General features: G+C 42.7%; 1 protein-coding gene across 1 annotated transcript; it reads right to left on the minus strand.

Annotated features, from left to right (window-relative positions):
- Positions 1-45347: 45347 nt before the first annotated feature.
- LOC138643622 (immunoglobulin kappa light chain-like) lies at positions 45348-121298 on the minus strand. Its single transcript, XM_069732480.1, has 6 exons — positions 121204-121298; positions 120827-121115; positions 49534-49586; positions 47086-47409; positions 46286-46345; positions 45348-45932 (listed from the first exon to the last, which is right to left on the minus strand). Exons 1-6 carry the CDS (start codon positions 121256-121258, stop codon positions 45811-45813), a joined length of 903 nt encoding a protein of 300 aa, XP_069588581.1. The 5' UTR covers positions 121259-121298; the 3' UTR covers positions 45348-45810.
- Between the last annotated feature and the right edge of the window lie 3350 nt (positions 121299-124648).

Raw genomic sequence — 124648 nt, forward strand, 5'->3', positions numbered from 1 at the left:
GACCCCCCATGGAACTTATCTAGATGTGTGGTGAGAACCTTGAATGCCCAAGTGCTTCACAGAAGTTTATAATGCAGAGCCGTGAAAATAAAAAATATTTTTTTTTCCACAAAAAAGATATTGTAGCCCCCAAGTTTTTATTTTTACAAGGGTAACAAGAGAAATTGGACCCCAAAAGTTGTTGTCCAATTTGTCTTGAGTATGCTGGTACCCCATATGTGGGGGTAAATCACTGTTTGGGCGCACGGCAGAGCTCGGAAGGAAGGAGCGCCGTTTTGGAATGCAGACTTTGATAGAATGGTCTGCGGGTATTATGTTGCATTTGCAGAGCCCCTGATGTACCTAACCAGTAGAAACCCTCCACAAGTGACCCCATTTTGGAAACTAGACCCCCAAGGAACTTATCTAGATGTGTGGTGAGAACTTTGAATGCCCAAGTGCTTCACAGAAGTTTAGAATGCAGAGTCGTGAAAATAAAAAATATTTTTTTTTTCACAAAAAAGATTTTGTAGCCCCCAAGTTTTTATTTTCACAAGGGTAACAGGAGAAATTGGACTGCAATAGTTGTTGTCCAATTTATCCCGAGTACGCTGATGTGCCATATGTGGGGGTAAACCACTGTTTGGGCGCACGGCAGAGCTCGGAAGGGAAGGAGCGCCTTTTTGGAATGCAGACTTTGATAGAATGGTCTGTGGGCATTATGTTGCGATTGCAGAGCCCCTGATATACCTAAACTGTAGTAACCCCCCACAAGTGACCCCATTTTGGAAACTAGACCCCCAAGGAACTTATCTAGATGTGTGGTGAGAACTTTGAATGCCCAAGTGCTTCACAGAAGTTTAGAATGCAGAGTCGTGAAAATAAAAAATCTTTTTTTTTTTCACAAAAAAGATTTTGTAGCCCCCAAGTTTTTATTTTCACAAGGGTAACAAGAGAAATTGGACCCCAGAAGTTGTTGTCCAATTTATCCCGAGTACGCTGATGCCCCATATGTGGGGGTAACCCACTGTTTGGGCGCACGGCAGAGCTCAGAAGGGAGGGAGCACCATTTGACTTTTTGAGCGCAAAATTGGCTGTCGTGTTTGGAGACCCCCTGATGTACCTAAACAGTGGAAACCCCCCAATTCTAGCTCCAACCCCTAACCCTAATCCCAACCTGATCCATAATCCTAATCACTAACCATAATCACAACCCTTACCCCAAAACAACCCTAATGTCAACCCTAACCATAACCCTAATCAAAACCCTAAATCCAACACACCCCTAATCCTAATCTCAACCCTAACCTCAAACCTAACCCTAATCCCAATACACCCCTAATCACAACCCTAACCTTAACCCTAATCCCAAACCTAACCCTAATCCCAAGCGTAACCCTAATGCCAACCCTAACCCTAATACCAACCCTAATCCAAACCCTAAACCTAATCCCAGCTCTAACCCTAACTTTAGCCCCAACCCTAGCCCTAACTTTAGCCCCAACCCTAACCCTAGCCCTAAGGCTACTTTCACACTTGCGTTGTTTGGCATTCCGTCGCAATCCGTCGTTTTGGACAAGAAACGGATCCTGCAAATGTGCCCGCAAGATGCGTTTTTTGCCCATAGTATTGCCGACGGATCGTGACGGATGGCCACACGTCGCGTCCGTCGTGCACTGGATCAGTTGTGTTTTGGCGGAGCGTCGGCACAAAAAAACGTTCAATGAAACGTTTTTTTGTACGTCGCATCCGCCATTTCTGACCGCGCATGCGTGGCCGTAACTCCGCCCCCTCCTCCCCAGGACATAGATTGGGCAGCGGATGCGTTGAAAAACTACAGCTGCTGCCCACGTTGTGCACAATTTTCACAACGTGCGTCGGTATGTCGGGCCGACGCATTGCGACGGCCCCGTACCGACGTAAGTGTGAAAGAAGCCTAACCCTAAATTTAGCCCCAACCCTAACCCTAAATTTAGCCCCAACCCTAACCCTAAGTTTAGCCCCAACCCTAACCCTAGCCCTAACCCTACCCCTAACCCTACCCTAACCTAACCCTACCCCTAACCTAACCCTACCCCTAACCCTAACCCTACCCCTAACCCTAACCTAACCCTACCCCTAACCTAACCCTACCCCTAACCTAACCCTAGCCGTAACCCTACCCCTAACCCTAACCTAACCCTACCCCTAACCTAACCCTAGCCGTAACCCTACCCCTAACCTAACCCTAGCCCTAACCCTACCCCTACCCTAACCCTACCCCTAACCCTACCCCTAACCCTAACCCTACCCCTAACCCTACCCCTAACCTAACCCTAGCCCTAACCCTAACCCTACCCCTACCCTACCCCTACCCCTAACCCTACCCCTAACCCTACCCCTAACCCTACCCCTAACCCTAACCCTACCCCTAACCCTAACCCTAATTTTAGCCCTAACCGCTGTTCTCCTGCCGGCCGGCAGATGGAGACAGATGGCGGGCGCACTGGGCATGCGTCCGCCATGTTCTTCTGCCGGCGGCCAGGAGGAGCAGCAAGAGGATCCAGGGACCTAGGTGAGTATGCTAGGGTCCCCGAATCCCCCTATTTCTCTGTCCTCTGATGTGCGATCACATCAGAGGACAGAGAATTACACTTTACTTTTTTTTTTTTTTTTTTGCGGTCGCCGGTAAACAGTTAATTACCGGCGATCGCAAAACAGGGGTCGCTAAAACCGACCCCCGATCATGCTCTTTGGGGTCTCGGCTACCCCAGGCAGCCGAGACCCCAAAGATTCTCCCGGTGCCGGCCGGCGGGCGCACTGCGCATGCGCCCGCCATTTTGAAGATGGCGGCGCCCACCGGGAGACACGAGGAGCATCGGGGGAGCTAGGTGAGTATTGGGGGGCCACCTGGGACCCCTTTTCTCTGTCCTCCGATGTGCGATCACATCGGAGGACAGAGAAATTAAAAAGAGATCGCTTTTTTTTTTTTTTTTTTTTTTTGCGATCGCCGGTAAACGGTTAATTACCGGCGATCGCAAATGCGGGGAGGGTTAAAAACCCCCCTAATCATGTTCTCTGGGGTCTCGGCTACCCTCGGCAGCCGAGACCCCGGAGAAAATCGGCCTGTGGGGGGCGCTATGGACTTTTTCCACAGCGCCGTTAATTAACGGCGCTGTGGTTTAAGTACCCTTAGCGGCCGCCGTTAAAAGGCGTATCGGCGGTCGCTAAGGGGTTAAACTTCTCCACAACAGTATCACGGACCTGCCTGTTGTTTTCCTTGGTCTTCAGGATGCTTGCTGTGCTTCAAAGAGAATCCTGAGACTATCACAGAGCAGGTGCATTTATACGGAGAGTTGATTACACACAGGTGGATTATATTTATCATCATTAGGCATTTAGGACAACATTGGATCATTCAGATATACACAATGAACTTCTGGAGTGAGTTTGTTGCACTAAAAGTAAAGGGGCCGAATAATATTGCACGCCCCACTTTTCAGTTTTTGAATTTCCACAAAAATCTAAAATAACCAAAAAATTGAGTTCAACTTCACAATTGTGTTCCACTTGTTGATTCTTCATCAAAAATTTACATTTGGTATCTTTATGTTTGAAGCATGATATGTGGGAAAAGGTTGAAAAGTTCCAGGGAGCCAAATACTTTCGCAAGGCACTGTATGTAGAGCAAGAAAAGCCCTTCAAACATTGTAATGCATAAAAAACAAATTTTATTGAAACATACACTTAAAAATGTTAAAAGAAAGTGTTTTGGAGATGTATACAGACCACACAAATAAAAAAGGCAAAACACTGGGCTCAAACAAAATAGATGGATAATATCAAAATAATAATTATATTGCATCTATAATTATAAGCAATCTGCAATACCTGCATAATGAATTTTAATTACAAGGTGCACTTATAAAGCAGTAGTATGCAATAATCATCTATAGAAGTAAGTAAAGTGCAGAGTGCAAAATAATTGCAACAATAGGGTGCAAAATAAGTAAATAAATATATATACCTAGACACTACTGGGATTACATCCCTTGCTGTCCCAAATGAGGCTTGCAGAGGGTTAATATTCTGATTGGAAAGGGTAAATACTTCAAAACATAAATCAAATAAGTAAATACCTCATGAGGAAAGCCAGACAAGAGAAAAATGCAGAGCATAAAAATCAATACCAATCATGGGCATATAATGATGAGTCAGAAGGGAGAATAACTGCACCCATGGCCGGACTGGGACAAAAAAAACATCCCTGTCACACAAACCTCTTCAGCCCACATACGCAAACATGCCCCTCAACAATCCTCTTAAAGTTGTTATTTGAAGAACAACATGTGAATGGCGCCACAGTGTGCATGATCGACAACAGCTCTATTTACAAGGTGCTCTTTAGAGCTTAAGTACAAAGAAAGAAAAAAGCCAGCTCACCAATATGTGCAAGGAGCACGGAACTTCGTCCTGACTCGACGTAGTGCAAATCCAAGTAAAAAAGAAAAATGTTCCAGCTTCTTGATAAAATGTAAAACTTTAATCCATCACATAAAATAGTAAAGGACACACTCCTGGGCCAATGCCATATCACAAGTGAAGAAAGCTACGCGTTTCGACCATACGGTCTTTGTCACAGCTGTGACAAAGACCGTATGGTCGAAACGCGTAGCTTTCTTCACTTGTGATATGGCATTGTCCCAGGAGTGTGTCCTTTACTATTTTATATGATGGATTAAAGTTTTACATTTTATCAAGAAGCTGGAACATTTTTCTTTTTTACTTGCTCTTTAGAGCTCCAGGTCTGTGGATCATGGGTGTCCCAGCTGCTGGACCCAAGTGATTGGAAAGTTCTTGGGATAGGGAATTACTTGGGATAATCCATTTAAATGGGTTTTTCAATTATATTTTCCCATAGGAATACTGAAAATAATAAACTAGTATTGACCCTCCCAAAGACCCATGTCGCCTCTCTGAGAACAGAACAGGACAGGAGAAGTGATACTGTGCAGTGTATATGTACAGGACAGGAGAAGTGGTACTGTGCAGTGTATATATACAGGACAGGAGGAAGGGTACTGTGCAGTGTATATATACAGGACAGGAGTAGTGGTACTGTGCAGTGTGTATATACAGGACAGGAGAAGTGGTTGTCTGGACATCTGTGACTGATATACCGGTCAGTGCATGTGGTCCTGATTCAGGTTGGACACGATGAGACTGCACAGAGCCGGAGGAAGCTGTAGGGTAGATGCGACCGCAGGCCAGCAGGACCTGCAGCACCTGACAGCCGGAGGTGGACACGGGGTGGGGCCAGCCACAACACTCCCGGAGGGAGTCGCTGAGAGTGGCGGGGACCTGCTGGAAGGCAATGTGGTAAGGGGCACTGATGAGCACTAAACAGGAGGGATGTCAAAATCAGGCCAAGAGTCAAAACCGTGCAGGCAATCAAAGTACAAGGGGTATAGAATAAAGGTAAGGCGCACAGCTATATAAATGTAATATTAACTAGGAGGGTGCAAAAAGCAGTAAAAAACAGAACCAGAAAAAGTATATAGAAAAAAGCATCACTGCATCGCATGCACACCATCCAAATAATGACAAATGTATAAAGAATAATATAGTTTATTAGTACATCTAAAACACACCAAAAATTAAAACATACTTAAAAACCAAAAACAAAACATCACAGGTTGAATAGCTGTACAAAATAAGGCAAACACCAATACCTAACCTAACTGGCTCATATAATAGTATCCCATGCGGCTATAGCAGAATAGACCAGCCACTAATACGAATCCAGCAGGGGAAACGGGAAGATAAATATATCCCCACAGGTACATGGCCGTGGCCAGATAGGTGACCAAAGTCCTAATTATAAGCAGGACAAAAGGTAGAAACAATCAGCCATAAGAGCGGCACAAATAAAGACTCATAGTGAGATCCAAATGTGCATACAACCTGGTGTAAACCAATATCCCACGCGTATCGCCCGGCGAACCGGGCTTCCTCAGGGAGTGTGCAGAGAGACGCAAACGTAAAGCTTATATACATATAACATAATTATCAATATCGTACCGGTGTGGAAAGCATGGCCAACCGGAAGGAGCAGGAGACTCGCGCAGCCGCAGAGTATGGAGAGCGCTGATGGAACGTGGGGCCGAGACAGCGCACATAAATCAAGCTCCACCCCCCATCAAGAGGACAGGAAAAAAGGCGCCAGCGCAGACGCCCAGTAGTAAGCTGCACAGACGCTAGAACCGGCACCATGGGAACCACACGGCACCCAAGGCGGGACCAGCCGGGCGTATCAATGGAGCTGGCGTACCAGCAAAACTCCGCCCCCAATTGGGAAACGGAGAGAAAATGTGCCCATGTAAAGATGTAGAAAGACATGGATGAGGCGGTAACAGAAATAATACCGCGGAAATCGCCCAACCACCAAACATAAGAGACGCACAGCTCAAACCCCCATAAGTGTGTATACAAACAGCAACATATATGAATGGTCCACAAAAAGCGGCCCAGATCTGTATACGAATAGGCCGCCATAAGGACCATGACGGATACACATGCGGATTTACCTGATGGTCCCGGAATAGCACACATAAATTAAAACAAAATATAGTGTGTGTAAGATGTGGACCAAAAGGCAAGGGCGAGCGGGCATAGCCCCGATAAGCAAGGGGGAGGGGTATAAATCATACACCATATATCTCCAATCATACATCAAGCACTCTCCGGAGAGTTCACCGCAAGCAGCCACATACACAGAACACACAAATATAGATGTGTCGAACAGAGGTCCAAAGTGACTCGAACAAACTTTATTGTATCTTTACAACATCCCATAATATAAAGGCATATATGTTGATATAAAATGTTATTAAATCCTCCATAGATAAACAGGTATAATAAGGCATGATAACCCACAACAATAAATTAGTCCCTATAAAAAAGAGAAAAAGAAAGAGCGGTGGAGCGGACCCAAGGACGCCTAGATGTAAAGTGAAGGAAGAAAAACTTCCATAACATGAAATAGAAAATCATTGACCTGCCTAATGAGCCAGGGCTAAGGGCTAACAATATCCAAGGGCCGAAATGGCTTATCCACCTACCTAATGAGCCAGTCCTAAGAACTTATATTGTAATAAGACCCAAACATCTAAATGTCTATAGCAACCTGTAAAAAAGGCCATAATAAGCCTGTATAAGACATGTACTGTCTTATAAGACATGTACTGTCTTATACAGGACATGTACTGTCTTATAAGACATGTACTGTCTTTTACAGGCTTATTATGGCCTTTTTTAAACAATGCATGGTCGGTGTTATGAGCGGCCTCCCTGCAGATGTTCTTCTAGGAAATGATGTGGGAAATCTTCATTGCAACTTTGTCGGTGCGGTAACCACGTGTACAACCCATCCATGGAAACGAGGCCACCAGAACTGCCGGCACAGCCGGTGAGTGATTCTTCTTGCGGGGATAATATGAATGTTACTTGGGATAAAGTTCAGTTTAGACAAGAGGTAGAGACTGACCCCACCCTTGCTAGTTTTAGAGCTCGAGCGGAGATAGGGCAGCTAGGGGAGAACGGGGAAAGAATTAGCAGAGAAAATGGACTTCTATATCGGGTTACCAATGCCGACTCCCTAGATAAGCCCTGGACTTATAGCAAACAGCTGATTGTTCCTCAGAAGTACAGAATTCCCCTATTACACCTTGCTCATGACATTCCTACGGCCGGCCATCAAGGCAAAACTCGCACGGAGAGACGATTGACTCAAACTTTCCATTGGCCGGGGATTTCCCAAGCTGTAGCACATTTCTGCCGAACTTGTGACATATGTCAGCGTAGAGGGCGACCCGGAGATCACCCAAAGGCACCCCTGCAATCGCTGCCTATAATAGAAGAACCCTTTCAAAGAGTAGATGTCGATATCATTGGACCTCTGGCTGAACCAAGTAAATCTGGAAAGCAGTACATTCTCACTGTTGTGGATTATGCCACCCGATATCCAGAAGCTGTGGCCTTGTCAAGTATTTCCGCAGCCAAGGTGGCCAAGGCCTTGGTTGCCATTTTTACCAGAGTAGGATTCCCCAGTGAGATCTTGTCAGACCAAGGCTCCCAGTTCATGTCAGAACTGGTCCAGTGCCTGTGGTGCACTTGTGGAGTACGAGCAATCCGAACGACCCCGTATCATCCCCAAACAAATGGACTTTGTGAACGATTCAATGGCACTCTGAAGAATATGCTAAGGGCCTTCACTGACAGAGATTCAGACTGGGAGAAGTACCTACCCCATCTCTTGTTTGCCTATCGGGAAGTTCCCCAGGAGTCCACTGGGTTTTCCCCCTTTGAACTACTCTATGGAAGAAAGGTCCGAGGACCCTTAACCCTGCTCAAGGAATACTGGGAGGGGCAAGTTGAGGATACAGGAGCCCCTGTTGTCCCTTATGTCCTAAAGCTACGAGAAACCCTGGCTCAACTTGCTAGTTTTGCCCAGAGTCATGTGCGGATGGCTCAAACCAGACAGAAGACATGGTATGACCGTAAAGCACGCTATCGGGAGTTTGTAGAAGGACAACAGGTCTTAATGATTGTTCCCCATCAGCAGAATAAACTGCAGACCACATGGGAGGGTCCCTTCCGGGTTCTCAGAAAACTAAATGACACCAATTATCTTCTTGCTTTAGATGATCAGGGGCTAAGACAAAAGACTGTCCATGTGAATATGATTAAGGAGTACCATGACCGGAACATTCCAGTGATAGCAAGCTGTCGGCTGGCTTCAGAAGATGGTCAAGAGGATGAGGACTCCCTACCTGATCTCGTGGAAGCAGCGAGAGCCCCATTCACTGTGGAACAGGTTCCACTGGGAGATCACCTGGATTCCTTACAGAAAAAACAGATGCTGGGAGTGCTTCAACAGAGACAGGCTGCTTTCTCATCCCAACCAGGTCGAACCACCGTCACCCAACATCATGTGGACACTCAGGGTATCCGTCCCATACAACAGGCTCCTTACCGGGTACCTGAATCAGTTCGACACACCATGCAGCACGAACTGGAGGAGATGTTACAGCTTGGAGTAATCCAGGCCTCCCATAGCCCTTGGGCCTCTCCTGTGGTGTTAGTACCCAAGAAGGATGGGAGTACTCGGTTTTGTGTGGACTATCGACGACTAAACAACCATACCGTCAGTGATCCTTACCCAATGCCCCATACTGACGAACTTCTAGACCGCCTGGCTGGGTCCCGATATGTCACTACCTTGGATCTCAGTAAGGGATACTGGCAAATCCCTCTGACGGAGGAAGGGAGAGAACGGTCCACTTTTATAACCCCATTTGGTCTGTATGAATTTCTAAACATGCCCTTTGGAATGGAAACTGCCCCTGCAACCTTCCAGAGAATGCTGGACCAGATCCTCCAGGGATGTGGTGACTTTGCTTGTGCCTACTTGGATGATATCGCCATCTTCAGCCAGACGTGGGAGGAACATCTGAACCAAGTAGCTGTTATTCTTGACCTGCTTCTTGCAGCAGGCCTAACCATTCGACCAGATAAATGCCAATTGGGGATGGGTGAAGTCCAGTACCTAGGGCATAGAGTGGGAGGAGGGAAGCTCCGTCCTGAGCCTGCCAAAATCCAGGCTATTAGAGACTGGCCTGTACCCCAAACTAAGAAACAAGTTATGGCTATTTTGGGCACTGCCAGTTATTACCGAAAATTTGTTTCTCATTTCAGCACTGTGGCCAAGCCTCTTACCGACCTGACCAAGAAAACGATGCCCCGGCTGGTGATCTGGACCCCAGCCTGTGATGAGGCTTTTAACCGGCTGAAGGACGCTCTGGTCTGCGACCCTGTTCTGGCTGCTCCAGACTACAAGAGGAGATTCATTGTGCAGACGGACGCCTCTGCTTATGGACTGGGAGCTGTACTCAGCCAGGTGAATGCAGCTGGGGACGAGCACCCCATTGCCTACCTCAGCCGGAAATTGCTGGACCGAGAAGTGGCCTATGCAACTGTTAAAAAAGAATGTCTGGCTGTAGTGTGGGCCCTCAGGAAACTAAGACCGTATCTGTATGTACGAGAATTCACTGTGGTTACTGATCACAATCCCCTCATCTGGCTGAACAGAGTCTCCGGGGACAATGGACGCTTACTACGATGGAGCCTGGCTCTGCAGCCCTATAACTTTACCATACAGTATAGAAGAGGCAGCCAACACCAAAATGCAGATGGACTGTCCAGGCAAGAGGAGCCCTGAGTCCGGTCAGCCATGCCTGTGTGTACTTAACCAGCGACCTGTAGAGGTTCCTAGTATGTACACAAATTGGGAGGGGAAGGGATTGTCATGATATGTACTTTTGCCCTGTCCTGTATTTGAATAATATGCCATTTGATGTATGTAACTGTTCTCTGGTTTCTATTAGCTGTAATTTATGTATTTTCTTGTGCTGGGAGTTCACCTGTAACAATATGTCTCCTTCCCCCAATACTTGCCGCCCTAAGCTATAATGTAATTAAGCTTTGTCAACACCACTAGTGGAGGAATAGCCATTCTTCCTCACAGCAGGTGGCTAGTCAAATGTACATACTACATAGACTACGCGGAGCCCACTAGTCTAGAATCTTCTGGTGGACCCAACCATTGAATAGAAGGTGTGACCCCTACCCCCCTTCATGGGCGGATCCCAGGAGCTCAGACAATCCATTCTTATTTTGAGATCAGATGTGAGTTGATCCTTGAAGGAGAAGGAGTGGGGATTCTTAGCTGAGGCAAGACCCCACATGCATCTGGGACTGTGGAAGCAAACGGGGCGAGACTTGAGCTGAGGACATATCTCGTCGTTCGTGAGATTGTTTTGGGATCCCTTGGACTAATTGTGGACTATTGCTTTGTTACCTGGCACAAGGATTATCAGGAGGTGCCCCCGAATATGTTCCGCTGGACTAATTGTGGACTATTGCTTTGTTACCTGGCACAAGGATTATCGGGAGGTGCCCCCGAATATGTTCCGTTGGACTAATTATGGACTCTGTAGATCTACCTGCATGTGTTGTTCCAGCATTCTTGATAATAAATCTGGTGAATCATCCCTCGGCCTGTTTTCCCTTCTTGCTCTGCCGTACACCCCGTCACACAGGCAATATATAAATACAGTATATACACTGCTCAAAAAAATAAAGGGAATACTTAAACAACAGAATATAACTCCAAGTAAATCAAATTTCTGTGAAATCAAACTGTCCACTTAGGAAGCAACACTGTTTGACAATCAATTTCACATGCTGCTGTGCAAATGGATTAGACAACAGATGGAAATTATTGGCAATTATCAAGACAAACTCAATAAAAGAGTGGTTCTGCAGGTGGGGACCACAGACCACATCTCAGTACCAATGCTTTCTGGCTGATGTTTTGATTACTTTTGAATGTTGTTTGTGCTTTCACACTCATGATAGCATGAGACGGACTCTACAACCCACACAAGTAGCTCAGGTGGCGCAGCTCATCCAGGATGGCACATCAATGCAAGCTGTGGCAAGGTTTGATGTTTCTGTCAGCGTAGTGTTCAGAGGCTGGAGGCACTACCAGGAGACAGGTCAGTACACCAGGAGACGTGGAAGAGGCCGTAGGAGGGCATCAACCCAGCAGCAGTACTGTTACCTGTTACCTCAGCCTTTGTGCAAGGAGGGACAGGAGTAGCACTGCCAGAGCCCTGCAAAATGACCTCCAGCAGGCTACAAATGTGCATGTGTTGGTTAGAAACTGACTCCATGAGGATGGTCTGAGTGCCTGAAGTCCACAGATGGGGGTTGTGCTCACAGCCCAACATCATGCAGGATGCTTGACATTTGCCACAGAACACCAGGATTCGCCACTGGCACCCTGTGCTTTTCACAGATGAAAGAAGGTTCACACTGAGCACATGTGAGAGATGTGACAGAGTCTGGAGACGCCATGGAGAGCGACCTGCTGCCGGCAACATCCTTCAGCTTGACCGGTTTGGCAGTGGGTCAGTAATGGTGTGGGGTGGCATTTCTTTGGAGGGCCGCACAGCTCTCCATGTGCTCGCCAGAGCTAGCCTAACTGCCATTAGGTACCAAGATGATATCTTCAGACCCCTTGTGAGACCATATGCTGGTGCAGTTTGCCCTGGGTTCTTCCTAATGCAGGACAATGCCAGACCTCATGTGGCTGGAGTGTGTCAGCAGTTCCTGAGAGATGAAGGCATTGAAGCTATGGACTGGCCCGCCCATTCCCCAGACCTGAATCCGATTGAACACATCTGGGACATCATGTCTCGCATCATCCATCAACATCACGTTGTCACGTTGCACCACAGACTGTTCAGGAGATGGAGGATGCTTTAGTCCAGGTCTGGGAGGAGATACCTCAGGAGACCATCTGCTGCCTCATCAGGAGCATGCCTTGGCATTATAGGGAGGTCATACAGGCACGGGGAGGCCACACACACACTACTGAGCATCATTTCCTTGTCTTGAGGCATTTCCACTGAAGTTGGATCAGTCTGTAACTTCATTTTCCACTTTGATTTTGAGCATCATTCCAACTCCAGTACTCCGTGGGATATTAGTTGTGAGTTATATTGATCATTTTTAGGTTTTATTGTTCTCAACACATTCCACTATGTAATGAATAAAGATTTACAATGGGATATTTCATTCAGTGATATCTAGGATGTGGGATTTTAATGTTCCCTTTATTTTTTTGAGCAGTGTATATATATCTTAACTGAGCAGCACCACATCTTTAAGGGGTTGCCCACTACTAGGACAACCCCTAAATATTCGGCCTCGATAAAATAATAAAGCCTATGTAATAATAAAACCTCCCATGCCGGCACCATTCCCACAGTTGCTGTGATTACTCATTACTAAGCCATGGGTTTGATGTCACCTGACAAAACAAAGGTGACATCAATCCCACAAATATTATCCCCACTTGCCACCACTTCAGGGCAAGTGGGAAAAGTCAGGCAAAGCGCCAGAATTGGCGCAGCTAAGAAATGTGCCTTTTCTGGGCAGCTGCAAGCTGCTATTTTTAGACTGGGAGGAGCAAATATCCATGGCCCCTTACCAGCCTGAGAATACCAGCCCCCAGCTGCCTGCTTTAGCAAGGCTGGTTGTCAAAAATGCGGAGGACACCATGCCATTTTTAAAAATTATTTATTTAAATAATTAAAAAACACGGCGTGTGGACCCCTCTATTCTTGACAACTAGCCTTGTTGAAGCTAACAACTGAGGGTTGCCTGGCTGGTTAACAAAAGTACAGGGGAACCCACGCCATTTTTAAAAAAAAATTATTTATTTGCAGCACAGGAGCAGCTGATGAATACTTCCATCTGCCGCACCTGCTCTTGCTGTTATTAGCGGCAGCAGGTGTCGGATGATGGGAGCAGTTGTCTCATCAGTTGATACCAATGACCGGAGGTAAACTTTATACCTCTAATCACAGCTGAGTGCTCACAATGTCTTTTGACAGCGTGAGAACCGCGGCTCTCTGACCGGTAGTGATGATTTCACCGCCGATCAGAAGCGGTGTTTGGCGCGCTTTCATGCACATGACAGCACAGCAAACACAGGATGTTCGGGTCCCCATTCAGGTGAATGGGGTCTGGGTTCGGGTCCGGGTACTGCTCTGGTACCCGAAACCAAACTTTTTGCAACTGTTCAGCAGAACCCGCTGGACCCGAACATTCAGGTTTCTGCCCATCTCTACTTGGCACCTGTTCACACTGTCAAAATTGCCAATACTTGGTTTAAAAAGAACAGTATCACTGTGCTTGATTGGCCAGCTCACCTGACCTTAACTCCATAGAGAATCTACGGGCTATTGTCAAGAGGAAGATGAAAGACACCAGACCCAACAATGCAGATGAACTGAAGGCTGCTATCAAAGCAACCTGGGCATCCATAACACCTCAGCCGTGCCACAAGCTGATCGCCTTCATGCCACCCTGCATTGATGCAGTAATTGATTTAAAAGGAGCCCTGGACCACATATTGAGTGCATTTACTGAGCATACATTTCAGTAGGCCGACTTTTTGAATTTTAAAATCATTTTTCAAACTGGTGTTATAAAGTATTCTAATTTACTGAGATAATGAGTTCTGGGCTTTCAATGGCTGTAAGTCATAATCATCAACATTAACAGAAATAAACACTTGAAATAGATCACTCTGTTTGTAATTACTATATATAATATATGAGTTTTACTTTTTGTATTGAAGAACTGAAATAAACTAACTTTTTGATGATATTCTAATTTAGCTAGAAGCACCAGTATATAGTATGTGATGTGCAGTAGGGTTGAGCGAAACGGATTGGACAAATTAAAAAATCGCCTACTTTCGGCAAAGTCGGGGTTCATGAAACCCGACCCGATCCTAGTGTGGGATCGGCCATGAGGTCGGCGATCTGCACGCAAAAGTCGCGTTTCGTAGGACGCTTTCAGCGCCATTTTTCAGCCAATGAAGGAGGACGCAGAGTGTGGGCAGCGTGATGACATAAGTCTCGGTCCACACCATCTTAGAGAAGGGCATGACAGTGATTGGCTTGCTTTCTGCGGCATCACAGGGGCTATAAAGGGGCGTGCACGCCGGCCGCCATCTTACTTCTGCCGATCTTAGCATAGATGATGCAGCTTCATCAGAAGAAGGGATATAGTTAGGGAGGGAAGATTAACCCCCAAACCGCTTGTGCTGTAGGGATTTCCACTGTCCAACACCACCATTTTTTTGCAGGGACGGTGGAGGCTATATTTTTGTGCATCAGCTCTGTAGCTTATTAGGCTGCCTTACAAGGCTCCCTGATAGCTGCATTGCTATTTGCATGCTGCTGTGCAAACCAACTGCTTTTTTAAAAGCAAAAATCCTGTTGCTCCTTTCTGCACAGTTATCTTGTTTATTTGTCCACACTTTTGTGTGCAGCAGTCCTTTTTATTGCTGCCATACTTTTCCTGAGATCATTGTAGGGAGATTGAAATTGTACTACAGTCCTTGTATTTTTTCATATATTTTCCAGCCACTTTCTGCCACTTACATTGTGTTGTTTTATGCACTGGGCCTGAGTTTTGGTTCAGTCTCTCAAAAAAAAGTGAGATTCAGATTCTCACAAAGTGGATATACTGCAGTCCTATTAGTTTGTGGTATGTCAGCCAGCCACTTTCTGCCACTTAGATTGCGTTGTTATATACACTGGACCTGAGTTTTGGTTCAGTCTCCCTCCAAAAAAGTGAGATTCAAATTCTCACAAAGTGGATATGCAGCGCCCCAGAGACCAGGTCGTTGCAGTATGGCACTCTGCCGCTAAGGAGAGTGGCGGTACGTCTGATGGCACTAGGGAGTTCTCCTGACCAGGTATCACCAGAACACATTACACTTCACACTCCGGCCACTAGGGGGAGAAAAAGGCTTTATTTATTGGGCCACTCCTCACACTGGTAAAACTAGGGGCTGGGGAGGAAGTTAGTCAGAAGCTGACTGGGTTGGAACCAGGCAGTTCCAGGCAGGGGGTGTTGCAGGGAGAGTGTTGCAGGGAGAAGGCACAGGGGGGTCCCTGTCAGGCGTGGGAACCTGGCAGGTGCCTAGCAAACAGAACAGAACGTAACGGAACCACGCCTGCACACCCTGCGGCGGTATCCAGGAGAGAGACACGAAGGGAAGGATACTGTGGAACAGTGTAAACGAGATCAATCACAAAGGAGAGCCAGTAAGAGTCGTGCCGAGAGAGAGAGGCAACATCTTACTGAGGCGCGTAGTCGGTGGCCGGAACACCGCAGGAGTAACTGACTTCAAACCTTACTTCAAACTCCGCCGGACAGTCAATTATAGGTTGGCTGTCTACCTTAAATTTCCTAAGCAGACATAGGGGGCAACATTGGGAGAGGGGCGTCTCTAGGGTCCCGGAAGACCTCCAAGCCTTCCCGTCATACGGGTGCGTCCTAGCCAAAACACACTGGGGGACGAGAAACTAGTAACATCTGGAACTGAAGAGAGAGAGAGCTGTAGAGAACGAACGAACAAGAACAGCAGTTGTGAGGACTATTCCGAATGCTCAGCAGGGTAGGACTACAACACCCAGGCGCTAGTGGTAGGCAACGATTTCCATCTGCGAAGGAAACTCTGGATGTGCCCATCGGACCGGCCGGTCTCTGATAGCCCTGTTAAACGTGCTCTGGATTGAGGATCCTGAAGTCTTCAGTAAAGAGGTAAAGAGACTGCAACCCTGTGTCCTCGTTATTGCCTGCACCTCACACCGTCACCATCCACCTTACTGGGAAGCCCTGGGGACACACTTCACCTGTGGTAAGTTATACCATCCAGCTGACCAGGTCGTTGCAGTATGGCACTCTGCCGCTAAGGAGAGTGGCGGTACGTCTGATGGCACTAGGGAGTTCTCCTGACCAGGTATCACCAGAACACATTACACTTCACACTCCGGCCACTAGGGGGAGAAAAAGGCTTTATTTATTGGGCCACTCCTCACACTGGTAAAACTAGGGGCTGGGGAGGAAGTTAGTCAGAAGCTGACTGGGTTGGAACCAGGCAGTTCCAGGCAGGGGGTGTTGCAGGGAGAGTGTTGCAGGGAGAAGGCACAGGGGGGTCCCTGTCAGGCGTGGGAACCTGGCAGGTGCCTAGCAAACAGAACAGAACGTAACGGAACCACGCCTGCACACCCTGCGGCGGTATCCAGGAGAGAGACACGAAGGGAAGGATACTGTGGAACAGTGTAAACGAGATCAATCACAAAGGAGAGCCAGTAAGAGTCGTGCCGAGAGAGAGAGGCAACATCTTACTGAGGCGCGTAGTCGGTGGCCGGAACACCGCAGGAGTAACTGACTTCAAACCTTACTTCAAACTCCGCCGGACAGTCAATTATAGGTTGGCTGTCTACCTTAAATTTCCTAAGCAGACATAGGGGGCAACATTGGGAGAGGGGCGTCTCTAGGGTCCCGGAAGACCTCCAAGCCTTCCCGTCATACGGGTGCGTCCTAGCCAAAACACACTGGGGGACGAGAAACTAGTAACATCTGGAACTGAAGAGAGAGAGAGCTGTAGAGAACGAACGAACAAGAACAGCAGTTGTGAGGACTATTCCGAATGCTCAGCAGGGTAGGACTACAACACCCAGGCGCTAGTGGTAGGCAACGATTTCCATCTGCGAAGGAAACTCTGGATGTGCCCATCGGACCGGCCGGTCTCTGATAGCCCTGTTAAACGTGCTCTGGATTGAGGATCCTGAAGTCTTCAGTAAAGAGGTAAAGAGACTGCAACCCTGTGTCCTCGTTATTGCCTGCACCTCACACCGTCACCATCCACCTTACTGGGAAGCCCTGGGGACACACTTCACCTGTGGTAAGTTATACCATCCAGCTGCCATTCCATCACCCCAGCGGACCCCACAGCAGCGTCGGTCACCCTGACCGAACACCACAGGTGGCGTCACGAACCCCTGACAGACGGTATCACCACCTTCATTGGACGCCCCTTAGCAGGGTCGCGGACCAGGCCTAGCCACCATGACAGCCTCAGAACCGAACCAGAGAGGCCCGGTACCGAGAATCCGTGGCCCTGTGCCTGGGGGCGATCCAGATATACTGCAGTTCTGTTAGTTTGTAGTATATCAGCCAGCCACTTTCTGCCACTTACATTGTGTTGTTTTATGCACAGGGTCTGAGGTTTGGTTCAGTCTCCCCAAAAAATAAGTGAGATTCAAATTATCACAAAGTGGATATATTTCAGTCCTGTTAGTTTGTAGTATATCAGCCATCCACTTTCTGCCACTTACATTGTGTTGTTTTATGCACAGGGCCTGAGGTTTGGTTCAGTCTCCCCCCAAAAAAGGGAGATTTAAATTCTCAAGTTTATATACAGTCATGGACAAAAATTTTGAGAATGAGACAAATATTAATTTTTCCACAGTCTACTGCTTCATTGTTTCTAATGGCAATTTGCATATACTCCTGAATGTCAGATTGATCAGCTTAACAGCAATTACTGTACTTGCATAGTCAATATTTGCCCAGAAAATGAACTTTAACCCCCAAAACACATTTCAACATCATTGCAGTCCTGCCTTAAAAGGATCAGCTAACATTGTTTTAGTGATTGATCCATTAACACAGGTGTGGGTGTTGATGAGGACGGGGCTGGCGATCAATCAGTCATGATTAAGTAAGAATGACATCACTGGACACTTTAAAAGGAGGCTGGTGCTTGGTATCATTGTTTCTCTTCAGTTAACCATGGTTATCTCTAAAGAAACACGTGCAGCCATCATTGCACTGCACAAAAATGGCCTAACAGGGAAGAGTATCGCAGCAACAAAGATTGCACCTCAGTCAACAATCTATCTCATCATCAAGAACTTCAAGGAGAGAGCTTCCATTGTTGTCAAAAAGGCTCCAGGGCGCCCAAGAAAGACCAGCAAGCGCCAGGACCGTATCTTAAAACTGTTTCAGCTGCTGGATCGGACTACCAGCAGTACCCGGGCTTGCTCAGGAATGGCAGCAGGCTGGTGTGAGTGCTTCTGCACGCACTGTGAGGCGGAGACTCTTTGAGCAAGGCCTGGTTTCAAGGAGGGCAGCAAAGAAGCCACTTCTCTCCAGAAAAAACATCAGGGACCGACGGATATTCTGCAAAAGTTACAGGGAGTGGACTGCTGAGGACTGGGGCAAAGTCATTTTCTCTGATGAATGCCTTTTTCGATTGTTTGGGGCATCTGGAAAACAGCTTATTCGGAGAAGAAGGGGTGAGTGATACCACCAGTCTTGTCTCATGCCAACTGTAAAGCATCCTGAAACCATTCATGTGTGGGGTTGCTTCTCAGCCAAGGGAATCGGCTCACTCACAGTCTTGCCTAAAAACACAGCCATGAATAAAGAATGGTACCAGAATGTCCTCCAAGAGCAACTTCTCCCAACCGTCCAAGAGCAGTTTGGCACCCAACAATGCCTTTTCCAGCATGATGGAGCAACCTGGGCATCCATAACACCTCAGCCGTGCCACAAGCTGATCGCCTTCATGCCACCCTGCATTGATGCAGTAATTGATTTAAAAGGAGCCCTGGACCACATATTGAGTGCATTTACTGAGCATACATTTCAGTAGGCCGACTTTTTGAATTTTAAAATCATTTTTCAAACTGGTGTTATAAAGTATTCTAATTTACTGAGATAATGAGTTCTGGGCTTTCAATGGCTGTAAGTCATAATCATCAACATTAACAGAAATAAACACTTGAAATAGATCACTCTGTTTGTAATTACTATATATAATATATGAGTTTTACTTTTTGTATTGAAGAACTGAAATAAACTAACTTTTTGATGATATTCTAATTTAGCTAGAAGCACCAGTATATAGTATGTGATGTGCAGTAGGGTTGAGCGAAACGGATTGGACAAATTAAAAAATCGCCTACTTTCGGCAAAGTCGGGGTTCATGAAACCCGACCCGATCCTAGTGTGGGATCGGCCATGAGGTCGGCGATCTGCACGCAAAAGTCGCGTTTCGTAGGACGCTTTCAGCGCCATTTTTCAGCCAATGAAGGAGGACGCAGAGTGTGGGCAGCGTGATGACATAAGTCTCGGTCCACACCATCTTAGAGAAGGGCATGACAGTGATTGGCTTGCTTTCTGCGGCATCACAGGGGCTATAAAGGGGCGTGCACGCCGGCCGCCATCTTACTTCTGCCGATCTTAGCATAGATGATGCAGCTTCATCAGAAGAAGGGATATAGTTAGGGAGGGAAGATTAACCCCCAAACCGCTTGTGCTGTAGGGATTTCCACTGTCCAACACCACCATTTTTTTGCAGGGACGGTGGAGGCTATATTTTTGTGCATCAGCTCTGTAGCTTATTAGGCTGCCTTACAAGGCTCCCTGATAGCTGCATTGCTATTTGCATGCTGCTGTGCAAACCAACTGCTTTTTTAAAAGCAAAAATCCTGTTGCTCCTTTCTGCACAGTTATCTTGTTTATTTGTCCACACTTTTGTGTGCAGCAGTCCTTTTTATTGCTGCCATACTTTTCCTGAGATCATTGTAGGGAGATTGAAATTGTACTACAGTCCTTGTATTTTTTCATATATTTTCCAGCCACTTTCTGCCACTTACATTGTGTTGTTTTATGCACTGGGCCTGAGTTTTGGTTCAGTCTCTCAAAAAAAAGTGAGATTCAGATTCTCACAAAGTGGATATACTGCAGTCCTATTAGTTTGTGGTATGTCAGCCAGCCACTTTCTGCCACTTAGATTGCGTTGTTATATACACTGGACCTGAGTTTTGGTTCAGTCTCCCTCCAAAAAAGTGAGATTCAAATTCTCACAAAGTGGATATGCAGCGCCCCAGAGACCAGGTCGTTGCAGTATGGCACTCTGCCGCTAAGGAGAGTGGCGGTACGTCTGATGGCACTAGGGAGTTCTCCTGACCAGGTATCACCAGAACACATTACACTTCACACTCCGGCCACTAGGGGGAGAAAAAGGCTTTATTTATTGGGCCACTCCTCACACTGGTAAAACTAGGGGCTGGGGAGGAAGTTAGTCAGAAGCTGACTGGGTTGGAACCAGGCAGTTCCAGGCAGGGGGTGTTGCAGGGAGAGTGTTGCAGGGAGAAGGCACAGGGGGGTCCCTGTCAGGCGTGGGAACCTGGCAGGTGCCTAGCAAACAGAACAGAACGTAACGGAACCACGCCTGCACACCCTGCGGCGGTATCCAGGAGAGAGACACGAAGGGAAGGATACTGTGGAACAGTGTAAACGAGATCAATCACAAAGGAGAGCCAGTAAGAGTCGTGCCGAGAGAGAGAGGCAACATCTTACTGAGGCGCGTAGTCGGTGGCCGGAACACCGCAGGAGTAACTGACTTCAAACCTTACTTCAAACTCCGCCGGACAGTCAATTATAGGTTGGCTGTCTACCTTAAATTTCCTAAGCAGACATAGGGGGCAACATTGGGAGAGGGGCGTCTCTAGGGTCCCGGAAGACCTCCAAGCCTTCCCGTCATACGGGTGCGTCCTAGCCAAAACACACTGGGGGACGAGAAACTAGTAACATCTGGAACTGAAGAGAGAGAGAGCTGTAGAGAACGAACGAACAAGAACAGCAGTTGTGAGGACTATTCCGAATGCTCAGCAGGGTAGGACTACAACACCCAGGCGCTAGTGGTAGGCAACGATTTCCATCTGCGAAGGAAACTCTGGATGTGCCCATCGGACCGGCCGGTCTCTGATAGCCCTGTTAAACGTGCTCTGGATTGAGGATCCTGAAGTCTTCAGTAAAGAGGTAAAGAGACTGCAACCCTGTGTCCTCGTTATTGCCTGCACCTCACACCGTCACCATCCACCTTACTGGGAAGCCCTGGGGACACACTTCACCTGTGGTAAGTTATACCATCCAGCTGCCATTCCATCACCCCAGCGGACCCCACAGCAGCGTCGGTCACCCTGACCGAACACCACAGGTGGCGTCACGAACCCCTGACAGACGGTATCACCACCTTCATTGGACGCCCCTTAGCAGGGTCGCGGACCAGGCCTAGCCACCATGACAGCCTCAGAACCGAACCAGAGAGGCCCGGTACCGAGAATCCGTGGCCCTGTGCCTGGGGGCGATCCAGATATACTGCAGTTCTGTTAGTTTGTAGTATATCAGCCAGCCACTTTCTGCCACTTACATTGTGTTGTTTTATGCACAGGGTCTGAGGTTTGGTTCAGTCTCCCCAAAAAATAAGTGAGATTCAAATTATCACAAAGTGGATATATTTCAGTCCTGTTAGTTTGTAGTATATCAGCCATCCACTTTCTGCCACTTACATTGTGTTGTTTTATGCACAGGGCCTGAGGTTTGGTTCAGTCTCCCCCCAAAAAAGGGAGATTTAAATTCTCAAGTTTATATACAGTCATGGACAAAAATTTTGAGAATGAGACAAATATTAATTTTTCCACAGTCTACTGCTTCATTGTTTCTAATGGCAATTTGCATATACTCCTGAATGTCAGATTGATCAGCTTAACAGCAATTACTGTACTTGCATAGTCAATATTTGCCCAGAAAATGAACTTTAACCCCCAAAACACATTTCAACATCATTGCAGTCCTGCCTTAAAAGGATCAGCTAACATTGTTTTAGTGATTGATCCATTAACACAGGTGTGGGTGTTGATGAGGACGGGGCTGGCGATCAATCAGTCATGATTAAGTAAGAATGACATCACTGGACACTTTAAAAGGAGGCTGGTGCTTGGTATCATTGTTTCTCTTCAGTTAACCATGGTTATCTCTAAAGAAACACGTGCAGCCATCATTGCACTGCACAAAAATGGCCTAACAGGGAAGAGTATCGCAGCAACAAAGATTGCACCTCAGTCAACAATCTATCTCATCATCAAGAACTTCAAGGAGAGAGCTTCCATTGTTGTCAAAAAGGCTCCAGGGCGCCCAAGAAAGACCAGCAAGCGCCAGGACCGTATCTTAAAACTGTTTCAGCTGCTGGATCGGACTACCAGCAGTACCCGGGCTTGCTCAGGAATGGCAGCAGGCTGGTGTGAGTGCTTCTGCACGCACTGTGAGGCGGAGACTCTTTGAGCAAGGCCTGGTTTCAAGGAGGGCAGCAAAGAAGCCACTTCTCTCCAGAAAAAACATCAGGGACCGACGGATATTCTGCAAAAGTTACAGGGAGTGGACTGCTGAGGACTGGGGCAAAGTCATTTTCTCTGATGAATGCCTTTTTCGATTGTTTGGGGCATCTGGAAAACAGCTTATTCGGAGAAGAAGGGGTGAGCGATACCACCAGTCTTGTCTCATGCCAACTGTAAAGCATCCTGAAACCATTCATGTGTGGGGTTGCTTCTCAGCCAAGGGAATCGGCTCACTCACAGTCTTGCCTAAAAACACAGCCATGAATAAAGAATGGTACCAGAATGTCCTCCAAGAGCAACTTCTCCCAACCGTCCAAGAGCAGTTTGGCACCCAACAATGCCTTTTCCAGCATGATGGAGCACCTTGCCATAACGCAAAGGTGATAACTAAATGGCTCATGGAACAAAACATAGAGATTTTGGGTCCATGTCCTGGAAACTCCCCAGATCTTAATCCCATTGAGAACTTGTGGTCAATCATCAAGAGACGGGTAGACAAACAAAAACCAACAAATTCTGGCAAAATGCAAGCATTGATTATGCAAGAATGGACTGCTATCAGTCAGGATTTGGTCCAGAAGTTGATTGAGAGCATGCCAGGGAGAATTGCAGAGGTCTTGAAGAAGAAGGGTCAACACTGCAAATATTGACTTGCTGCATTAACTCATTCTAACTGTCAATATAACCTATTGGTACTCATAATATGATTGCAATTATATTTCTGTATGTGATATAAACATCAGACAAACACTAATAAAAACCAGAGGGCAGCAGATCATGTGAAAATATAATTTTGGTGTCATTCTCAAAACTTTTGGCCATGACTGTACACCTCCTACCTTGGTTTACAGTACCATATAATGGTTGTTATTCTGGTTAGATTTCCCAAAAAATGAGGAAGACTGGTGGAAGAGCCCGTGGGCGGGGGTTGCCAGCTGGTACTGATGGTGGTGATGGTGCATCTGGTGGTAGTGGCAAAAGCACAATAGCACCTAAGGCTGGAGGTGTTGAGCCAGCGTCATCGTCTGCCTACACAAGGCCTCGAAGGCTCCCTTATCTGGGAGTAGGAAAACAGCTTTTAATGCCGGAGCAGCAGGAAAAAGTTTTGGCTTTCCTTGCTGACTCAGCCTCTATCTCTTTCGCCTCCTCTTCAGAAAGTTCCAAATATAAAAGCAGCGAGTCGTCAGTGGATGCTCCCGGTCAGGAACAAGACTTTTCCTTGTGTCCTCCACCCAAACCAAAAGTGAAGGATGCATCAGGCAGCACTACAGGTTACTCCATGGAGCTCTTTACACATACCATGCCTGGGTTAGAAAGGGAAATTGTTAACTGCCCATTACAAGATGAATCGGACATGGAGTGCACTGCTGCACAGCCACAGCTAGATTATTATGCTGTTCCATTGACTCAGATCACTACATTGCCCTCGCAGTGTACTGAGCCAGAATCTGACCCTGCTGAGAATATGGTGCCCCGTCCCGAACACCATAGCACCTTATGCAGCGCCCCAGAGTCCTGGTCGTTGCAGTGATGTTGCTCTCCCACCAGAGGAAGTGATGTTACGTCTGATGGCACCAAAGGAGTTAAACCCTGCCAGGTATCACAGCCACACACACATTTCACACTCCAGTCCACCAGGGGGAGCTAAGGGTTCTATCTACTAGGCCACTCCTCACATTAGGGTAAAACTGGTGGGTTGATTAGGAAGTGGGGCAGAACAAGGAGAGAGGAGTTCCTGGGTGGAGACTAGCGAGAAAGGTCTCCAGGCTGAGCTGGCTGGAGCAAGGCCCACTCAGATCCAGACTACGGTCTGAGGAGGAGGACAGAAGGCACAAGGAGCTGCGCCTGCACCTGATTGCGGCAGCCTCCTAGGAAAGGACAAGAAGGGAAAAGGTGTCGTAGTGAGTGAGAAACGAAGTCGTAGCACAGGAGTAACAAATCAGTGGGAGACCAGCTAGAAGCAGGCTGCCTCCCCCTGAAGCGCAGTGCCGGTGGCCGGAGCACCGAGGGAGTAACAGACTCTATGCTTTACTTCAGAGACCGGCAGGGTAGTCGGTTCCAAACTGGCTGTCTGACCTAAGAGCCTAAGCAGACAAGGTGGCAACGCGGAGGAGGGGCGACACTAGGGTCCCTATAAAATAGCCTCAGGCCATCACTGTCATACGGGTTTTGTCCTATCCATCTGGGGGACAGGAGAAGAGTAACAAGAGTGAGGACCCTATTAGGAGCTAATGCAAGTAGGGACCTACTACGTTACTGTGCGCAAAGGGAAGGCTACTGATTTCCACCTGGCTCAGGGGACTCTGGAATCGCCATCAGACCGGCCGGACTCTGCCGACCCTGTAACCTGGTAAAGGTAAAGAGACTGCACCCACTGTGTCCTCGTTATTCACCGTGTCTCGCATCGCCCACCATCAACATCTACACTACTGGGAAGCCCTGAGGAAACACTTCACCCGTGGGAAGGTATTCCATCTAGCTGCCATCACATCACCCCAGTGGATCCCTAAGCAGCGTCGGTCACCCTGACCGAATACCACAGGTGGCATCACGAACACTTGACAAACTTACATCACCTTTAATTGGGCGCCCCTTAGCAGGGCTACGGACCAGGTCGGGCCACCGTGACATCCCCAGACAGATGGGACCGAAGGACCCGGTACCAAGTACTCCATTGCCCTGCGCCTGGGGGCGATCCACTTACACGGTGACACAGAGGAAGGTGCACATGACATTGAAGAGGAGGTGATAGATGACCCAGTTGTTGACCCAGATAGGCAGCCATTGGGGGAAGAGGGTGCCGCTGCCAGTAGCTCAGAAGCAGAGGAGGATGATCCGCAGCAGCCATCTACATCGCAACAGCTGTCATCTGGCAGGCCCGTATCAGGCCAAAAACGTGTATCAAAAACAAAAACAGTTTTAGGACAGCGTGGCCATCCGGTGAAAGTAGCACAGCATGCAATGCCTGAAAAGGTATTCCATGGTAGGAAGAGTGTAGTGTGGCAATTTTTTAACCAAGATCTGAAAGACCAGTCAAAAGTTATCTGTAAGAAATGCTCAAAGATCTTTAGCAGAGGGAAGAATCTTCAAAATTTAAATACAACGTGCATGCTTAGACATTTAACCAGCATGCACTTGCAAGCCTGGACTAACTACCAAATGTCCCGTACCGTTGGTGCACCTGCTCAGGATGAAGGTAGTCAGCAATGCAACATTGCTTCCCTCACTGTAAGGCCACCGGTTAGGACACCACCAGCAGAAAATGTGGAGGTATTGTCGCAAGGCCAAAGCAGTCAGGGAATCACAAGGTTATTGGTAGGAAACACTGTATGTAGGCCAACATCAAGAATACCATCACCAACCCTCTCTCAATCCGCCATGTCCACCACCACCACCGCTAGTTCCACAATCTGCAGCTCTCCAGTCCAGCTCGCCCTACAAGAGACTGTCATTAGGAAAAGAAAGTACTCATCCTCTCATCCGCGTACACAGGGTTTGAACGCCCACATTGCTATACTAATCTTGTTAGAGATGATGCCTTATCGGTTGGTTGAAAGGGAAGCTTTCAAAGACCTGATGGCCTACACAGTACCACGCTATGACCTACCCAGTCGGCACTTCTTTGCAAGAAAAGCCATCCCAGCCCTCCATTAGCATGTCAAAGACCGCATTTTCCATGCACTGAGGCAATCAGTCATTGGAAAGGTGCACCTCACAACAGATGCATGGACCAGTAGGTATGGCCAGGGATGTTACGTGTCCATCACGGCCCACTGGGTTAATGTGGTGGATGCAGGGTCCACAGGGGACAGCCATAGTGGGACAGTTCTGCCTAGCCCACGGTCAAGGAAACAGTTGGCTGCAGGCGTTTGCCACCCCTCCTCCCCCTCCTCCAGAAGCAAAAGCTCGTCCACAGAGCACAGTCGGACGACCACTGTTATGACCTGGTGGTCAGGACGATAATGGACCTGGTGGTTAATAGCACACGGAATGACCTGATAGTAACTGATAATAAAGGACGAGCTCTGGGACGTGGGAACTCTGCTGACCGCAATCCCTAATCCTATCAAACACACTAGAAATAGCCGTGGATTGCGCCTAACGCTCCCTATGCAACTCGGCACAGCCTAAGGAACTAGCTAGCCCTAAAGATAGAAAAATAAAGCCTACCTTGCCTCAGAGAAATTCCCCAAAGGAAAAGGTAGCCCCCCACATATAATGACTGTGAGTAAAGATGAAAATACAAACACAGAGATGAAATAGATTTAGCAAAGTGAGGCCCGACTTACTGAACAGACCGAGGATAGGAAAGGCTACTTTGCGGTCAGCACAAAAACCTACAAAAAGACCACGCTGTAGGGCGCAAAAAGACCCTCCGCACCGACTCACGGTGCGGAGGCGCTCCCTCTGCGTCCCAGAGCTTCCAGCAAGCAAGACAACAATAAAAATAGCAAGCTGGACAGAAAAATAGCAAACCAAAGAAATACAAGCTGGAACTTAGCTTCTGCTGGGAAGACAGGTCACAAGAACGATCCAGGAGTGAACTAGACCAATACTGGAACATTGACAGGTGGCATGGAGCAAAGATCTAAGTGGAGTTAAATAGAGCAGCAGCTAACGAATTAACCTCGTCACCTGTGGAAGGAAACTCAGAAACACCCACCAGAGGAAGTCCATGGACAGAACCAGCCGAAGTACCATTCATGACCACAGGAGGGAGCCCGACAACAGAATTCACAACAGACCACTCCATCCATGGCTGCCAGTGTTGCACACGAGGTGTCCCATTATCGAACAGCTAATGGTAAGTGTCAGCAGGCTGTATTACAGATGAAGTGTTTGGGCGACAACAGACACACCGTGGAAGTACTGGCTGAGTACTTGCAGCAACAAACTCAGTCATGGCTGGGCAGTGTACATCTTGAGGCAGGCAAGGTAGTCAGTGATAACGGAAGGAATTTAATGGCTGCCATAGCCCTTTCAGAATTTAAACACATACCTTGCCTGGCTCACACCTTGAACCTGGTGGTGCGGTGCTTCCTCAAAAATTATCCGGATTTACCAGCCCTGCTCCTGAAGGTGCAAAGACTTTGCTCGCACATCCGCCAGTCGCACGTACACTCCAGCCATATGCTGAACCATCAGCGATAGCTGAATCTTCCCCAGCACCTCCTAATAATCGATGTTGCGACAAGGTGGAACTCCACACTGCACATGCTTCAGAGGCTGTGCGAACAGTGGCGTGCTGTTATGTATTTGTGGGAGGATACACATACACGGGCAGGCACTTGGATGGCAGACATGGAGTTGTCTGGTGTGCAGTGGTCGAAGCTACAAGACCTCTGTCAAGTCCTTCAGTGTTTTGAGGAATGCACACGGCTGGTAAGTGCAGATGACTCCATCATAAGCATGAGCATCCCACTAATGCATCTGCTGATGCAAAGTTTGATGCACATTAAGGAGCTGGCGTCTGCAGCCGAGGAGGAGGGAAGCCTTGATGACAGTCAGCAATTGTCTGCTCAGGGAACTCTCCTGGATGAGGTGGCGAACGAAGAGGAGGAGGATGATGGGGATGAATATTTATGGGAGGAGGATGCTTCTCAGGGTGCAATACAAACTGGTAGAGTTGCAAGGTCAGGAACAGAGTTTTTGCAGGACACAACTGATGTTGATTTGTAAGAAAGTGCTCGTCAACCCAGCACAAGCAGTGAATTGACACCTGGAACATTGGTCCACATGGCTAAGTATGCCTTGCGTATCCTTAAAAGGGTCCCCCGCATTATCAAAATGTTGACCGATGACAATTACTGGTTGGCCTGCCTCCTGGACCCACGATAGAAAGGAAAATTACAAAATATCATGCCACATGAGAACCTTGAGCAAATATTGGCTACCAAACAAGCAACTCTTGTAGACCGTTTGGTTCAGGCATTCCCAGCACACAGCGGCGGTGATGGTTCTCACATGAGCCGTAGGGGGCAACATGGCAGAGGTGTTAGAGGTGCACAAATCTGAAGTGGCATTGGACAGAGGGGTTTTATGACCAGATTGTGGAGTGATTTCGCAATGACCACTGACACGACAGGTACTGCTGCATCGATTCAAAGTGACAGGAGACAGCATTTGTCTAGTATGGTTACAAACTACTTTTCCTCCCTTATCGATGTTCTCCCTCACAGGTCATTCCCCTTTGATTACTGGGCATCAAAACTAGACACCTGGCATGAATTGGCAGAATATGCATTATAGGAGCTCGCTTGCCCTGCTGCTAGTGTGCTATCAGAAAGAGTCTTCAGTGCTGCTGGTTCAATACTGACTGAAAAAAGGACACGTCTGGCTACCCAGAATGTTGATGATCTAACCTTCATTAAAATGAACCAATCATGGATTTCAAATTATTTTGCCCTACCTTCCCCTGCTGACACGTAGCTTGCCCGAAAAATGTCTTGCTTTTGGCCTCCTCTTACTGACTTCTCCAATTCCTCCATTAGCAGCTGCTGAATGTGCACCATAGGCCATTTTTATACCTCCATAAATGGGCTGACTCCCCCTACGGTGCCGTGGTCACCACCTGGCGCAAGCACCCGTGCGAGTGCCATTTGCCTGGACAGTTGGGTGTGCCCACTCTTGGGCAACGGCACTGGCACAGGGTCCCTCATAGTACAATGAAGTGTCTCTGACGGTGGTGGTGCACAACCAATGTCAGACACACTGTCGTAATATGTGGGGCCCTGTGTCAGTACCGCCGTCCACGAGAGAGTGTTCCCCACCAGCTCGAACAGCGCTCTACCATTTGCAATACTTACCTCTCCCTGCTCCACCACTGTGTAGTCTGTGCTGTTAAATCCTTCAATGGCACTGCCAATACAAATTTGTTGAAATGATAGATGATAATTAAAATATACAGGGGCCCTGGCCTTCATTTAGATCAGTTAATACTTTGCGCCTACTACTACTGTCTGGTACTCAGCAGAGGAGCCCACCCCTGTACCTAGCTATGCCACCTGTTTAGTCCTGTTACCAATTTTGAATTGCATTTAGCCTACTTTATTACTTGGGCCTATTAACTGTGTCTGCCACTCATTACAGTTGTCCTCCACTGAACAAAGCAATGCTGCCTGTTTAGTCCTGTTACCAATTTTGAACTGCATTTAGCATACTTTAAGATTTGGGCCTACTAACTGTGTCTGCCACTCATTACAGTTGTCCTCCACTGAACAAAGCAATTCCGCCTGTTTAGTCCTGTTACCAATTTTGAACTGCATTTGACCTACTTTATTATTTGGGCCTACTAACTGTGTCTGCCACTCATTACAGTTGTCCTCCACTGAACAAAGCAATGCTGCCTGTTTAGTCCTGTTAGCAATTTTGAACTCCATTTAGCCTACTTTATTATTTGGGCCTACTAACTGTGTCTGCCACCCATTACAGTTGTCCTCCACTGAACAAAGCAATGCCACCTGTTTAGTCCTGTTGCCAATTTTGAACTGCATTTAGCCTACTTTATTATTTGGGCCTACTAACTGTGTCTGCCACTCATTACAGTTGTCCTCCACTGAACAAAGCAATGCCGCTTGTTTAGTCCTGTTACCAATTTTGAACTGCATTTAGCATACTTTATTATTTGGGCCTACTGCTAACTGTGTCTGCCACTCATTACAGCTGTCCTCCACTGAACAAAGCAATGCCGTCTGTTTATTCCTGTTACCAATTTTGAACTGCATTTAGCCTACTTTATTATTTGGGCCTACTAACTGTGTCTGCCACTCATTACAGTTGTCCTCCACTGAGCAAACCAATGCTACCTGTTTAGTCCTGTTACCAATTTTGAACTGCATTTAGCCTACTTTATTATTTGGGCCTACTAACTGTGTCTGCCACTCATTACAGTTGTCCTCCACTGAACAAAGCAATGCGGCCTGTTTAGTCCTGTTACCAATTTTGAACTGCATTTAACGTACTTTATTATTTGGGCCTATATCTGTGTTTCCTCCTCATCCTGCCCATTGCCCAGCCACTGCTAGATGAGTCTGCTGGTACATTCACCCAGACCACTACATTCCCCTTGCACTCTACACAGCCAGAATCTGACCCTGCTGAGAGTCAGGTTCCCCTTCCCGCATACCATACCACCTTACACGGGAACAAAGAGGAAGGTGCAGATGAAAGTGCAGGTTCCTTCATCAGGTAGGGGGGGCATACTCGTTGGCGACGTCACTGGCACAGGGCCCCTCATAGTACACAAAAGTGTCTCTGCCAGTGGGAGGCACCACCCGCCGTCAAACACACAGGGACCCTGTGCCAGTGCCAACGAGTGGCCCCCCCTGCTTGCTCAGGATCACAGCACTTGCAAAGTTGAAATACTTACAACTCCCTGCTCCACCGCCGTGACGTATTCCGCATTTCCTGGGCCCACGAAAATCTTGAGCCAGCCCTACCCCCCCACAACTTTAGCCAAATGACCCCCAGTTTTCAATGCCTAACTATCATTATAAAGTAAATTAAGATTGACAAGCTTAAGTAATAAAAATTGATGCTTTTGGCATTAAAATGGGCACTGTAGGTGTTTTCCTGTCCTCCCCTCACTGCCGACTTTGATTCCCCATTGACTTGCATTGGGTTTCATGCTTCAGTCAGCCCCAGACTTTTCCCAATAATCGTCCGATTTCACCCGACCCGACTTTTGACAAAGTCGGGTTTTGCGAAACCCAACTCGATCCGAAAAAAGTAAAAGTCGCTCAACTCTAATCGTGATTTTTGGGAGACAGAATGAACAAAATCCAGCAATTCAGGAATTCATGTGTGGTAAAATTGGTAAGACCGCATTATTCTTTGGATCGGTACAATTACATTGATACCTCATTTATATCTTTTTTTATGTTTTGCCGCTTTTGCACAATAAAAACTATTTTATAGAAAAAATAATTAGTTTTGCATTGCTTTATTCTGAGGGCTATAACTATTATTTTTCTGCTGATGGAGCTCTATGTTGGCTTGTGGTTTGCTGTACAAGATGACGTTTTCAGCGGTACCATTTTTATGTACATCCATCTTTTTTATCGCTTTTATTGCACTTATTGTTCGGCGGTGTGATGATAAAGCATTGCTTTTTGCCTAATTTTTTTTTACTGTGTTCACTGAAGGGGTTAACTAGTTGGACAGTTTTATAAACGGGTTGTTATGGATGCAGAGATAACAAATATGTGTACTTCTATTGATTTTTTATTTACATAAATGTATTTATTGGAAAAATATTTATTTATTTTTCTTTATTTAGGGATTTTAAAAAATATATATTTTTACACTTTGTAAAAAATGTCTTTTTACTTTTAGGATGGGACATTACTATACGGGCAGAGACAGACTGTCATATTTCTCGTGCGAGAATCGCATGGTAAACCTCGTACTGGATGTCGGCTCTCCTGACCTGAGGTTGGCAGCTGCATAGAAATACATCATACTTTCTTGCTCAGGTCAGGAGAGGTGCCGGGCCAGTCCATGCAGTGCGATGTGATTCTCGTACAAGAAATACGGCAGTCTGTCTCTGCCCTATAACATGAGAATGCATCACATTGTCCTGATGGAAGCGCGCAGGGGTCCCCCTCCCTGCACGATGCCCCTGTATGTCGCTGTCCTACTAACAGTGGCATCAAAGGGGTTATGTGCTAGCATCGATTGTGGGCGTTGCTGCGGGGTGTCAGCTGTCACATACAGCTGACACTCGCACGTGATCGCCACGGTTCTCAGCATGAGGTCGCATGATTGTGCCGCCATACTAGTACTGAGGTTTGGGCGAATGCACCTCCCGCAGAGCTGTACTAGTATAGCACATGTCGCGAAGGGGTTTATTATCGTTTGATTAAAAATCAATGTATCATGACATATTAGCAAAATCTTTGACAGGTTGCAACCCTCAGCACAACCACTGGGTGGCCACATAAAGTCACATATAGTACAGAGCATCCCATCAATTCATGTTTTTTTATTTTAAAAGCTAGTCATGTAAGGCCACACATCTTGGAATACCTCAAGCCAAGAGGAAATATAAGAAAGATCACAGCCATAATAACAAATATTCATGTTCTCTATAAGCTAGTTTACTTTTACACTGCAGTAACTGTATTGTGCAGTATTGGTGAATTTTAAAAGCTAAAAAGCACATGCAGATGCTGGGACCGTTGTTAAGCAAACCTCATGACTGCTTTTGCAGGCAGGATGGCTGTTGATATCCCTCAATAAACTCACGTTAAGAGGATAGAGAAAGCAAATTATAATCAGTAAATGAAAACACATTAGAAAAAAGTACATATTTCACTATTTAACATTTGTTAATTAAAACAAAAATAAAATAAAGTATTTACTACAAAAAAAATTTGCAATCAAAAGTAACTTGTGTCAGTATGTTCTGTTTCAGTAGCGGTACTTTCACACTTGCAGTCTTGTATTGCAAGTTAGTCCCTTAACCCCTTTCTGCCATTAGACGTACTATTGCGTCCATGTGGGGTGGGCTTTTCTTCCCAAGGACGCAATAGTACGTCATATGCGATCGGCAGCGCTCACGGGGGGAGCGCCGCCGATCGCGGCCGGGTGTCAGCTGTTTATCGCAGCTGACATCCGGCACTATGTGCCAGGAGCGGTCACGGACCGCCCCCGGCACATTAACCCCCGGCACACCGCGATCAAAGATGATCGCGATGTGCCGGCGGTACAGGGAAGCACCGCGCAGGGAGGGGGCTCCCTGCGGGCTTCCCTGAGCCCCCCGCAGCAACGCGATGTGATCGCGTTGCTGCGAGGGTCTCACCTCCCTCCCTGCTCCCTCCAGCCCCGGATCCAAGATGGCCGCGGATCCGGGTCCTGCAGGGAGGGAGGTGGCTTCACAGAGCCTGCTCAGAGCAGGCACTGTGAAGCAGCCTGCACTCCTATCAGATCAGTGATCTGACAGAGTGCTGTGCAAACTGTCAGATCACTGATCTGTGATGTCCCCCCCTGGGACAAAGTAAAAAAGTAAAAAAAAAAAATTTCAAATGTGTAAAAAAAAATTAAAAAAAATATTCCAAAATAATGAAAAAAAAATAAAAATATTATTCCCATAAATACATTTCTTTATCTAAATAAAAAAAAAAAAACAATAAAAGTACACATATTTAGTATCGCCGCGTCCGTAACGGCCCGACCTATAAAACTGGCCCACTAGTTAACCCCTTCAGTAAACACCGTAAGAAAAAAAAAAAAAAAAACGAGGCAAAAAACAACGCTTTATTATCATACCGCCGAACAAAAAGTGGAATAACACGCGATCAAAAAGACAGATATAACTAACCATGGTACCGCTGAAAACGTCATCTTGTCCCGCAAAAAACGAGCCGCCATACAGCATCATCAGCAAAAAAATAAAAAAGTTATAGCCCTGAGAATAAAGCGATGCAAAAATAATTATTTTTTCTATAAAATAGTTTTTATCGTATAAAAGCGCCAAAACATAAAAAAATGATATAAATGAGGTGTCGCTGTAATCGTACTGACCCGAAGAATAAAACTGCTTCATCAATTTTACCAAACGCGGAACGGTATAAACGCCTCCCCCAAAAGAAATTCATGAATAGCTGGTTTTTGGTCATTCTGCCTCACAAAAATCGGAATAAAAAGCGATCAAAAAATGTCACGTGCCCGAAAATGTTACCAATAAAAACATCAACTCGTCCCGCAAAAACCAAGACCTCACATGACTCTGTGGACCAGAATATAGAAAAATTATAGCTCTCAAAATGTGGTAACGCAAAAAATATTTTTTGCAATAAAAAGCGTCTTTCAGTGTGTGACGGCTGCCAATCATAAAAATCCGCTAAAAAACCCGCTATAAAAGTAAATCAAACCCCCCTTCATCACCCCCTTAGTTAGGGAAAAATTAAAAAAATGTATTTATTTCCATTTTCCCATTAGGGCTAGGGTTAGAGTTAGGGCTAGGGTTAGGGCTAGGGTTAGGGCTAGGGTTAGGGCTAGGGTTAGGGTTAGGGCTAGGGCTAGGGTTAGGGTTAGGGCTAGGGTTAGGGCTAGGGTTAGGGCTAGGGTTAGGGCTAGGGTTAGGGCTAGGGTTAGGGCTAGGGTTAGGATTAGGGTTAGGGCTAGGGTTAGGGCTAGGGCTACAGTTTGGGTTGGGGCTAAAGTTACAGTTAGGGTTTAGATTACATTTACGGTTGGGAATAGGGTTGGGATTAGGGTTAGGGGTGTGTCAGGGTTAGAGGTGTTGTTAGGGTTACTGTTGGGATTAGGGTTAGGGATGTGTTTGGATTAGGGTTTCAGTTATAATTGGGGGGTTTCCACTGTTTAGGCACATCAGGGGCTCTCCAAACGCGACATGGCGTCCGATCTCAATTCCAGCCAATTCTGCGTTGAAAAAGTAAAACAGTGCTTCTTCCCTTCCGAGCTCTCCCGTGTGCCCAAACAGGGGTTTACCCCAACATATGGGGTATCAGCGTACTCAGGACAAATAGGACAACAACTTTTGGGGTCCAATTTCTCCTGCTACCCTTGGGAAAATACAAAACTCGGGGCTAAAACATATTTTTTGTGGGGAAAAAAAAGATTTTTTATTTTCACGGCTCTGCGTTATAAACTGTAGTGAAACACTTGGGGGTTCAAAGTTCTCACAACACATCTAGATTAGTTCCCTGGGGGGTCTAGTTTCCAATATGGGGTCACTTGTGGGGGGTTTCTACTGTTTAGGTACATTAGGGGTTCTGCAAACGCAATGTGACGTCTGCAGACCATTCCATCTAAGTCTGCATTCCAAATGGCGCTCCTTCCCTTCCGAGCTCTGCCATGCGCTCAAACGTTGGTTTCCCCCAACATACGGGGTATCAGCGTACTCAGGACAAATTGGACAACAACTTTTGGGGTCGAATTTCTCCTCTTACCCTCGGGAAAATACAAAACTGGGGGCTAAAAAATAATTTTGGGGGGAAAGATTTTTTTTTTTAATTTTCACGGCTCTGCGTTACAAACTGTAGTGAAACACTTGGGGGTTCAAAGATATCACAACACATCTAGATGAGTTCCTTAGGGGGTCTAGTTTCCAAAATGGTGTCACTTGTGGGAGGTTTCTACTGTTTAGGTACATTAGGGGCTCTGCAAATGCAATGTGACACCTGCAGACCATTCCATCTAAGTCCTCATTCCAAATGGAGCTCCTTCCCTTCCGAGCCCTCCCATGCGCCCAAACAGTGGTTCCCCCCCACATATGGGGTATCAGCGCACTCAGGACAAATTGGACAACAAATTGTGGGGTCGAATTTCTCCTTTTACCCTCGGGAAAATACAAAACTGGGGGCTAAAAAATAATTTTTGTGGGAAAAAATTTTTTTTTTATTTTTACGGCTCTCCATTATAAACTTCTGTGAAGCCCTTGGTGGGTCAAAGCGCTCAGCACACATCTAGATAAGTTCCTAAGGGGGTCTACTTTCCAAAATGGTGTCACTTGTGGGGGGTTTCTACTGTTTAGGTACATTAGGGGCTCTGCAAACGCAATGTGACACCTGCAGACCATTCCATCTAAGTCTGCATTCAAATGGCACTCCTTCCCTTCTGAGCCCTCCCATGTGCCCAAACAGTGGTTCCCCCCACATATGGTGTATCATCGCACTCAGGACAAATTGGGCAACAAATTTTGGGGTCCAATTTCTCCTGTTACCCTCAGGAAAATACAAAACTGGGGGCTAAAAAAATAATTTTTGTGGGAAAAAAATTTTGTTTTATTTTTACGGCTCTGCATTATAAACTTCTGTGAAGCACTTGGTGGGTCAAAGTGCTCACCACACCTCTAGATAAGTTCCTTAGGGGGTCTACTTTCCAAAATGGTGTCATTTGTGGGGGGTTTCAATGTTTAGGCACATCAGTGGCTCTTCAAACGCAACATGGCGTCCCATCTCAATTCCTGTCAATTTAGCTTTGAAAAGTCAAACGGCGCTCCTTCCCTTCCGAGCTCTCCCATCCACCCAAACAGTGGTTTACCCCCACATATGGGGTATCCGCGTACTCAGGACAAATTGTACAACAACTTTTGGGGTCCAATTTCTTCTCTTACCCTTGGGAAAATAAAAAATTGGGGGCAAAAAGATAATTTTTGTGAAAAAATATGATTTTTTATTTTTACGGTTCTACATTATAAACTTCTGTGAAGCACTTGGTGGGTCAAAGTGCTCACCACACCTCTAGATAAGTTCCTTAGGGGGTCTACTTTCCAAAATGGTGTCACTTGTGGGGGGTTTCAATGTTTAGGCACATCAGTGGCTCTTCAAACGCAACATGACGTCCCATCTCAATTCCTGTCAATTTTGCATTGAAAAGTCAAACGGCGCTCCTTCCCTTCCGAGCTCTCCCATCCGCCCAAACAGTGGTTTACCCCCACATATGGGCTATCAGCGTACTCAGGACAAATTGTACAACAACTTTTGGGGTCCAATTTCTTCTCTTACCCTTGGGAAAATAAAAAATTGGGGGCGAAAAGATAATTTTTGTGAAAAAATATGATTTTTTATTTTTACGGTTCTACATTATAAACTTCTGTGAAGCACTTGTTGGGTCAAAGTGCTCACCACACCTCTAGATAAGTTCCTTAGGGGGTCTACTTTCCAAAATGGTGTCACTTGTGGGGGGTTTCAATGTTTAGCCACATCAGGGGCTCTCCAAACGAAACATGGCGTCCCATCTCAATTCCAGTCAATTTTGCATTGAAAAGTCAAATGGCGCTCCTTCGCTTCCGAGCTCTGCCATGCGCCCAAACAGTGGTTTACCCCCACATGTGGGGTATTGGCATACTCAGGACAAATTGTACAACAATGTTTGGGGTCCATTTTCTCCTGTTACCCTTGGTAAAATAAAACAAATTGGAGCTGAATTACATTTTTTGTGAAAAAAAGTTAAATGTTCATTTTTATTTAAACATTCAAAAAATTCCTGTGAAGCACCAGAAGGGTTAATAAACTTCTTGAATATGGTTTTGAGCACCTTGAGGGGTGTAGTTTTTAGAATGGTGTCACACTTGGGTATTTTCTATCATATAGACCCCTCAAAATGACTTCAAATGAGATGTGGTCCCTAAAATAAAATGGTGTTGTAGAAATGAGAAATTGCTGGTCAACTTTTAACCCTTATAACTCCCTAACAAAAAAAAATTTTGGTTCCAAAATTGTGCTGATGTAAAGTAGACATGTGGGAAATGTTACTTATTAAGTATTTTGTGTGACATATCTCTGTGATTTAATTGCATAAAAATTCAAAGTTGGAAAATTGCGAAATTTTCATAATTTTCGCCAAATTTCCGTTTTTTTCACAAATAAACGCAGGTACTATCAAATAATTTTTACCATTGTCATGAAGTACAATATGTCACGAGAAAACAATGTCAGAATCACCAGGATCCATTGAAGCGTTCCAGAGTTATAACCTCATAAAGGGACAGTGGTCAGAATTGTAAAAATTGGCCCGGTCATTAACGTGCAAACCACCCTTGGGGGTAAAGGGGTTAAAGGGGTTGTCCGGTCCAAATCGATATGTCTGCAGTTACTCTGTGTGACTGCAGACTTATGAAACGTGCGTGTGCTGGTGGGAATCATAAGTACAAGTGTGTGAAGGTAGGCCACGCCCACTAGACGGACCCTGGCCGGAAGTATGTATAAAAACTCATACATACTAGTGATGAGCGAATACACTCGTTACTTGAGATTTCCCAAGCACCCTCGGGTGTCCTCCGAGTATTTGTAAGTGCTCGGAGATTTAGTTTTTCTCACCTCAGCTGAATGATTTACATCTGCTAGCCAGCTTGATTACATGTGGGGATTCCCTAGTAACCAGGCAACCCCCGCATGTACTTATGCTGGCTAGTAGCTGTAAATCATGCAGCTGAGGCAAGAAAAACTAAATCTCCGAGCACTAAAAAATACTCGGAGGTCACCAGAGCATGCACAGGAAATCATGAGTAACCAGTATATCTGCTCATCAATAATACATACCCCTCGGTCCTGGATCTGAAACCGGCGAATCCCCGCAGCGCACAATGCGTGCGCTGGAAAGATTCATAAGGCTGCAGTCACACACGATTTGGACAGGACAATCCCTTTAAGGAATGCCCTTTAATTAAGCAGCATTTTTTTGTTCATTTTTGGACTTAAGGAGCCACGACATATTCATTTGTTTTTCAACGTAGCTGTATAGAAGATTCTTTTTTTGTAGGATGAGTTGTTTTTGTTCATGGCAACAGGCAGCACGTTGGCGCAGTGGATAGCACAGCAGCTTTGCAGCACTAGAGTCCTGGGTTCAAGCCCCACTAAGGACAACATCTGCAAAGAGTTTGTATGTTCTCCCCTTGTTTGCATGGGTTTCCTCCAGGTTCTCCGGTTTCCTCCCACATTCCAAAGACATACTGATAGGGAATTTAGATTGCGAGCCCCAACGGGGACAGCAACGACAATGTGTGCAACCTGTAAAGCGCTGCGGAATATGTTAGCGCTATATAAAAATAAAGATTATTATTGTTGTTTGTGTAACCAATTAACTCTTAAAGGGAACTTGTCATCAGTTTTGTCCTGTGTCAACTAAAACTAAACTAAAAATCTTCATACCTCCAAACAAAAAGTGCAATAAAAGGCGGTCAAAAAGATAAATGTAAATAAAAGTGAAATATTTAAAAAAAAATATCGACATCATTCAACATGTAAAAATTATCTGGAAGGATGACTAGACATACCAAATGTAGAACTATAGTGGCTAATCAAATGGTGTTTGGTGCTCTGCATAAAGTACTTAATTGCGCAATATTGATGCGCAAAAAAGATGCAGCACTCACCAGTTCGAATTGATGTGAAAAAAGTCCTTTTATTCCATTCCTTGAGATTAGGATTAAAACATGATATGCAGAGGCATTGCATGTAAACAAAAATGGTGAAAATGTAATCTTGTCCCACAAAAAATCATGCCACCATAAAGCTCCATCAGTGGAAAAATAAAAAAGTTATAGCTCTCACAATAAAGCGATGCAAAAATAGTTATTTTTATTATAAAATAGTTTTTATTGTGTAAAAGCGGAAATACATAAAACAATATAAATGAGGTACTGCTGTAATCGTATTTTCCAGAAGAATAAAGCTGCCTATCAATTTTACACACATCACATGGAACGATATAAAAAAAAACAATCCTGAATTGCTGGTTTTTGTTCATTCTACCTCCTAAAAAATCGGAATAGAAAGCGATCAAATCATGTCATGTGCCCGAAAATGGTACCAATATGGTACCAATGAAAACATCGACTCGTCCTGCAAAATGGCTGAAATATGGAAAATTTATACTTCTCTAAATGTTTTTTTGCAATAAAAAGAGTATTTTAGTGTGTGATGGCTGCCAAACATAAAAAACTGATATAAATCTGGTATCACTGTAATCGCACCAACCCAAAGAATAAAGTCGTCTTATCACTTATACCGCACGAGGAACGGCGTAAAAAATAAATTAAACCACTTCTTTACCTGCGGTTGATCTGTTCAATCTGCCTCCCAAAGATCGCAGTAAGGCTCAGCTTACATTTATCCTGTGTTCTGCGCTGAGCGCTTCTACTGTGGTTTTCATGTAAATTTCTGAAATACATGATGTAGATGGAAACCCTGGCATAAGATTCCCTATAATCGTGGCAGCACGGTGGCGCAGTGGTTAGCACAGCAGCCTTGCAGCGCTGGAGTCCTGGGTTCTAATCCCACTCAGGACAACATCTGCAAAGAGTTTGTATGTTCTCTCCGTGTTTGCGTGGGTTTCCTCCGGGCACTCTGGTTTCCTCCCACATTCCAAAGACATACAGATAGGGAATTTAGATTGTGAGCCCCAACAGGGACAGCGATGATAATGTGTGTAAATTGTAAAGCGCTGCGGAATATGTTAGCGCTATATAAAAATAAAGATTATCATTATTATAATGAGGCAGATGGAGGCACTGTGGATGCCATTGAACCTGAGATCCGATGGTGTCTATCTTTTTCAGCAATTCTGGATAGGATATTCAAGATGTCTACATTTCCGCACTCTTCCAAAATCATGCATGGGAATCACAGAGTTCAGAAGAGTTGCATACTTTATTCAGGGCTATAAAACTATGTGTTTGGTGGATGTCCTGTCCACTTCCTCAGGTACATAGCCAAACTATGTACCTGAGGAAGTAGACAGGACGCCCATTTTTATATTTCTTATGTCGATCTCATAAAAGGCGATCTTTTATTCCAACCGGATTTTCGATTTACAGTAGGTACGGAAAGTATTCAGACTCCATTAAGTTTTTCACTCATTGTTTCATTGCAGCCATTTGGTAAATTAAAAAAAAGTTCATTTTTTTCTCATTAATGTACACTCTGCACCCCATCTTGACTGAAAAAAACAGAAATGTAGTAATTTTTGCAAATTTATTAAAATAGAAAAACTAAAATATCACATGGTCATAAGTATTCAGACACTTTGCTCAGTATTGAGTAGATGCACCTTTTGAGCTAGTACAGCCATGAGTCTTCTTGGGAATGGTGCATAAAGCTTTTCACACCTGGATTTGGGGATCCTCTGCCATTTTTCCTTGCAGATCCTCTCCAGTTCCGTCAGGTTGGATGGTGAACGTTGGTGTAAAGCTATTTTCAGGTCTCTCCAGAGATGCTCAATTGGGTTTAGGTGAGGGCTCTGGCTGGGCCAGTCAAGAATGGTCACAGAGTTGTTCTGAAGCCACTCCTTTGGTATTTTAGCTGTGTGCTTTGGGTCGTTGTCTTGTTGGAAGGTGAAACTTCGGCCAAGTCTGAGGTCCAGAGCACTCTGGAAGAGGTTTTCATCCAGGATATCTCTGGACTTGGCCGCATTCATGTTTCCTTCAGTGACAACCAATCGTTCTGTCCCAGCAGCTGAAAAACACCCCATAGCATGATGCTGCCACCACCATGTTTCACTGTTGGGATTGTATTGGGCAGGTGATGAGCAGTGCCTGGTTTTCACCACACATACCGCTTAGAATTATCACCAAAAAGATCTATCTTTGTCTCACCAGACCAAAGAATCTTATTTATCATAGTCTGGGAGTGCTTCATGTGTTTTTTTTAGCAAACTCTATGAGGGCTTTCATATGTCTTGCACTGACGAGAGGCGTCTTTCGGGCCACTCTGCCATAAAAGCCCGACTGGTGGAGGGCTGCAGTGATAGTTCACTTTGTGGAAATTTCTCCCATCTCCCTACTGCATCTCTGGAGCTCAGCCACAGTGATCTTGGTTTTCTTCTTTACCTCTCTCACCAAAGCTCTTCTCCCACGATTGCTCAGTTTGGCTGGAAGGCCAGGTCTAGGAAGACTTCTGGTGTTCCCAAACGTCTTCCATTTAAGGATTATGGAGGCCACTGTGCTCTTAGGAACCTTGAGTACTGCAGAAATTCTGTTGTAACCTTGGCTAGATCTGTGCCTTGCCACAATTCTGTCTTTGAGCTCATTGGCCAGTTCCTTTGACCTCATGATTCTCATTTGGTCTGACATGCACTGTGAGCTGTGAGGTCTTATATAGGCAGGTGTGTGCCTTTCCAAATAAAGTACTGTCAGTTTATTTAAACACAGCTGGACTCCAATGAAGGAGTAGAACCATCTCAAGGACGATCACAAGGAAATGGACAGCATTTGACTTAAATATGAGTGTCTGAGCAAAGGAACTGAATACTTATGACCATGTGATATTTCAGGGTTTTTAATAAATTAGCAAAATTTCTACATTTCTGTTTTTTTAGTCAAGATGGGGTGCAGAGTGTACATTAATGTGAAAAAATGAACTTTTTTGAATTTACCAAATGGCTGCAATGAAACAAAGAGTGAAAAATTAAAGGGGTCTGAATACTTTCTGTTCCCACTGTATATAGTGGACAGTTGCCGCTGGAGGACCCCTCTCTCTCTGACTTTCATTTTTACATCCTAGACTAGGACAGCTCTGTGCGACTTCACCTGATACAGCAAGGTGCTCCTGGATGTGGTGAGCTGACATCCATGTCCCTTTCCCTCCCTTGTTTTTTTATTTTCACAGCTCAACGCTATAAACTTCTGTGAAGCACCTAGGGTTTCAAGGTGTTCAATATACATCTAGATAAGTTCACTGAGAGGTCTAGCTTCCAAAATGGTGTCACTTGTGGGGGGGTTCCACTGTTTAGGCACATCAGAGGCTCTCCAAACACGACATGGGTCGACATGGGTGGTTTTCTGCCACATATTGTTAGGTGTCGAGTTCCCGCCACTGCACAGGGGGAATCTCAAACTATGTCTACTGCGGTCTCCTATTCTCCTCCAGCCGCAGTGGAACCTGCTCAGCAGAGATGTAGATCCCAGCGTTTGGCTCAAGCTGATACTGTGTTACTGCTGCCTTTCCAGGCTCTGCCTTTGTAGCCAGCACTGATCAGCAGCGAGCAGGCATTTCTGGGACTAAGTCCAGCTTTTCCCATACTGAGCATGCCCACAGGATGACCTCCCATTGGAGGTCGGGGGTCACATGCTCAGGTCCTGTTGCGGCTCCTATTGGACCGTCTGGAAGGTCCTGTAGAGCTACTTCTATAAAAGGTTTGCATGGCCGCATGTGCTAGTATAAATTTGATAATGTGTGTGTGTGTAGATGGATGTATGTCGATGGATGAGGGCTCCTTAATCATTCCCATTCCTTATGTTGATGACTGCTCGCGAATGGTGGAGGCTACCTAGCGCCCAACAGTGCAACCTGCACACTTTAGACGCTGAAACGTGTGCAATCACAGTGCCCACTTGTACGGCCCAGTGTTCAATCAGTGCGCTTTCCTGACAGCCGGTCATTGTAGAGTGGGACTTGCTTGGACTTAGCATCTGACTCAGGGCGTCCTCAGGCGCGGGCTCAAAAGCCACCGAGGGTCAGAGCGAGTCCAATCACCAATTTAGTGGGGGTGATTCATAGGGATCCCACTAGTGTCTTTCAGCTGCACCCTGTGACTGGTAACAGGGCACAGCGTATTTATGGCGACTCTGTGAAGCAACAGAGTTCAATTCTATTCACACTGGGTGAGGTCTAACCCACGTGTGAGCAAGTGTCCATCCGCCATTACTCAACAGCAGATGTCATCTCTGCACGGGGGACCCCAGGCTGCGAACGCACCTCATATTCTTTAATATTTTTATTCGGTGCTTTCCGCCAGTCCTAACACATATGGGGTCCATTTTTCCTGTTACCATTGTGAAAGTTTAAAAAAAATGGGTCTAAAGGAAATTTTTGGGTGAAAAAAGTTAAATGTTTATTTTTTCCTTCCGCATTCCACTAATTCCCGTGAAGCACCTGAAGGGTTAATAAAAGTGTTGAATATGGTTTTGAGCACCTTGATGGGTACAGTTTTTAGAATGGTGTCACTTTGGAGTATTATCTGTCATACAGGCCTCTCAAAGTCATTTCAAATGTGATGTGGTCCCTACAAAAAATGGTGTTGTAAAAATGAGAAATTGCTGGTCAACTTTTAACCCTTATAACTTCCTAACAAAAAAAGTTTCAAAAATTGTGCTGATGTAAAGTAGACATGGGAGAAATGATGTTTATTAATTATTTTGTTTGACATGACTCTCTGATTTATGGTCATATAAATTAAATGTTTGAAAATTGCTAAATTTTATACATTTTTGCCACATTTTCTGATGTTTTGACAAATAAAAGCAAGTCATATCAAAGAAATTTTACCACTATCAAGAAGCACAATATGTCACAAATAAGTATTCTCAGAATCAGTATCAGTATCAGTAGGATCCTGTTACACAACGTGAAGGAAAGGCTAATCGCAACATGAAGGGATATGGGAATGGGAACCAAACACTAGGGAAGGGGGTAGTGGAGACAACTAGACAGATCTATCTGCCCTATTGTTTCTATATAGGTTCTGCACCTATCGCCGGGCAGGATACCTATTCCCTGCCTGACCATGGCGATAAGCCCTGCACCAGGAAGGACAGGATTAGCACTAGTTAATCTCCACTACCTCTAAAGAAAACTGGGATAGACGAACAAAACAAGGGGAACACTTAGCTTGAGTCTCAGAGAGAAATGTCCAATGTCCTCCAAACTCCAAAGAGGACTATAGCCGACTGCTACAGCTCCAAGCCTCAACAGGGAAATGCAAATGGAATTATCACCCGCAACTCCCAACAGTAAGTTGGGAGCTATAAACACCCACATCCAGGTGTGACTAGCATCATAAGGACCAGACAGAAGTCTGCAAAACAGCTTGACACCCCTGCACTAGAGGGTTCCAGAGTTATGACCTCATAAAGTGACAGTGGTTAGAATTGAAAAAAATGGCCTGGTCAGGAAGGTTAAAAAAGTCAGCGGGATGAAGGGGTTAAACTGAAATTTTTCTTTACATTTAAATATACTGAAAAACATGTTTGCTTGGGTTCTGAGCAATGTTTACTAGTCCCACAAAGGAACTTGAACATGTTAACCTTTGATAATACACTGCACTATTTATGTAGTACAGTACAGGCATCTCATCCTGCCTTTAGCCGGATCTAATAGACATAGATAAGAAGCATCCACAACTGGAAAGGCCTTCTTTTCTTTTCCTGAGAAAAATTCACAGACACAGTTGTTGCAGTGCTTTTTCCCTCCACTATACTTGTAGAACATGATGATGGGTTTGAAAAACACGTACAGCTTTTAGTGCATTTGTAAAATTAATAATTTTTATTATGTAAGAAAACCTGGCAATGGTTGTTGTCTTATGAATGAAGTTATGCAGGTGTCAACTTGATAAAGCTTTTGAAGACAATTATGTAGAAAATATATATTCAAGAATTATAGGTTCAAGAACTATCGCTAAGACACAAAAGATCCTCGTGCTTTCTCAAAAACTTGGTAACAACCCTTCTTAGCTAAAATCAGTATCAACTAGATAAACACATTCTAATTAATATACTAGTACATTTTAACACATCAAAAATGCAAGTGCAAAAGTATCTTAAAATTCTGAAATATTATTTTCAATTTGCTTTGCATCTTAAAAGTATATAATACTCTATTGTAATCAGCACTAAGCTCCTTAAACATATCACACAAATATGAAGCTGTCACTGAAAGCTTGCACTTTCAAATAATGTAATATATGCGCATTGGGAAAAATAAAATCACTTTGCACATTTATATTTTAAAACAAGCAAGAATGGAAAATATGTGAAGCACTTCAAAAATAATATCATATAAATAAGTTGTGCTGCTCGAGTGATCCTAGCTGAGGCTTCAACATCACCTGTAAAATGTAAGAAATTCTATTAATTGTTACAAAAAGTTCAGTTTTTAATCACGATTTTACCCTAAATAATTAGTATAATAAAAAAGTAGATGTGGAATTATCTCTTAATGATTCGTAGGACAAAGAAAATACATACGTCATTCTTTTTGTGAAAATGTTATTACATAGAGATAAAAACTATAAAAAAATACAGATAGTTGTTTCCATTCTATGTTGAAAAGTTTACATTTTGTTATATTAAAATAAAAAAGGAAACCTATGCAACTTTTCTAAAAAAAAAAAATTAAAAAAGCAAAACATTAGATGACAAAATATTAAGTATACTCAATTTAAAAACACATTTACCATACCTGAAGAATTAGTGCAGTTACCATTTTTGGGTTCATCCTCACTTGGATCCTTCAAAATGGCTGTGAATTAGAATTATATTATTGGCTAAGTAAATGTATTTTACAAAGGTGTGACACACAATGTTTAATATATACATATGTAGAAAATATGTTATTATAATATTACAAAGCTATAAAATAAAATGTATTATTCAAAAGAATAAGGGGTCATATTACATGAGGGTTATCCCTGTGTTGATGGATATGAGCAGGAAACCAATGTCTAAACTGTTAGAACAATAACACATTGGGAACTGTATAAATTGTCATTTTCTATCACATTGGAACCAGAACAATATGTTTTCTTGTAATACTGATAGATTTGAGCTCTATGGATCCTACAGAAGAAAATATCCCACCATTAATTGACAAATAAGATGTGCCTGTCCTTTTTAATTTAAAATATTTAGTTTTTTTCATATGCAATATGTTTATTATTAACTAAAAAGAAATAGATGGCATAGTCAATTAATTCGCTCTACAACCCCAAAGGATTTGCTGACCCTTTGAGTCTCATTATTGTTGGCCAGTAAGACCCATCCTAAATTGCATTGGCACTATTTGCAAACATTTTGATGGCACATTTTACATTTTGGGTGGCTAACGTGCTCAAATTTTTAATCACTGCATACAAGGAAGTCTAGAAACATTGAAACATTTAAGATATTAGTGCCAAAATTTATTGACTCGGCAAATAATACATTGGAATTTTATAAAATATATTATTCATTTATAATTTGTCATAAAATAATAAAGTGTACCTGTATCATATGCTACTTCTTGCCACAGGTCCCTCACTGCCACATTTCCTTCATGCTTGTACCTGCATTTATATATTTTACCTATGTCTGATTTTTTAATTGTAATCCAGCTGTATAATGAGGACGTTTGGCTGGATGAATTCTTTATAAGTTCCCCCTGCTCTGATTCCAGCTCGACATTGCTTCCTTCTGCTGTCCACATCACATTTATCATGTCGGGGAAGAAATTCTGCAGGTTGCACAGTAAAGTTGCAAAACCTATATCCTTCACAACTTCCTTGGTTGTAGCTAAGATTGTCACATCTGGTTTAACTGCTGTCTGATCTGGAAAAAAAAAAGAAATAAAAAAGTTTTTTTGCAAGAATTTAAATTATACGTGTTGGACCTATAAATACAGTGTAGCTTAAATATATGTAATAGAGAAGAAATATAACAGAACAAAAAATGTAAAGTGAAGCTCCAATTTGAAGATGATATTACAAACTTATAAAACATTTGTAAAAAGCAACTTCTTTCCAAAATGGTTTTATCAGTACGCCTTTGTAATAAGGAAGTATGATGTAATTTTAACATTTTCCTGCACTCTGATGAACATGTATGTCATGGAATTCTTCAGGATTAAAGATGGGAGAACCCAAGCTTAAAATTTCAAGGTTTGTACAGGACAGTTAGTGTCTGGTGCAAAACCCCAAGCATGGACCTCTCTGGAAGTCCTTTGCAATGTTCGGAGTTCTCAGGTAAGTCTGTTGCAGAGAGAAAAAGAGAATATTTTCCAGATCAAAAGTTCGGTCCCCAATTGTTTTCAATAGGTTCCTGGTTTTGGTTGAAGCTCGGGTTCAGCTCTGGCACCCGAATTAAACTTTTGAATAATGTTTGGGCTGGGTACCAGAACTTGAACTTCCATGGGTTCGCTCATCCCTATTCAGGATACCATCTTATACATTTATATCATGGTACATGATTGCCCAGGCTCAGTAGCTGTGCACATGTAATGACTACAAGAGCATGGTTATAAGTTACAGCCTTATTTATGCAACATAATGGATTAGAGAAACATTTGAAACTGACCATTTTTTAAGACGTGCGTGACAGAATCATAGAGCAACTAAGGTTGCCAAGGGCCTAACAATGCCCTCCAGGTCTGCCAGAAGCAAAGATTTCCTGTCAATAATGCTTAGGAATACATTGTATTCAAAAACGTCACGCAAGTTATCTAGTGGATTCTGTTCCATATACTTTAAGAAGGAGACTGAAAAGGGAAAATTAAGTTGAATAACATTGAATTGCATAAAGTGCCCCCCCGCCCTCCCCAGAAAACAAAAACTGCCAGAAAAAAACACAAAGGTCAATTGTAGTCTCCAAAATTATGTCATTGAAAAATACACATTTTATTTTTTTTTAAACTTTCTTAATGGAAAAATAATATGACTCATGAAATACGACAATGAAAAAAGGTTAAAAAAATTGCATGGTCCATAAGGTGCAAGATAGATAAGCCAGTGATTAACCAGCTAAGTGTTGTAAAATAATGAATACAAAAAATACAGCCTTAGTAGAAATTCCTTCATATAATGATATTATCAATTCTGCGATAAGATGGAAGTTCTGTTTTACTCTGTATTTATTATGTCTGCTTTAAAGTGCCTTCAAACTACAGTCTAATCAGTTGTTTTGAGCCATTTGACATTATTCGGGATCATGTTTCCATTAGATTAATGCTTAACTGCCTATTATTAAATGTAATAAAACCACTGGACAGGTTCACATTACAGGTTCTTATGTTCCTGATGAAAGTGGAAATAATTTGTGATAACATAATACAACGCCAACTCCAGCATATTAAAAATTGTCTGATCGCACAGTAAAATCACACATGTATAATCACCCATCTGATCTAGCATTCGTAGCAAAAAGCATGTTGTGTGACCAGAAGGTTGATTAGTTGTTTTTATCCCTACAAAAGGAACATTGAGGTCATTGTAATCCTGCAATTTCACCACCGGGCTCAATTTTGTCATGTTGTCATGAGATACAAAGTATAAATAAGTGAACTATCAGAATTCAGCAAATTACAACACAGTTCGTTCATATAATTAGCTTGTTTCTCGATTTCCAAACCTGTGTTTAAGATATATATATATATATATATATATATATATATATAAAATCTGTGTGCTTTGCTCTATTAAAAATGTATTCCTGGGATTGGACAAGTATGATACGTAGTTTAATTTGATTCAGTGAATTTAGTAATAGACTGAGCATTACAAAAAAAAAAACAGTAAAAAGTGAGAATTTTCAAAATGGGGATAATAATGGATTATACTGAAATTGTTATACTTGGCTTCATCATTTTTTTACAATTTTAGAAAAGTAATATCAATAGGAGGCGAAGTTTATGACTTGTGTTTAATCCTTAATTTTTTGTGTCCGTTAAACTATACTTACCGATTACCAAAAGTTTTGTGCCTGTGCCAAATTTTTTCATGCTGGCATCCTTACACAGTGATGATTTTCTTAGCAAAAACTGAGCATTGTTAAAAACTAAAACTGAAGTCAATTAGTTTTTTTTAAAAGCATTGCAAGATATAGATTTTGCAGTATGATTAATGTAATTGTGTTAAAATGATTTTGATGCATCATAAAACAAATAATAAAATAATATATGGTATTTTAATTAAAATAACAAAATTATATGTAATATATATTCCAACAACAATAAAAGAACTAATGTTTAATATGAAATACATTTCATAATAACCACAAACATATATAATGCAAATGACAAAATGATATAATATTCCATACAAAATAACGTAATAATCCAAATAACAAAATAATATATTTAAAGAAAAAAAAACTATGCATTCTTTTTCATATTTAAAGAATATATATAGATTTTTCTGTATTTTCATGACTATGAAAATTGTACATTCACACTGAAGGCATCAAAACTATGAATTAACACATGTGGAATTATATACTTAACAAAAAAGTGGGAAACAACTGAAATGATGCATTTTATTCCAGGTTCTTCAAAGTAGCCACCTTTTGCTTTGATGACTGCTTTGCACACTCTTGGCATTCTCTTGATGAGATTCAAAAGGTAGTCACCGGGAATGGTTTTCACTTCACAGGTGTACCCTGTCAGGTTTAATAAGTGGGATTTCTTGCATTATAAATGGGGTTGGGACCATCAGTTGTGTTGTCCAGAAGTCTGGTGGATACACAGCTGGTAGTCCTACTGAATAGACTGTTAGAATTTGTATTATGGCAAGAAAAAAGCAGCTAAGTAAAGAAAAACAAGTGGCCATCACTACTTGGAAGAAGGTCAGTCAGTCCGAAAAATTGGGAAAACTTTGAAAGTGCAGTAGCAAAAACCATCAAGCGCTACAAAGAAACTGGCTCACATGAGGACCGCCCCAGGAAATGAAGTCCAAGAGGCATCTCTGCTTCTGAGGTTAAGCTTATCTGAGTCAACAGCCTCAGAAATCGCAGGTTAACAGCAGTTCAGATTAGAGACCCGGTCAATGCCACACAGAGTTCTAGCAGCAGACACATCTGTACAACAACTGTTAAGAGGAGACTTTGTGCAGCAGGCCTTCATGGTAAAATAGCTGCTAGGAAACCACTGCTAAGGGCAGGCAACAAGCAGAAGAGACTTGTTTGGGCTAAAGAACACAAGGAATGGACATCAGACCAGTGGAAATCTGTGCTTTGGTCTGATGAGTCCAAATTTGAGATCTTTGGTTCCAACCACCGTGTCTTTGTGCGATGCAGAAAAGGTGAACGGATGGACTCTACATGCCTGGTTCCCACAGTGAAGCATGGAGGAGGAGGTGTGATGGTGTGGGGGTGCTTTGCTGGTGACACTATTGGGGATTTATTCAAAATTGAAGGCATATTGAACCAGCATGGCTACCACAGCATCTTGCAGCAGCATGCTATTCCATCCAGTTTGCGTTTAGTTGCACCATCGTTTATTTTTCAACAGGACAATGACCCCAAATACACCTCCAGGCTGTGTAAGGGCTATTTGACCAAGAAGGAGAGTGATGGGGTGCTACGCCAGATGACCTGACCTCCACAGTCATCAGACCTGAACCCCATCGAGATGGTGTTTGGGGTGAGCTGGACCGCAGAGTGAAGGCAAAAGGGCCAACAAGTGCTAAGCATCTCTGGGAACTCCTTCAAGATTGTTGGAAGACTATTCCCGGGGACTACCTCTTGAAGCTCATCAAAAGAATGCCAAGAGTGTGCAAAGCAGTCATCAAAGCAAAAGGTGGCTACTTTGAAGAACCTAGAATATCTAATATATAATTGCCTAGAATACTACTTCCTGCAATTTGTGCCAACTTCCGTGGCTTTGTCCGGAGCTAATGTCCGGAGCTAATGTCCGGAGCTAATGTCCGGAGATAAGTGACGTCAACAGTGTCCAGTGTCTGATTGGTTGCCGCCTGCTGCGAGCGACCAATCAGAAACGTGCCGTACTGTGACACACTCCGCCCGCCATTTTGGTGTGATTTTTGAATTTTTACCTCACAGCAAGTTTCTACTGCGTGGAGGCGGGCCCAGTGACATTGCTCTTCAAGCTCCTGCCGAATTTCGTCAAAAAAATGATAATACCATTTACCAAAACTATATATATTTAGTTGTGAAGTGGTTCAGTGACATTTTCACACCAATTTTGAACTTTTGTTTGGTGTTTTCTCCATATACTGCCTATTATTTTTGTTCTTTCTTACTATTATTTATTAATTGTATTATTCTTACATTTGAATAAATAAAGTATATATGGATTCTAGACTCCCGATTCTTTAGAATCGGGCTGCCATCTAGTAAGACATAATTTCAGTTGTTTCACACTTTTTTGTTAAGTATATAATTCCACATGTGTTAATTCATAGTTTTGATGCCTTCAGTGTGAATGTACAATTTTCATAGTTATGAAAATACAGAAAAATCTTTAAATGAGAAGGTGTGTCCAAACTTTTGGTTTGTACTGTATATACGGCATATATACTTTTTTAAATATATTATTTTACTATTTGGATTATCATTTTGCAATTTGTATATATATATATATATATATATACATATATATGTAATTCCATACTGCTAATATTTCTAAATGATTGGAAATAAAGTATACATAATTAAAAATCCTGTAATCTCTTGCATTAGGCAAAGCCAGTGTATATTTTATATTTTGACATAGAAAATCGAATTGAAACTTTATATTATACTTTTTGTACATTATATATTTATCATAGAAAAATATGTGAAAAATGTCAGTGGGCCTCTAGAATGATATGCCAAAATATAATACCTAATTTTGGATTACCATTTTAACCTCTTAATGACCGCCAATTCATCTTTTTACTGAGATATAAGAGAATAGCATCCCCATACAGGTGACAATCCAGCAGCTGCCGGCTGTACACTATAGCTGACAACTTGCTGCATTAGCCACGATCAGTGTTGGCACCGTTCATATCTGTTTAACCTCTTAGATGCTGCTGTCAATAGTGACTACATCATATAAATGGTTAATAGAGTGTGGGGGCTTCCTTCCCATCGGCACCCTGAGATCACGATTCTGTGATTCTGATGTTTGCCATGGCAATACACAGCCAAATAGTGGCCTTAGAATCTGCTGGCTACAGCGGCCTGTTCAGAAGTTAGTGACATTTAAGTGGTAAAAATAAATTTTTTCATTTCTGTCATGCCACTTTGCATTCATTCCTTAACATCGCCTGAAGGGTTAGTAAACTACATGACAGCAGTTTTCAATATGACGGGGGTGCTGTTTTTAAAATGGTATCATTTTGGAGGTTTTCCAATGTCTAGGACCCCAAAGGTCACTTTAAACCTGAATAGGTCCTTCAAAAAAATAAGTTTTGTAAATTTCCTTGAAAAAATGAAAAATTACTGCTACATTTTTAACCCCCTAAAAGGCTAACAAAATAAAATAACATCTTACAAATGGTTCTGATATCAAGCCGACATGTGGGAAATGTTATCTATTAATGTTTTTGTGTGGTATGACTATCTGGATTAAAGGGATAATCATTCAAAGTTTGAAAGTTGTAAATTTGTTTATATTTTTGCTAAATTTCTGATTTTTATTTTAAATAAATACAAAACATATAGACATAAATTTATAATTAACATAAAGTACAACACAAAAAAAAAATAAATCTCAAAATCATTGGGATCTGTTGAACTGTTCCAGAGCTATTACCACATAAATGGACACTGGTCAGATTTAAAAATTTGGCCCGGTCACTAAGGGGTTAAGCTTACAATATTGTTTTGTGAAGCCTCAAATTTGTTAACAGAGCCCCATCTTCAGCTTCTTGTGGTATTCCTATTATGTTGCAATCAGACTTTATAGAGCACTGTAAATTAATTGATTGTACTTGCTGCTTTTTTTGCATTTGTGTAGACCAGAGGGAAATTTCAAGATGCAAGTATAAAATTTACAATTTATTGACAACTATAGTTTAATAAATTAAAATGTAAACATTAAATGTATAAAATAGTAAAAACAAGCTCATACACTGTGATAAATGGGGAAAAAAGGCAAATCACCGTAAATAAATCATGAAAACAAAGAGAAAAACATCATCTATATGTGAGATGATATTGTTCCAATGAAAGTGATAAAACAAACTTGATCAATTAAAATTGAATTACTTTTTAAGTTAATTAAAATAAAGTGTGAAAACAAAAAAACTAAATTGGTCATACAAAGAGTTACTCGTTTACAAGAATTCGAAAAAAGTATAAATCTTTCGCAATCACAATGAAAAATAACTAATGTGATGACTGTAAATAAAAATTACTGAAAATTGATGGCGATTGATATAAATCTGTTACAAGAATTGTTTTACCTAGCAAAAACATGGAAAGTTTGATGTTCTAAAGTTTATTATTTTACAGCTGGAACAAGCAGTGAATAGTAATTCTTTTTGCATTCAGTATGTACTTACTTGCTACGTATGTTACGCAGAGCTGTGTGCCGGTGTCAAATACTTATCATTGTGCAATTACTGAACCCTTTACCAATACATTTTTTTAACTGGCAGACAAATAGCTAAGGTATATATATGCGAATCATTTTGTAGCGCTTCTATCGTTTTTTTTTTAGATCTTTTTTATTTCACTTTGCAGTTACTGCCTTACTATCTTTTTGGACTATGCAATAAAACTACAGGAAACCCACAAGCATAAAGAGACACTGTTCTTTTTACTGGCTCAGGAAACGTGGCTTTTTGGTTATCATTTTTAGTCATTTCTACCAAGAGACAATTGTTTTAAAGAAAAACTTTCAGTGAAGATGCATTATAAAGAGAATCTGTAGATGCAGATAAATAGAATTTAAATCATATTAAGTTGGTTTACTGGAAGAGTGGCTACAGAGAAAAAATGAAGTTACAAGCTCATGCAGGGGGGTACAGGGGTTTCTAAGGTTACATTGCTTTGATGAGTATTTAAGTAAAGTGGATGGCATTTATAGAAATCTCATGACCACTGTGCTTTTTTATTTATGCTGCGTAAACTGAGGGTTTTAAATCTGAAACATGTCAATTTCTCTTGCGGGTACGCTGAGTTTTATGTGCAGAATTTCCCCATAGGAATTCATTAGATGGAGACATTCTGTAACTTAAAAAAGCATTTATATTTTTAGTAGGTTTCTTCTGCGGAAATGTACTAAAAACACTTTTATTCCTTACATGACTGTATCACTAAAGCTTAATCAATGCTAAATACCAGGATATATCAAAAAGAAAGTAGCTCTATTTAAAGCATAACATACCAAAAACAGACAAAAACCATAGTGTTAAAAGCACAATAAAAATACATGTAATAAAAATGCACTCAAAAACACAATTAAAAATGCAGGTATCAATTTAGCTAGCAGAAATTACACCCCTTTGCAAATTTATCTATGTGTACTGACGATTTTTATTAAATACCGTATATACTCGAGTATAAGCTGAGATTTTCAGCCCATTTTTTTGGGCTGAAAGTCCCCCTCTCGGCTTATACTCGAGTCATATACTGAGAGGTCAGCAGGGGAGTGGGAGCAGGGGCTGTGTAATTATACTTACCTGCTCCCGGTGCGGTCCCTGCAGTCCCTGGCTTCCCCGGCGCTGCAGATTCTTCCTGTATTGAGTGGTCACATGGCACCGCTCATTACAGAAATGAATATGCGGCTCCACCTCTCATAGGGGTGGAGCCGCATATTCATTGCTGTAAATGAGCGGTAACTGTGACCGCTCAACACAGGAAGAAGATGCAGCGTCGGGGAAGCCAGGAACTGCAGGGACCGCAGCGGGAGCAGGTAAGTATACGGCGAGCGCAGCGCTGAGCGATATTTACCTGCTCCTCGCTCCAGTGCGGCTCCGTCTGCAGCGTCTCCTGGCAGTGACGCTCAGGTTAGAGGGCGCGGTGACGTAGTCAGTGCGCACCCTCTGCAGAGCGGCAGTGCTGGAGACGGAGCCGCACGAGGAGCAGGTAAATATTGAAAGCGCCGGCGTCCTGAGCGAAGAGAGGTGAGTATGTGATTTATTTTTTTTTATTGCAGCAGCAGCATTATATGGGGCACAGCTTTATAAGGAGCATCTATGGGGCCATAATGAATGGTGCAGAGCAATATATATGGGGCACAGCTTTCTATGTAGCATCCATGGGGCAATAATGAACAGTGCAGAGCATTCTATATGGCACAGCTTTCTATGGAGCATCTATGGGGCCATAATGAACGGTGCCGAGCATTCTATATGGGGCACAGCTTTCTATGGAGCAATAATGAACGATGCAGAGCATTCTATATGGGGCACAGCTTTCTATGGAGCATCTATGGGGCCATAATGAACAGTGCAGAGCATTATATGTGGCATAGCTTTATATGGACCATCTATGGGGCCAAAATGAACGGTGCAGAGCATTATATGTGGCAAAGTTTTATATGGAGCATCTATGGGGCAACAATGAATGATATGGAGAATTATATGGGGCACAGCTTTATATGGAGCATCTTATGGGGCAATAATGAACGGTGCAGAGCATTATATGTGGTACAGCTTTATATGGAGCATCTATGGGGCAACAATGAACGATATAGAGAATTATATGGGGCACAGCTTTATATGGAGCATCTTATGGGGCAATAATGAACGGTATGGAGCATCTATTTTTATTTTTGAAATTCACCGGTAGCTGCTGCATTTCCTACCCTAGGCTTATACTCGAGTCAATAAGTTTTCCCAGTTTTTTGTGGCAAAATTAGGGGGTCGGCTTATACTCTGGTCGGCTTATACTCGAGTATATACGGTATACATTTTCCAGTAACAAACACACAGTGGATGTTGCATGGTGAAAATTGCAAATATGACTTTTGGAACAAAGATTTTGCCTATATAGTTTGTGGGCGCCTAATTTTCATTCTCAGAGCGCCTAAGGTGTCAAAACAGCAGAAATCCCCCAAAAGTTATCCCAGGTTTGAAATTCCATTCCTCAATGTATTTATCTATGTATACAGTAGCTATCTTGGTGTTGCCTGTGTTTTCCAGGATAAAGCACAGACTGAAAGTTGTAGAGTGAAAATTGCAAATATGCCAGCTTACTGTCCGATATATCGTGCTAAGCTTGTAAATCTGAAGAGATGAACACCATAACTTGCTAACTGGGTTCTCCGAGCTACAGTATTGCTAAACATGTGGACACTTGTTGCATTATAAGCACACTATGAGGCTCAGAAGGGAGGAGGGCATTTGGATTTGGGAGCGCAGATTTGGCTTGATTTTTTTGGGGTGGGAACCATGTAATTTTTGCAGAGCTTTTGTCTTACCAGTAATGTGAAACCACCTATATTTCCATTAATAGATAATGAAATGTATAATAAAAACATGGAGTATATAGTCCAAATTATAATGTAAAAAATTCCTTTATTATACATACAAAAGGCATTCACATATGAAAGAATATGTATCAATACAAAGTCAATTAAAGACTAGTGTAGAAAAATTGTATGTATCCCATTCATTATTAGGGTATAGGAAGTGTTTTAATTTTGTTAGTAACTATATAAAGTACCAGTGCTTCAATAACTCATATATAAGGGTGTATGAAAATATGCCTGAAAAATGCAGACAAATTGTTGTCTTACCAAAAGACTGTATGTAAGTACTTAATTATAAAGCCTGTTTCATAACCAGCATTACCAATGCATCCATACATACACCCACTATAAGCTCTTACCCATTATTCTTCATATGTGATACCACTTTGACAGCCCCAACTCACGTTTCACATTGGCTTCCTCAGGGAGCTATTAGACTATGGCCCACTGAGGAAGATATACCTTATTAGGTTTGTTTTCTATAGGCAAAATATGTAAACAAATAGATTTAACTGAATCTGAAAAGTTAGACAATGCTAATGAGGTCACAATATATGTAGTGAGAAAAAAAGATGGCCATTAATTGCCGAAGACTTGAGAAGAATCAAACATGAAGTGACCAGAAACCCTTTATCCACCAGTGCTGTCATATTTCAGAATTGCATTCTCCCTCGAGTGCCTAGAAGTACAAGATGTTCAGTGCTCCACATGACATGGCCATCGTAAGGAAGACTGAAACCCGACCACCAATGAACAAGACATAGAATTTGAAACATCAAAACCAGGTTGATAAATATCTGAGAACAGATTTTTCAAACGTTTTATGGACTGATGAGATGAAAGTGACTCTTGATGGGTCAGATGAATGGGCCTCTGGCTCGATCAGTAAATAACACATACATCAACTTCAGCTCAGATATCTTCAAGGCAGAGGTGGAGTAACTGCTATAAGCTGGCACTAGTAAAAATGAGCTAGTTGGACTTTTCAGGTTGATGATGGACTCAAAATCAACTCCCAAACCTACTTCCAGTTTTTAGTAGACACTTTCTTCAATTAGTCACAGTATACAACAGAAAATTCCAGCGAACGTTTCCTTCTTGACAATTAAAAAACATTTTATTCTTTCATCTTTAAAATAATCCATATGGCAGAAGTCCTTAATATATACAGGGGGATCAAAAAAAGGGCACTCTGCTGCTTTATGCATGCAGACAATGCGCTTCGACCTTCTTAGGTTTTCTTCTAGGTTTCTTCAATTAGTGGTACAGGAAAAAGTCAGCATCTTTCAAGAAAACCAATTCTTCATCTGCTGTTGTTTTGTACATTCTGCCTCCGAAAGATCGCAGTAAGGCTCAGCTCGCATTTATACTGCGCTCTACGCTGAGCACCGGGGTTTCTGTCTAAGTCTCTGAATTACATGAATCAGACGGAACCCCCAGCAGAAGATTCCCCACAATGAAGCAGCTGGAGACACTGCGCACACCTGACCTGTGATCCGGCAGTAACCATATTTTTAAGCGTGCATAAAAGCATAGTCTGCCACAGTTTTGTGAACTTCTGAAAAGAAGGACAAAGTTGAATAGAGGCCAGACGGATTGTAGAGTAACTCTGCTGCTTCATTTTAGTGAGTGGATCCCTTGGGGTTTCACCTGAACTTTAGATGGAAATCCCAAAGTAAGTGCTCAATGTAGAGTGCTGGATAAATGTTATTCAAAGTCTCATGTAAAATGTTCCCAAGAAAACCTTCAACTCAATCCACAAAAAAGCAAGTCCCCACTGAGGTCCATCATCTGTTAATGGAAATATAGGGAGCTTCCGCTTTACTAGTAGTACAAAGTCTCTGTGAAAGCGCTATAGCTCTTCGCCCCCCAAAAGAAATTCAATGAATTCTGCACTCCCAAATCCAAATATCCACCTTCCTTCTGAGCCCCACAGTGTACCTAAACCACGTGTTTGTCATTTCTTTAGCGATGAGGGCCCGCCTAATTTAAGAATTATGTCTCCAGAAGCATGAGTCGGGCATAATGTACTGGTCACTACAATGTACTGGTCATTGAAAAGTACTGGTCACTACAACAGTAGTTTGCAATTTTCGCTAAGTAACATCCACTGCGGCTTGTTTCTGGAAATCACTTATGGAGCAAAAACCATCATTACACATGTAGGTAAATTCCCAGAGAGGTGCAATTTCCAAAATGGGGTCATTTCAGGGGAATTCTGCTCTTCTGGCATTTAAGGGCTCTGTATATGAAGTCTGCAAACTATTCTACCATAATTTGCTCTCCAAGAGTCAAATAGCACTCTGTTATGACCTGGTGGTGAGGACAATAATGGACCTGGTGGTTAAGAGCACACGGAAAGACCTGATAGTTACTAATAATACAGGACAAGCTCTGAGACGTGGGAACTCTGCTGACCGCAATCCCTAATCCTATCACACACACTAGAAATAGCCGTGGATTGCTCCTAACGCTCCCTATGCAACTCGTCACAGCCTAAGGAACTAGCTAGCCCTAAAGATAGAAAAATAAAGCCTACCTTGCCTCAGAGAAATTCCCCAAAGGAACAGGTAGCCCCCCACATATAAAAAATGTAACTATTTTTTCTTCACTGCACAATTGTATAAAATTCTGTGACACACCTGTGCTGTCAGTATGTTCACTACACCCATACATGAATTCATTGTGCATTGTAGTTTGCAAAGTGGGGTCACTTGTGGGGGTTTCTGTTGTTCTGGAACCCCAGAGGCTCTGCCAATGTGACATGGCATCTCCAAACCAGTTCAGCAAATGCTGCACTGTAATATGGCATTCCTCTTCTGAGCTTTACACTGTGCCTCAAAAGTAGTTTTCAATCACTTATGGGATATTAATGTTCATTTTCTCCTATTGTCCCTTTGGAAAATTGCAAACTTGCGGTTAAAGCAACATTTTAGTGGAAAAAAATTGTAATATTTCATTTATGCAGCCCGATGTTATTCAAGTTTGTGAATTGCCTGAGGTTCAAAAATACTCACTACGCCCCTAGGTGAATTTCATGAAAAGTGTAGTTAACAAAATGGGATCACTTGTGGGGATTTCTGCTGTTTTGGCATATCACGGACTCTTTAAATGTGACATGGTATCCGCAATCTATTCCAGCCAAAATAGCGCTCATTACCTTTTCAGCCCTACCGTACGGCCAAGCAGTCGTTTTCCAACAAATGGGGGGGTATCGCTGTACTCTGGACAAATTGCATGACAAATTTTGTCATCCATTTTCTCATGTTACCATTGTGAAAATCAAAAATTGGGGCTAAAATAACATTTAGTGGGAAAAAAATATTTTTTATTTTTACGGCTTAACATGATAAAATTCTGTGAAGCTCCTGACTGTCTAAGGTGCTCACCACAGATCTAGATAAATTCCTTGAGGGGTTTAGTTTCCGAAATTTTGTAATTTGTGAGGGTTTCCACTGTTTTGGCACTATAGGGGCTCTCAAAATGCGACATCGCGCAGGCTATCGGTTCCAGATAATTTTGAATTACAAAAGTAAAATGATGCCACATATATGGTATTGGCATAAAGAGAAGAATTTGCACAACAAATTTTTGGGTCCATGTTTTCGTCCTACCCTTGTGAAAATTTGGGGGTAAAATAACATTTTTGTTGGAAAATGTTTTTTTTTTAACTTTCAAGATTATAAAATTTTGTGATGCCCCTAAGAGCCAGAAGAGCAGTATCCCTTCTGAAGCGACCTTATTTTGGAAATTTTGGGTGAGGGTTCAATGTGCTTACCACACATTTAGATAAATTCCTTGAGAGGTATAGTCTCAAAATGGCGTCACTTGTGGGGGGGGGGGGGGGGGTTACACTGTTTAGGCACCTCAGGCGCTCACCAAACGCGACAGCCAATTTTGTACTCCAAAATTCAAATGACTTTCCTTTCCTTCCAAGCCCTGCCGTGTGCCCAAACAGTAGAAATGAGCGAACTTGTTCTGAAAATGTTTGCCAATCTCAAAATCGCCACTGTCTGGAGTATATGCGACTATCTGGAGTCATAAAGTAAACAAAGGGTACTCTCTGACAGATACCTCTTCCTCCTGCAGGATGACATTCTAGAATGCGGTTCCCGGGGTTATCAGCTAACACAGTGAATGGCAACATTAGGAATTGTCTGGCCTTAGGGTACAAGTCTGCAGTTATTGTTTGTAACTGCAGACTTGTGAATCCTCACAGCGCGCACTGTGCTCTGTGAGGTTTCTCTGGCGTTAGTGACCATTTGCATACTTTCATCCACATTCCGTTTAGATGCTTCTGGGCCCTCTCAATACTCTTGGCATTGAGGAAGGCCTTGTATACCTAGTTGTCATTTGACCCTATGCAAGTCACTTACTTGTGGTCAAGCACTTGTTGCTCCAGGAGAACCGCAGGATTCGCAAGTTTGCAGTCACATTGTGTTACTACAGACTTGTACCTAGGACCTTTCTGATGGTACCAAGAGCGTAAGTTACTTGTGGTCAAGCACTTGTTGCTCCAGGAGAACCGCAGGATTCGCAAGTTTGCAGTCACATTGTGTTACTACAGACTTGTACCTAGGACCTTTCTGATGGTACCAAGAGCGTAAGAACTTTCTCAAACTCGCGGTGATGTCAGTCAGGTCATAGGAATTCACCATGAGACACTGAGCAGCGGTAGCACACGATGCTAAATGTCTATCCTGTATGGTAGGCTGTATAGTTGCATCATACATCAATGCAGCCTGCCATCTAGATGTAGCAGAGCTAGACCCATCGCGGGACAAATGGATTATTATATTCTCTATGGACAGGAGAGGAATATTGTTGTTTATTATCTAAATTCTGTTACAGGAGACATTGGCTTCTGTGGACTGGGCAATTACATGAGTATGGTTAGATTCATTAAAGGAGTCTGTGTCATTCTTTCAATTAAGGACTTTATTCTGGAGGTTATTTTTATACAGTATGACTAATGGGTTAGGAATGGGGGTGTCTTACAGACACATCTCCATTAGCAACCTCTGGGCTTGATGTCAACTGACAAGGCAAAGGTGAAATCAACCCCACAACTATCATCCCACTTGCAACAGCACCAAGGCAAGAGGAAAGAGCAAGTCTAAATGCCAGATGTGGCGCATCTTATGGATGTGCCATTTCTGGGGCGACTGAGAGCTGATGTTGTTAGTCTGAGAGAAGCCAATATCCATGGCCCCTTCTTAGGCTATTATCAGCCTGCAGCTGTCTGCCTACCCTTTGCTGGTTATTAAATATAGGGGAACCCTACATAATGTTTTTGGGGGGATTCTCTATTTTAATAACCAACAAAGCTTAAGTATAAAGCTGTGAGCTGATATTACATGGGGACCTTTATGAACATTGTCTCTTGCCCAGAATATCAACATCAGCCCACAGCCATTGGATTTCCCTCTCTTGATTATGAAAACTACGGAAGACTTTTATCAATTACTTTTTTAATTGTCAACAAGAACACTAAGGTCACTGGGTTCATAGCAGCTGTTTCTCTTGCCTTGCAAGTGTCAAGGCTGGACTGATGACTGGCCGCAAGTCCAGCACTCAACACTTCGGTATTCAACTGTCTGGCACTGGAGCTGCTGTGAGACATGTTGGCTTGAACTCAGATAACCAGAGTTCAAAGCCACTAGGTCTCCCAGCAGCCATGAGGCCCAGAATCCTCATATGAAACTTTGAGGAACATTTTAAGGTTACTGAAGGTTACAGCTGCTGGAACACCTGAAGGCTGTAAACTAAGGTTACATTGGATGTGTATTTTACTGCAATTGTTAAAAAACAAAATGAAAAAAATGGAGTGAGCTGAGGGAAAGCCGAAAGCTGGGGGGTAATGTTAATGTTTTGCGAAAGAGACAATATTCATAAAGATTCCCAGGCTATTAATATCAGCTCATTGCTATGTACTTAGCCTTTCCTGGTTATAAAAATGGGGACCCCCCAAAATAAATGACATGGGGTTCCCATGTATTTTTGATAGCCAGGCAAAACTGATAGATGGGGGTTGCAACCCTCAGCTTCAACAAGGCTGGTTATCAAGTACTAGATTGTGGCCCGATTCTAACGCATCGGGTATTCTACAATATGCATGTCCCCGTAGTATATGGACAATGATGATTCCAGAATTCGCGGCAGACTGTGCCCGTCGCTGATTGGTTGAGGCAACCTTTATGACATCATCGTCGCCATGGCAACCATTATGACATCTACGTCGATATTGTGCCCGTCGCTGATTGGTCGAGGCGAATTCACGGCAGACTGTGCCCGTCACTGATTGGTCGAGGCAACCTTTATGACATCATCGTCGCCATGCTGTGCCCGTCTCTGATTGGTCGAGGCCTGGCGGCCTCGACCAATCAGAGACGCGGGATTTCCAGGACAGACAGACAGACAGACGGAAAAACCCTTAGACAATTATATATATAGATAGAGGGGTCCCCAAGCCATATTTTTTAATTATTTTTACAAAAAAGGCATGGGGTACCCCCATTTTTGACAACCAGCCAAGCTAAAGCTGACAAGCTGGGGCTATTATTCTCAGACTGGTAAGGGGTAATGCATTTTAGCCACCTCAGCATAGAAATAGCAGCCCACAGCCACTCAGAAATGGCATATCTATTAGATGCACCAATTCTGGCTCTTTGCCCGGCTCTTCCCACTTGCTCTGTGACGGGGGTAAGTGGGGTTCATATTTGTGGGGTTGACTTCGCCTTTGTATTGTCTGGTGGCATCAAGCCCACAGCTTACGCCCCCCCCCCCCCCCAGGAAGAAGCGATAGCAAAACGTGGGGTTATCGCTCCAAAGCACCACCATTTACACAGGTACTGGCAGCACCTTTTGTAGTAAATTATTTTGCTGTGATATTGCTGTTGCAATAGTCTTTATGCACTTTTAAGCACTGGCACTTTAGTAGATTCCTCTTTTTACTGGGCACATTTGCCTTTTATTATCCATCACTGCAATTTAACATTTAATATTGATATACCTGCATTTTGCATGAGTTTACACTCAACACATATTTATATAAGCTTTGCAACAGGGTGCCGCCAACACACTTATGTTTTATATGTTTTTGTATACACTGAATTTTGTATTGAGAACAATTTTCCCACTGGGTTGATATATTTATCCTTAGTATACGGCTATGCCTAATGGCTTTTTTCTTATTTAATGTGTGTAGTTGCCTGTTTTTCACTGAAACATACTGGTTGCTTGGTGGTTTTCTCCCCCTTTTTTGTTTTACTTTGTACATGTTTGGTCTTTAGTTTTATTTGAGCTACAATAAAAATATTCATTTTATTTTTTGGGTTGTGTACTTCCCTTTTTCATGGTATATTGTTCAATATTGGAAGTCTCCCTATATACCTTGTTATATTGTAAGCCCCCCCCCGCTCAGACAGCAGAAATATAGCGGGGGTCCCATGTCCACATAGGCCTGGCACCTTCATTAATATTATATTCACTGGGGGTCAATTTGAGGTCAGGCTATTTATGGTTAATGTATGTAAAAGCAGTCAGATCTGGTTTTGACTGGCTTTTTGCCCGCCTAAATTTTTGACAGTTGATTGGTTGTCAATCAGTTGCTGGGCAGAATTGGTTGTTATATATGCCTGGGCGCCGGCGTTGGATACTCAGATCGCCGGCGCTTGAAGAAAAGAAGAGACCTCACCGAGTGATGGAGAAGCTCCTTCAGGAACTCCTATCAAGAGCCGGCGGGGAGGACGGAGAGGATTGGCTGAGGAGCTGCTTAGCTATGAAACCTCCACTAGCAGCCTCCGAAGCCGTCTCTCCTCCTCCTGTTCCGGAACCAGTGGTGCCAGCTGCGGGGATTGAGACGGGAACTCCGGCTGCCGTGAGCCCTCCAATGAGGACCAGAAGACAGAAGGCGGCTTCCTCCCCTGCTCCGTCTCCTGCAGCGTCCAGGCCCGGCCTGTCAGAGGAAAGCCGGAAGTCACGTCGCCGCTGCGCGTCGAAGTCTCGCAGCCCTCTGCGAGATTTCGGCGGCCATCAGCTGGGTGAGCCGTCCACGTCATCAGGAGAGGCCGGAAGAGCCAGAAAGGGCACCGGCCATAAAAGCGCTGCGGTGCCCCTCTCCGCTGGCGCTCGGTCGGCTCCTGCGGCTGCTGCACGGGGCTCGAGGTCCGCTCCGCCCCCCCTGTCATCTGACGAAGAGGAGGACCATGATCCGAGAATCGCAAGGCAGCTGCGCTCGCCCCACTCTGCGGGCTGGAGCGCGGGCTGTGAAAAAGGAGGAAGACCGGACAACCGACCTGCGAGGGGTGAGGCTTGTAATATTCCCATGTCTGTCCCTCAGAACCAGTTAAGAGACTTAATTTAGTCCGTAGTAGCTGAAGCATTAAGCGAGGCTAATAGCTCATCTCGGGCAGCAGCTTCTCCTGCTAATTTTCGCTCAGAAGCTCCTGCCCTTAGCATGCCTCCTATGAACCCGTTCAAGGAGGCTTTAACTTGTGAGCTTTCCCCTCTTGGATTCCATCTGAGCCCGTCTGTGAAGGAGCTCATTTGGAATAATCAATTTGTCGATCTGTTTTCATTGCTACCTAGTAGGGATCACCCCCCTAAGCCTGAGAAAAAAGATGACAAATCTGAGCACGATGACCCTAAACGTAGTATTAGGTACTTTAATAACTGGGTCCAGGCGTTTGCCATCTATGCTGCCGTGTTGGGAGAGAAATCACCTAACCTTTGTAGTAGTCTCTTTCAACACGTCGACATTATTTTGGAGGCTTATAGGAATTTCGGTGGCTCCGCATGGCTCAGTTATGATGAGGCATTTAGACATAAACTGTCAGTTCACCCGGAGGTAAAATGGGGCTCCAAAGATATTGGGCTATGGATTAATCTAATGCTTCCTATGAGGAATGCTGTTGCTAGGCAGCCTGCTGTTTCTGTCAGCAAAAAAGGTGTTTGTTTTGCTTACAATGATTCTTTCTGTAAGTGGAACAATAATTGCCGTTTTCGGCACGAATGTTCTTTCTGTGGGAATTCCCACTTTATGTCCAAGTGCTTTAAAAAGCCGGCTGCCCAGCAATCCTCTAAGGAATCAATTTCAAAGGGCTCAATCGCCAGTGAGGCTGGGAAAAATGGTCCACTGGCTAAGCAAATACCCAGACAGGGAGATCAGTAATTTACTATATGACGGTTTCTCGTTAGGTTTTCGTGTTCCTCAATTCAAGGGTTCTGGTTGTGTTTTAGTTAAAAATCTCCCGTCCATTGCCGACTTCCCTGACGTCGCTAGGGAGAAAATTTGTTCTGAGATCGAGTTAGGCAGAGTCGCCGACCCCTTTTTGTCCCCTCCATTTTTAAATTTTCGTTTATCTCCCCTGGGTATCGTTCCCAAAAAGGAGCCGGGGTCTTTCCGGATGATTCACCACTTATCTTATCCAGTCGGCCAATCACTGAATGATGAGGTGGACAAGACAATGTGTTCTGTCTCCTACTCCTCCTTTGATGGCGCTCTGGATATGCTTAGAAAATTTGGCCCTAATGCCCTTATGTCCAAATCAGACATTAAATCTGCCTTCAGACTTCTCCCAGTGCATCCGGAGGGGTTTAATTCATTGGGTTTTCACTTTGATGACTGCTTCTTTTTTGACAAATGCCTCCCTATGGGTTTTTCCCTGTCCTGTTTTTATTTTGAGAATTTTTCCCGTTTTTTGCATTGGGTTTTAGAGTCTAGCGGTTGTGAGGCAGGTATTCTACACTATCTAGATGACTTCCTTTTTGTTGGCCCATCCCATTCTATGTTGTGTGAAAATACTCTTTCTAGGTTTCTTGAATTGTGCGCATTTTTCGGAGTCCCAATTGCCCATGAGAAAACAGTAGGCCCTTCTTGTCGCATTGAATTTTTGGGCATCACGATCGATTCGGAAAAAATGGAGACTGTCCTGCCTAAGGAGAAAATTGACAAGCTTCGTAGCTCTCTGGAAACCTTGTTATCAAAAGACAAAATCACCCTTAAGGAGCTTCAGTCCCTGCTGGGGCTGCTGAACTTTTCCTTGAGGGTCATTCCGATTGGCAGGGTTTTTTCCAGGTCGCTTTACGAAGCTACTAAAGGGCATTCTTCCCCTAATTCTCATATCAGATTGCGTTCCGAGGTAAAAGAGGATGCCAGAATCTGGCTAACATTTTTAGCAGGTTTTAATGGCAGATCAATAATCCAATCTCCTTTTATCTCTTCGGATTCTATTCCCCTCATTTTTTCTACAGACGCTACTCTAGGAGTAGCTTGTTTGTTCCAATCTCACTGGGTATCCCTGGACTGGCCTGTCAATTGGGTTGCTAGGAGATTGAACAAAACCCCTTTTATTACTGAGCTTTTGTCAATCCTGCTATGTATTTGCTTATGGGGCCGTGAATTGCGAAACTCCAGGGTTCTACTACATTCAATGAATCAGGCAGTAATTTTTTCTATCAATACCCTTTCATCCAAAAATGCATATGCAGCAAAAATTTTGAGAAAATTAGTTTTGGAATGTTTAAATTGCAATATTTGGTTAAAGGCAGTCTCAGGGGGTGGTAAAGTTAGTTATTTAGCTGATCTTATATTGCATCGTCAGTGGCATGATTTTTATCTACAGGTCCCAATGGCAGACAAAGAGGCGTACGATTGCCCCCTTTCAATTCAGGACCTGATTCCGATTTAATCCCCTATTTTATTCAGAATTCGTTATCAAGCAGATCATGGGCTGATTACTCAGCTGCATGGAAGAAATGGGTTGATTTTTCTGTACTTTTCGGTTTTGACGCCTCTGTTTCTGACCCGACTTCGGCTTTGAAATTCGCAGAGTCTCTGGTCAAGCAGGGCTTATCTTACTCCGCAGTAGCCAAATGCCTTGCGGGAGTCTCTTTCTTTTTGAAATTGCATGGCGGTACCGCGTTAACAGAATTTTTCTTAGTTAAGCAATTTTTGAAGGGCCTGAAAAGGGAGAGGTTTTTTCCGGATTCAATGTGCCCTATTTCCATTTCTTTGTTAATTGACATTTGTTCTGCCCTTGCGCATGTTTGTAAGAATTTTGAGGAAGCGCTTTTGTTTAATTCCATATTTTCTATCTCCTTTTTTGGGGCACTGAGGGTTAGTGAGGTAGTGTCAGCCAAGAAATCTGTCCCGTCTGGGCTCATGCTCTCGGACATCAGAATTTTTGAATCGTTTCTTCTTTTGTTTATTAGAAAGTCTAAAACGGATCAGCTGGGGAGGGGATCTGAACTAAGATTGAATTCGTTTCCTGTCTCTAAAATTTGTCCTGTGGCTATTCTGTCCAAATGGATTACGTTTAGGCCTCCAGCTGATGGCTCCCTATTTATTCATAGGGATTCATCCCCGGTGACGGTATTTCAATTCAATTTTATTTTAAAGAAATGTTTGGCATTTTTGGGTAAAGGTCATCTCAAAATTACTTCCCATTCTTTCAGAATAGGTGCGGCTACAGAAGCCTCAAGAGCCGGCTTGTCTGATGATAGAATTAAAAAAATGGGAAGATGGGAGTCGAAAAGATTCAAAATTTATGTTCGTCGTGATTTATATCCCGATTAATTTTCATTTCTCTTATACCCCGCAGTTATTTGGATCGTTGGGCATTCATTTGTCTTCTGGGCTCAGAAGAGGGCCGGCCTTCGATCATATTCTGAAAATCTGTCGTTCCATTCCTCTAAAGTTCAAGTTTTTTGGCACGGCATTCGCGGCCTGAATTGGCCTTCTTTGGTGTACGAGGTAAAGAGTTGTTTGGAGAAGTTCCCTTATCCGGATTTAATTGTAGTGCATCTCGCTGGGAATGATTTAGGAAGAATCAACACTTTGAATTTGCTGGCCATTATGCGGTCAGATCTTACTTATTTAAGACAGACTTTTCCGTTGTCTGGTGTCGTTTTTTCAGAAATCATTCCCAGGTGTGCTTGGCACTGTAGTCAACTTTCATTTTTGGATAAGATCCGGAGGAGGGTTAATTTCTCCATGAAGAAGTTTTTACCTCTTATTTCTGGGTTTTCTTTTAGACACACGGATTTAGAAGGTTTTTTACCTGGAATGTTTAGAACTGATTTGGTTCATTTGTCCGATATCGGACTTGATATATTTAATCTTAACATGGGCAACTTAATTGAGAAATGGCTGTGCGGTTTGGGGGGGGGGCCTCGGCTCTTTGAACCTTGGCCTTCTGGGTAAAAATCACTCAACTTTGGGTGGATTTGGTTTCTGGAAGTTTTATGGACATTTGGACTTATGAACTTATGGATATTATTTATTGGTTATTTATTTAATTAATTGGAATTTTGTAACCCAAAATAAAACCTCACGGCCATTTTATTCCAACCAATAAAGGTGTCTTGTGCTTATTATAGTTATAAGTTATAGGCCTTATGGGGACATGTAAGCCCCCCCGCTCAGACAGCAGAAATATAGCGGGGGTCCCATGTCCACATAGGCCTGGCACCTTCATTAATATTATATTCACTGGGGGTCAATTTGAGGTCAGGCTATTTATGGTTAATGTATGTAAAAGCAGTCAGATCTGGTTTTGACTGGCTTTTTGCCCGCCTAAATTTTTGACAGTTGATTGGTTGTCAATCAGTTGCTGGGCAGAATTGGTTGTTATATATGCCTGGGCGCCGGCGTTGGATACTCAGATCGCCGGCGCTTGAAGAAAAGAAGAGCCCGCCCTCCCTCCCTTTATGTTATCATTCACCTGTCGTTTGGTTTTATTTGTGGGTAAAAATCACTCAACTTTGGGTGGATTTGGTTTCTGGAAGTTTTATGGACATTTGGACTTATGAACTTATGGATATTATTTATTGGTTATTTATTTAATTAATTGGAATTTTGTAACCCAAAATAAAACCTCACGGCCATTTTATTCCAACCAATAAAGGTGTCTTGTGCTTATTATAGTTATAAGTTATAGGCCTTATGGGGACATGTCTCTTTTGAATTGGTTTGATTAGTAACAGAGAGGTTTCTATAAGACACCTATCCATTACTAATCCTATGGTTATATTGTAAATAAACATACAGCCAGAATAAAGTTCGTTAATTGAAAAAATGACACAGACTCCTTTAATGAAACTAAATTAAACCATACTCATGTCATCACCCATCCCACTGATACCCAAGTATCTTGTAATAAAACAAAAATAAAAAAACCATATCTCAAACCTGTCCATCGTTCTGTCCCACACCTTGCTACCCGTCACAAAAAATTCTGGGTTAAAATAAAATTTTTGTGGGAAAAATATTTTTTAATTTTCCCAGCTCAACATTATAAAATTCTGTGAAGCCCCTGAGGATTCAAGGTGCTCATCACATATCTATATAAATTCCTTGCGGGGTCTAATTTCCAAAATGGGGTCATTTGTGGAGGATTTCCACTGTTTAGGCACATTAGGGGCCCTCCAAGCGCGACATGGCATCGGCTATCGATTCCTGGCAATTTTGCATTTCAAAACTCAAAGAGTGCTTCTTCCCTTCTCAGCCCTGATGTGCGTCCAAACAGTAGTTTTCCACCATGTATGGGGTATTGGCATACTCATGAGAAATCACACAACAAATTTCATGGTGCGTTTTCTCCTGTTACCCTTGTGACAATGAAAAAATTGGGGCTAAAGTAACATTTTTGTGGGAAAAAGTTAAATGTTCATTTTTTCCTTCCACATTCAATTCATTCCTGTGAAGCACCTGAAGGGATAATAAACTTCTTGAATGTGGTTTTGAACACCCTGAGGTGTGCAGGTTTTAGAATGGTGTCACTTTTGGGTATTTTCTGTCATATAGGCCCATCAAAGTCACTTCAAATGTGATGTGGTCCTTAAAAAATGGTTTTGTTCATTTTATGGAAAAATTAGAAATTGTTGATCAACTTTTAACCCTTCAAAGAAAAAAAATTATGTTTCAAAAACTGTGATGATGTAAAGTAGATGTGTGGGAAACGTCATTTATTAACTATTTTGTGTGACATAACTATCTAGTTTAAGGGCATAAAAATTATAATTTTGAAAAATGCAACATTTTCTAAATTTTCACCAAATTTTCAGAAATAAACGCTAATTATATCAAACAAATGCTATCACTATTATGAAGTACAATATGTCATGAAAGAACAGTCTCAGAATCACTGTGACAGATTGATACAGGAAAGAAATATATCTTGGTCCCGTGTTAGCCAGTGGATAGAAAAATAACACATAACACATGTGACACATTGAAGCATTCCAGAGTTTTTACCACATAAAGTGTCACTGCTCAGAATTGAAAAAAATTACCTTGTCAGTAATGCGCAAGGCAGAGGTGTATCTAGGGTTTCTGGCACCCGGGGCAAGAATTCATTTTGGCGCCCCCCTCCACCCCACAAGGACATATGCGATTTTCACACTTAGTACCGAGGAGCTCCTCTCCCTAATACTCTCAATGATCAGTAAAAAAATGAGAGAAGCAGGAAGAGAAGCTCGATGTCACAGGACCACAAGTATGAAAGTCGCATATGAGTGAAATGTCCATGTGACAACTACTGGAACCTGCAGAGCTGAATCCTGACATTGCAGACTTCTGAATTCTCACAACTAATGCATTGCAGACTTTTAGGATTCTCCCTTGCCAGTGGACAGTCATGTCAGCACAAGCATGCGATTTGTATACTTCTGACTAAACGTGCCAGACCTCACTCAGTTCATTTTCATTGAGTGAGGCCACACATGTCTAGTCAGAATGTGACCGCATGTATCTAAATCACCAGCATGAGAGAATCCTGACAGCGTGCAGGGCAAACCTGGACATCCCCTTTAAAGCTCCTAACATAAAAAAAACATGAGAGTTAGTTAGCATCATACATAACATTTACTTCCAGGTACCTTATAGATGATGTCGTCTCTGGAGCCGTCCTCCTTCCTTTCTTCATCTTATCCAGACCCCATGATGAGTTTTCTCATCCACAGCTCATCTCTGCAGACTTCCATCTTCTCCGCTCTTTTGCAGAAAATCTCCACATGACGCCCTTAAAGATACAAGTGTCATTAAAATGCTCCTGAATAAAAAATTGCCCCTCACTATATTGTCTGCACAAATTATGACCCCCACACTGTTCCTCTTATGGTTCATGCTTTTCACACTGACCTCTCCTTTCCATACCGGCCCCCTCTTCACTCTGTCCTCTCATACTGTATACCCCCTATAGGGCCCAGTATTTATACTGTACTCTATCATCAGACTCCCCCTTCCTGGTATACTGTCCCCTCCTGGCTGTGCCCTCACACTGTCCCTCAATGCTACACCCCCACTATTCAGTTTCTATTCTGTGCCCACTCACTTTTGTCCCCCAATACTGCCTCCTCACACTATTTTCCTCCCTCCTTATACTGTCTCCTCTCACATCCCCCTGTTCACCATACTGTCTCCTCATATATTTACCCCCTCACTTTCTATACTACCTGCTCACCTAATCCCCATACTGTGGCTGCACACATCGCATCACCCTCACTCCCCGTACTCTGTCCACATACATTTTTCACATCGCTCCTCATACTGTGCCCTCATTCTCCCATATTATTTCCTCATACATGCCCCCATTCCCTCATACTGTTTCCTCATACATGCCCCCAATTCCCCCATACTGTTTCCTCATACATACCCCCCATTCCCCCATACTGTTTCCTCATACATGCCCCCATTCCCCAATACCGTTTCCTCGTACATGCCTTCATTCCCCTATACTGTTTCCTCATACATGCCCCCAATTCCCCTGTACTGTTTCATCATACATGCCCCTCATTCCCCTATAGTGTTTCCTCATACATGCCCCCCATTGCTCTTCATTTTGTGTCCTCAAATCTCCCACACACATTAAATCCCCCATCCACACTCCAAATCTCACCCCACATATAATAAATTCCCCATCCCCAAATTCTCCCCACACATAATAAATCCCCCTATCCCCACTCAAATTGTCCACACACATATTATTGTCCTCTACCCCACCCCATCCCCCATCATTGCTCTCTTCACCACCTCCATCATTGCCTTCTCTGTCATGCCCATCATTGCCCATTTCACCACCTCCAGCATTTCCTCCCCAGCAATCCCATCATTGCCCTTTCCATCACATCGATCATTTCCTCCTCCCCATCATCCCCATCCTTGCCCATTCCACCAATTCCATCATTTCCTCCTCCCCCACAATCCCCATCCTTGCCCATTCCACCACTTCCATCATTTCCTCCTCCAGCACCATCCCCATCATTGCTCTCTCCCAATCAGCCCCATCATTGCCCTCTTCTCCCCCACCATCCCCATCTTTGCCCTCTCCCCAACAGCCCCATCATTGCCCTCTTCTCCCCCACTATCCCCATAATTGCCCTCTCCCCGTCAGCCCCATCATTGCCCTCTCCTCCCCCACCATCCCCATCATTGCACTCTCTCCGTCAGCCCCATCATTGCCCTCTCCCCGTCAGCCCCATCATTGCCCTCTCCCCATCAGCCGCATCCTTGCCCTCTCCTCCCCCTACACACACACACCATTTACTTCTCTGCACTTTCCCCTGCAGTGCGCCACACACATACACACACACAGCACACGCACACACACACGCGCACACACACACACCCCCCCCTCACCTCTCCTCGCGCTCTTCTCCATCACCTTCCTCTGACACAGCTGGACGCTGAAAGATGATGTCATCCAGTGGCGCGTCTGTGTGAGAGGAAGCGCGGGCAGGAAGCAGGATTTCTCCCTGCCCGCCACAGCCACCCGGCAGGGGTCCCCCTCCACCTCCGCACTTGTTGGGAGCCGGTACTCTGCAGCTTCTCTGTGCCAGCTGTCAGATTGACAGTTGGCACAGAGAACAGCTGACTCCCAGACCGGGTACGGCAGAATGCAGCCGCCGGGGGAGACACTGCAGACTGCCACATTAGGCGGCCCGACTGCGCCCCTCTGCCGGCTACCCCGGGGCACATGCGCCGGCTGCCCCCCCTAGATACGCCACTGGCGAAAGGGTAAACCGATGAAAATAAACAATTTAGATGGGAACTTTTACACTTTTCATTTAGTTGTATTATAATTCTGCACACAATTACGATAGTCCTCTAAATTTAGTAGCATTCTAGGGGGCACGTGTGCAGGTCAGGCACGCGTCTCCCGGCAGCAAAGTATTGTGAAGTGCAGTTATTTCAACGGCAGTAAGTCACAGCAGGAGTCAGGACCCCACTCTATGTATCTGTCTCTTTTGGGTATGTCTGCTGAGTAAGCACTCCTTATTACTTGGATCTTGCTTTTGTATTAACCCTTAAGGTACCTTCACACTAAACGATATCGCTAGCAATCCGTGACGTTGCAGCGTCCTCGCTAGCGATATCGTTTAGTTTGACACGCAGCAGCGATCAGAATCCTGCTGTGATGTCGTTGGTCGGGGCTAGAGGGCCAGACCTTTCTTTGGTCGCTGGACTCCCGCTGACATCGCTGAATCGGAGTGTGTGACACCGATTCAGCGATGTCTTCGCTGGTAACCAGGGTAAACATCGGGTTACTAAGCGCAGGGCCGCGCTTAGTAACCCAATGTTTACCCTGGTTACCAGCGTAAAAGTAAAAAAAATAAACGCTTCATACTTACCTACCACTGTCTGTCCCCGGCGCTGTGCTCTGCACTCCTCCTGTACTGGCTGTGAGCGTCGGTCAGCCGGAAAGCAGAGCGGTGACGTCACCGCTCTGCTTTCCGGCCGCTGTGCTCACAGTCAGTACAAGAGGAGTGCAGAGCACAGCGCCGGGGACAGACAGCGGTAGGTAAGTATGAAGCGTTTGTTTTTTTTACTTTAACGATGGTAACCAGGGTAAACATCGGGTTACTAAGCGCGGCACTGCGCTTAGTAACCCGATGTTTACCCTGGTTACCCGGGGACCTCGGGATCGTTGGTCGCTGGAGAGCGGTCTGTGTGACAGCTCTCCAGCGACCAAACAGCGACGCTGCAGCGATCCGGATCGTTGTCGGTATCGCTGCAGCGTCGCTTAATGTGAAGGGGCCTTTACTCCTTCACCATGTTTACATATGCAATTACAGTGTTTGCTCCACTAATCCTCTCTCTCCTTTGCTATCCACAAACCCCAGCACATTCTAGCCAAATAATCATCTCCCCTTCCCTCTTACCTACCCACCTGTCCTCCTCTGCTGACCTGCTCCTCAACCTCAAATCTGTCCTAATAAAACATAAAACAAGCCGGCCACTCTCCTTCTCTCACCTGCTTTCCCTTTCTCTGCTTCTCCTCACTGCTGATGACATATCTACCAACCCTTGACCCCCATAGCTTATACCTCCCATTACTACCCCCTCCTACCGCTCCCTATCTAATAAGAACTACCGCAATCTTTCCAACATAAAACCATTGCCCCTGACGCCCATCCCCCTGCTCCCTCTCTGGAGCACTCTGGAATGCCCACTTAATCTGCAATAAATTTCATGTGATTCATGACCTTTTTCTCTCTCACAAGCTTGCCTTCTTTAGCCTCACAGAAACATGGCTAACACCCTCTGACAGCGCCTCCCCTGCTGCACTGTGTTACGGTGGCCTCCACTTCACCCACACCCCTCGCCCTGGCAACAGACATGGTGGAGGAGTGGGTCTTCTCCTTTCTTCTAACTGCACCTTTAACACAATCCCACTGTTAAAAATCGTTATTGAGCAAAAATATCTAATCAAGACTTAACCAGGTGCGTTATTCTTAAAAGAAAAATGTCATGATATTCTGACGAAAGTATAGTGGTTTATTGAGTTATCCACCATTGCAGCAAAAACATAAAAGGTAGATGAAACAATTACAAACAGAGTGTCCATGTGTAGATATCAGCGCTTCTCCTGTTACTCATCTTTCCAGGGTCCTGAATGGTAGAAGTCATCTGTCTGTGTGAAAGTCTGAAGTCATCATGGCATGGAGTAGCTAACAGCTGTTGTTCCTCGTGTCTTGTCTCATGTCCATGGAGAATGATGGTGAAGGAAGGGAGGTGACCGTCCCACGTGACAAAAAGCCCCCCACACCCTCCTTAGAGACGTTATTTATATGGTCAACACTGATCATGTGTCTTCTGTATATGGAGTTAACTTATACTCTGAGCTACATACACAGAAATAGCTTTTGATAGTGTCAGCAAGAAGCAATGTGCTCAGTACAGAATAAAAATAAGAATAATTAATATTTAACAATTCCCCCTTTTGAGGGTGACAGACATTGATTGGAACCCTCAAATTAAAATATTAATAAAATCTTCTTTCTTCTTTGGCAAAATGATGTAATAAATAATATTATTAATAATAATATCGTTATAAGTTCTCAATAATATAATGATATGTAAATTCATGTTATGGTAATTCATGTTATGGTAATTCATGTTATGGTAAGCCGTGACTAATATTCATATAAAATATATATTATACTTCCCTATATCTACTTGAAGCATCTCAGGTGTGATGTCATCTGATGTCATCTGGTCTTCATCTTGGTTCTTCTTCTTGGTTCTTTTAAACAATCTTTAATATAAGTCTTTTGTAATAGATGATAGCATGTAGATATGTAGAGACTGTGTGTCATGTGTCAATCAAAGTCCATAAATTCAAATGTTGATAAGAAAACAAAGTTCATAGATGAAATGTAGCTTTAATATCTGTGCAGTGTCACTTTTAGAGACCTGGACTTACATTGGCTCGCCTTGGAAATCATCTGGAATCCTCAAATCATCTGTGCTGGTCTTGGGACACGTGTGACGTCTTTGGTCGGCACAGCAAGGGTTACATTGACTCTTCCTTGCCAAACATAGCACCATAACCAGTCCTTAGTGCACAGGACACATGTCAGGGTTGTAGCGTCCTGACAATTACCTGAGTGTTCACCAGCTTTCATGGAAGTCTTATAGGTGATAGGAAACCACTGGATCGTGATAAGAACGTAATAACACAGTTCATCTTTGATACTGTACTCAGTTGTCAGTGATGGATGCTGTAGTTGTGAGTGGTGACATGAATTGCATTTGACACAGTCTATTACTCAGAAATCATAGCATTGTTACCTTGTGGAACTTCTGGATAACGGCTTTTCTTCTTGCAACTTTTTAAGAATCAATTGAATTTAGAAAAATGTAAAGTCTTTATTAACGTATCTCCGGTATCTTGATTGAAGTCTTCATTCCCTATTCTATACCAAATCTGGTTATTTCCCTAACTTATAATATCACAGCGTACCATAGCAATCAATAATATCCATATAATTATTAAATTATATTAAAATGAAATTTATATTTAGAAAATAAAATAATAATAATAATAATAATAAATGATATATTATTTACCATATTCTTCATGTGATTGGACATTTTTATGTCGTAGGTGTAATTTCTTCTTGAACCCATAGATGTCAGTGTGTCTTTTATGTAACAAGTGCTGATATTTATTATTAAAACTTTATTAATTTATGTTCAGTAAACCAATAATATGTAAGTATGTATAGTCATGAACCAAAATAAGAATATATATATATGAATAAATGAATGAATGAATGAATTGTTGTATTTAACTCAGAATTGAAACATTTCTTATATAATGAAACCATATGATCACTATATTTGATCAAGCAATATTCTTGTATTAGACATTACTTTATGAAATATAGATTTTTTCTTGATGAAAAATAAGAATGAAAAATAAAAATTGAAAGAAAAGTGGAAAAAAAATGAAAAATAAAAATGAGAATAAAAAATAAAAATAAAAATAAGGCCTTTATATGTTGATGACAAATGCTGAGATTATGTCTCAGTAACACATTCCCTTAATATTTTTGTAGATGTTGTCATAACCTTGAATTACCAAAATATTGAAATTATGCAGCTTTGCATAGAATACCCTTCATTAGAGAAAAAAATGACTTTTATAATATTTATTGTTATTATATCCAATAATACCTTATTAATATTTCTTCTTTATTAAAATGTGTGAAGAAGAGGTATTGATGAAATGTGATGATGTGATCAGGATCAAAAACACATTTCCCCCTTAATATCAAAAAATATTATTTTATGAAAAAATTAATTTGTAAAAACCCAAGTGAAAAATAATTATTTTTATAACTGTCATATCAACTTGTGCCATATATTTGTTTGAAGATGTATACTCATCTATGTAAATATAAAAAACACTGAAATATGAAAAAATTATCATTTGGAAAAATTATTCTAAATGTAGGTTTTCTAGAAAAATCATATTGATGTATTATTGTACTTATTAAATAATAATCACCAAAGAAATATATGTTGCATAATAATATTTAAATATATCTTAATATTCTAATAATTTAACTGAATCCTATTATTATTATTATTTTTTAAACACACAGTTGTTGGTTTTTTTTTCTGACATACCATAAATCATGAGGCCTCAGTCAAACTGTGCATACACATTCCACATTCCACGCTCTGGTCACTCTTACATCACATCTCATGTCAAATTCACTCAGCAGCTGCTCATATGTTCTCTCACCTGTCACATGTGACTCACATAGACGTTCACAATACATTTCACATACAAAGAATAAAAAACATGTATATTAACCCAAAATATTGTATCCTAATTATCAATCAATGCGCATTGTAATCTATTAAATTTAGTATTCTAATATTCCTTTGAATATTCCCCAAATATTATTTAACAGTATCAGTATGTTTTAAACTATAGAAAGGACTGGACTCATTTACAAGAAACTTGAGTTGAATGTTCTAACGCTATTTCGGTACAAGCCTGTAACTAAGACCCTTTGAATGTAAGGCTGAGGAAAATTCCTAAAATTAAAAAACAAGGCTATATGATATTCCTTAACTCACATATGTCACACCATGCAGTGGGAGGAAAAAAAAACATGTTTTAGATTATTACAGAAAGAAAATTTACATGTAGTACACACATTTTTAGGTTGTTAGATATATTATTTATTTTTAAGTGTTAAATATATAAAAATCATGCAGTTAATATAACTTCCTGTGTGAATAAGACATAAATTCATGAAACAGGTATTTTTTGTTCAATCCTCGCTTTGAAAGTAAAATTCTAAGGGAAAATAAAAGATAAAGGTTATTTTCATATTTATTTCAAAACAAAATAATTTAGATATCTTATACATATGTATATATTTAATAAATGTATTTAATTGTAATTCTAAATATTTTTTACTGGAGTATATTTTAATTATTTCGCTATATATATAAAAATGCAGTTAATATAATCTCTACTTATACAAATATGCTACAGTATTTACTGTATATTATATTAATATATGTAACTGCAGAATTATATTGAAATAGAATAATTACATTAATAAATAATACATTGTATAACTCATCATATAATATAATTACATATTTAGCCAATTCCTATCCCAAAATGTAACTCTCTGTCGATTATCTGAAATGCTGTATTTAGTAAGGTCAGTTTTAACCCTATGGACTCTTTGAAGAGCTGCTGTGATAATGGAGTGTTCAGCTGAGCTCCCCCTGGGATACTCACCTGCTTCCGTCTGTCAGTCTCCGCCATCTTTACAGACAGATCTGACCCTTCAGATTTTAAATCTTTCAGAGAAATTTCTTTAATAGACTCCTGAATCTTTTCATAGGGTTTATAGCAAATATGTAATTTTCTTCGTACTTCATAGATTTGATTTTGCATAATTTTAGCAAGATTTTTCTAGATTTAGTTTGGAGTTTTTGGGACTTTGAGTCATCTTCTATTTTTAGTGGCCCTTGTACATCTGTCCCTCGTAGATCATCTTTGTCAATTGTCATGTCTCCTTCACTTCCTCCATCTTGTTTTTCATCTTGTGTCACAAAGTCAATGTCACTTTGGGTGGTCATCGTCATTACAGATACGTGCGTCACATCTTTCTCACTCTTCTCATTACAGTCAATCTTGGGAACATCATTCGTTTCCTTAGAAATTCTTTCTACACTGTCTTTTTTGGACTTCTCTGTCACAAACTCGTTAAATACATAAACCATATGTAAGATATTTTTAAGTTGCTCTTTTTCTTTTTTCTTAGACATTAGCTTACAATCTAAATTCAAATTCGAATTCGCTATTCTGCATTCTGCAAATAAATTAGACCAAAATATTTCTAAGCTAGATCCGTACAAACTTACAAAGTCTATCTGACTTGATTTAGCATATGAATTTATCAAATCCATTTGTCTTACCTTGAAATCTCAGCTTGTAATCCCTTTGCTTTTACAACGCTGGGCTCCGGACTTCAGCACGGCTATTTTTAGCACGTCTGTTCTTCAGCACTACCAGTGCTTGCTGTCAATCCGTACAACACCTGTTAGTCTCCGTCATTCGTAGGTTCTTGTGAGATCTTTGTGACTTGAAATTTTGAAGTGGAATTCCTGAATACTTGCACAATCTAGCGGAACTCTTCTGTCTTCCCCCGTGTGCAAGAAGAAGGAAATTCACGCAAAAATAGCACAAAAAATCAAAACTGGCTGGCTAGGCCAAATGTTAAAAATCGTTATTGAGCAAAAATATCTAATCAAGACTTAACCAGGTGCGTTATTCTTAAAAGAAAAATGTCATGATATTCTGACGAAAGTATAGTGGTTTATTGAGTTATCCACCATCGCAGCAAAAACATAAAAGGTAGATGAAACAATTACAAACAGAGTGTCCATGTGTAGATATCAGCGCTTCTCCTGTTACTCATCTTTCCAGGGTCCTGAATGGTAGAAGTCATCTGTCTGTGTGAAAGTCTGAAGTCATCATGGCATGGAGTAGCTAACAGCTGTTGTTCCTCGTGTCTTGTCTCATGTCCATGGAGAATGATGGTGAAGGAAGGGAGGTGACCGTCCCACGTGACAAAAAGCCCCCCACACCCTCCTTAGAGACGTTATTTATATGGTCAACACTGATCATGTGTCTTCTGTATATGGAGTTAACTTATACTCTGAGCTACATACACAGAAATAGCTTTTGATAGTGTCAGCAAGAAGCAATGTGCTCAGTACAGAATAAAAATAAGAATAATTAATATTTAACAATTCCCCCTTTTGAGGGTGACAGACATTGATTGGAACCCTCAAATTAAAATATTAATAAAATCTTCTTTCTTCTTTGGCAAAATGATGTAATAAATAATATTATTAATAATAATATCGTTATATGTTCTCAATAATATAATGATATGTAAATTCATGTTATGGTAATTCATGTTATGGTAATTCATGTTATGGTAAGCCGTGACTAATATTCATATAAAATATATATTATACTTCCCTATATCTACTTGAAGCATCTCAGGTGTGATGTCATCTGATGTCATCTGGTCTTCATCTTGGTTCTTCTTCTTGGTTCTTTTAAACAATCTTTAATATAAGTCTTTTGTAATAGATGATAGCATGTAGATATGTAGAGACTGTGTGTCATGTGTCAATCAAAGTCCATAAATTCAAATGTTGATAAGAAAACAAAGTTCATAGATGAAATGTAGCTTTAATATCTGTGCAGTGTCACTTTTAGAGACCTGGACTTACATTGGCTCGCCTTGGAAATCATCTGGAATCCTCAAATCATCTGTGCTGGTCTTGGGACACGTGTGACGTCTTTGGTCGGCACAGCAAGGGTTACATTGACTCTTCCTTGCCAAACATAGCACCATAACCAGTCCTTAGTGCACAGGACACATGTCAGGGTTGTAGCGTCCTGACAATTACCTGAGTGTTCACCAGCTTTCATGGAAGTCTTATAGGTGATAGGAAACCACTGGATCGTGATAAGAACGTAATAACACAGTTCATCTTTGATACTGTACTCAGTTGTCAGTGATGGATGCTGTAGTTGTGAGTGGTGACATGAATTGCATTTGACACAGTCTATTACTCAGAAATCATAGCATTGTTACCTTGTGGAACTTCTGGATAACGGCTTTTCTTCTTGCAACTTTTTAAGAATCAATTGAATTTAGAAAAATGTAAAGTCTTTATTAACGTATCTCCGGTATCTTGATTGAAGTCTTCATTCCCTATTCTATACCAAATCTGGTTATTTCCCTAACTTATAATATCACAGCGTACCATAGCAATCAATAATATCCATATAATTATTAAATTATATTAAAATGAAATTTATATTTAGAAAATAAAATAATAATAATAATAATAATAATAATAAATGATATATTATTTACCATATTCTTCATGTGATTGGACATTTTTATGTCGTAGGTGTAATTTCTTCTTGAACCCATAGATGTCAGTGTGTCTTTTATGTAACAAGTGCTGATATTTATTATTAAAACTTTATTAATTTATGTTCAGTAAACCAATAATATGTAAGTATGTATAGTCATGAACCAAAATAAGAATATATATATATGAATAAATGAATGAATGAATGAATGAATTGTTGTATTTAACTCAGAATTGAAACATTTCTTATATAATGAAACCATATGATCACTATATTTGATCAAGCAATATTCTTGTATTAGACATTACTTTATGAAATATAGATTTTTTCTTGATGAAAAATAAGAATGAAAAATAAAAATTGAAAGAAAAGTGGAAAAAAAATGAAAAATAAAAATGAGAATAAAAAATAAAAATAAAAATAAGGCCTTTATATGTTGATGACAAATGCTGAGATTATGTCTCAGTAACACATTCCCTTAATATTTTTGTAGATGTTGTCATAACCTTGGATTACCAAAATATTGAAATTATGCAGCTTTGCATAGAATACCCTTCATTAGAGAAAAAAATGACTTTTATAATATTTATTGTTATTATATCCAATAATACCTTATTAATATTTCTTCTTTATTAAAATGTGTGAAGAAGAGGTATTGATGAAATGTGATGATGTGATCAGGATCAAAAACACATTTCCCCCTTAATATCAAAAAATATTATTTTATGAAAAAATTAATTTGTAAAAACCCAAGTGAAAAATAATTATTTTTATAACTGTCATATCAACTTGTGCCATATATTTGTTTGAAGATGTATACTCATCTATGTAAATATAAAAAACACTGAAATATGAAAAAATTATCATTTGGAAAAATTATTCTAAATGTAGGTTTTCTAGAAAAATCATATTGATGTATTATTGTACTTATTAAATAATAATCACCAAAGAAATATATGTTGCATAATAATATTTAAATATATCTTAATATTCTAATAATTTAACTGAATCCTATTATTATTATTATTTTTTAAACACACAGTTGTTGGGTTTTTTTTCTGACATACCATAAATCATGAGGCCTCAGTCAAACTGTGCATACACATTCCACATTCCACGCTCTGGTCACTCTTACATCACATCTCATGTCAAATTCACTCAGCAGCTGCTCATATGTTCTCTCACCTGTCACATGTGACTCACATAGACGTTCACAATACATTTCACATACAAAGAATAAAAAACATGTATATTAACCCAAAATATTGTATCCTAATTATCAATCAATGCGCATTGTAATCTATTAAATTTAGTATTCTAATATTCCTTTGAATATTCCCCAAATATTATTTAACAGTATCAGTATGTTTTAAACTATAGAAAGGACTGGACTCATTTACAAGAAACTTGAGTTGAATGTTCTAACGCTATTTCGGTACAAGCCTGTAACTAAGACCCTTTGAATGTAAGGCTGAGGAAAATTCCTAAAATTAAAAAACAAGGCTATATGATATTCCTTAACTCACATATGTCACACCATGCAGTGGGAGGAAAAAAAAACACGTTTTAGATTATTACAGAAAGAAAATTTACATGTAGTACACACATTTTTAGGTTGTTAGATATATTATTTATTTTTAAGTGTTAAATATATAAAAATCATGCAGTTAATATAACTTCCTGTGTGAATAAGACATAAATTCATGAAACAGGTATTTTTTGTTCAATCCTCGCTTTGAAAGTAAAATTCTAAGGGAAAATAAAAGATAAAGGTTATTTTCATATTTATTTCAAAACAAAATAATTTAGATATCTTATACATATGTATATATTTAATAAATGTATTTAATTGTAATTCTAAATATTTTTTACTGGAGTATATTTTAATTATTTCGCTATATATATAAAAATGCAGTTAATATAATCTCTACTTATACAAATATGCTACAGTATTTACTGTATATTATATTAATATATGTAACTGCAGAATTATATTGAAATAGAATAATTACATTAATAAATAATACATTGTATAACTCATCATATAATATAATTACATATTTAGCCAATTCCTATCCCAAAATGTAACTCTCTGTCGATTATCTGAAATGCTGTATTTAGTAAGGTCAGTTTTAACCCTATGGACTCTTTGAAGAGCTGCTGTGATAATGGAGTGTTCAGCTGAGCTCCCCCTGGGATACTCACCTGCTTCCGTCTGTCAGTCTCCGCCATCTTTACAGACAGATCTGACCCTTCAGATTTTAAATCTTTCAGAGAAATTTCTTTAATAGACTCCTGAATCTTTTCATAGGGTTTATAGCAAATATGTAATTTTCTTCGTACTTCATAGATTTGATTTTGCATAATTTTAGCAAGATTTTTCTAGATTTAGTTTGGAGTTTTTGGGACTTTGAGTCATCTTCTATTTTTAGTGGCCCTTGTACATCTGTCCCTCGTAGATCATCTTTGTCAATTGTCATGTCTCCTTCACTTCCTCCATCTTGTTTTTCATCTTGTGTCACAAAGTCAATGTCACTTTGGGTGGTCATCGTCATTACAGATACGTGCGTCACATCTTTCTCACTCTTCTCATTACAGTCAATCTTGGGAACATCATTCGTTTCCTTAGAAATTCTTTCTACACTGTCTTTTTTGGACTTCTCTGTCACAAACTCGTTAAATACATAAACCATATGTAAGATATTTTTAAGTTGCTCTTTTTCTTTTTTCTTAGACATTAGCTTACAATCTAAATTCAAATTCGAATTCGCTATTCTGCATTCTGCAAATAAATTAGACCAAAATATTTCTAAGCTAGATCCGTACAAACTTACAAAGTCTATCTGACTTGATTTAGCATATGAATTTATCAAATCCATTTGTCTTACCTTGAAATCTCAGCTTGTAATCCCTTTGCTTTTACAACGCTGGGCTCCGGACTTCAGCACGGCTATTTTTAGCACGTCTGTTCTTCAGCACTACCAGTGCTTGCTGTCAATCCGTACAACACCTGTTAGTCTCCGTCATTCGTAGGTTCTTGTGAGATCTTTGTGACTTGAAATTTTGAAGTGGAATTCCTGAATACTTGCACAATCTAGCGGAACTCTTCTGTCTTCCCCCGTGTGCAAGAAGAAGGAAATTCACGCAAAAATAGCACAAAAAATCAAAACTGGCTGGCTAGGCCAAATGTTAAAAATCGTTATTGAGCAAAAATATCTAATCAAGACTTAACCAGGTGCGTTATTCTTAAAAGAAAAATGTCATGATATTCTGACGAAAGTATAGTGGTTTATTGAGTTATCCACCATCGCAGCAAAAACATAAAAGGTAGATGAAACAATTACAAACAGAGTGTCCATGTGTAGATATCAGCGCTTCTCCTGTTACTCATCTTTCCAGGGTCCTGAATGGTAGAAGTCATCTGTCTGTGTGAAAGTCTGAAGTCATCATGGCATGGAGTAGCTAACAGCTGTTGTTCCTCGTGTCTTGTCTCATGTCCATGGAGAATGATGGTGAAGGAAGGGAGGTGACCGTCCCACGTGACAAAAAGCCCCCCACACCCTCCTTAGAGACGTTATTTATATGGTCAACACTGATCATGTGTCTTCTGTATATGGAGTTAACTTATACTCTGAGCTACATACACAGAAATAGCTTTTGATAGTGTCAGCAAGAAGCAATGTGCTCAGTACAGAATAAAAATAAGAATAATTAATATTTAACACCCACCTCTACCCTCCCTCATCCTCCCCTCTTTTGAAGTCCACTCTGTCCGCATCTACTCTCCCTCCATCCTCCAAGTGGCCGTCATATACCGACCTCCGGGCCTGGCCACTGCCTTTATTGACCAATTCTCCACCTGGCTTCTTCACTTTCTCTCTGCTGACATTCCCACCAACATCATGGGTGACTTCAACATCCCCATTGATACCCTTCAGTCAACAGCCTCCCTTTTCCCTCACTTCATCTTTTGGACTTACTCAGTGGTCCTCCGCTGCCACCCACCAGATGGACATACACTAGACCTGGTCTTTACCTGTCTCTGCTCTCTATCTAACTTCACCACCTCCCCTTTAACTCTATCCGACCACCATCTGCTCACTTTCTCATCCCTGTCTGTTGTGAATTCTGCTCTTGGGCTCCCTCCGGTGGTTGTTGATGGTAATGCAGTTATTCCTGAGCAGCAGTCTTGGACAGGTGTTTCTGCTAATTGCAATTCTGACTGGGGTATTTAGCTGTGCAGGACTCATTAGTCCTTGCCAGTAGTCAATGTTTCTTTGGAAGTGTTGGTCCTCTGCCTGGCCTCTCCTGCTTGCTGCCAATTCAGCTAAGATAAGTGTTTGCTTCATTTTTTAGACACACTGCTGTGTGTTTATTTTCTGTGCTTATCTTCTTTCTATTTTGTTCCTGCTAGACTGTGCCTGATGTTTTTCTCAGTCTAGTTGGACTCGCTGGAGTCGCAGATATACTCTCCACATCTTTAGTTAGGTGGTGGAGTTTTTGTATTTTTCTGCTGTGGATATTTTGTAGTGTTTTATGCTGACCGCATAGTATCCTGTACTTTCCTTTCCTATCTAGGCAGAAGTGGCCTCCTTTGCTTATCCCTGTTTTCTGTCTGCGTGTGTCTTTTCCTCTCCTACTCACAGTCATTATTTGTGGGGGGCTACCTATCCTTTGGGGATCTACTCTGAGGCAAGAGAGTTTTCTTATTTCCATCTTTAGGGATATTTAGTCCTTAGGCTGTGTCGAGATGTCTAGGTCTGGTTAGGCACCCCCCACGGCTACTTCTAGTTGCTGTGATAGGATCAGGGTTTGCGGTCAGTAAAGTTACCACTGCTCCAGCGAAGGTCTTTTCATGCTGCTCCAAGGCCACCTGATCATAACAGTACTACTGGCCAACAATGAGTTAATTGCATCTCAGAAGAAGGGAGGAAAGATCTTGAGCCATTTTTTTTTCTCCAGTCTGTTTTGTCTTCTCCTCCCTCTTTATCTCTGGGTGGCTGAAGAGCCTTGTGCTAGCATGAATGTTCAGGAATTAGTTTCTCGTATAGACCAGCTTGCTGCTAGAGTACAGGGTATTTCTGATTACATTGTTCAGACTCCTGCTTTAGAACCGAAAATACCTACTCCTGATTTGTTTTTTGGTGACAGGTCCAAATTTTTGAGTTTTAAAAACTCAAACTGTTTTTTGCATTGAAACCTCGATCCTCCGGTGATTCCATTCAACAAGTTAAAATCATCATTTCCCTGCTGCGTGGTGATCCACAGGATTGGGCATTTTCCCTAGAATCTGGGGATCCTGCTTTGCTTAATGTAGACTCCTTCTTTCAGGCGTTAGGATTACTGTATGATGAAACTAATTCGGTGGATCAAGCTGAGAAGACCTTGTTGGCCCTGTCTCAGGGTCAAGAGGCGGCAGAATTGTATTGTCAGAAATTCAGAAAATGGTCTGTATTGACTAAATGGAATAATGATGCTTTGGCGGCAATTTTCAGAAAGGGTCTTTCTGAATCCGTTAAAGATGTTATGGTGGGGTTTCCCAGACCCTCCAATCTGAGTGATTCTATGTCTCTGGCCATTCAGATTGATCGGCGCTTGCGGGAGCGCAGAACTGTGCGCGCTATGGCGTTATCCTCAGAGCAAATTCCTGAGCCAATGCAATGTGATAGGATTCTGTCTAGAACGGAACGACAAGGTTTTAGACGTCAGAATAGGTTGTGTTATTATTGTGGCGACGCTTCCCATGTCATTTCTGTCTGCCCTAAGCGGACCAAGAGGATCGCCAGTTCATTTACCATCAGTACTGTACAACCTAAATTTCTGTTATCTGTGTCCTTGATCTGTTCATTGTCATCATTTTCTGTCATGGCGTTTGTGGATTCAGGCGCCGCCTTGAACTTAATGGACTTTGAGTTTGCCAGGCGTTGTGGTTTTCCCTTGCAGCCTTTGCAGAACCCTATTCCTTTAAGGGGCATTGATGCTACACCCTTGGCTAAAAATAAGCCCCAGTTTTGGACACAGGTGACCATGCGCATGGCACCAGCCCATCAGGAAGATTGTCGATTTCTGGTGCTGCATAATTTGCATGATGCTATCGTGCTGGGTTTTCCATGGTTGCAAGTACATAATCCTGTTTTGGATTGGAAGTCCATGTCTGTGACTAGTTGGGGTTGTCAGGGGGTTCATAATGATGTTCCTCTGATGTCTATCACCCCTTCTCCCTCTTCTGAAATTCCAGAGTTTTTGTCTGATTTTCAGGATGTATTCAATGAGCCCAAGTCCAGTTTCCTTCCACCACATAGGGACTGTGATTGTGCTATTGACATGATTCCAGGCTGTAAATTTCCTAAGGGCCGACTTTTCAACCTGTCTGTACCTGAACATACCGCCATGCGGAGCTATATTAAGAAATCTTTGGAGAAAGGGCATATTCGCCATCTTCTTCACCGTTGGGAGCGGGGTTCTTTTTTGTTGCTAAAAAAGATGGTTCCTTAAGACCCTGTATTGATTATCGCCTCTTGAATAAGATCACGGTCAATCAAACCTATAATATAATGCACAACTCATGAAAATATAAAGAATATAATTTTATTAATCATACAAAATCACAAGACATATGATAAATAAAAGGGAAAAAACAAAATAAGTGGAAAAAATGTACGGGGTAACACTAGGACCAAAGTAACATATATAGTATAATCAAAATGAAGACAAAGAATATCCACATAAATGAGAATAATAATTACAACACTGGTATCCACGGGATGTAAAATTAGCAATATAGTCTATAACAGAAATACCAACTATCATAGGTCATATAGATGACAGTAATGTCACAGGGTATACCATTCAAAAAAAAAACTCGGTAATACCAGAATATTAGTGCATATGGACAGAATTATAAGTAAAAAATCATATACCCATCATAGGCTATGTGCCCACATTATTATAGCAGCAAAATGCAAATTATTTAGGTAGCAGCATAGCATAGATATTGCACATTAAGTCCATCTGGCAATGAATAGAAAGCCCCCTGCACAGCAATAGTGGTACAGTGTAATCACTAATAGACTAACACAGTGTGCTCTCAATTTGTCTAAAGCCCGCAGCCCAGACAAAAAAGAAGATGTAAAAACAATGGAATACTCAACTGTCTAAGTGGTCCTGTGGTGGCCCGCACCCGAAGCTTTTCCCTCGTCAAAGCTCAGGCGAAACGCGCGTCGGGCGGGTGCGGGCCACCACAGGACCACTTAGACAGTTGAGTATTCCATTGTTTTTACATCTTCTTTTTTGTCTGGGCTGCGGGCTTTAGACAAATTGAGAGCACACTGTGTTAGTCTATTAGTGATTACACTGTACCACTATTGCTGTGCAGGGGGCTTTCTATTCATTGCCAGATGGACTTAATGTGCAATATCTATGCTATGCTGCTACCTAAATAATTTGCATTTTGCTGCTATAATAATGTGGGCACATAGCCTATGATGGGTATATGATTTTTTACTTATAATTCTGTCCATATGCACTAATATTCTGGTATTACCGAGTTTTTTTTTTGAATGGTATACCCTGTGACATTACTGTCATCTATATGACCTATGATAGTTGGTATTTCTGTTATAGACTATATTGCTAATTTTACATCCCGTGGATACCAGTGTTGTAATTATTATTCTCATTTATGTGGATATTCTTTGTCTTCATTTTGATTATACTATATATGTTAATTTGGTCCTAGTGTTACCCCGTACCTTTTTTCCACTTATTTTGTTTTTTCCCTTTTATTTATCATATGTCTTGTGATTTTGTATGATTAATAAAATTATATTCTTTATATTTTCATGAGTTGTGCATTATATTATAGGTTTGATAGTTTGGAAAATGCACACCATATGTCTATTGTGTTATACATATGTGTACTTAAGATCACGGTCAAGTTTCAATATCCTTTACCTTTGCTTTCCGATTTGTTTGCTAGGATTAAGGGAGCTAGTTGGTTTACTAAGATTGACCTTCGGGGGGCTTATAATCTTGTTCGTATTAAGCAGGGTGATGAATGGAAAACTGCGTTTAACACGCCCGAGGGCCATTTTGAATACCTTGTGATGCCATTCGGGCTCTCTAATGCTCCATCTGTTTTTCAGTCCTTCATGCATGATATCTTCCGGGATTATCTTGATAAATTCCTGATTGTATATTTGGACGATATTTTGATTTTTTCCGATGATTGGGAGTCTCATGTGCAGCAGGTCAGGATGGTATTTCAGATCCTTCGTGACAATGCCTTGTTTGTGAAAGGGTCTAAGTGTCTTTTTGGGGTGCAGAAGGTTTCCTTTTTGGGCTTTATTTTTTCTCCCTCGTCTATAGAGATGGATCCGGTTAAGGTTCAGGCCATTCATAATTGGATTCAGCCCACATCCGTGAAGAGCCTTCAGAAATTTTTGGGTTTTGCTAATATTTATCGCCGTTTCATTGCTAATTTTTCCAGCGTGGTTAAACCCTTGACTGATTTGACGAAGAAGGGCGCTGATGTGGCGAATTGGTCCCCTGCGGCTGTCTCTGCCTTTCAGGAACTTAAGCATTGTTTTACTTCTGCTCCTGTGTTGCGTCAACCGGATGTTTCTCTTCCGTTTCAGGTTGAGGTTGACGCTTCTGAGATTGGGGCAGGGGCTGTTTTGTCTCAGAGGGATCCTGTTGGTTCCTTAATGAAAACGTGTGCCTTCTTTTCCCGTAAGTTTTCGCCTGCTGAACGCAATTATGATGTCGGCAATCGGGAGTTGTTGGCTATGAAGTGGGCGTTTGAGGAGTGGCGACATTGGCTTGAGGGAGCTAAGCACCGTATTGTGGTCTTGACCGATCATAAGAATCTGATTTACCTCGAGTCTGCCAAACGGTTGAATCCTAGACAGGCTCGATGGTCCTTGTTTTTTTCTCGTTTTGATTTCGTGGTCATACCTTTCGGATTCTAAGAATATTAAGGCTGATGCCCTCTCTAGGAGTTTTTTGCCTGATTCTCCTGAGGTCTTGGAACCAGTCGGTATTTTGAAGGAAGGGGTGGTCCTTTCTGCCGTTTCTCGTGATTTACGACGGGTTCTTCAGAAATTTCAGGCTGACAAACCTGATCGTTGTCCTGTGGGGAAGCTGTTTGTTCCTGACAGTTGGACTAGTAGAGTGATTTCTGAGCTTCACTGTTCTGTGTTGGCTGGTCATCCTGGCATTTTTGGTACCAGAGACTTAGTTGGTAGGTCATTTTGGTGGCCTTCTTTATCGCGTGATGTGCGGTCTTTTGTGCAGTCCTGTGGGACTTGTGCGCGGGCCAAGCCTTGTTGCTCCCGTGCTAGTGGGTTGCTTTTGCCATTGCCGGTCCCTGAGAGGCTCTGGATGCATATTTCTATGGATTTTATTTCCGATCGTCCTGTTTCCCAGAGGATGTCTGTTATCTGGGTTGTTTGTGACCAATTCTCTAAGATGGTTCATTTGGTGCCTTTGCCTAAATTGCCTTCTTCTTCTGATTTGGTTCCGTTGTTTTTTCAGCATGTGGTCCGTTTGCATGGTATTCCTGAGAATATTGTGTCCGACAGAGGTTCCCAGTTTGTTTCTAGGTTTTGGCGGGCCTTTTGTGCTAGGCTGGGCATTGATTTGTCTTTTTCTTCTGCATTTCATCCTCAGACAAATGGCCAGACCGAGCGTACTAATCAGACTTTGGAGACTTATTTGAGATGCTTTGTGTCTGCTGATCAGGATGATTGGGTGGCTTTTTTGCCATTGGCCGAGTTTGCCCTTAATAATCGGGCTAGTTCGGCTACTTTTTTGCTAACGTTTTGCTAACCGGCATCGCTGTGTTGGTTCCCGGCTTCGGGTTGGGGATCATGTTCCTATGAAGGTTTCTTCTCCTAAGTTTAAGCCTCGGTTTATTGGTCCTTATAGGATTTCTGAGATTATTAATCCTGTGTCTTTTCGTCTGGCGCTTCCGGCCTCTTTTGCTATCCATAATGTCTTCCATAGATCTTTGTTGCGGAAATATGTGGAGCCAGTTGTTCCCTCTGTTGATCCTCCGGCCCCTGTGTTGGTCGATGGGGAGTTGGAATATGTGGTTGAGAAGATTTTGGATTCTCGATTTTCGAGGCGGAAGCTTCAGTACCTTGTCAAATGGAAGGGTTATGGCCAGGAGGATAATTCTTGGGTTTCGGCCTCTGATGTCCATGCCGCTGATTTGGTTCGTGCCTTTCATCTTGCTCGCCCTAGGGGCTCTGGTGAGGGTTCAGTGACCCCTCCTCAAGGGAGGGGTACTGTTGTGAATTCTGCTCTTGGGCTCCCTCCGGTGGTTGTTGATGGTAATGCAGTTATTCCTGAGCAGCAGTCTTGGACAGGTGTTTCTGCTAATTGCAATTCTGACTGGGGTATTTAGCTGTGCAGGACTTATTAGTCCTTGCCAGTAGTCAATGTTCCATTGGAAGTGTTGGTCCTCTGCCTGGCATCTCCTGCTTGCTGCCAATTCAGTTAAGATAAGTGTTTGCTTCATTTTTTAGACACACTGCTGTGTGTTTATTTCCTGTGCTTATCTTGTTTCTATTTTGTTCCTGCTAGACTGTGCCTGATGTTTTTCTCAGTCTAGTTGGACTCGCTGGAGTCGCAGATATACTCTCCACATCTTTAGTTAGGTGGTGGAGTTTTTGTATTTTTCTGCTGTGGATATTTTGTAGTGTTTTATGCTGACTGCATAGTATCCTGTACTTTCCTTTCCTATCTAGGTAGAAGTGGCCTCCTTTGCTGATCCCTGTTTTCTGTCTGTGTGTGTCTTTTCCTCTCCTACTCACAGTCATGATTTGTGGGGGGCTACCTATCTTTTGGGGATCTACTCTGACGCAAGAGAGTTTTCCTATTTCCATCTTTAGGGATATTTAGTCCTTAGGCTGTGTCGAGGTGTCTAGGTCTGGTTAGGCACACCCCATGGCTACTTCTAGTTGCGGTGATAGGATCAGGGTTTGCGGTCAGTAAAGTTACCACTGCTCTAGCAAAGGTCTTTTCATGCTGCTCCAAGGCCACCTGATCATAACACCTGTCCTCCTCACCGGTCACCCATGTCCACCAACATGCGCACCCCCGCACAAACCTTGCACACCAAGACACCCACACACTCTCCAACTCTATCCTAACACTGGTATCCATATCCTCACTCCATGACACAGACAGTGCCACTGCTTTCTACAATGTCACTCTTGCATCAGCTATTGACACAGTTGCCCCTCTCGTTCATGGCCGAGTGCGATGTATCAATAGAGAACCCAAGCACAATAACACCACTAAAAAGCTTCCGGCAAGTGTCCAGGGTTGCAGAGCGGCATTGGAAGAAAACACATTCACAAGATGACTTCACTGCATTCAAACATACAACATCCACTTTGAAATCAGCTCTCACCTTTGCTAAACAGGCCTACTTCACAACCCAAATATCTTCCCTATCCTACAACCCCAAACAGTTATGCAAAACCTTTAACTCCCTCCTCTGCCCCCCACTTCCCCCTCCAACCTCCATCATCTCTGCTGAGGACTTTGCCACACACTTTAAAAATAAGATCCACCAAACAAGGCAAATCTTCATTGTTCAACCACCACAACCCCTTTGTATACCAGACCAATGCCCAAACCCCATAACCTCCCTATCCAACATCACTGAAGGGGGGCTTAATTGTCTCCTCTCCAAATGGCACCTCACCACCTGTGCGCTCGACCCCATCCCATCCCATCTCCTCCCCAACCTCACCACCACTCTTATCCCATCCCTAACCCACCTCTTCAACCTATCACTAACTTCTGGCACCTTCCCTTCTGCTTTCAAATATGCCACAATCACACCTATCCTTAAAAAGCCAACCCTCGATCCATTTGCTATGTCCAGCTATCGCCCAATATTGCTGCTCCCATACTCTTGGAGCAGCACATCCACGCTGAACTTTCCTCCCACCTCTCATCTAACTTGCTCTTTGACAATCTACAATCTGGTTTCCACCCCACCACTCAACTGAGACAGCCCTGACCAAAGTTACTAATGACTTACAGCCAAAGCTAATGGACAATACTCTGTACTCCTCCTTCTAGACCTGTCCTCTGCTTCTGACACAGTTGACCACTGCCTCCTACTACAGATCCTCTCCTCTTTTGGCATCAAAGACCTCACCCTATCCTGGATCTCCTCATACCTTTCCAACCGCACATTCAGCGTCTCCCACTCCCACACTACCTCCTCATCCCACCCTCTCTCTGCAGGAGTCCCACAAGGCTCTGTTCTAGGACCTACTCTTCTCAATCTATACACTTGGCCTGGGACAACTCATAAAGTCCTGTGGATTCCAGTACCACCTTTATGCTGATGACACTCAGATCTATCTTTCTGGCCCAGACGTCACCTCTCTGCTGTCCAGAATCCCGCAGTGTCTATCAGCCATATCCTCCATCTTCTCCTCTCGCTTCCTCAAACTCAATGTGAACAAATCTGAACTCATCATCTTTCCTTCATCTCATAGATCTTCCTTACCTGATCTATCGCAATTAATGACATCACGCTTTCCCCCGTACCGGACGTCCACTGACTCGGAGTAACCCTTGACTCTGCCCTTGACTCTGCCCTGTCCTTCAAACAGCACATCCAAGCTCTTTCCACCTCCTGTCATTTCCAGCTCAAAAATATCTCCAGAATCCGTCCTTCCCTCAACCATCAATCTACTAAAATGCTTGTGCATGGCCTCATTATCTCCCTCCTTGACTACTGCAACATCCTTTTCTGTGGTCTCCCTGCTAACACCCTTGCACCTCTCCAGTCCATCCTTAACTCTGCTGCCCGACTAATTCATCTCTCTCCTTGCTACTCCTCCGCTTCCCCCCTCTGCAAATCTCTACACTGGCTCCCATTCCCTCAGCGTATCCAGTTCAAATTATTAATTCTAACCTACAAAGCCATCCAAAACCTGTCTCCTCTATATATCTCTGAACTAATCTACCAATATTTTCCCTCACATAATCTCTGGTCCTCCCAAGACCCCCTTCTCTCCTCCACACTTATTCGCTCCTCACCCAACCGCCTCCAAGACTTCTCCTGAAAATCCACCATCTGGAATTCTTTGCCCCAACACGTCCGACTATCAACCACATTCGGATCCTTCAGACGGAACCTGAAAACCCACCTCATCATGAAAGCTTACAGCCTGCACTTACCCCGCTGCCTCCTCACCAACACTGGAGCTAGTGCAACCCTCAACCTATTGTCTCCTTCCCCACCATCCTGTAGAATGTAAGCCAGCAGGGGCAGGGTCCTCGCCCCTCTGTATCAGTCTGCAATTGTTAGTTTGCTTACTGTAAGTGATATCTGTAATTTGTATGTAACTCCTTATCATGTACAGCACCATGGAATCAATGGTGCTATATAAATAAATAATAATAATAGTTGCCTAATAATTATGCAAACATAGCTATTCTAAGAAAGACAAAGCATAATTTTTACTTTTTAACATATTCAGGTTTCAGGCTAATTAACCTTTTAGATTGACAGTTTATGAGCCCAAATGGGGACAGTGTTGAAGGTAAGCAAGCACTATATTAATAATACAATATTTAGGAAAAGACTCGCTATTGACTCCATCATATGGCAATGCGACTAGTTTTCTGAATTTTTTCATGATACATTGCACTTTATGTTTATTGGTTATTTTAGGTAGGTGTGCTTTTTTTATGAAAAAATCTGAAATTTAACAAAAATTATGAAAAATTAACTATTTTCAAACTTTGAATATTTTCACCGTTAAGCCATATAGTTTTACCACAAAAAAATAGTTAATAAAAAGCATTTCCCATATGTTTACTTTATGTCAGCATCATTTTTGAATGATCTTCTATTTTGTTATAATGTTAGAGTGGTTACAAATTTGTGGCAATTTCCATTTTTTTTTAACAATTTGCAAATACTATTTTTTATCAATTTATTCCATTTTGATGTGACTTTGAGTGGACTATATATTGGAAAACCCATAAACTGTATAGTATTTTTAAAAATGCACCTCTAAAGCTATTTAAATCTCCTTTAGGAAATTTTTTAACCCTTCGGGTGCTTCACATGGATAAATTCACAGTGGAATGAAAAAATGAAAAATTACATTTTTCCTATAAAATATTGATTTAGCCTCATATTTGCAATTTTAGCAAGGAGTATTATAGAAAATGTAAAGTGTAATATACAAAATGTTACACACAGTTTTTTAAGCCCTTTTTTTGCTCCCCTTCTTTTCAAAGCCTTAACTTTTTTATTTTTTTTGGTCAAAATGGCCATGTGATGGCTTGTTTATTTGTGGAATGAGTTGTGCTTTTGAACAACACCACTGGTTTTAACATATTATGTACTGGAAAACAGGAACAAATTTCCACGTTCAGTGAAATTGCATAAAAAGTGCAATTCCACAGTTGTTTTTTGTTTGTTCTTTTGCCATATTCACTAAATGTTAAAAAATTACCTGCCATTATGATTCTCCAGGTCATTATGAGTTCATAGACACCAAACATGTCTAGGCTCTTTTTTATTTAAGTAGTGAAAACATTTTTATATTTTGCTAAAAAAAAATTATGCCATTTTCCAATACCCGTAGCGTCTCCATTTTCCGTGATCTTGGGTTGGGTGAGGGCTTATTTTTTGAGAGCCGAGACGACCTTTTTATTGATACCATTTTGGTGCAGATATGACCTTTTGATCACTCATTGCATTTAAATGAAATGTTGCGGCAACCTAAAAAACATAATTCTGCCAATTTTACTTTTTTCTCGTTATCCCGTTAAACGATCTGGTTATTTCTTTTTTATATTGATAGATCAGTTGATTCTGAAAGCGGCGATACAAAATATGTGTATGTTTGATTTTTCTTTGTTGTTTTCTTTTTAATTGGGCAAAAGGAGGGTGATTTGAACTCTTATATTTTTTTTTATAATTTTAAAAACATTTTTTTTTACTTTTTGCATGCTTCAATAGTCTCCATGGGAGACTAAAAGCGGCACTTGTCCGATCGGCTCTGCTACATACAGGCGATGATCAGGTCGCTTGTATATAGCAGAAATGCTCACTTGCTATGAGCGCCAACCACCGGCGGCGCTCATAGCAATCTGGCTATGACAAACATAGACGTCTGCTGGAGACCTCTGGTTGTCATGCCAACCCATCAGTGACCCATGATCACGTGACGGGGTCATTGATGGGAGGGAGATCGACAGCAGCATTTAACTAGTTAACAGCGGCAGATGGATCGCGATTCCATCCGCGGCTATTAAGGGCACATGTCAACTGTTTATATCAGCTGACATGTGCCCGGAAAGGTGTAGGCTCACCGTCGGAGCACGCACCAAACAAGGGGAGTCCGACATTGGCATACTATTACTCCCGATGTCGGAAAGGGGTTAAAGGGGTGGTCTGGCACGTTGATGTCTATTTTTTCACCTTAACCACTTTTATAATTAGCTTTACTATGATATACCCTACACATCTCCCTATCCAGCTAAGTCCAAATTGTGCCCCTTGACAACATTCTGTTCCAACAGGAGCCATAGACACTGCAAGGAAGTGAGTGCAGCCTCAGCCTCCTGTGACATCACATTTGGGACTCCTTGCAAACAAAATTTCTCAAGAAGTGAATAAAAAAAACACATTTAGGAATTAGCTAGATAGGGGGACATGTAGGGAATTTTAGAATAAATCTACTTACAAAAGTGGTTTGAGTGCAAAGACATACATTTAGAAGCAGCGTCGGACCGGAGCATATTGGGCCCACCAGAGAAAATCATTTTTGGGGCCCACTATGTAGCTACGTAGAAATAAATACAAGACCACCAGTTGTGCGGTAAAACGCGCTAATATCATGTTATAATATAAGGTAGTACACGTCTTAATTATGTAGCAGGGGTTGGGGTAGCCCCTTTTAGAATATAAAGTAGCACCCTCACAGAACATAATGTAGCCCCCTCATAGAATATAAAGTAGCCCCCTCATATGGTATAATGCAGCCCCTTAATAGAATATAATTTAGCCCCCTTATAGAATATAAAGTAGCACCCTCATAGAATATAATGCAGCCCTCATATAGTATAATGCAGCCCCCTAATAGAATATAATGTAACCTCCCTCATAGAATACAATGTAGTTCCTAATAGAATATAATGCAGCCCCCCATAGAATATAATGTAGCCCCTTCATATGGAATAATGCAGCCAGTCTCATATAGTATAATGCATCCTCCCCCCACAGAAAATAATGCATCTCCCTCAGAGTATAATGCAACCCCTCATAAGGTATAATGCAGCCTCCCCTAGAATATAATGTAACACCCACATAGGGTATAATGCAGCCCCCTCATAGGGTATAATGCAGCCCTCACAGAATATAATGTAGCCCCTTCATAGGGTATGAGGCAGCCCCCCTCATAGGGTATAATGCAGCCCCCCTCATAGGGTACAATGCCGCCCCCTCATAAGGTATAATGTAGTCCCCCATAGGGTATAATGCAGCCCCTCATAGGATATAATGCAGTCTCCCTCATAGGGTATAATGCAGCCACCTCATAGTGTATAAAGCAGCCCCCTGCATAGGATATAATGCTGCCCCCTCATAGGGCACAATGCAACCAGGACTCACTGATTATATATATCAATATATATATAACCACAATACTCACCTCTCCTCCTCGTTTTCTGTTAGGGCAAGTGCACACGTCCGCATCTCTTGGCAGGAAAAACTCAGCGACAAAGATGCACATTTTTGCTGCGTTTTTTACTTGCATTTTTTTTACTCATTATTGTACACTCTGCACCAAATCTTGACTGAAAACAATCAGAAATGTAGAAATTTTTGCAAATTTAATAAAAAAGAAAAACTAAAATATCACATGGTCATAAGTATTCAGACCCTTTGCTCAGACACTCATATTTAAGTCACATGCTGTCCATTTCCTTGTGATCCTCCTTGAGATGGTTCTACTCCTTCAATGGATGCCAGCTGTGTTTAATTAAATTGAGAGGACTTGATCTGGAAAGGCATGCACCTGTTTATATAAGACCTCGCAGCTCACAGTGCATGTCAGACCAAATGGGAATTATGAGGTCAAAGGAACTGGGCAAGGAGTGCAAAGACAGAATTGTGGCAAGGCACAGATCTGGCCATCGTTGCAACAGAATTTCTGCAGTACTCAAGATTAGGGTTGAGCGACCTTGACTTTTTTAGAGTCGAGTCGGGTTTCGCAAAACCCGACTCTCAAAAGTCGGGTCGAGTGAAATCGGCCGATTATGTCGTAAAGTCGGGATCGACCGAAACACGAAACCCAATGCAAGTCAATGGGGCAGCATAGTCGGCAGTGAGTGGGGGCCAGGAAACACCTAGAGTGCCCATTTTAATGGCAAACACATCCATTCTTCTTAATGAAGCTTGTCAATCTTAATTTCCCTTACAATAATAGTTAGGCATTGGAAATTGGGGGTCATTTGGCTAAAGTTGTTGGGGGTAGGGCTGGTTCAAGTATTTTGTGGGCCCAGGAAATCTGGACCACGTCACGGCAGTGGAGCAGGGTGAGGTAAGTATTTAAACTTTGCAAGTGCTGTGATCCTGAGCAAGCAGGGGGGGCCACTCGTTGGCATTGGCACTGGCACAGGGCCCCTCAAAGTACGGTGGTGTGTTTGCACAGCGGGGGCGCCTCCCACCGGCAGCGACACTTTTGCGTACTATGAGGGGCCCTGTGCCAGTGACGTCGCCAACGAGTATGCCCCCCCACCTGATGATGGAACTTGCACTTTCATCTTCACCTTCCTCTTTGTCCCCTTGTAAGGTGGTATAGTATGTGGGAAGGGGAACCTGAATTTCAGCAGGGTCAGATTCTGGCTGTGTACCGTGCAAGGGGAATGTAGTGGTCTGGGGCAATGTACCAGCAGACTCATCTATCACTGGCTGGGCAATGGGCAGGATGAGGAGGAAACACAGATATAGGCCCAAAGAATAAAGTGGGCTAAATGCAGTTCAAAATTGGTAACAGGACTAACCAGGGGGCATTGCTTTGTTCAGTGGAGGACAACTGTAATGAGAGGCTGACACAGTGAGTAGGCCCAAATCAGTAAGTAGGCTAAATGCAGTTCAAAATTGGAAACAGAAGTAAAAAGGCGGCACTGGTTTGTTCAGTGGAGAACAGCAAGGAGCGGCAGACACCGTTAGTAGGGCCAACAAAACAAGTAGGCCAAATGCATTGTTATTTTACAAAATTTAAGGAGAGCCTCAAAATTGAAGCTAAGGAAAGGCAACCTGGAGAACACCTTGGAGCGGCAGACACCGTTTCTAGAACCCAACCAAACAAGTAGGCCCACTGCAATTTTTAAATTAAAAAACTCTTCAACGAGAGCCTGAAAATTGAAGCTCAGGAAATGCTACCAGGAGAACACCTTGGAGCGGCAGACACCGTTAGTAGGCCCTACCGAAGTAGTAGCCCCAATGCAGTTTTCAAATTCCTATAGGCTGAAAACCAGACAATTGACGCTCAGCTTTTTTCAGAGGAGGACAGCTGTATTGAGTGGCGCAGACAGACACAGGTAGTAGGCCTTAAACAAAAAATTTGGCTCAATGCAGTTTAAAAAAGGTTACAGGGGTACACAGGCAGCATTGGTGTGGTCAGCAGAGGACAATTTGAATTAGGGACTGCAGACAGACTTTGTAGGCTGTCCCCTGTGGACCATGCATCCACCACATTAACCCAGTGCGCCGTAATGGACACGTAACCTTCCGTGGACATGCCTACTGGTCCATGCGTCTGTTGTCAGGTGCACCTTTCTACTCTTAGATTGCCTGAGTGCATGGACAATGCATACTTTTACATGCTGGTGGAGGGCTGGGATGGCTTTTCTCGCAAAAGAAGTGTCGACTGGGTAGCTCGTACCGTGGTACAGCGTAGTTCATCTGGGCTTTATAAATATAAAATAAAGAAAAAAAGTAGGCTCTATGCACTTTCAACTAGGTTCCAGGGGTACACGGCCAGCATTGGTCTGGTCAGTGGAGGACAATTTCAATTATGGACCGCAGACAGACTTGGTACACCTACAATTAAAAAAAGGATGCTCTATGCAATTTAAAATAGGTTCCAGGGGTACACGGCCAGCATTGGTCTGGTCAGTGGAGGACTATTGGAAGGAGGGACCGCAGACAGGCTTAGTAGGCCTAACATAAGAAAAGTAGGCTGTAGGCACTTTAAAATAGGTTCCAGGGGTACAAGGGCAGCAGTGGTGTGGTCAGTGAAGGACAATTTCTATTATGGACCGCAGACAGACTTAGTACGCCTACAATTAAAAAAAGGATGCTCTATTCAATTTAAAATAGGTTCCAGGGGTACACGGCCAGCATTGGTCTGGTCAGTGGAGGACTATTGGAAGGAGGGACCGCAGACAGGCTTAGTAGGCCTAACATAAGAAAGGCTCATTACGCCGAAACGCGCGTTGGGGTGGGTACACGCTGTGGACCGTGGTGCAATTTGTGCCTGCGCAGGTAATTATGACTAATTTGCATAGCAGCCACTGTTGTTGTTTTGTTTAGATGTACTCCCCATTTGGGTATTGTTTTCCTGCTACGGCTACTTTCAGGAGTCCTCTTTTGGATCTTAGACTTTGACTGTCATTATTCACATGGTCCACAAGCCTGTACCCCTGGCCGTTTCCCGGTGCACAGTGTGATCTGAGTTTTTTCCTACTTCCCTACCTGGCCTCACCGAATATCGTATTTTATTCATATTTAATAAAGGATTTGTATTATTTTCTAGTACTACTTTGTTGGGTGTTTTTGATCGTATGTTTTCTATGGTTGTTTATAAGAAAAGTAGGCTGTAGGCACTTTAAAATAGGTTCCAGGGGTACACGGGCAGCAGTGGTGTGGTCAGTGAAGGACAATTTCTATTATGGACCGCAGACAGACTTAGTAGGCCTAACATAACAAAAGTAGGCTCTATGCACTTGGAATTATCTTGCAGGGGTACACAGGCAGCATTGGTGTTGTCAGCGGAGGCCGATTGTAAGGAGTGTCTGACAGTTAGTACTCCCAAAAAATAAATAGATGTTAATGTCTCGCAATACAACAAAACCAAAAAACAAAAGGGTGGCATACTTAGGTACAGGGGTGGGCTCCTCTGCTGAGTTTCAGACCTAGTAATTTGGCGCTAAGTATTTACTGGTGTAAATATAGGACACTGCCCCTGACTATTTTAAGTAGCATCATACATGTCAACACATTGGTATTGTCAGTGCCAGGCATTGAAGGATGTCATCGCATAGACTGAACATTGGTGGAGCTGTGAGAGATAATTTTGCACATCGTAGAGCACTGTTTGAGCTGGGGGGAACTGTCTTGTGGCCAGCGGTACAGGCCCAGGGCCCCTCATGTTACAACGGTGTGTCTGACGTTGGTTGCGCACCACCACCGCCAGAGACACTTTATTGTACTATGAGGGACCCAGTGGCAGTGCCGTCGACCAAAAGCATGCACACCCACCTCTTCAGACAAACGGCACTCTCACGGGTGCTTGCGCCAAGTGGTGAGACCACTGCCCCGTGGGGGGAGTTTGCCCATTTACGGAGGTGTAAACATGTCGTATGCTGGACAAACAGCTGCTGCAAATTACGAGATTGGAAAACTCAGTCAGACCAGTCCACAAGCAAGACCTTTTCATAGGAAATCTAGGTGTCAGCCGGGAAAGGTGGGGCAAAATAATTCAAAATCCAGGAGTGGTTCATTTTAATGAAGGTTAGATCATCAGCATTTTGGGTAGCCAGACGAGTCCTTTTTTCGGTTAATATTGAACCAGCAGCACTGAATACTCTTTCTGATAGCACACTAGCTGCTGGGCAAGCAAGCTCCTGCAATGCATATTCTGCCAATTCTGGCCAGGTGTCTAATTTGGATGCCCAGTAATCAAATGGGAATGACGGTTGAGGGAGAACATCGATAAGGGATGAAAAATAGTTAGTAACCATACTGGACAAATGTTGTCTCCTGTCACTTTGAATTGATGCTGCAGTACCTGCCCTGTCTGCGGTCATAGCAAAATCACTCCACAACCTGGTCAGAAAACCCCCCTGTCCAATGCCACTTCTGATTTGTGCACCTCTAACACCTCTGGTCTGCTGCCCCCTGCAGCTCGTGTGAGAACCATCACCGGCGCTGTGTGCTGGGAATGCCTGAATCAAACGGTCAACAAGAGTTGATTGTTTGGTTGCTAATATTTGTGCCAGGTTCTCATGTGGCATAATATTTTGCAATTTGCCTTTATAGCGAGGATCAAGGAGGCAGGCCAACCAGTAATCGTCATCGGTCATCATTTTAATAATGCGTGGGTCCCTTTTGAGGATACGTAAGGCATAATCCGCCATGTGGGCCAAAGTTCTAGTTGTCAAATCTGCGGTTGTGCTGGGTTGAGGGGCAGTTACAGGCAAATCTACGTCACTTGTGTCCCTCAAAAAACCAGAACCCGGCCTTGCCATGCCACCAATTTCCATTGGCCCCGGAGAAGCTTCCTCATTAAAAAAATACTCACCCCATCATCCTCCTCGTCCTCCTGTTCACCCACTACCTCGTCCTGTACACTGCCGTGACCTGACAATGGCTGACTGTCATCAAGGCTTTCCTCTTCCTCTGCTGCAGACGCCTGCTCCTTTATGTGCGTCAAACTTTGCATCAGCAGACGCATTAGGGGGATGCTCATGCTTATTATGGCATTGTCTGCACTAACCAGCCGTGTGCATTCCTCAAAACACTGAAGGACTTGACACATGTCTTGAACCTTCGACCACTGCACACCTGACAACTCCATGTCTGCCATCCAACTGCCTGCCCGTGTATGTGTATCCTCCCACAAATACATAACAGCACGCCTCTGTTCGCACAGTCTCTGAAGCATGTGCAGTGTTGAGTTCCACCTTGTTGCAACATCGATGATTAGGCGATGCTGGGGAAGGTTCAAAGACCGCTGATAGTTCTGCATACGGCTGGAGTGTACGGGCGAACGGCGGATATGCGAGCAAAGTCTGCGCACTTTAAGGAACAGGTCGGATAACCCCAGATAACTTTTCAGGAAGCACTGCACCACCAGGTTTAAGGTGTGAGCCAGGCAAGGAATGTGTTTCAGTTGGGAAAGGGCTATGGCAGCCATGAAATTCCTTCCGTTATCACTCACTACCTTGCCTACCTCAAGATGTACAGTGCCCAGCCATGACTGCGTTTCTTTCTGCAAGAACTCGGACAGAACTTCCGCGGTGTGTCTGTTGTCGCCCAAACACTTCATTGCCAATACAGCCTGCTGACGCTTGCCAGTAGCTGCCCCATAATGGGACACCTGATGTGCAACAGTGGCAGCTGCGGATGGAGTGGTTGTGCGACTGCGGTCTGTGGACGAGCTCTCGCTTCTGCAGGAGGATGAGGAGGAGGAGGAGGGGGGGTGAACGGCTACAGCCAACTGTTTCCTAGACCGTGGGCTAGGCAGAACTGTCCCAATATTGCTGTCCCCTGTGGACCCTGCATCCACCACATTCACCCAGTGTGCCGTGATGGACACGTAACGTCCCTGGCCATGCCTACTGGTCCATGCATCTGTTGTCAGGTGCACCTTTGTACTCACAGATTGCCTGAGTGCATGGACGATGCGCTCTTTAACATGCTGGTGGAGGGCTTGGATGGCTTTTCTCGAAAAGAAGTGTCGACTGGGTAGCTCGTAGCGTGGTACAGCGTAGTCCATCAGGGCTTTGAAAGCTTTGCTTTCAACTAACCGGTAGGGCATCATCTCTAACAAGATTAGTCTAGCAATGTGGGCGTTCAAACCCTGTGTACGCGGATGCGAAGATGAGTACTTCCTTTTTCTAACGAGAGTCTCATGTAGGGTGAGCTGGACTGGAGAGCTGGAGATCGTGGAACTAGCGGGGGTGCCGGTGGACATGGCAGACTGAGAGACGGTTGGAGACAGTATTCTTGCCAGTGCCCTACATGCAGTGTTTCCTACTACGAAACTGGTGATTTCCTGACCCTGACTGCTTTGGCCTGGCAACGAAATCTGCACAGATACTGCAGGTGGTGCGGGAAATGGTGGACTTACAGTGACGGAAGGGATGTAGCGTTGCTGACTAGCTTCATTGGCCGAGGGTGCTGCAACCTTAAGGGACGTTTGGTAGTTAGTCCAGGCTTGCAAATGCATGGTGGTTAAATGTCTATGCATGCAACTTGTATTTACACTTTTCAGATTCTGACCTCTGCTTAAGGTAGTTGAACATTTTTGACAGATGACTTTGCGCTGATCATTTGGATGTTGTTTAAAAAAATGCCAGACTGCACTCTTTATACCATCGGATACCTTTTCAGGCATTGCAGACTGAGCTTCTTTAACCGGATGGCCACGCTGTCCTCCAACTGGTTTTGGCTTTGCCACGCGTTTTGGGCCAGATACGGGCCCGGCAGATGGAACCTGTTGCGATGTTGATGCCTGCTGCGGTCCCTCCTCCTCCGCTTCAGAACTACTGCCGCTTGCACCCTGTTCCCCCAATGGCTGCCAATCGGGGTCAACAACTGGGTCATCTATGACCTCCTCTTCTATCTCGTGTGCAACTTCGTCTGTGTCACCATGTAAGCCGGTGGTATAGCGTTCGTGACGGGGCACCATAGTCTCATCAGGGTCTGATTCTGGATCAGTACACTGCGAGGGCAATGTTGTGGTCTGAGTCAAACAAACAGCATAGTAATCTGGCTGTGGCTGTGCATCTGTGCACTCCATGTCCGATTCAACTTGTAATGGGCATGGCCTGTTAACTGTTTCACTTTCTAACCCAGGAACGGTATGTGTAAAGAGCTCCATGGAGTAACCCGTTGTGTCGCCTGACGCATCCTTCTCTGTTAATGTTTTTGCTGAAGAGGACAAGGAAGCGACTTGTCCCTGACTGTGAACATCCACTAACGAAGCGCTGCTTTTACATTTACCAGTTTCAGAAGAGGAGGCAAAAGAGCTAGAGGCTGAGTCAGCAAGGAAAGCCAAAACTTGCTCTTGCTGCTCTGGCTTTAAAAGCGGTTTTCCTACTCCCAGAAAAGAGAGCGTTCGAGACCTTGTGTAGCCAGACGACGAACCTGGCTCCACAACTCGAGACTTTAAGTGCTATATTGCTTTTCCCATGACCACCTGATGCTCCACCCCCACTACCATCATTACCAGCTGGCAATGACCGCCCACGGCCACGACCTCTTCCACCAGACTTCCTCATAGTTTGCAAAACGTAACCAAAGTAACGGTATTTGTTACTGTAAAACAATTAGAAGGTGAACTCTAACTTCTGTAGGATTTAGATATCCCTTTATAGGTGGGTGAGACTGCAAGGAAAATCAGGCACAATGTTACACACTAGGTTTTCTGTGGCACAAAATGAGAGAGATGCCACACACGCAGGACTGTCACTCAAGCACAAATGCCAATATTAATCTCCCACTAATTTTTTTTTTAGGGAGAATTAAAAAAAATAAAAATAAAACAGTATTATTGTTAGGGCTAACGGAACGCACCAAATAATAAGACAGATAGAGTATGGTCCGTTCGCAGCCCGGGGTCCACCGTGCAGAGATGGAACCTGCTGCCAAGTAATGACGGACTATATGGCGGTACAAAGTGAATACACACATGGGCTAACCTCACCCTGTGTGAAGGAAGCGAACCCTGTTACGTCACAGGGCCGTGGTACCGCACCAAGAGCGCAAGCAACGAGTCTCAGAAATCAATCTCAAGACACAGGATTTGAGTACATAGACCTCATGCGCTCGACACCGCTACTGAGGTGTCAGAGTGACAGCAATAGAAGCACGAGAGTGCATGCAGTGCCGCACTGGCGAACGCCACTAACCACCCAGGCTTGGGTCAGGAAAGCGCTGTGAAAGCACAAGGCGCCGCATTGGCGGTCACAGCAATAAGACGCTGTATTGTGTGTTTACGTGCTGATGGCTAAGTCGGGCGCTAGATAGCAAACATACACCTTCCGCGAACAGTCATCCAATAGGGAGGGTTATTTAAAGAGCGACTTTCACTCACAACACAGACACATTTACAAATGTACATTAGCGCATGGCCGTGCGGTCATGCGCAGCTTATATAGTTGCAGCACGTTCAGGACCTTCCAATAAAGGACCAATGGGAAGCTGCTACCAAAGTTTTGCCCTTTCAGGACCTTCCTGGAGGACCAATGGGATGTGCTGCAGTACCTGAGCATATGACCCTCGATCTCCAATGGGAGATCTTGCCCTGGGCATGCTCAGAAAGAGAAAAGCAGGACTTAGCCCCAAAAGCATCTGCTCGCCGCTGCCCAACACTGACTTCAATGGCAGAAGCAGGAAAAGCAGCAGTAACTCTTTGTACAGAGTGAGACTGAGCAAGACGCTGGGACCGACGTCTCTGCTGAGTAGACTCCACTGCGGCTGGATAAGAATGGGAGACCGCAGCGGAAATGGCTCGAGATTCCCCTTGTGCAGAAGCGAGAACTCGACACCTAACATTTATAGACACTAGGCTTTCTGTGCCCCACAATTTGAGAGAGATGGCACACACGACTGGCACTCAAGCACAAATGCCAATATTAATCTCCCACTATTTATTTTTTTTAAGGGAGAATTAAAAAACAAAAAAAAACAGTATTATAGACACACTAGGCTTTCTGTGCCCCACAATTTGAGAGAGATGGCACACACGACTGGCACTCAAGCACAAATGCCAATATTAATCTCCCACTATTTATTTTTTTTCAGGGAGAATTTAAAAAAAATAAATAAAACAGTATTAGACACTAGGCTTTCTGTGCCCCACAATTTGAGAGAGATGGCACACACGACTGGCACTCAAGCACAAATGCCAATATTAATCTCCCACAATTTTTTTTTAAGGGAGAATTAAAAAACAAACAAAAAAAAAACAGTATTATAGACACTAGGCTTTCTGTGCCCCACAATTTGAGAGAGATGGCACACACGACTGGCACTCAAGCACAAATGCCAATATTAATCTCCCACAATTTTTTGTTTTTAGGGAGAATTAAAAAAAAAAAAACAGTATTAGACACTAGGCTTTCTGTGCCCCAAAAATTTGAGAGAGATGGCACACACGACTGGCACTCAAGCACAAATGCCAATATTAATCTCCCACTATTTATTTTTTTCAGGGAGAATTTAAAAAAAAACCAAAAAAAACGGTATTATAGACACTAGGCTTTCTGTGCCCCACAATTTGAGAGAGATGGCACACACGACTGGCACTCAAGCACAAAGGCCAATATTAATCTCCCACTATTTTTTTTTTTTAGGGAGAATTTAAAAAAAATAAAACAGTATTAGACACTAGGCTTTCTGTGCCCCAAAATTAGAGAGATGGCACACACGACTGGCACTCAAGCACAAATGCCAATATTAATCTCCCACAATTTTTTTTTTCAGGGAGAATTTAAAAAAAAAAAAAAGTATTAGACACTAGGCTTTCTATGCACCAAAATTTGAGAGAGATGGCACACACAGGACTGGCACTCAAGCAGAAATGCCAATCTTAATCTCCCACTATTTTTTTTTTTTATTTCTGTGAGAATTGGCAAGAAATCAGGCCCACTGTTAGACTGTATGTTTTCTGTGCCAGAAAATGAGACACAGATGCCACACACAGGACTGCCACTGATGCAGATTTGCCAATTTTAATCTGTACCCTTTTTTTATTCAGGGAGACTAGTGAATAAATGTGGGCCACTGTATTAGAGTATATATTCTGTGGCAGAAAGTGGCTTGAAGAGATGTAACGAAAAAAAAAAAAAGGGACTGTCCTACAATTACTATCTTCCTGCAGTAATCTCAGCAATGTATGGCAGGCAGCAATAACAAGGAGTGGACTGCTGCACAAATTAAATCAACAGTGTGGACAAACAAACAAGATAGCTCTGCAGAAAGGAAGGAACAACAGGATTTGTGCTTTGAAAAAAGCAGTTGGTTTGCACAGCGGCGTACACACAGCAATGCAGCTATCAGGGAGCCTTCTAGGGCAGCCCAATGAGCTACAGCGCTGAGGAAAAAAAATGTTGCTTCCACTGTCCCTGCAAACAAAAGGTGGTGTTGGACAGTGGAAATCGCTACAGCACAAGCGGTTTCGGGGTTAATGTACCCTGCCCAACGCTATCCCTGCTTCTGATGAAGCGGCAGCAACCTCTCCCTATGCTCAGATCAGCAGCAGTAAGATGGCGGTCGGCAGGAACGCCCCTTTATAGCCCCTGTGACGCCGCAGACAGCAAGCCAATCACTGCAATGCCCTTCTCTAAGATGGTGGGGACTGAGACCTATGTCATCACGCTGCCCACACTCTGCGTCCACCTTCATTGGCTGAGAAATGGCGCTTTTCGTGTCATTGAAACGCGACTTTGGTGTGAAAGTCGCGTACCGCATGGTCGACCCCACACAGGGATTGGGTCGGGTTTCATGAAACCCGACTTTGCCAAAAGTCGGCGACTTATGAAAATGAACAATCCGTTTCGCTCAACCCTACTCAAGATACCTATGAACACAGTGGCCTCCATAATCCTTAAATGGAAGATGTTTGGAACCTCCAGAAGTCTTCCTAGACCTGGTCATCCAGCCAAACTGAGCAATCGTGGGAGAAGAGCCTTGGTGAGGGAGGTAAAGAACAACCCCAAGATCACAGTGGCTGAGCTCCAGAGATGCAGTTGGGAGATGGGATAACGTTCCAAAAAGTCAACTATCACTGCAGCCCTCCACCAGTCATGCCTTTATGGCAGAGTAGCCTGACGGAAGCTTCTCCTCAGTGCAAGACATATGAAAGCCCACATAGAGTTTGCTAAAAAACACATGAAGGACTCCCAGACTGTGAGAAATAAGATTCTCTGGTCTGATGAAATGAATATATACCTTTTTGGTGATAATTCTAAGCGGTACATGTGGAGAAAACTAGGCACTGCTCATCACTTGCCCAATACAATCCCAACAGTGAAAGTGGTGGCAGCATCATGCTATAGGGGTGGTTTTCAGCAGCAAGGACAGGACGACTGGTTGTTATTGAAGTAAACATGAATGCGGCCAAGTACAGAGATATCCTGGATGAAAACCTCTTCCAGAGTGCTCTGGACCTCAGACTTGGCCGAAGGTTCATCTTCCAAAAAGACAATGACTCTAAGCACACAGCTAAAATAACAAAGAAGTGGCTTCAGAACAACTCTGTGACCATTCTTGACTGGCCCAGCCAGAGCCCTGACCTAAACCCAATTGAGCATCTCTGGAGAGACCTGAAAATGGCTGTCTACAATGTTCATCATCCAACCTGGTGGAACTAGAGAGGATCTGCAAGGAAGAATGGCAGAGGATCCCCAAATCCAGGTGTGAAAAACTTGTCATATCATTCCCAAGAAGACTCCTGGCTGTACTAGCTTAAAAGGGTGCTTCTACTCAATGCTGAGCAAAGGGTCTGAATACTTATGACCATGTGATATTTCAGTTTTTCTTTTTTAATAAATTTGTAAACATTTCAACATTTGTTTTTTTTTCAATCAAGATGGGGTGTAGAGTGTACATTAATGAGAAAAAAAATGAAATTTTTTGAAGTTACAAATGGCTGCAATGAAACAAAGAGTGAAAAATTTATAGGAGTCTGAAAACTTTCTGTACCCACTGCATATCTTTCTTATTTCAATCTAATTTTATAAAATTCTTTGAGGGATATTGGTGTTCAAAATATACTACACCTCTAGATAAATTCATTGAACAACGTGGTTTCCAAAATGGGGTCACATGTAGGGAGGTTTTGCTATCCTGGCACATAAAGGGCTGTGCTAATTGCATCCACAGGCTATTTAAACAAAATATCCATTACAAAAGCAAAATGTTGCTCCCAATCATCCGAGCCCTGCCATCTGGCCAAACAATAGTGTACAACAATATATGGGGTATCACTACATTTGTGGAAAATGGCATAACAAATTGTGTAGTCCATTATCATCTCTTACACTTTGTGAAAATTAAGGCCGGGGTCACACTAGAGAGGAATACGGACGTATGAGAGTCGCCAAAAAAACGCATTGCACACTGACCAATGTTTCTCTATGGGGCAGCTCCTATTTACCTTATATTTCTCGGCCATATTTTAAGGGCTGAGAAAATCACAGCATGCTGCGTTTGTCAGCAAAAAATCCGCCAATGAAAGTTCATGGGGGCGAGAAAAATACGGATAACACACGGACCATGCGTGTGACTTGCGAGAAATATGCAGCAGTGTTCTGTAGAAAAACCGGTAATTCAAGGCGATGTACAGTAAAATCACACTGACAAGTTAGAATGGAAATTATAGAAAAAATGTCTTCTCAAAGAATAGGGATATATATATATATATACTAGATTATGGCCCGATTCTAACGCATCGGGTATTCTAGAATATGCATGTCCCCGTAGTATATGGACAATGATGATTCCAGAATTCGCGGCAGACTGTGCCCGTCGCTGATTGGTCAAGGCAACCTTTATGACATCATCGTCGCCATGGCAACCATTATGACATCTACGTCGATACTGTGCCCGTTGCCGATTGGTCGAGGCCTTGTGGCCTCGACCAATCAGAGATGCGGGATTTCCAGGACAGACAGACAGACAGAAAGACAGACAGACGGAAAAACCCTTAGACAATTATATATATAGATATATGTCAGTGAGACACACATATATATAAATTTATTACAGAGCTAGATAGCAGAAAAGCCAGTAATTCAATTGCCTGCTGTTGCTATCTCCTTATCAAACCGGACAGGATGTGAGACATGGTTTACATACAGTAAACCATTTCATATCCCTTATATTTTACATATTCCTCACTAATAATGTTAGGAGTGTGTGTGTGCAAAATTTGGGAGCTCTAAGTGTTAACACTAGAAGTCCCAGAAATTTCAAGCTCCCCCATGAAGTCCGGAAAGAGGGTCAAATGACCCTTAAGGTACCTTCACACACAACGATATTGTTAACGATATCGTTGCTATTTGTGACGTAGCAACGATATCGTTAATGAAATCGTTATGTGTGACAGCGACCAACGATCAGGCCCCTGCTGGGAGATCGTTGGTCGCTGAATAAAGTCCAGAACTTTATTTCGTCGCTGGATCTCCCGCGGACATCGCTGGATCGGCGTGTGTGACACCGATCCAGCGATGTCTTCACTGGTAACCAGGGTAAACATCGGGTAACTAAGCGCAGGGCCGCGCTTAGTAACCCGATGTTTACCCTGGTTACCATGCTAAAAGTAAAAAAAAACAAACAGTACATACTTACCTACAGCTGTCTGTCCTCCAGCGCTGTGCTCTGCACTCCTCCTGTACTGGCTGTGAGCCGGAAAGCAGAGCGGTGACGTCACCGCTCTGCTTTCCGGCTCCCAGACAGTACAGGAGGAGAGCAGAGAAGCAGAGCGCAGCGCTGGAGGACAGACAGCTGTAGGTAAGTATGTACTGTTTGTTTTTTTTTACTTTTAGCATGGTAACCAGGGTAAACATCGGGTTACTAAGCGCGGCCCTGCGCTTAGTTACCCGATGTTTACCCTGGTTACCGGCATCGTTGGTTGCTGGAGAGCGGTCTGTGTGACAGCTCTCCAGCGACCAAACAGCGACGCTGCAGCGATCCGGATCGTTGTCGGTATCGCTGCAGCGTCGCTTAATGTGAAGGGGCCTTTAGTCCAAACTGACAACTCTGATGGCTCCTATTAGCATCCTTTCATTTGTAAATGTGGCCATTGCCTGAGGAATCTGCAGGGGGCAATTGTGTTGATCCACCTCAACAAAAGAATGTAAGCTGCTCCTGAGTGTGTCTGCCCACCCCCCAGCCCCACCTTAGCAAATTTGCAGGCAGCCTTTTGTGCTGTGGGGGATAAATAGGTGACTGCTTCACCTATTTTGTTCCCAAGAAACAAAATGCAGAGAAGGCACACCATTCAACAGGCATTGGAACTGATCCTGAGCAACACCAACCCTTCTGACTCAGATGGAGAAGACATAGTCCTTCAAATGGATTCGGACCCTGAGCTGTCTTCAGGTTAGATTTTTCAAATTACCTATTTTTATATCCTGACTATCTTTTTTCTAGGTTCCCATTTGAGAGAATTTCAGTTACCTGCGAATCCAGCAGGGAACTTAGAAATTTTCTCAGCCTCCGCATGTTCCCCACATGCAGGAGAGTGGGGAATGCAGTCCCTAGCAACCCGCTGTGTTTACTGGTTACCAGCTACACAGCGGGCTAAAGGGAGTGCTATTCGCACCCCCGCACCCCCCCTCCCCAGGGAACACATCTCCGCCAGAGTGGAAAAGCCAGTGACTGAGGGCAGATATTAATAGCCTAGAGAGGGACCATGGTTATTGGCCCCCCTGGCTAAAAACATCTGCCCCAGACACACCAGAAAAGGCAAATCTGTAAAATGCGCCTATTCTGGCAATTAGCCTCTCTCTTCCCACTCCAAAGTAGCAGTGGGATATGGGCTAATAAAGGGTTAATGTCACCTTGCTAATGTAAGGTGACATTAAGCCTGGTTAATAATGAAGAGGTGTCAATAAGACACCTATCCATTATTAATCCAATATTAGTAAAGGGTTAAAAAAACACACACATTAGGAAAAAAGTATTTTAATGAAATAAATACACAGTGTTGTAATAGCTTTATTATACGCTCAATCCAAATGACAACCCTCGTCTTCTGAAAAAGTTAAAATAAAAAACAATATCCCATACCTGTCCGCCATACAGTCATGTCCCACGATGTAGATCCATCTGAAGGAGTTAAATAATTTTACAACAAGGAGCCTGCTAATGCAGCTGCCCCTGGCTGTAAAAACTGGGGAATGAATGGAATGCAGGGGGAACATAGCTACCTAGACTTGCGGTGCTGCGCCCCCTGCTGGCATAACCTCATATGAACTCTAGCATGGGAATTTTTCAGAATATTTTCCCACATCAGTGATAAATCTAGTAAGCAAAAATGGCATGATTTTCATTAGTGTTCTTGATCTGATTTTCGTCAGTGTTTTAATTTTGATAATCAGTATGTCATCAGTAATTTCTTTCATATGGAAAACATAATGAATTGAAAACCTTCTCATATTCAATGCAATATTACATTTGCCTAGTGGCAAATACGGCCCTGCTGGCCACTAAATATAAGTTTTTCATCCACCAATACTCCCAGGTCTTTTTCATTAATGGTTTTGCCCAGAGTTTTAGAATTAAGCACATAGTTATACATTTTATTACTTCTACCTAAGTGCATGACCTTACATTTATCCCCATAAAAGCTCATTTGCCATTTATCAACCCAAGATTATAGTTTACATAAATTATCCTGTAATATAAAATTGTCCTCCTCTGTATTGATTACCCTGCAGAGTTTAGTGTCATCTGCAAATATTGAAATTCTACACTGTATGCCCCCTACAAGGTCATTAATAAATATGTTAAAAAGAAGAGGGCCCAATACTGACCCCTGTGGTACCCCACTGCTAACCGTGACCCAGTCCGAGTGTGCTCCATTAATAACCACCCTGTTTCCTATCCCTGAGCCAGCTATTAACCCACTTACACATATTTTCCCCTATCCCCATGTTAACATGTTAGAAAGATTTATGACGTATCTTTGCCTCCTTTGGGTCATAGGGACCTTGCTGAGGACCTGCGGTCATGTGACCGTGTGTATGTAATACATAGTTGAAGAACCTTTTGACCATGTGACACATCGCACAGGCGCACTGGATGCCCGCATTCTGAATGGGCAATCTAGGATTGGACTGCGCAGATGCAGACTTTGGAGCTTGTGGTTACCTTAACAACGCCGGTGCATGCGCACTGGTGCTTGGATCTGCTATAGTGGCACGTCCGGTTCCTTCAGCGACGTTGATCTGTATGCACGTGTACCTCATGCAGTAAGCCTAGCAGCTGCTATGATTTAATAATTATACTATGTACACTACAGACCAAAAGTTTGGACATATCTTCTAATTTAAAGATTTTTCTGTATTTTCATGACTATGAAAATTGTACATTCACACTGAAGGCATCAAAACTATAAATTAACACATATGGAATTATATACTTAACAAAAAAGTGGGAAACAACTGAAATTATGTCTTATATTCTAGGTTCTTCAAAGTAGCCACCTTTTGCTTTGATGACTGCTTTGCACACTCTTGGCATTCTCTTGATGAGCTTCAAGAGGTAGTCACCAGGAATGGTCTTCCAACAATCTTGAAGGAGTTCCCAGAGATACTTAGCACTTGTTGGCCCTTTTGCCTTCACTCTGCGGTCCAGCTCACCCCAAACCATCTCGATTGGGTTCTGGTCTGGTGACTGTGGAGGCCAGGTCATCTGGCGTAGCACCCCATCACTCTCCTTCTTGGTCAAATAGCCCTTACATAGCCTGGAGGTGTGTTTGGGGTCATTGTCCTGTTGAAAAATAAATGATGGTCCAACTAAACGCAAACCGGATGGAATAGCATGCCGCTGCAAGATGCTGTGGTAGCCATGCTGGTTCAGTATGCCTTCAATTTTGAATAAATCCCCAAAAGTGCCACCAGCAAAGCACCCCCACCCCATCACACCTCCTCCTCCATGCTTCACGGTGGGAACCAGGCATGTAGAGTCCATTGGCTCACCTTTTCTGAGTCGCACAAAGACACAGTGGTTGGAACCAAAGATCTCAAATTTGGACTCATCAGATTTCCACTGGTCTAATGTCCATTCCTTGTGTTCTTTAGCCCAAAGAAGTCTCTTCTGCTTGTGGCCTGTCGTTAGCAGTGGTTTCCTAGCAGCTGTTTTACCATGAAGGCCTGCTGCACAAAGTCTCCTCTTAACAGTTGTTGTAGAGATGTGTCTGCTGCTAGCACTCTGTGTGGCATTGACCTGGTTTCTAATCTGAGCTACTGTTAACCTGCGATTTCTGATTTTTCTCGGATAAACGTATCCTCAGAAGCAGAGGTGACTCTTGGTCTTCGTTTCCTGGGGCGGTCCTCGTGTGAGCCAGTTTCTTTGTAGCGCTTGATGGTTTTTGCCACTGCACTTGGAGAAACTTTAAAAGTTTTCCCAATTTTTCGGACTGACTGACCTTCATTTCTTAAAGTAATGATGGCCACTAATTTTTCTTTACTTAGCTGCTTTTTTCTTGCCATAATACAAATTCTGACAGTCTATTCAGTAGGACTATCAGCTGTGTATCCACCAGACTTCTGCACAACACAACTGATGGTTCCAACCCCATCTATAAGGCAATAAATCCCACTTATTAAACCTGGCAGGGCACACCTGTGAAGTGAAAACCATTCCCGCTGACTACCTCTTGAAGCTCATCAAGAGAATGCCAAGAGTTTGCAAAGCAGTCATCAACGCAAAAGGTGGCTACTTTGAAGAACCTAGAATATAAGACATAATTTCAGTTGTTTCACACTTTTTTGTTAAGCATATAATTCCACATGTGTTAATTCATAGTTTTGAGGTCTTCAGTGTGAATGTACAATTTTCATAGTCATGAAAATACAGAAAAATCTTTAAATGAGAAGGTGTGTCCAAATGTTTGGTCTGTACTGTATATATATATCGGTAAGCTTCACTGGACCCATCACACTCTCTCTTTTTCCCTGATGAAGTCACTGTAGTGACGATACGAGTCGGGCTTACAGGAGACGGTTATGGTCCTCCACCTGCTTGACTGTACATGATGTATGGGGCCCCGTAAGTGGGTTTGAATTGATGACTGGTACATGACTGGTAATGTATTTCTGGAAAAAGAATGTTTGCTTCCATAGTGGTTGTTGGAATAGTCCTTTAGAATTTATATAATGGGCATTCAACTTGATATTTATAGGTTTGAATACTTTTTCTAACAAACCCACTTAGTTGCAGCGCTTCCATCTTGTATTTGATGCCAATCTCTGTTTGTAAGAATATATTGGATTTACTAATATATATATATATATCAGAAATACGATTATCTGATCACTCTGTGACCAACCTGCGGAGTCCCATAGCCTTTCATATTGAGCTAAATTTATGTATGACTTTTTGGTGTTATTGGGCCAACCGCTGTTCCTGTTTGGTTAAGGCCATACTAAGCGGCAATATTTCTATGTATTTTAAATGTTTTTAAATTCTTTTGTTGTGGGTTTTGTGTGCAATAATAACATTTTGTATATTTTCTAAAGGTGATCCCTGCTTTCTTGTATGTCTTCTTGTTCTTTGGTTGTCAATTTGTCTAGATATAGACATGCTGCAGGTGGATCCCTTTAACATTCTATATTTCTGATGGTGCCCTCTTTGTGTGCTTTATATTGAATATTTTGATCCATAACTTAGATCAAAAGCAGCATGTCTTTTTGTTTTTATATGGACACAGATCCACAAAAAACCATGTGAATAGCCATCTAATATATAAAGCTGAATGTGTGTATGTATGTATGTGTGTATGTCCGGGATTGGCATCTGCACCGTCGCAGCTACAGCTACAAAATTTTGCACAGTCACACGTCTCGACCCCGAGAGCATCATAGGCTACGTTGTGAGGCAAAATTTTAACCCCGCGCTTTCCAATTCACCAAACAATTTTGCCCCTATCTACATAATGGAGAAAAAGTGAAAGGAAAAGTGTTGGAGGCAAATTGACAGCTTCCATATGTGAACAAGGGGGACTTAAAGAATGAGAGCGATGGCGCCAAAGAGTATATACCGTACAGCTGCTAAGGTGGGGCCCCGACATGGGATACTCACCACACGGGGATATGAACACACACACAAAATGCACCACACACTACCACGTGCTTGAACACATATACCACCCTCAGCACACATTTCACCACACATACACCAACCTCGCCACATAAAAGTCAAAACACAAAAGTCGCAGCTCAAAACTCGCCATGCGCAAAACTCGCCACATGCAAAACTAGGCTCACGTAAAACTCGCCACACGTGCAAAACTCACCTCATGGAAAACTCGCCACACGCAAAACTTGCACACGCGGTAAAATTGCCACATGCACAAAAGTTGCAACACATGCAAAAGTTGCCTCACACAAAACTTGCACATACTCAAAACGCACCACACATTAAACTCGCCACGCGCAAAACTCGCCATGCGCAAAACTTGCTGCACACAACTTGCTACACTAACCTGTCACATGCAACTCGACACACAAAAAGTTGCTACATGCATGTCGCCACACAAAACTCATCTCACAAGTCGCTACATGCATGTCGCCACATGCAACTCAACACACACAACTTGACACATGAAACTCGCCCTAAAACACACACAAGTCTGGTATTATCCTTCAAAAATAAAAATCTGATTAATAAGCAGACAAACTACAAGAGCAACAAATGTACCATATAGGAAATATGGCAGCTGTCAGTCACATGACCTGTCTATTATGTGTATGTGTGAGCTAATATATACTGCCAGGGGGGAGGGCTTCCTGTTGGCTGGGGATTTATCAGGCTACCAATTTAGCTTACAAATACTGAGGTAAAAATACTGACCAAATAACGTGTGAACGCGGTCTAATACAGGAGGAGATGACACACAGATATATATTATATACAGGAGATGACACACAGATATATACTATATACAGGGGAGATGACACCCAGGTACATACTATATACAGGAGGAGATGACACACAGGTATATACTATATACAGGAGGAGATGACACACAGGTATATACTATATACAGGAGGAGATGACACACAGGTATATACTATATACAGGAGGAGATGACACACAGGTATATACTATATACAGGAGGAGATGACACACAGGTATATACTATATACAGGAGGAGATGACACACAGGTACATACTATATACAGGAGGAGATGACACACACGTATATACTATATACAGGGGAGATGACACACAGGTATATACTATATACAGGAGGAGATGACATACAGGTATATACTATATACAGGAGATGACAACCTGGTATATACTATATACAGGGGAGATGACATACAGGTACATACTATATACAGGAGGAGATGACACACAGGTATATACTATATACAGGAGGAGATGACACACAGGTATATACTATATACAGGAGGAGATGACACACAGGTACATACTATATACAGGAGGAGATGACACACACGTATATACTATATACAGGGGAGATGACACACAGGTATATACTATATACAGGAGGAGATGACATACAGGTATATACTATATACAGGAGGAGATGACAACCTGGTATATACTATATACAGGGGAGATGACATACAGGTACATACTATATACAGGGGCGATGACACACAGGTATATACTATATACAGTGGAGATGACACACAGGTATATACTATATACAGGAGATGACATACAGGTATATACTATATACAGGAGAAGATGATACACAGGTATATACTATATACAGGAGGAGATGACTTACCGGTACATACTATATACAGGAGGAGATGACACACATATATACTATATACAGGAGGAGATGACATACAGGTATATACTATATAAAAGAGGAGATGACACATAGGTATACAGAGGAGATGACATGCAGCAGGTGTATACTATATACAGGGGAGATGACATACAGGTATATACTATATACAGGAGATGACATACAGGTATATACTATATATAGGAGGAGATGACATACAGGTATATAGTATATACAGAAGAGATGACATACAGGTATATAATATATACAGGAGGAGATGACACATGGGTATATACAATATACAGGAGATGACACACAGCAGGTATATACTATTTACAGGGGAGATGACATACAGGTATATACTATATACAAGAGAAGACATACAGGTGTATACTATATATAAGGGAGATGACAAACATGTATATACTGAGGTGAAAATGAGGGGTGTGAGGTGAAAATGAAAAGGTGTGAATGCAAAATGAGAGGAGTGAGGGAAAATAGTGGAGTGATCAGAAAATGACAGATGTGAGGTCGAAATGACAAATGTTAGGGGGGAATGAGAGGAGTGAGGGGGAAAATAAGAGGTGTGAGGGGCAAATGAGAGGTGTAAGGGAGAAAATGAGAGGCATGATGGGAAAATAAGAGACGTGAGGTGCTATAACTAACCACAGATATTTACTATGCCCAGGCAACGCCGGGCTCTTCAGCTAGTATTGAATATAGTGAGTATGGATAGAACACCTTTGTGATTAAGGGACGACAGAATGTAGCCATAGTTTGTGGTATTCATCGCAACAATCATGGCTAGGATGCCACTTAAAAGGATGGTATCAAGTATCAAGTTAACAAGTTATTACCCATGCAAAAGATAGCTGATAACTTTCTGATTGCTCAGGGTCCCAAAGCTGAGACCCCATTGATCCTAAAAACGGGGCTCTATAGTGCCCTTTTTGAACAGAGGAACAGATAAATTTGCGCCATTAATTTATCTAAGGCACAGTAAAAGAATTCAGCAGAGATCTATGAAATAATAATGCAGTTTGTAACCATTAGAAGGAAATTGAGTTATTTCCTAATGTAGTTACTACACGGTGGTATTCTGCCAGGCTGCACAGAAGTATGTGCCGTCATCCCTGGGCTTTATATTTGTAATGCTCAAAGTGCAAGAACTTTCTGTAACAATTTCCAGGGATGTCCTTGTTTTATATTCTTGTACAGCTTCATCCGGCTTCCCGGGTTTGTAGAATAGGAGCCATTTAATAACCTTGCTGTTATCTTGATGATACCAATGAAGACCTTGCTGTAGGACTGAAATGCCATCAACTCCACAAGTGAATTTAGCTGTTCTTCCCGTTGGTCTTATAAGAGACTTTAATTCCTGGCAGGAAACTACATAAATAAATGACAATAAGAGATTAGCATACAATATTATTACTATGCTACTCCAAATGATTTAATTGTTGTGAACTGTGCCTACCAATATGAAAAAGAAGCACCAGTATGGTATACAGCAGCAAGTGCAATGTCTTCATAATGATTCACCTTGCAGTTGGTGTCTTATTCCTGAATTTTGAGCAAGCGCCCGACTCAGCAAGATGTTTTTAACATTTCTTTTAGTTTCGCTGTCTTTAAAAGTTAGTCTTGAAATTCTGTCATATTAGCAAAGCCGAAAACAACAACCACACGGTTTGGTAGAACAGCTGACACATATATATTGCAAAACCCACAGTGTAATTGAGAAGTTTGATTCTAAACACAGATTGGTAACTTGAAAACACTGAAAAAATCTATTGTGTATAAGGCTATATTCAGCGTAATTATCATAAAAAAAAAACCTCATTAAAGACAGATACATTTTTTTTCCCTTTATTAATACATCATAAAAAGGAGACAAACAACACATAATAACACACACCATACAAAAAGTGCACACTAGGTCCACCCTAACAATGATCCCTGAAAATAACCCCTACCTACCAGCGGAGGTTGGCACCCTATTGCAAATCACGAGAATGGCGCCCCCGCTCAACGATGGCTGACTCTTATGTCCTGTGCGTCCCTCCTTGCAAGTAATAAATATACATCCAGGATGTCCAAAGGGAACAAACACAGTCACACTAATTGCTGAAGGGCCAGCGAAAAAAAGGGGGGAACAAAAATAAATATATGGTCAGGGATAAAGACCTGTCATGCACAGTGATGAAGAAAGATAAATATCAAATACAAAAGACCCCTCTGTACTGAACCTACGCTGTGCCCTGCCTACACAGCGGAGGTTGGCACCCTACTTTTCAGCGGATATGGCGCCCCCGCACCAACGATGGCTATCCCTCACAGGCCCTAATAAACCAATAGCCCACGGGTTGAAAAAAGGCAATATGTGGAGACAGAGGGCATGTGGGTGCCAATATAATACCAATGATCAAATAATATATGCAATATCAAACTCTTCACTGATTAAGCATCTATGAGTATCACCAGATACAGTGCCTACAAGTAGTATTCAACCCCCTGCAGATTTAAGCAGGTTTAATAAGATGCAAATAAGTTAGAGCCTTCAAACTTCAAACAAGAGCAGGATTTATTAACAGATGCATAAATCTTACAAACCAAAAAGTTTTGTTGCTCAGTTAAATTTTTTATAAATTTTAAACATAACAGTGTGGGTCAATTATTATTCAACCCCTAGGTTTAATATTTTGTGGAATAACCTTTGTTTGCAATTACAGCTAATAATCGTCTTTTATAAGACCTGATCAGGCCGGCACAGATCTCTGGAGTTATCTTGGCCCACTCCTCCATGCAGATCTTCTCCAAGTTATCTAGGTTCTTTGGGTGTCTCATGTGGACTTTAATCTTGAGCTCCTTCCACAAGTTTTCAATTGGGTTAAGGTCAGGAGACTGACTAGGCCACTGCAACACCTTGATTTTTTGCCTCTTGAACCAGGCCTTGGTTTTCTTGGCTGTGTGCTTTGGGTCGTTGTCTTGTTGGAAGATGAAATGACGACCCATCTTAAGATCCTTGATGGAGGAGCGGCGGTTCTTGGCCAAAATCTCCAGGTAGGCCGTGCTATCCATCTTCCCATGGATGTGGACCAGATGGCCAGGCCCCTTGGCTGAGAAACAGCCCCACAGCATGATGCTGCCACCACCATGCTTGACTGTAGGGATGGTATTCTTGGGGTCGTATGCAGTGCCATCCAGTCTCCAAATGTCACGTGTGTGGTTGGCACCAAAGATCTCGATCTTGGTCTCATCAGACCAGAGAACCTTGAACCAGTCAGTCTCAGAGTCTTCCAAGTGATCATGAGCAAACTGTAGACAAGCCTTGACATGACGCTTTGAAAATAAAGGTACCTTACGGGCTCATCTGGAACGGAGACCATTGCGGTGGAGTACGTTACTTATGGTATTGACTGAAACCAATGTCCCCACTGCCATGAGATCTTCCCGGAGCTCCTTCCTTGTTGTCCTTGGGTTAGCCTTGACTCTTCGGACAAGCCTGGCCTCGGCACGGGAGGAAACTTTCAAAGGCTGTCCAGGCCGTGGAAGGCTAACAGTAGTTCCATAAGCCTTCCACTTCCCGATGATGCTCCCAACAGTGGAGACAGGTAGGCCCAACTCCTTGGAAAGGGTTTTGTACCCCTTGCCAGCCTTGTGACCCTCCACGATCTTGTCTCTGATGGCCTTGGAATGCTCCTTTGTCTTTCCCATGTTGACCATGTATGAGTGCTGTTCACAAGTTTGGGGAGGGTCTTAAATAGTCAGAAAAGGCTGGAAAAAGAGATAATTAATCCAAACATGTGAAGCTCATTGTTCTTTGTGCCTGAACTACTTCTTAATACTTTAGGGGAACCAAACAGAATTCTGGTGGGTTGAGGGGTTGAATAATAAATGACCCTCTGAAAAGACTTTTCACAATTTAAAAAAAAAATAAACAAAGAAATAATATCAGACAATAATATCGCTAGGCTAACAGGTCATCATCTACCAAATTTGTCCATTTGATCCATTGATATATACAAGATGCCTATGAACAATGCAGGGCTACACAAACATGGCGACACCTTGACCTCTGCTGGTCTCCCCAGCATTCTCACCTGTAGCCTAATATAAACAGAAAAAAGAAAAAAAGAAGAAAGCCATGGGGATAAAGGCCTACATTTGCATTTTACCTCACTATACAATCAGATTTCACGCACCACTGCTTACCTCCGTCCGTGATTATTTTTCATTTCCGGGTAAGCCAGTCATGTGACAATACACCCCGAACATGTATGGCCGAAACGGCACATGCGCAGATTCTTCCATGTGTGCCGCCCACCGAGCGCTTACTAATATCAGAGTTCCAGTGCATTGTCATCCAAAGCGTTGCGCATGTGCCCGATCACGTTGTGTTTCACCACTTGGGACGCATATCATACTGCGCACGCGTCTAATTAAAAGGTGAAACAGCAAACACTGTGTCATACACTGCACTCCGTGATATACATAATTAAATAAAGATTTGTCTGTCACATATATGAGGCACTTTTTGGCTCTTATTTATTCAAACCCGCAAAAAAAACCCTTTATGCTAGACCCTCAAGTGCCAAGATTCAATACACATAAATACAGAGGCCAAGCATACAATAGCATGCTCCCATTTTATATAATGATACTCCCCATATTAGAATAGTTATTAAAGAACTTGATAAAAAACAAATCTTTACAACAATATGTAAATCCCCATGAAACATAGGAATATGTAAAGAGCATGGACGCCAATTCATACAATAATCTTACAGACAATTAGGTTGGTTAGATGAAACAGGCATATGATATCTGTTCATTCAGCCCTGAAGGGGCCACTGAACCCATGCGAAATATCCATTCGCATTCCCTTTGGAGTAGATGTCTATCATAATCTCCACCCCTTGGGT

Source organism: Ranitomeya imitator, chromosome 6 (genome assembly GCF_032444005.1).
Source record: "Ranitomeya imitator isolate aRanImi1 chromosome 6, aRanImi1.pri, whole genome shotgun sequence".
NCBI classification, from domain to species: Eukaryota; Metazoa; Chordata; class Amphibia; order Anura; family Dendrobatidae; genus Ranitomeya; species Ranitomeya imitator.

Excerpts from the sequence above, each read along its gene's own strand:
- LOC138643622 (XM_069732480.1), bottom strand. The coding sequence starts at position 121,258 with ATGAAGACATTGCACTTGCTGCTGTATACCATACTGGTGCTTCTTTTT. Across the intron at positions 49,587-120,826 it reads TACTTCTGTGCAGCCTGGCA|TAAGGATGCCAGCATGAAAA; the intron begins GAATACCACCGT and ends ATCATCACTGTG. Across the intron at positions 45,933-46,285 it reads TAACTGCACTAATTCTTCAG|GTGATGTTGAAGCCTCAGCT; the intron begins GTATGGTAAATG and ends TACATTTTACAG.